Below are 143,857 nucleotides of genomic sequence, written 5' to 3' on the forward strand. Positions count from 1 at the left end.
CAGGATAAACCTATCTCAATTTCTATCTAAATGTGTTCTAGGTTTATCTAGTGTGTCTACTCTACCTCTTAAAAGATTGTAACCTGCTCTAATAAGGTAAATTACAAGTATGTAAATACAAAAACGTAAATAAGGTAGAGAGACAAGCTCGTAACAAGAGATTTTTATCTCGTGGTGTCGATAGCATAAATATCACCCTTAGTCCACGTTGAAGCTCCATAAAAGATATGCTCCCGATCGGCACCCGATCACGATTATTGAGTCACCAAGATAAGGTCTCAACCTAGATGAGCTACCAAGCCACCAAGGTAAGACCTCACCACTAGCCTCTCTTTCAGTCTCTTGCTACCATGATCACTTCAGAGCTTGAGCCACCAAGGCAAGGGTCTACGCATCTCCATACGTGTGTCTTGCCATCGCTCCACACCAAGTCAGAAGGTCAACAAGCTTGAGCCACCAAGACCCAAGATGCCGACGAGTCATCAAGACTCCAAGGCACCAACGTACCACTCGGTACAAGCTACGATCACTCCTTGATCTTTTCTTCAAGCTATAGCACCTAGCTACAACTCACTCTATGCCTATAAGTATTAAACACTTTCTAGTCTTGTGCTTAATTACCTTTAATGATAACTTTAAGCACTTTGGTAGCTTAGATATCTTTTCAAATGTTTATAAGCTTCCTCTAGACTTCAGCAGCATGCCAGCACTTCAAATAACTAAGTGGAGAGGTATTTATAGCCTCAAACCCGCCAACTAGCCGTTTTCCCAACGGCTCAAAAAAACTGTTAATACCAGATGATCCGGTGAGAACAATAGTACTAACATTGGATCATCCGGTGAGTACAAACTCATAAACTAGCTGTTGGAACTTCACTCAATGCCTTTATGAACATTAGACATTTCGATGTGTCTTCAAATCCATCACTGAACCTTCCGGTGAGTTATCTTAAGCCAGATCGCATCACTTCTTCTCTGTGTAAAATGCTCCAGTGCATTAATCTTCAGAGCACCAGACCTTCCGGTGGGTTGTTCTACACTCTTCAACATTTGCAGTCACCACTGCAAGAAATACTTCGGTGCTATAATTCGGTGAGCATAAACCAAGCATTGGACCTTCCGGTGGGTTGATCTTCAGTCTTTGAACTTGTATTCTTCTCTGCAAGAAATACTCCGGTGCTATCGAGTGCAGATCACCGAACTATGCGGTAAGGTCCTCAGCCTTCTCTCATTTGTCAGAAAAACTCCGGTGAGTTCAACACATAGAGCACTGGACTTTCCAATGAGGCTAACAGTCTCTGAACATAAAGCTCCAGTGAGTGCAAACTTCTCTGCACCAGACTATCCAGTGAGGTCAATTCTCATGTGACTTCTCCAATTCAATTAAGGTTTGTCCCGGCTATGGTGGCTTCTTGATGTATTGCATTCATAAGACCTACTAACATATATTCTTGACAAATATGTTAGTCACAATGACTATTTTATCATTAATCACCAAAATCACAATCATAACTTAACAGGGCAATTTTTGTTAAAATCTCCATCTTTTTGTGATTGATGACAACACAACCAAAACAAGTGGCAAATAATAAATGATATTAATTATAAAGAACACAAAGCCTTATCACATTGCTGGATGCATGTTCTTGCCATCTAGTCCCCTTATGTTGTGGCTCCTACTTTCTCTATTGTCACTATCTCCCTTGATCGACTCATACAATAATTTATCCCCTTTGTCAACCTAGGTGGCTCATATTGCTTCTTGTATCTTCTTCTTCTCCCTCTTTGTCAACTTCGGCATTCCTAGACATCTTGCATCTTGCTTCTTGCTTTGGTCATCAAACTTCTTCTCATTTGTCAACAATAAAAAAAAGCTACAAACACATATTCAACTTAAGAAAACGCGTTAGAGTACATAGAAGAGAGTTTCATAAATTATGATATAATAAAATGATACTAACTGAAAAGATATACCAAAAGGATATGAGGCATCGATATCAATTGAAAGAGACAAACACGGATCATAATTCACGAAACTCACATGATATAATCTAAACTCCTCCAATACGTGTGCATACATATAATGAAACTCACTTGTGAATACACTTGTACAAATGTAGCAATATATGCATATCTAGACAATAAGTAGAGGTACGAAGTTTAAGTCATATCATGTATGTAGGTAGCTTAAATATAGAAATGAATTTACAATGATACCAATTGAAACATTTAAGTATTGCATACCTCCAAGGACGTATTGATTTATCTATGAGACTAAAAAAATATATCTAGTAACACATGTTAGTCTCAAAATCACAATCTATAGGATATACTCCCACTAAATGTGTGCATACAAATTTTGAATACTCGCTAGACATATAAACTTTTTATTAATAACAATAGAGAGGGTATACTATAGATTAGTTCATGACACATAAAAGATACTAATTGTGAAACTAATACCATGCAAGGGACCTACAACTAATAAACCATGTAGGTTGCTCATAAGAAAGAGATAAACATAAGCAACCTTCCTCCACTCCAGAGATGGTGAGTTCAGCAACCACTTTCAGGCCTCCTCACAATCTTCATTTGAGGAGATGACCGACAATCCACCATTAAACCATCTAGAAGGCGGTGGTCTCGAAGAGTAACAAACTCTCGAATTCATACACGATCAATATCGAGTGCTCAACACACGCAACTAATGCGATAGCCATGGGCTACTAAAGCACCACACCCTTCACATCTCTCTCCCTATAGAGAGGGAAGGGGAGCACTCAAAGATGTAACACCAAGTTCAAACACCTCACACAAGCAGCACAAAGCTAGCCAAGCAACCAGCCCCACAAAATGAGGCTAAGGGATATTTATACCCCACTCTGAAAAACTAGACATTATGCAGATTATATACTGATAGGAACTTCTGATCCCCGATCGAAACTTCCGATCCCAAGAATCCCAATGGTTGGAAACTAGCTGTTACAGCCTTTTTCCAGCACACATCGGAACTTCTGATGCTTAGATCAGAACTTCCGATTAGCAACAACCCCAACCGAGAACCTAAGGCTTTAGGGATATCAGACAGTCCGGTTTAGATCGGAACTTCCGACCAAAATATCGTAAATTCCGATTATAAACTAATTAGCAAACCGAGAGCCCTGGATTCCTAAAACATCGGAATTTTTGACTGACATTGTAACTTTCGACCTTACACATCAGAACTTCCGATTTCAGCATAACTGACACTCTAAAAATAGCGATAACTTTTGATTCTAAAATCTGATTTCAACGATTTCGAACTCTGTAAAAAGATTATTCATAGGGCTACACATCCCTACTGAATTTATGATCTCTAACACATTTGATCAAAGCTGGGAACACTCCGAAGACCGATTCAGACACCTCCACACATTGTCCAAAGTCGAATCCCCAAGATTAAACTAGGAACTACATGTAACATGCCGAACACCACTAAGGCTTGGCTATAACCACTTTTTTGCCACTAAGGCCGACAACCCAAAAGGTTAGATCTAAAACACATTTTAGATACACTGGACTCCTAAAGCGATCTCTCAACACAAACTCATCCCGCACTAAGAACATGATTTGAGCACTTGACACAACAATTAAGCAATACTTTTAGCAGTTTTTCTTGATAGTACGACTATCGATCATATAACCCAGTCTCCCACTAAACTCCTTAAGAGCAGCAAAACTAGAAAACCTAGCTCTCATATAATACATAGGCTAAGCACTTATCTTACTCTCCTGTAAAATCGTAGCACAAGACTCTCATATGAATGGCACAACGGGCTCAAAATGGTTGATTCTTCTCTCATAGCCCTACCCCTCTCTTTATAAGCCTAGAAATTTTGATCTCTAAGTTTTTTAGCTTTTTCCAAAATACAACTCTCTTGTAGTACATCCTACTTATCATTGAGGGTATTTTGGTCAATTTTCTTCTCGATTTATTGGACAATCGTAGCGCATTCATGACTTAGCTTCGCCTCAACGCAAGCTTCGCGATGGTACCACGTACTCCTTCAGTACTCCCACGGTTTTAAGGCCAAACCGCGAAACCCTATCATGCTTCTCAATACATGACTCTCCACTTGTTTACACCTTAAGCAAGCGCTCTGATGTCGATGCGTATACTCCGTCTTGCAATCCTGACCGCTGACAAGTCTCTCCCTCTCCCGATCCCTCGGGCTGTCTTGTCACTTGCACCACATCCCCTTCGCTTGACTTTGTCAACACGTCGTCTCCATCCGCCTTTCATGTTTTGCTTGACCTGCACGTGTTCCGCTAGGATCATTCTTGATTTCGCTCGGTCTCCTTAATCATTCTATACCAAGCGCTCCGTTTGGCCACGATCATCCCGTCATCGACCGCCAAATTGCATTCATCACCTGCGCACCATTAGATAAATAAATACATATCTCAAACTCTAATTACAGTTAACCCATAATCAATATGCTCAAATGAAATCCCAAATCACATCAAAGCTCGTGTAAAACCGAAGATCATCAAATCAAATAAATACCAATATTCAATCACTCATCATAAGTCAATTTAGACATATTTCAACTTGATTTCTCATAAATACATGATTCAATAAAATAAAACCGACATATTTTAACTTGGTTTCTCATAAATGTATAATTCAATAAAATAAAACCTATCGAATCTCATTTCTTTACCTATCATGTTCTTTACATTTAGTGTACAATAGATTGATCGTCTCCACAACACGGATGGCCCAAAAGCAACCTTCAATCTGGGAATCGCGTGCGACTGGAATAAAACTACATCTAACACGCGTGCTACCAATTCTTGGCGTGTCTGACTTAACGGTTCATGCATTTAGCAGGTACCCAAGATATGTTGTAGAGTTGAGACAGAGATCAACCAAAGAAATGAATGAACTCAACTGGTAAATAATTCCCTTAAAAATATAGTATGATAAAACAGGCCAACTTGTTCGTCTAGATAATCTCAAGATCCGATCAAGCTTATGGTCAGCGCCTCTTATATCTACTCGCAGTATTCCACGATCTACGAACAGATTGAGATGTTCAACCCAGAATGTATAACCCTGCATACGTATGTTGCATAAAGCATGTCCTAGTACAAACTCGAGATCAAATAACACTGATCGTGTAGAGCTATCCATCTTCGAAAACCTGAAGAGGCCTGATACTAAACCGGCCTGGGGAACATTCCATCCAACATCTGGATAAGCAATTTGCAGAAGACCACAATTGTCAGCAAGTTGAACCACCTTTCATTTACCTATGTGCACATAAAGGTCAACTTATTACATGACATATATACAACTGCACTCTTTGGTTGCAGCGGACACGAGTTACAGATTCATATTGCATATTCTCCTCGTTACTATTTACAGATACAGACCAAAATACAGAACAAAAGTCAAACATCATGGATTAACCACGACACTTCGCAGTAAAGAGGGATGACTGGTTGCATGCTGCTCTGCCTCACGAGAGCAACTCTCTCCCCCCACATTCTCGGGAAGCACCTCCTTGTTGTGAGCGCGGCAACGAAACCACAAATACGAGAACCCTGCTAGAGCTGCCTTGCTGGCAAACTGAACCCGATATACTAAACTTATTTCCCACAACCCACTACCCATAGTAACTGCCAACGCATCTGCATTATACCCTTCAAGGTCTGACTCTGAAACCACCACGAATGTGTTGTCATCAAAAGTAAATAGATTGCGAGTGGCAAGGAACAACTGTGGCTTCATGAGAGTGTTGCCCGGGCAACTAGCTGGGCAATTCAACCCCCCAGTTTTCTTCACTCTAAGCTGGTAGAATTCTTGCACAGCCTACAAAATAAGATAAGAGATAAGTCAAAATTATGTTCTGTAAATCACCAGCAGAGCACAAACTAAATGCCCCTTCAACCTCACCCACTAGTAACTATTTGTTTCGACTAATCATATCCGTAATCTATATTTCAAAAGAGTATATTTCAGTTGGTCCAATAATAAGAATTCATAAACCATTGAAAATATCCAGATCACATGTTTTGAGATCATATATTGAACAAATAAAAAAGCAAAAAATGATAGATTGATCATCTAAGGTGCTAAACAGAGGCGTATATAATATTTTGTAATTCCACCAGAAAATTGCCAAGACCACATAATGAACTAGTGATCTCAAATACTTTTACTCATCTCTTTTCTCACGAGAAAAAAAAGGGGTGGTTCAATGCTCTAGTGACGATTGAACATAGATAGTGAAGCAAAACCTTGAAAAGCAGCTCATCTACTAAGAAAAAACACCAAACATCTTAAAGCCATCTTGAGTATGTTGCATCAACAACAACAAAGCCTTTGTCCCAAGCAAGTTGGGGTAGGTTAGAGATGAAACCCACAAGATCCAACTAAAAAGATGATGAGAAAATAACATAAATATAGTAGCATCAAACAAAGAAAAAGTATAGCTGAACGACCAACCAACTCTTGAACATGAATAGAGTAGCATAACATAATGGAGCTCTTTGCCTGCTGAATTACCAAGAAACAACTGAAACATGACCTAAATTAGCACACAATAAATCTTATCAAGCAAAAAAACTCATAACTAAAAATGAGCCCAGCTGATATCTGACATGTTCTCCTTTTCTTATTTTTGAATAGTTAACTGCCTTTTCCTCTATATTTACAATATTCAGAAAAGACAATGACATAATTGTGTCTGCAAGCATGAGAAAATTTTGCAATAACTTACTTGCCACTGTGCACAAGCTAATAATACCCTAGGCCGACGCAAACGGACATGTTCATATGCTTCGGCAGGTGTCATATTTTTATATTGCACCTAAAATACAGTCACAACATTATTCAAATTATGAAACCAAGTAAATGACAATCTTTAGTATGAAGTATGAACAAATACCATTTGACTTTGACATACCAAGTAGCAAAGAACAACTGTAGTGCTACGTCCACGTCCAGCTTTGCAGTGTACATAGGTCAATTTCCCACATGAAGCATTCCCTTCAAGTATTAAAAATTTAGAAGCACCATAATTAAAGCCATGCCCAAATCGGCAATACTGAAAGGTAAGAGAAAAGTAGAGTATTATTATGGAAGTGATGAACTTGTATTAATGTCCTTTCCCATTAGATAGAAACAAAGATCTGTCTACCACTATATCTTCAAGAGGCAAATTATAGGAGAAAAGAAAAAGAGAACTGAATTGGTGCAAAGAGCAAACTAAATGTACCAAGTAGCATCATCTTTATTGTCAGCCAAGCTTTGATAAGAAACAACATCAGCATGTATCTGCCATAAGTAAATTGATGCAGCGCTACAATTGCTGTAAAAAATATTGCAATTCATGAAACATACACTCCCTTTTTTCCTTCTATATTTGGAAGAAGAAAAACAGAAGATGGCCACATGCCCATATTAACTAGTGCCTACTGCTACCTCAGAATATTTGTTTGTCGCCTACATCACCTGCCTTTCGTTAGCATGTACAACATAGCATACAAGCAATTTAACAAACTAGTGTGAATTTTCATATTACTAATGTTGAGGTAATAAATTGTGATCTTCATATTCAGTAACCTTCAGGAGATGTATCTTGAGTGGATTCTTACTGTGGACGAAGTCAGCAGCTTCGCAGAGGTTCACAAACGAAGGCGCATAAAGGTAATCTCTTGTTGGTAGCACCAGGTTGTCGATTCCATGAGCCTAAAATCAGATATATTATTCTAATTACTTGTTGCTTATACAATAGCAAAGGTAATGACTGCATAGAACACTGCAAACATATATCTATATATATAGCGCAACCCAAACCAATTCATAATCCTTATCTTGAAACTTAATAGATGCACGAATACACCTTCCTACCACATCTAAAGCATGCATCAAATGTGCATTAATGCATGTCAAGAGAAGTCACTAGCCAGAATGGTAAGAACGAGCACAGCACAGGAGCTTCACAATACAAATTTAACAACGTTGCTGCACTAGCACTTCCGTTGCCATAATCACCACACTAGGGTCGACATCTCCAGTGCTCCGCTACTAGTGGTGGCACTTCAATCCACCTTAATTATCTCAAGACCATTCTAACTAATAAACCCCAATTTACTATTCCATCAGGCAAAACACATTCACTCATGAACGCTTCAAGCATTGCTCCAAACCAGGATCCAAACAGCACTGGAGTTAATGGGTTGTTATGTGTTTACTGCACGGTTTCCCTAGACACCACCTATCCTTCTAAAGTGCCCCCCACCTTCTCGAGTTATATGAACAAGCATATCTCATTCAATCTGGCCAACTCACAAATTATTAGCTTAGTTCAACTTCACCATATGTTTTGCTGAGATAAATGGACTAGACAGCTGAACCTCACATACACTACTATAAAGTTTGGTTTACAGCTACACCACATGCCATCAGACCGCAGATCACCCAACAACCAAATGCCACCGTCATGCAGACAACAAGAAATTCACAACTAAAGGTTGCATTTGATCAGTTACCTCATATAGCGATTTGGGAACAAGCCTCTCGTATGACTCGTTAAGTGTCACCACACCGCAAACTCCGAGCTCCTTCAGCCTGAGAACATCGCTGGGGAATGGAACAGCGCCCAGCAGAACATGCTGATCCAACAAATAATTGCAAGCAATTAGTACAAAACAACCTCAAATTATAAACAAATTGAAGCACCCGAAAAAAATAGCAAAACTAGCCAAAATTACATGACCATGCGTTCCCAGAACCAAAGTATCAAACTCAAAACAAAAACCAGACCCAGCAGAAAATTTTCGACGCTATCACAACCAAATGACCAATCACCCACAACAAACCAACCGGCACAAAATAAACTCAAAATCCCACTCATAACAAGCCGACCAACCATAACAACCAATCACTCACAACAAAATCGATAAGAAAAGTGTAAGAAAAATTCCCCACCTCGTCGACCTGATCCCACCAGTGGAAGTGCGCCTCGAGCCGGTTCCTCACGACGTTGTAACAAAGCGTCGGGTAGAACAGCAACCGCGCGCCGACGCCCACCGCCGCGCGCTTCGCGTCGACAGCCACCCGCATCACCACCCCACCCTCGCCCTCCTCCACTGCCGCGGCGCCATCCTCGCGACGTAGCTGCGGCAGCTTCTCCTCCCCAACCTCTCCCCCACCTCCTCCACCCGAATCGCCCGGAAGCTCCTCGATTCGCATCGCTCCCAAACAACTCAAAACCCGATCCGATCGGGACCCCAAAAATCGCCCCCCAAAAAAATCCCCAAAGCCGATCGATTGATTAGGGGACAAAGCGAGCGGCCCGAGTTGGGAGGGTGGAATCAGATTTATGGCGTCGGGTGGGATCGAATCGGGTTCGCGATTCAGCGATCGGGGTAATCGAGATCGGAAGCCTCTCTCTCCACTTTCCTCGTGCTCACGCCTCCTCCCCTCCCACCTCGCCCCTCCGAGGAAGTCGAAACTGCCCGAGCCAAGCAGCAACCCGCACGTCAGCTTATTACTCCGCAGAGTGCCACCGACTACTGACAGATGGGTCCGCATGTTGCCTCGTCGGCGAACTGACAGGTGGGGGCGTGGGGGCATAATGGATTCATGGAGATCGAGGGGATTAGAAAGATGATCAGATAGCCTTAGTCACAACTTAATCAGACAAAATGCTCGTAGGAATGTGTAAGGGTTTTTTTGAAATAATATTATTTTATTACAAACTTACAAAAATCTTATTTAAAATAAGAAAGTCGCATATATAATGGCTAGTCGGCGCTCCAATTACCGACTAGTCTCTCATCAGCAATTGAATGACTGATATGTAATTCCTCAGTAATTTGCTGGCGCTCCAATTGCCTCTAGATAGACATACTATCCAGCTTACCTTCCAACCAAATATCTAAAAAACTAAATGATCATCTCTCATCCATGTATATCTCTCCAATCAAACACACCCAACTCTGAGGGCAAACACCAAAATTAGGGAGAAAGAGAAAAGCCGTGTACCAGGAAGTCCTTCCCCTCGGCAGGGTGTGGAACCGCATTGTGTCGTGCGAGCGCATGCCTCTGGTTCTGCTTCTTCTCCCTTGTTCCCATCTCGCCTAGGCCTCTTCACCTCTCTTTATCAACTCCTGAATAATAAAAAAAGTCACCACCAAAACACGAGACCTCGAGCCGAAGAGGAACGGGGTGAATCCAACATATGGTTTAGTGTGAGTTTTCTTACCTGGATATCACGACAGGCACAACGAAGGGTGGAAGGGAGGCATCGGAGTTTTAGGAGAGGCTGTGAGAAGGAGCGGAGGAAGAGGAGATGTCGATGACGTTCGTTTCGATGGATGGCCATAGAGATTTTGGGTCTTGGCGGATGTGGTGGCAGTAGTGCTGTCCAAATAGGCTTGTCAGACCGACTCAACACGGCCCCGACTAGGCATGGAGCGACTCAACACGGGCCCGATTAGGCATGGTCCGGCTACGACATCGAGCCCCGATTAACGGGACGTGCTGTGTCGGTCCACATGCTAAAGGCACGGTCGACGGCATGGCCCGTAGGCCACCATGTTGTGCCGGGCTAGCCCAGGCACTGTTGCAGCATGCCCAGCCCGATGGCCCGGCGGGCACATCGCGACAACGGAGAGGATAGGGCGGTGGCGCCGTGGCGGGATGGGACGACAACAAGGCAGGGCAGCGATGCGGGGGTAGGGTGACCAGGAGACATGGTGAGGAGGCCGGGGGCAGGGCGGCACAGCAGGGCAATAGCATGGGTGGAGCAGCATGACAGCATGGTGGGGTGGGACAGGGTAGGCTGTGCCCATGCTAGCCCGTCTAAGCTGGACTATGCCGTGCCAGCCTATCGTGTCGAGGCGTCGACCCAGGCACGGCCAACCCACCTACCCCTTGGATCGTGCTATGCCTAGACCACGCCTCGAGTCAGCCTAGTAGGCATGACTCATTTGAACAACACTAGGTGGCAGATTCTGGGCCACCCTTGTGTGAATCCTGCCGTTGTAACCCCGCATGAATCCTGCCATATTGAAGCGAAGCGACATAAGGACGCAACAAATGATACGCGAACCAACTCATATTTTATATAGTACATATTACGTCATGCCACTGCCCTCACCAGAGCCTCGAGGTCGTCGCACCACCACCAAAAGGAGCTAGACACTATAGGATCTCATCATTCTTTCAAGTCAAGGAGGCCTCCGGAAGCACCAAACAACCCCACCTTTACAGCGGCTAACGATTCACTATCACCGTGGTGCGGGGAGCCATGATAGCATGTGCGGCAGTGGAGGTGGAATTTGAGGAGGCAACGGAGACACTGACACATTATCGACAAGGCAAAAGCTTCTTCAAAGACGACGATCCTGGCTCCAAGTGACGGTGCAACAACTTTGGTGGCAGCATGCATCTGATTCTCTAGTATGTTGTTTAAGTAAATTTTAAAAATCTATAAATATTTTGATACATGTTAAAAAAAACTACAATTTCTAGTGTTCAATTCAAAAACCTGAAACTATTTTAACATATGTTAAAAAATTACAACTTTTTACTATGACCTCACCTGTTATTCTCTAGCAACAGTGGGCCTACGATTAATCCTTATGTTACGTGTCGTATAGAATGATATATGAGTCCACAGTAAAAAAGTTACAGTTTTTTTAATATATGTCAAGATAGTTTTATGTTTTTGAAATAGACAATATAAATGGTAATTTTCTGTAACATATATCAAAATAATTGTAGGTTTTTGAAACTTAGTCTTTTATTTTATTTTTTTGCTTCACGATTAGCAGCAGCCCCGGCTGCAAGACGGGCACGCCCATGGTGCCCAGCCGTGCAATGCCGTGTGGCACGGGCGGTGCTCATGAAGAGGAAAATCGAGCTTCATTGTCCAAGTAGTGCACTACCATGTTCAAATTAAGAAGATTGGGTCGCTTGCAATCCTAATTCTCCCAAGTTGGTGCAACTTAGTTTGCAAAATTCATAGACTGCGTGCCGTGGTCCATGTACGCAACGCATAAATTTATCAACCACGCCAAACTAAGCTATAATTTGATCTCAGTAAACATATACAATACAACGGCACGCGACCACCAAAAAAAGAAAGAAAGGAAAAAACATGTGATAGACTGATAGTCAAACCTGCTGTAATATAGTATGTCCATCTTGTGAGCTTTATGTGTTGGCGCTTATCCAAACCAGACCTATTACTGCTATAAAGTTCAGTCCATATTATTCATCCGTTACCGCTAGGAGGGAATTTGTTGGTAAAAAAGGTAAGCGGGTGACTTATATTATATTTTTGTAATTTGACTGCACATTTGCAAGGCCTGCTAGGTAGGCAATGAATTACTTAGGCTTGTAAAGTGATGACAAGCGTCCTTTCAAGAAAAAAGATCTATCTAGCGATCGGTCGACAATTTTTGTGTCACAGAATCTATCAAACTTTCAACCAATCGATACTGCCATATCAAAAAAACAAATTTGAAAGACAGCCCAACTAGAAATCTGTCGGATTTATGCAGTAAGCCGATTCTAACCTTAACGGGTCAAAAAAAAGCCTAGAACCCGATAACATCACATCCCAAAACATCAATGATGTAATAGCAATAAAATTAAGGCCACAAATGTTCAGATCAAATCGTGCCCACAAACAGCAAACATGACACTTACACATTGTTTTGTTTGGAACATAAGGATAACTAATCTTAAACCTATCAAAATGCATTTCAGCACCAACAAACTCCTACCACGAATGTCAGAAGCACGATATCTTCATAACATGTGCAAGCACCATGAAAAACATAAATACATAGAAAAATTTGGCATGAAAATATAGAAAAAACAACAACAATAATAGAACAACAACACTAAAAACAATAAGACAAATAGAGATAAATAGATAAACAGACAGATAAGAGAAATTGAGAAGGCACTAAGAGAAAATATAAATAAATATGGAAATATAAGCAGATAGATAAAAATACATAGAGAAACAGATAGAGAAAAATAAATACATAGAGAAAGCGAGAGAAACAGATATAAAAAAGAAATAGAGAGATAAACAGAAAAAGATACATATAGAGAAACAGAAAAAAAGAGGAGGGAGAAACAAAGAGAGATAAAAATAGAAAAAACATATAGAGAGAAAAAATAGATAGGGAGACAAATAGAGATAAAAAAAAGAAATACATTCCTTTTTTAAGAGGAATACATTCTCTTTTTTGAGAGGTTTGGAGTATACATTCTGTTCAAGCTAATGCGGTCGGGGCCCAGGCAATGAACCAAAAACTTTACCAACTAGGTATTTTGGCCCAGTTAAAAAGCTACTGCGGCCTGTCTCAGAAAATGAGCCAGAAATTAGCCAACTGGACTCTACGGCCCACCACTGGCTTTGCCAAGATCTCGTCGGTGAAGCTGCGGAGGCAAGAACTGCAAAGCTAGCAACTGAAATGGGCTTAATGGGCTCGTTATCGGGTCTTTGGCCCTTTTCTCGGACCCGTTAGGCGGGGTGGTCGGTCTGGTAGCCAATTTGTTGGGCCGGTTAACAAATTCTTTGCGTGGCAAGCTGCTATTGGCTCAAAATCTGACTGATTTAGAGCAATAAAATATGTCAACAGATAAATAAAAAATTCAAAAAATAAAGTGATCAAAAGGGGGGTATGCATGCATGTTTCTTGTTTTTCATTGCTGTCGCCGTGCGCTGGCACGATCACCGTCCTTGGCGCAGCGTGGTAATTCATGATGGATGCTAAGGCCATAATTGCCAATATCTTTTCAGGGTTTTAATTGTCAATGTTTGCGGTTGTAATACTGAATTGTTTGGAAAAAAAAAGAGAGAGTTGACCAAATTTTGACTTTTTGATCCGTGGCTCGTATCGACGATCGGAGACCGTGGTTGCGTTCATCTCGTCGAGACGAACCCATTTTGCTATTCATACGTCCATTCCGGGCACTTTGAAACCCGTAGCGAGCCCAATAAATTCAGACCGTTCGTTGTTTTAAAAAAAATAAAATAAAAGAAAGGATAAATACTGGATCGATCCATCCAGACTCTTCACGTCGTGTGTTTCTCTCTCTCTCTCGCGAACTCTCTTTCTCCTGTTGCTTTGCCGCCGCTGCGCTGCTCCTGCCGCGGCGCCGCTGCTTGCTTGCGCCAACACGCCGCCGCCGGCCGCCGCTGCGTCGAGCCGCCGGTCGCCGCCACGTCGCGCCGAGCACCGGACGCCGTCGCTCCCGCACACGACGCTGTCGCCGTCCGCCGGCTAGCGCAGCCTGCATCGCCGGACTGCGCGCCGCCACTGCCGTGCACCGCTGCTGGCCGCTGTGCGCCGCCGTGCGTCGCCGTATAGGCAAGCCAGCAGCAACCGGCCGAAGAAAACCAGTGCAACACGGAAGAAGAAGCCAGGAGAAGAAGAAGGAAGAAAAGAAAGAGAAAAGAAAAAAGAAGAAGAAAAGGAAAAAAAAAAAGAAAAGGGGAAAAAGTTGGAAATTTTCAAAATTTCGTCGAATTCGTCGTCAAACTTTCGAAGGCGAATTTTCGGTAATTTCTGGACGACTGTGGTTTGATTAAATCAAATCAATCAATTCCTGTCGTATTATTTCATGTGATTAATAGTCTGTTTCGTTTCGATAATCATTATTGATTCGAAGATACGACATCCGAGTCGAATTATTCTTTTCGTTCATCGAAGCGAAGTCTAATTAGTGAGATTTTAGTTCGACTCTGGATTGAAAATAGTGTATCATTTCATGTGATACAATTGTCTGTTCAGTTTTTCGGAATGTAGGCGTATACGTGACGTTTTCAGACGTAGAATTGACGCTTCATATTTTATGTGTTTTAAATGTGTTTTAGTTCTGATAGTATGCCTGTACAGGTGATACTATTTCCGGACGTTCTTGATCGAATTTTCTTCATCGTCGGTAAAGGCAAGTGAATGTATTGTATGACTATGCTTTAACCTAATATTGGGTTGCCTACATTCTTTAATTACAGTGCATTCATCTAATCTGAATGACTGATTCTGGACTGAGTACTATGTTGTTTACGTTTCCAGAAGTTTACTCGATGATTGATTTATGAAGTGCAGTAGGCACAATATGCCATTCTGCAGTTGTTCATTAGTGTTGTATGCGATGTTTTTTTTGAAGTCTCAAGCATATTCCGGAAGTTATGTTGGTTATGCTTGAAGCACGTCATACATATATGTCTCATGCATTGGAAGTTTGTCGTCGTCTTCTGGCCGCGACCGTACCGGTACAGTACCGTATGTCACCCGAGAAGGGGTACGGTGCACACCCTTACGTTACCCGAGGAGGGGTAAGGGTGAGAAGAGCATGTCATGTGCATGGTTATGTCTTCTTGTGAAATTCAATGAATTATTCATATCAAATCTTATTTCCTTTAATTAGCGTGTATATAGATATATATGCGGCTCTGAAGGCTTATACCAACCGAATGTTAAAATGTTTAATGTTATCGCTGGATTTGCTTAGTCATAACTGTTTCTCCTGGTGTTGGCGGTCTGTTTCATTACTAGTTTCTATTTAGAATTGTTAGCATATTCAACTGTGGCTAAATAGTTTTTTGTTAAAGTACCTTTCACTTGCTGAGATTTTCGAATCTCACCCGTGTTTTCTTTACAGGTATGTTTAGATGTTGACGTGCATTTTGGGGATGGATCTCGGTAGCTGCACACACTAACTTATCACGATGTCGATAGCTCAACCGGTGTATACAAGTGGTGTGTCTGATGGTCCATCGTTTGTTTTTGTTTATGTTGTGGTACGACGCTGGTAGCGTCATGGCGGACTCTATATATATGCTGGTTATATCTGTTTCTGCCTGCCTGTGATATTTCTTTTGGTCAGTTATACCTCTCTATAGAGGAAATACTGCCAAAATTTCCTTTTTTATATATAAATAGGCTTGGTTGTAAAGTAGGGTGTTACAGCTTGGTATCAGAGCCTAGGCTTTAGATCCTAGGTAATGGAATGACGAACCTGACACACTTGCACAAATAGGATGGGTATGGGATGCATTTCATTGCATACGTCTTGTTTATCTTTGTTCGCTTATGTTCGCTATCTCAGATAAGTACTATTGAAGTTACTTGTTTGATTATCCATATATTCTTTAGTGTTTTATCATTGATCTATATTGTTAAGTTGTTGGAGTCAGTTCTGTTGGAAGGGTGAAATAGTCAGGGCGTTAAAATGGTTACCTTGGTCATTAGAACCTGAGAAGCTTCAGAGGATCAATAGCATATTTTTTTTATATGGCACTGCAGATGGGTTAAGTGGAGGGCCCCCATGATGCCTTTTCTGCATTGCCAGGTGAGGTTGACCAAGAGTTAGGTTTGCGATCCAATTATCCACATATAGAGCGAATATTTTGGGTACGAGATGGACTGGCCCCCATGTCGTTGACCCTAACTATTCGTTCTCGGAATGTTGGAGAAATGGATCGATGTGTGCCTTACCATAGAAGATAAGGTGTTAATGTTTTCAACCTAACCATTAGAATGGTGTAGGATTTCTTTTTACCATGAAGTCGGGGTGATCTTTTTGCCGATTGTGTGAAGATGTGTTGATAGTGAGATCCTAATAAGGTTCTGGGAGTTTTTCTAATCTTTTGCTAGACTTGTACCCTAGTTGTTGATGTGTTGAGGGTTAGTTAACACCTCGTGTTTAAGTTGAAATGTTTACATATCTTATGTGTCAGTTTCTTTAATATCTGAGAATAATCTTTTGTGGTTGGAATATCTATGCATGTTTTTGAAATGATTATTTGAGGTAGTTATTTTGTTAAGTTAGCCTTTGTGGAATAGTCTACTGGCTATGGGAGTTGGAGTTATTGATTGCGTTGAAACAACCGATTTGCATCGAAGTGATGCTAATGGAGTGACACCTTCCTTAAGGATGCATCAGTTATTTCAGACCTGTTTTGTGAGGTTTCACAATTGAAATACCTAAGGTTGACCCTTGTGGGGCTGAGGTAGAGATTTTGGTTGAATCGTGTTATGTTTCTGATATCGCTTAGCTAAACCTGTCATCTTTGACATAGGGATTCGTTTGCTTTGAAGCTTGAAGCTAAGAATATACTTGGGTTATAGGAGAATTGGCGTTATGAAGGGTTTGTTGAATAGTCTATGACCTATAACATCATGATAGGATGCTATATTGGCTTGTCACCATTGGAGCATTATTAATTGAACCTGGTGAGCTTTGCTCGTTGAGTGAATATTGAAATTTAAGGTCGCCTGAACTTTTCCTGACCTAATAACCGAAGGTGTTGTTAGGGCTTGTCGTGGTGTTTTATCGACAGATTTTTAACATGATCCGTTCTAGAACTTTGTTTCTTGTTGGCTCTTGTGGAGTGAATGAAGTTAAAGAAGTAATTGACTAGTTTCTGACTTGAAAGTTTTGAATTTCTGTTGGTGACCCAGTTTTCTCTAAGAATGGAGATTTGACTGAGAGTTGCCTGAGTGGGTTTACATACTGGAAGTTTGCCTCTATTGGGAGTAAGTCTATCTAAACCCTGGTTCAAGGGAAGAGAGTTGTAAAAGTGGAGTTCATTCCGGAATTTAAGTGCTGAGATTAGAGTTATGTTTGGGAGCTAAGGGTTGCTTCCCTGTTTAAAGGAGTGTTGTGAAAGAGGATGAACCGTTGGGGTGTATCTTTGTAGTTTGTTTGCTGTTTAGGAGAGGGTATGCCTTCTAAGGACCCGGAGAGAAGCATTGTATGCTAACGCTCAACCCGTTGATGGTAAATTGGTGTTGCAAATGGTGCTTGCTAAACTAAATTCGCAAAATAATTAAATTGGAGTTGGATTAACAGGGTTGAGTTTGCAGAAGTCATATTTTCAACCCTCTCCATGAGCCTTCCGCAGTGATCATCCTGTCGGTTAGATTAACCGATGTCTTTGCAACTTTTGAGGAGGATGTGTTTTGCATGCAATTTTACTTTGAAGAATTTGTGGCGTGGTTACCAATAGTATGACTGTCCTAGGAATGTGAGCAAGATGTGAAGTTCTTTAGTATGCCAGTTTGGCATGTTTGCGGTTGTAATACTGAATTGTTTGGAAAAAAAAAGAGAGAGTTGACCAAATTTTGACTTTTTGATCCGTGGCTCGTATCGACGATCGGAGACCGTGGTTGCGTTCATCTCGTCGAGACGAACCCATTTTGCTATTCATACGTCCATTCCGGGCACTTTGAAACCCGTAGCGAGCCCAATAAATTCAGACCGTTCGTTGTTTAAAAAAAATAAAATAAAAGAAAGGATAAATACTGGATCGATCCATCCAGACTCTTCACGTCGTGTGTTTCTCTCTCTCTCTCGCGAACTCTCTTTCTCCTGTTGCTTTGCCGCCGCTGCGCTGCTCCTGCCGCGGCGCCGCTGCTTGCTTGCGCCAACACGCCGCCGCCGGCCGCCGCTGCGTCGAGCCGCCGGTCGCCGCCACGTCGCGCCGAGCACCGGACGCCGTCGCTCCCGCACACGACGCTGTCGCCGTCCGCCGGCTAGCGCAGCCTGCATCGCCGGACTGCGCGCCGCCACTGCCGTGCACCGCTGCTGGCCGCTGTGCGCCGCCGTGCGTCGCCGTATAGGCAAGCCAGCAGCAACCGGCCGAAGAAAACCAGTGCAACACGGAAGAAGAAGCCAGGAGAAGAAGAAGGAAGAAAAGAAAGAGAAAAGAAAAAAGAAGAAGAAAAGGAAAAAAAAAAGAAAAGGGGAAAAAGTTGGAAATTTTCAAAATTTCGTCGAATTCGTCGTCAAACTTTCGAAGGCGAATTTTCGGTAATTTCTGGACGACTGTGGTTTGATTAAATCAAATCAATCAATTCCTGTCGTATTATTTCATGTGATTAATAGTCTGTTTCGTTTCGATAATCATTATTGATTCGAAGATACGACATCCGAGTCGAATTATTCTTTTCGTTCATCGAAGCGAAGTCTAATTAGTGAGATTTTAGTTCGACTCTGGATTGAAAATAGTGTATCATTTCATGTGATACAATTGTCTGTTCAGTTTTTCGGAATGTAGGCGTATACGTGACGTTTTCAGACGTAGAATTGACGCTTCATATTTTATGTGTTTTAAATGTGTTTTAGTTCTGATAGTATGCCTGTACAGGTGATACTATTTCCGGACGTTCTTGATCGAATTTTCTTCATCGTCGGTAAAGGCAAGTGAATGTATTGTATGACTATGCTTTAACCTAATATTGGGTTGCCTACATTCTTTAATTACAGTGCATTCATCTAATCTGAATGACTGATTCTGGACTGAGTACTATGTTGTTTACGTTTCCAGAAGTTTACTCGATGATTGATTTATGAAGTGCAGTAGGCACAATATGCCATTCTGCAGTTGTTCATTAGTGTTGTATGCGATGTTTTTTTTGAAGTCTCAAGCATATTCCGGAAGTTATGTTGGTTATGCTTGAAGCACGTCATACATATATGTCTCATGCATTGGAAGTTTGTCGTCGTCTTCTGGCCGCGACCGTACCGGTACAGTACCGTATGTCACCCGAGAAGGGGTACGGTGCACACCCTTACGTTACCCGAGGAGGGGTAAGGGTGAGAAGAGCATGTCATGTGCATGGTTATGTCTTCTTGTGAAATTCAATGAATTATTCATATCAAATCTTATTTCCTTTAATTAGCGTGTATATAGATATATATGCGGCTCTGAAGGCTTATACCAACCGAATATTAAAATGTTTAATGTTATCGCTGGATTTGCTTAGTCATAACTGTTTCTCCTGGTGTTGGCGGTCTGTTTCATTACTAGTTTCTATTTAGAATTGTTAGCATATTCAACTGTGGCTAAATAGTTTTTTGTTAAAGTACCTTTCACTTGCTGAGATTTTCGAATCTCACCCGTGTTTTCTTTACAGGTATGTTTAGATGTTGACGTGCATTTTGGGGATGGATCTCGGTAGCTGCACACACTAACTTATCACGATGTCGATAGCTCAACCGGTGTATACAAGTGGTGTGTCTGATGGTCCATCGTTTGTTTTTGTTTATGTTGTGGTACGACGCTGGTAGCGTCATGGCGGACTCTATATATATGCTGGTTATATCTGTTTCTGCCTGCCTGTGATATTTCTTTTGGTCAGTTATACCTCTCTATAGAGGAAATACTGCCAAAATTTTCTTTTTTATATATAAATAGGCTTGGTCGTAAAGTAGGGTGTTACAGCGGTTCTGCCTATTCACCGGAGGATCAAAACTTGTCGTCTTGACACCCTGTGCTGCTCAAGAAAGAACCAAATCGAGACATCAGGCAGAAGAACCAATATTTTTTTACAAACACCGATACAACAGGTAAACTTATCATAAATAAATACAGAACATAAATTAACCAACTCAAGACGACCATAATCGCAAGCCTCGATTAGCCGCAACTGGGTTAATTTGGACCGATCGTCCAAACCAATTATTCAAATCAACCGGCAAAATAAAAGGTGAAAGGATCAGATTCCACACTAGCTTGAAGCCTGAATCCGAGGCTGAGCTGAGTTCTGCTGTAAAGGGGACTGGGCTCCAAATTGAACAGAATTCCGCAGCAATTCAGTAGCGAAAGAAGAAGAAGATGCTTTAGCAGTCGCTTGAGGAGGCAAAACAAATGCCTAATCAGCAGCCAAGAGATCGATTGCAAAAGTCGATCGATCTCTTGGCCGAAAAATACATTCATGGCTTGCAAGAACATATACACAATCCCATTCATCACCTACATGAATGTTTACAAGTGGTTCTTGGCAACTATCATAGGCAGCATCTTTATCTCTGGAGTCTGGATGACACCAACTACTTACGATCAAAAGTCAAAACGAAAACAAACACAACAGGTGGGCACGACGCCGTCGGCGATCACCGGCCGGCGAGCTACTTGCCGTGCTTGACACCGCGCGGCCCTGCGGATCTCTTTATCGACTCGATTCTCTGCCGCCTGATCTGCTCCTTGAACCTGGCGATGAACTCCTCGGCCTTCTTGTCCACCTCGTTCTCGTCCACCTCCGGCGTCGACTCCCTCGTCGACTCCCTCGTCGAGCGCCCACCGCCGCCGCCGACGTCGTCGTCGTCGTCTTCGTCATCGCTGCTCTCGGTCTCGTCCGAGGAGACTGCCACTCCGCCTAGGATAGGGTCGCTCCCTGATCTCTCGTACTGGAACCTGGGAACGGACTGGTAAGCTCTGTAGCCGTACGGCTCCTCTGATCCGTGCATGCCCAGTGCATCACGGCCAGCACCAGCGTCGTCAGGTAGTTCTTCGCTTTGGCTTTGGAAAGCTGCAGCTTCCCTTGCCCTGAACGTTCTCACAGACTTGTCAACTGAAGCCAACGAAGAGGAGGAGCCGCCGTCAAAAGAGCTTCTTGGCTTCGCCGACGAGGAGTTGCTGCTGCTGTAAGCAGAGATGCTGAAGCTGCTCGTGTTCGGCGAGTAGTGGTCTTCTCCTCGACCTCTCATGCTGTGGTCCTGCAGCTCCTCCTTGAAGCTCTTCGCCAACGCTGTCCGGCGCTCGGCCGCCGGGTGGTAACCGTGGACAAGGAACGGAGGTGGTGGTGGAGGCGGCGCCGGTGGCGGAGATGAGATGGAAGACTTGTACGGGCTCCTCCGCTTGCCGTAGTACTCCTCGCTGGCCTTGGCCAGCGTCTCCCTGGACGAGGACGAGGCGGGGGAGATCCTCTTCGGCGACGGCGACGGCGACGCGGGTCGGCCCGCATCGAGCCTCTCGGACCGCGACCGCCACGGGATCGGCGAAGGGAGCACGGTCTCGTCACCAGCGCTGGCCGCAGAGTCCTGAGAGCCTCGCCGCGGCTCGCCACCTCCCGCGTTGGCGTCCTGCGCCGGCTGAGGCTTCAACGACCGCACGGGCAACGACAGCGGCGCCTGCGCGTCCGCGGCGCGTCCGCTCCGTCCTCCGCCGCCGTTGGTTACAACGACCACAGGCTCGTCGGGCCGGTACAGAGCACTCCAAGACCGCACCTTGGCGCCGCCGCCTTCGTCCTCGCCACCGGGAGGACTGTCCGGCACTGCCTGATCGTCGTCGTCGTCGAACGGCGCGAGCGAGTCCCTGAACATCCGCGAGACGTACCTCGCGTCCGCCACCGGCTTGGCGACCTTATCTGCGGCGACAACCCCGCCGCGGCCATCATCGGCGCTGTTCTTGCGGCTGAACAGGCCGTAGGAGACAGCGATGCCGACGAACAGCAGGTGGAGCAGCTCCCACGCCTTGGCAAGGAACGCCTGTCCGGCGCCGGCGCCGGCGGCGAGCCCCTCGGGCGCCTGCGAGCGGAGGAGCGGCAGCAGCGCGACGCAGAGCGCGAGCACGGCCGCCCTGAACGGGAAGCTCTGCAGCACCGAGGCAGTCTGCTGCGCTGCCATCGATCGGCAGATGCGGCAACAAGAAAAAGGAGAGAAACACACAACGTGACGACACGCTCTTTTAAGCTTTTCTCTTTGCTGCCGCCGATCGCTTTTCTCCTCCTCTCTCCTCTGCTTCAATGTGTGTGGTGGACTCTGCAGTCTGCTCTGCTCTCGCGCCAAATAAAGTTGAGTTCTTTGCCTCGCTCGCTTTCCCCCCACTCATGCTATGCACTTATGCTGACACCTTGTGGACTGGTAGAAGGGAGATCGATCCAGGTGGTATCTTTCTTTTCTTCTGTTCGTGGTCATTCGAGAATCGAGATGGTGAGAGCATGAGAGGCGAGAGAATTGCTTAGCGGGGAAGGGAGGAATTTCGGAGTATATACCGTGCACATTTGTTAGAGCTCTGGTTTCAATAATTTTTATAGGTACTTATATTTAGATGTAAAAATTAGTAAAGTTAGAGCTGTAAGTATACGAGGATGTTTAGATGAGTTAATTTTATTTATATATTTTTTTAAAATAATTATTTTATTTTAGCTCACAAACTATAGTTCTAAGTGAAGTTGGGATATGAAAAGCTCCGTAAATGAACACTTTTATATTTGAAACTAGTTTAAATACTCAAACAGTGAATATATATTTCAGATATGAAATTTATAACTATTTTTTATACTAAACAAATTTAAATGAAAAAACATTCAATTACAAAATTGTAGATATCACAATGTATATAATCTTCATACAAAGATCGTCTCCATCCAAAATCATATAAAAACATCATAAATTTTTCTTTAAATATCGTCTGCGGGACATATGACTTATCGGCACGTAGGGTACCGACAAACTCTAGGACCCACTGTCATGTAGCATATTGGTAAGCGGAGCACCGATAGTTAAATATTTATGCAAATATTGGATTTAGGTTTTATTTTTGAAATTTTTAATAAAATAATATTATTTTTTAAAAATCCGCTTGAGATGGTAAGAGGCGAGAGAATTGCTTAGCGGGGAAGGAAGGAATTTTTGAAGTGGGAAAGGAAGATATATATAGGGTATGTTTGGTAGCGCTCTAGCTTTAATAATTTTTAAGTTAATTATCTTTAGCTCTAATAATTCATAAGCTATAGTTGTAGGTATATTGATGATATTTATGTGAGTCATATTATTTATATTTTAAACTAAAAATAGATATTTAATTTACTTTACTTTAACCTACAAACTATAAATATAAGATGAAGCTGGGATTTGTTAATTATCTTTAGCTCTAATAATTCGTAGAACTATAGTCATAGGTATATTGGTGATATTTATGTGAGTCATATTATTTATATTTTAGACTAAAAATAGATATTTAATTTACCTTACTTTAACCTGCAAACTATAAATATAAGATGAAGCTGGGATCTATACCTCTAGCTCTGCAAAATATATGGCTGCTCACACGAAGCACTTAGGGCGTGTTTGGTTACTCATACGAGGGGCATCTGGCACTGCCCGTACGTATATTCCTACAGAGAAAGTTGTTTGGTTTTCTTTCTGCATCTGTGGATATAATTATACGGCTGGCCCAACGGATATGTCCGAATCGAGCTTCTCTATAAAGTCTGGCTCGTGGATGTATTACATCTGCTATAGCGCTGCACGAACCCACTCATCAGTCTCAGTTGCAGGATCACTGTATCCGTCCATGCAGGCAACCAAACACCTTCACAAGTGTGTTTGGTTGCTCGCATACATTGTTCCAATCTGTTACAACGGATACAAATGCACACCCACAGTTTAGCCCGAAAGATGTAGGAGCTTGTATCTGCTCATACAGATATACTCATTTATCAATATCACAGAATCATCTTTATACGAGCAACTAATCACAATATCAATTCTTACATCCCTTATACGATATCATATTCGATCAACCAAACATAAATTCAACTCAAACTGTTCAGACATAGACCATCAATCAAACCCTCTTTTTTTTAATAAATATAACTTAATTCCGTCTATGTATATATATGTACAGGCCATCGGAACAGATCACATGTGGCGAACCCATCACAACCTAACCTAAGCACTCCAATACACAACGAGAATCATGTTCCGGTGACACCCTCTACTTGCCAAGTCACCATGGATAAAAGTCTGCACATGCTGCATGCATAGTGGTGGTCAGTGGGAACAGTGGATAGACGATCGCAAGAGGACAAGCTCCAGATCAGAGGGATGCGGTCGACGTGATGTGGTTGGAACGGAGAGATTCCTCCCCCCTTTTGGGTCGCGCACGCGATAGCTAGAGAGCTTTTCTCTCAATGTTGCGTGCATGCGAGGCTGCGAGGTAGACGCATGCATCGATCGATGCCGCCGTTTAGAAAAAAGAACTCCTCTTCTCGCCCAACACTTTTCCCACGCACTTCGATCGATCTCGTTGTGGGGAGAATGAGATGCTCTTCTTCTGTTACACTCTGTACCTCTAGTGCATGACATGAGCATCTTCTCCTTTTTTACCCAATGGTTTGAACTCAGATTATTCTCGTCGACCAAGTCCCGAGCACACCATCTTTGATCACCTCATCAGCTAGTTTATTCCTCCGCGAATACCAAAGGAGACTCGCAATATTTGGCATGTCATACACTGCAGCACCTCTCGTTGAACAGGAGCTACTCTTGGTAATAAAAGTTTGTTTGGCAGAGCTTTCAGAACAACTTTCTAGCTAAAATTAGGAGAGCTCTATCAAATAACAGCTTTCAGTTTTTAGTTCACTTAGTAAAATATGTGAGAGTGATTTTCTGAAATGAACTAGAAGCTGAAGAGCTGAAAAAAGCAGATTCCCCTGATTCACTCTCCGTATAGAATCATTTTCTCTATATATTTTATTTTAAAAAATCATTAGATAATCATTTTCAGTCATAAAATCATTTCCTTCAGAGAATCAATTCTCACATAAAATTTAGATCAGAAAGAGCTCTACTAAACACACCCTGACACGATCGGTTTGGGTTTCATCTGCATGCAGAGTCACCCTACTGAAAATGAATGAACTCTGGAAAAACATCTCAGCTGAGTAAACCAGTCGTATAGCTCATGTTTCTAGCAGTGCTATTTAGGCTGGACCTTTTGGTCACATATCGCATCAGAATCAGATGTGCCACGAAGTGGGCACCATCAGAGCAGACAGAAGCTTATCCTAACTGCATAAACAAACAGCAGGATTTGGTTAACTAATCGATCTCTTAAGCATGACCGTCAGAGAATCAGTCCGTGTCAGGAACACGCACGCTCGAAGAACGTAGAGTAGTAGTTATGTCTGCTTGCTCAAAAGCAGTGAGCGATTCGGAGCGACAAGATAGAGAGGGGTTTTGCCTTGTGATCATGCAGGGCCGGTCCTCAAATTTCTGTAGCTCGTAGAGAAACTAAAAATAGGATCCCATTAAATTAAAATATTAAAAACATAAGTTATAAAGATAATATTCGGTGCATTAAAAAATCTGTCTCCGATAAACACATAAAATATATTAAAAAACAATGCTCACCTCAAATATTTTCTAGAGATCACTTTAAATAATTTATTCTAAAATTTGTAAATCATCTTAAAAAAATCATACCAATTATCACGTGAAACTCAAGAATTTGTATCTTCAACCCACAATTGATGGCTTACTCGCAAAAAATATTTAGGATTTTTTCTTTTGAACACTAACCCTGGATGATGCAAAGTTTTTTAATGCAAACTGCAAAGATCCTGGAAGCCTGATGCAATAAAAAGTTGAAGTCTAATGATGAGAGAAAGAAATAAGTAGGCATTTACTTTGGTAATTATCAAGAAGAAACATGCATATACTGATATACCAAATTATCAAGCTAACAGAGGATGTGGCTTGATCACACTTTACATGACCAAATCCAGAGATCGGGTTGCTCCGTGCTCCAAGTCTCCAAACGGGTGCTTGACTGCTTGCTAGCAGCGGAGCAGGCGAGCTGCATGCAGCCTAGCAGGTAACAGCACGCCGGACCAGAGCAATTCTGCGATGGATTCTGGTAGCAACTGAGCAACGAGAATTATCTTCATCTCTTCCACTGCAAGGCGACGCCGCGAACCGGAGGAGAAGCAGAAGCTTAACCACTCGATGCGACCTGAAGGAGATGAGGAGTCGTGTCTGAGGCCCGCGACGATATCGCCAATGCCAAGCCTAAACAAGTGCTAACCTGCTTCTTTTGGGCCGACCGAAGGCCAAAGCAGCAAAGCCCATGCATAGATCACAGATGCATTGAATACAGATGCACTGCTTTGAGAGGCACTAGGTTTTAGGGAGGTTTTGGGGGCTGGGGTGGCCGTCCCGCTTGCCCCCAAGGGCCGGCCCTAGTGATTACGCAGGGCTCTTAGCTGTAAGGTGAACAATTAATTAATAAGGAGTTGCTAGTTTTTAGGCATTTGAAAAAGGTCTTTTCTTTTCAGACGACAAAGCTCAATGATAGATCCAAATCCAACAAAACTATTTTTCTCTTCTACCTCTCACTCATTGTTCATCATCTCCACCACGCACAACTAGCCATGACGACCCTGCCTACCGCCCGTCTCCTCCATCTCTAGCGGCGTCACCGCCGTCGGATCAACTCCCGCTTCCCTTAGCTCAGTAGTAGAGACATCTCTGTAGTATTGGCCTATCCAACGGTCATACACTATTCACGACCCGCGACATCCTCGCCGCCCCACCCCTGCGCTCGCCACCATCGCCGGTCCGACCTCTCTCCTGCTGCCTCCCTCTAAGCTCAGTAGTAGAGACATCTCTGTAGAACCCCGGACCCTAAACCCCTTAGCCCTAACTACGACAGTCGTCGCACATCACACTTGTTCACACATATCGTCTGAAATCTATTGAGATTTTAGAAACCTGAACTCTAGGATCGTCGTCTGACCAACACGATCAGCTGGTGTAGAGACCCACTTAAGTATAAAGAGAGGCTCCTAGGATGCTATTTTCGGTGCCTCTCCATCTCTCACCGAGTGGCTTCTTGTAGAGACCCGCTTAAGTGTCTCGACTACTCTTAAAGTGGCCACCCACTGCGGCATTGCCCAGTGCACCATCGTCCCCTGACAGTGCTCCCTTCCACCACCATGGAGCCAAACCTTTCCCTGATGCGCCACCATGGTGAGGCATGATCATCCTCAACCAGGACATGCGTGCTATTGCGGATCACCTCTGAGAGCACGCTGTCCTCCTCAGGGTCGTCAGCGACCAGTCGTCAGAGATCACAACCAACACCTTCATGGCAGCCAAGGCCCTGTAGGTCCAGCTTGGCATCCCTTAGGGCGACATGCGTGTTACACGTCATTACCTTGATGACTTCCTTGCCTTTCTACATTACCTCGACCAAGGCGGCACGGTACTGGGTGCCCACTCCATGGAGCATGAGGGCACCCTATACCATATCATCCCCTGGAGCAAGGTGAAGGAGGGCATTCACTGTACATGGTGGTACCATTATTGTGTGGTGTTTGAAAACCTGTCGCGCTTTGCCTAGGATGTCAAGGCTATAGCGGCGATTCCTGTTGCATCGATAAGATTGATTGTCGCTCCCGCCTCGTCAACAACCTCTGAGAGTGCTTTGATTTCTTCTGTCTTTGGGTCTGGGTTCGCAACTTGGATGTCATTCCCACAGAGATAACATTCACCTTCTTCCTTGAAGACAAGTGCGGTCGAGCACCTCAAGATAGGATGGGACTGGGCTCTCCTCCGCGTGGTGCACCACCAGTGGGTGTCACCCACGACTTGCTGCTGCATCTTGAGTACATGGGGGATTACTCCCCACCTGCTTCATGAATGGAGCACGAGCAGTGGCCAAGGACGCAAATACTATGACTGGGTTCCTAGAGTCGTTGATGACACAACTCTACGGTCGATGCGCTAAGGGGTGCGCTGCCATTTAGGGACTCGGCTACCTCCTTAACGTGAAGACGACAACAATGACGATCGATAGCCATGCAGTCGCAATCATGGCCAGCACTATCTAGCCTTGCTGATGGGGTGAGGTTGTCGTTCGCGCGATGTATGATGGTCAGGGCGCACGTGGCGAGGATCGCCAACGCACCCGTTCACCACGGCACTGACGCTGCCCTATCGTGAACCATGAGGTCATGCCATGCGGTAGAACTCCGTTGCGCTTCAACTGTTGTCATAACTGCCATGGCGACCGCAGTCGCAGTGGAGACTATGAGGTGGACCACAGTCGTTGGGTGGTCAAAACAGGCCTATAAGTCCAACACAAGTCTGTCAGTGCGTCCCACGCCTAGCAGAGCCAAAAGGACCCAGCCACTGACAAGTTGCAGCTAGAGGGGGTCACGGGAGAGGGCTCCCTGATCGATCCCTCCCCCATGGACATCTCCTCCCCTAACCCTGGCGAGCTACCGGCAACTGCCCTGAAGCTTGGCATCTTGCATGCTGAAGACCAGATGAACCAAAAGCAGTCAACAAAAGATGATGATCCCCTTGCTTTTCTGTTGCAGAGTGAGCTTTTTGTGATGGACCACTATCGTTGGAAGGGGATCCCATAGGACCCAATGCTAGATGAACTCCTGGCACACACTACAGTGCTTGGGGGCCCCCTTGCAAGCCTGAGGACATTTTCAGTCTGGGCCTAAAAGAAAGTGGGCTATTAGAGGGATGCCCAAGGCAAACTTTGGATGGCTCAATGGAAAATGAAAACGACCCAGTGGTTGGTTTTGTTGGTGGGCCGTTCAATTCGGTTGTGCCGCAGGAAGGCGGGTTGCAAGACGTGCCAGGGAAGGGCGACCTCTCTGGCCGCTAAAAGGATTCCTTGGACAAGGAAGGCCTGCTAGACCTCAATGATGAGACCTTCTTGGACCTGCTATTCTCCACACCGGAGCTCTCCCTCTTTACCTCGACACCAGCAATATAGAACATCCTACCACAGAAGCTAGGAACAAAGCATCACTGCAGTGCTCGTCTTGCACCAAAGCTAAGCGGTGCTCCGGTTGCGCACATGGCCGAAGAGCTTGTCGCTTGGCTCCTCGATTTATGTAGCATTGAACGACCGGCACCATATAATCCGGTGGAGGAGTACCACAACATGTACAAGGGGGCGCTGCCTGTGAAAGTCACCAAAGCTTTGAACGCCATCTGCTGCCTTGATGCTACTACAGAGCCAGTGGTTGAAGCACTAGTAAGTTTGGAGGCTAGCGATGCATAGTAGGTTCATTGCTTCTTTGTCACTTAAGTCCTCCAATGATAGGTCTTCATCTCTATAATGCAACATCAATAGCAGTAGTGTTGTTGGTTAGGCCTCCTGTTGTTTTTGTTTGGATCCTGTGTTTGGGGAGGGAACACCTAAACATCTCACTATTCTGTCATCCGATGTTTGAACTATTATGCAAAGAATGATCAATCAATTGGAATTGCCAGTTGAGATGTTTGTGGCTTAAATGAAGGTGCCAGACGTGGCACCATCCATGGAATGCTAGAATCATCATGTTGTACTATTGTTTGTCTTCGAGAAACCAAAGTTGCAAACTTCTCTCGTCAGTGGATGTATCAAATCTCAGGTGTGAGGCTGGCTAATAACATCCAATTACCTGCTGTTGATGTCAAGGGAGGTATTCTGATTCTTTGGGATGAGTCTGTAGTTGATTTAACCAACTCGATGCTTGAAGAATATTGCCTATCTGCCTCAGTCAAGCTTAAGAAAAGCAACCATGTCTTCCTCCTCTCTGTAGTATATGGTCCTTCTGATGACAGTCATAAGCAATCCCCTGCAAGAGATTTCAGGGCTCAATCCTGCAAATGGGTCACCATGGATTATCCTAGGACATTTCAATCTAATATTTGAGGCTCAAGATAAGAGCAACAATAATTTAAACAAGCAATTGGTGGGTCAGTTTCGCGTAATCCTAAACAATTGTGACCTGAGAGAAATAGTCCTACAAAATAGAAAATATATTTGGAGCAATGAAAGGGTAGTGCCAACTTTAGTCATGCTGGATCGCTTCTTCTGCAACCAAGAATGGGATATCGTCTTCTCATCGCACCTTCTGCAAGACCTCTCCTCCTCCATGTCTAATCACTGCCCCCTCCTCTTGGCTAGTGAAAATGGACCAAGATGGCCCTCATCCTTTCGCTTTGAAAACTTTTGGACACAAATTCTAGGATTTCTAGAGGTGGTTCAATCTGCATGGGATTCGCAGAAACAACATACAAATCCCATGAGAAGAGTAGAAGCCTGCCTCCGTGCGACTGCAAAGGCACTGAGGACTTGGAGCAAAATCATCATAAGTAATACACAACTCCATCTTAGCCTTGCAAATGAGGTTATCCTGAAATTAGATATTGCACAAGAGAGTAGGACTCTGACTCGGATGAACAACCTTTAACGAAAAACCTCAAACTTCAAGTGCTAGGACTTTCGGTGGTGGAAAAGGCTAGGACAAGGCAAGCTTCTGGAATTACTTGTCTGAAGGCTGGAGATTCCAACACTCGTTTTCTCAAAAAATGAACGGAAGGAGAGGGAAAAATTTCGTTCAGGCCCTATGCTAGAACGGGTCTAGATGGATTCACTGGAACTTTTTACAAGGCATGGTAGCCATCAAACTTGTCCAAATGGGCCTATTGGGCCAGCCCAGTATGGGCCCAGCTAGGCATGGCCTGACAGGTCCACTTAGTTAAATGGGTTGTATTGTGCAGGCCCACGTGCCGCGCCCTCGCCCCACGACACGACCCGTTAACCACCGTGCCGAGCACGGTGAAGGCACTCTAATAGGGTGGTTATGTATGAACAATACTGCACCAAAAGTATTGTTCACAGCTCTATTTTTCCCCTCTCATCTTCTCTGTACAAAACAATGTTCTTCTGTTACTTCAAAAATCCTAAAAAAAATTGTACGTGTTTTATAATCCATGTAAAACCCAATTTAATTGGATCCATTCAAAAAGCATGTGTATAATTTAAACTAAAATTCTCAAAAGGGCTATTTTTATAACTTTTAATAATTGTTAAGGCATCAAATAAATTTCCAAAAATCTGAAAAAAAAATTCACTAATATTCTTCTTATGTGATGGACTAATTTTTAAAATTATTTTTAGCCCTAGGTTATATGTGAGTTACTTTGTAATACTCTATTTATATGTATTTTTATCATTTCATGTGATATTCTTCTTTTTATTCAATTTAAATTCAAATATATACACCCCTTGACTGCGCCAGAAGTATTGTTCATAACTCTATTTTCCCCTCCCATCTTCTCTCTGACTTGAGATATTGAAGTACTAGTTAGTTCCATTTATTTCTCATTTGCATCAAGATTTAACATTACATTGCATGTTACATCCGGGAAGCTTTGCATCCTAGCCATCATCTAGACCATACAAAGTATAAGCACAAACACCATTATCTTAAGGTGGTTCAAACTCTTTTCCATTTCATTCATCTTCATGGGCACTTTCTTCAGAGCAGCCAGTTACAACCTCATGTTATGTAAAGATTCTACTTTGTACCATACATCTGCATTCTGGTTCATCACTTTCTCAACAGTGTGGCTTCTGTTGTCCTCCAACACATCCTCCCACATGAAAATGTTGCATTTCTACAACTCATGGAAAAAACAATAATAACCTTCAAAATCCAACTGATGTTGCACATAGAAACAAAACTCACGCTAGCATAGCATCTGAGGAACACCCTATCATAGTTGACTGGAGTTCTAGCCCTCCATCTTGCATATTTGCTCTTGCTCTTGCAATCGCAACACAATCTGGACAAGCCCAAATACGTAGAGCCCTTGCATCCGCTGGAAGCACTCGTCTCTACCATTCTCTCTCTCTCTCTGTCGCTTCTCTTCTGTTTTGCAAGCATGTTCCCATCATCGGTTGGCTATTTATAGTCATACAAGGGTAAAATAGTCCAGTTTCTAGTCAAACTCTCTGACTTGATGCCATGAACTGTCCATTGCAAAGTAGGCCCAAGTCGATGGCTTCAATAAAAAAAAGCAAGGGTACTGACGCTTTTGGCCCATAAAAGAAACTAGAAGAATTAGGGAAATGAGTTCAAATGGAAGATAAAAATCGTTTGCTAAAGCAATCTCAATTTGTTGAACGTTTATTATGAGACTATGTTCTACTATTTGGTTTGATCTTGTAGTCCAAAGAATTTCATACCATGACATATATGGGATAGTAGTCATTACTAGAAAAGGAATAGTTATACAAACGAGTGAAGTAAACCCATCTCCAATAGTCCAATAATTCTTATCTTTAGACCACTCTGAGATGTTTACAAATGAGTGAAGTAAACCTATATCCAATAGCAACCTTCCTGTGGAATTAGGTGCTTGAGTCTATAAAAGCAAATGCATGTGTTGAGGTAGCTCTCAAAAGACAGAGGCAGCTGGTACTTATTACTACCGTTTTCCAGCAAATGAACCCTTGAATTGTTATTTTATACATAAAGCTCTATCGTGTGATCACTTCGTATCTGAAGCCTTAGTCCAGATAGATGTGTTGACATTTAATTTATGATTAAAGCTTTATCGTGTGGTTACTTTCGTGTCTAAAGCCTGAGTCAGGACAGATATATTGTCATTTCATGGTTAAAGCTTAGTCGTATGGACACTTCGTGTTTAAAGCCTGATGCACTATAGAGTGTATTCATTTCATGTCTAAAGCTTTGTCGTGTGGTCACTTCGTGTCTAAAGTGTGAGTTACAACAGAGATGCTCTACTGGTAGTAGGGTATTGTCATTATATGCTTAAAGCTAAGTTGTGTGGCCAGCTGCTCTGTGACGCATCTGGTCAGTGGAGAACGTAATAGCCAAATTCACAAAATTGAAATAATTTTAGAAATTAGTTCATCACATAAGAAGAATATTAGTGGATTTTATCAGGTTTTTGGAGCAATAGAAGTTCTCTGTTTTGTACAGATAAGATGGGAGGAAAAAATAGATGTATAAATAGTACTTTTAGCGTAGTCAAGGGGTGTATATATTTGAATTAAAATTGAATAAAAAGAAGAATATCACATGAAATAATAAAAGCATATAAATAGAACATTACAAAGGAACTCACTTTTTTACCATATAACCTAAGGATGAAAATAATTTTAGAAATTAGTCTATCACATAAGAAGAATATTAGTGAATTTTTCTAGTTTTTGAAAAATTATTTGAGACCCTAGCAATTGTTAAAAGTTATAAAATTAGTTATTTTTGAGAATTTTAGTTTAAATTCTACACAGGCTTGTGGTGAATCTAATTAAAATAGGTTACGCATAGATTATGAAATACGTATAAAAAGTTCTAGAATTTTTGAAGCAACATAATACCACTGTTTTCGTATAGAAAAGATGAGAGAAGAAAAATAGAGCTATGAATAGTATTTCTAGTGCAATATTGTTCACATAGGGGAAAGTCTCATCAGAAGATGGTAAGGCGCTGCTATGGTACCATTGATGCTTACCGCCCTCTCAAGTGGTAGTAAGGGACTGAGAGGATGATAATGTCTATTCTTATAAATCTTTTCATCAGGGATCTATTTGTTTAAATGTTAATGTTAGAAAATATAAAACTAAAAAAACTCCGCAACAGCAGGCCTGCAAGGCACGCGTGCCAGGCCCGACGCGCACGCGGCCCTGCCCACATGCTGCTGCTGCGGTGCTACCGGGAGGCCATACCCATGTGGGAGTAAGCTACGTCTCCTGCACTTAAAGCTGGCCTAGTGGACTGGCCAAATGGGCTGGCACGAGAGGCACGGTAGTTTCGGGCCGGCACGATAAGCCGGACGCCTAGGCTGAGGCCTCGGCATGGCACGGCTAAGGTGCCGGCTGCGGTGGTAGTGTCGGCGCAGCGGCGCCGCCGGTGCTGACGGCGTCCTGGGAGCCGAAGAAAGAGCACGTTGGTGGGGAAGCTGGGGGACTCCGGATCGGCCTCCGGTGACCGCACTGCCGACACCTCCTCGCCGACCACCGCGCACCGGCAGAGCGGGCAGGTGGAGTGCGAGCGCAGCCGCATGTCGACGCACTCGACGAGGAACGCGTGGCCGCACCGCGGCAGCACGCGCGCGGCCTCCCCCGCGGCGAGCTCCGTGTACGTGTATCTGCATGCATGCGTCCTTGAGAAGAAGCAAAAACCGTAGCATATGCTGCCGCTACGCCTGAGGACCAATTCGAACATTGTCAGAAACCACCACCTGAAGAACCGAGGCTGTTGTCCGGTGTGCCTCCGCGTCACAAACAACAGCCTGCACAATGCAGAAAGTTCAGAAGAACACATAGCACTGTTAGGCTTTTGCAAGCAGCTGGCAACGCAAGCTCCAGGGCTCCAGGCCATTGCATGGCTCTCTGGCAACGAGGTAACAAATATAAGGGAAAATCCAAAATATTAATAAAGCTTATTATTTAGTTCCAGTTACATGTCTTTCATATATATTTTTCAATTTTTTCTGATTCTTTGAATTTTTTTCCTGATTGGTTTTGATTCCCCACCCCCTTCCCCAAATATTTCGTGTCTAAATGGGCTAACCGTGCCTCAAGGGTTAACTTGTCATGTATTTAGTGGTTAACTTGTTGCTGTTGGAGTTTCAAATATTAATAAACCGTTGCTATGTAAATCAAAATTGGGCGTGTATGATTACACTGACAATTTTTTGTCGGTTTCATTCACTTTGCTTGAAGTGCAATGAGAGAATGGTGTGACCTTACAAGTTCCTCTGCAATTTTCTGAAACTCTAACAACGACAAGTTAACCACTAAAAAGGCTACATACGTACCTCGTTTTATGTTTGAATCACTGAGGAATTGGCATTATGCAAAGCAAGAAATTTATGAAAAATCCCTTCCTTTGGATCCGCCTTCATGTGGTTTCGGAGCTGTTAACACTACACTCCCCACGCCTTCAAACAATCTCAGAACTCTGAAAAATACCCTGAACACAGAAGTTTCAATCCAAAATTTTCTCAAACGTTCGTTCAATCTAGTCTGAATCTGAGTACTCTGAACATAACAATTTAGTCTGAATTTCCTGAAGACAAACTAACAAGGAGGGGAAGAGAGGTTGGTGGTCAACAACTCAACATCCCTGCAAAACTGCAGCTTCCTTCAAGTGTCACCGAATACTAGAGCAGTGACCAGTTTACATCGACGACAAGCAATAACGATTGTTCAGAGTATCGCACCAAAATCAGGCCACATGCTAGCCAGCATGAATCTTCAAACGGGATGACTTATGGCATTAGAACATGAAGCTTCAGAATCGGAGTCGGTCAACACCTAACTTTATCATCTGCAGTGAACAGTAACGTGGAGTTGTGGACTGCACTTGATAATTCCCGCAATAACAGTGTGGCGTCAACCTAGTTTTTTTCTGCTCTGCCTGAACTGTGCTCCAGAAAAGCCTGTAAAGAAGAAAGAGAGATTAAGAAATTAAGAAGGCAGAAATTGTCCCTGTATACTATTATAATTCAGTATACCACCAGCCTGCAGCCTTTCAGCTAGGAACTTTTGTGCAGGGAAATTAAGCAGGGACTTTGTGCAGGAAACACATAACACAATGATTACCAAACACATAACACAGCACAACTGAATTAGTAAACTACTGCTCCTACTATCATTAGCCATTCAGCTTTGAAAACTTCAGCTAGAAAAGGTTCAGCAAAGAGAGCTCAAAAGCAGGGAGGGAGCAAGGTGTCCCGGGGCCAGCATTTTCTAATCAGAATTCAGAGGCCAGACCATATCCATCAGCTTTGCTTGCATGCAGCTTTCAACCCCATCATCTCTCTCTCATCTCACTTGATTCAGATCAATCATGCGTCATCACTCACACGCATCCCTGCCTGCCTCGGCGATGGCACATGATCAGGGCACGGCGGGGCAGGTGATTGGATACGCGTGTGCATGAGTGCTTTGTAACTTTTTTTAGTGACCATGAGCACATGGAATGTTGGGTGATTACTGATTGCTGATTAGATTAGTCCATCAGGGGCTAGTGAGAAGGCGCACGCCCGAATCTAGGGAAAATTGCGTTGCCTCACTGACGCATAATCATGCAAGCACACCTGTACCTACTTCTACTACTAAGCTGAGTAGTTTAATAGCAGTGGTTGTACGAGTGCTGGAACTAGCACTAAACTTTGTTTTCTGCATAATTCATGTGCAATCATACCCTGTTTGGTGCAAAAGAATCCTACTGGAATCAAAGACATTTCCTACCTACAATTTTTTACGTGGAATTCATGCAGTGAGTCCAGAGTGACAATACATACGACAAAGCAGAGTGAGGTCCAGGAGTTTTCCTTTTGAAACTAAGATCTCATCTCGTCAAAAAAGAATAAAGAAACTAAGAACTCAGTGATCCCATCTTGACAATACGGAGAAAATCAGAGAACATGATCGCTGAAATTTGACCAAAAGTTTCTGAAAGCTTTGCCTGCCGGCCCATTTCAGACGGCGCAATCCGACTGCCTGTCTGTTTATTCAAGGGCAGATGTGAATTTTGCCGCGCTGCGTGCGTGTGACCGGAACCAGTGAATTCAGCCTCTTCTGTTCTTGGGGATGACATCAACCTTCCAAGTTCCACCTCCGTTCTTGTTGGGTTCTTTTTTTCTGGAGCTGTTGTCAAGAATGCTTCAACGATAAGAACATGGGAAAGAAAAGAGGCATATTAGCGTCAGACTTCGATACTACACAAACCCAATTTCTGACTAATAATAATGAGCCTCAATCCCTCTGACATTTTTTTTAGAACATAAACATCGTTCTAACCCAATGATTGACTAGATGTTGGAATTCCGACTGGTTGTAGAGTTTTTAATAAAAAAAAAACGAAATGATTGTAGACTTGAGAATGCCCTCTTTAAGCAATGTGCTTGAACTTGAGCAAGCATCAGAAACGAGCAAAACATATCAACAACCCACATCTACAGACAGATAAATCAAGCATATGAGCACGTATGCCAAGTACAAAAATCCATTGCATCACTTATGAGTACAAGAAACAAGACATCATCTATTTTGAGCCGAATAAACAGTGCCAAAAAAATCAAGATTATAGAACTAAACTGCTGGTATAAACAAAAGAGAAGAGAAACCAAACCCTGATTAGTAATTAGCAAGCACATCTCATGCCGTATTAGTGACTAACCAAACCACCAACCCAGCTATGGCTATTACTGCAACCCATCCGTGTCTATTTTCTTTTTTCCGAATCACACGCTCTGAATTCGAGTCGAATTCCGACACTGTGTGAGCGTCCAAGTCATGACCTCCGGGCCGGGCCGTCGACGAACATGGGCCGCATGGGGAGGGGGCCCCAGGGCCTGGTGGGCGCGGAGCGAGCCGCGCGGCCAACCTCGTCGGCGGAGGCGAGGCGCTCGCAGGAGGGGCACATGGTGAGCGTGGTGGGCGGCAGCGCGCGCGCGTAGTGGTGCGGCGCGACGAGCTTGAGGGCGCGCAGCTCCGCCACCTCCCGCTGCAGCCGCCGGTTCTCCTCCGTCAGGGACTCGCAGCAGCGCTTCAGGAACTCGCAGTCCACCTCTGTCTGCTTCAGCTTCGTCCTGAATAATTTGATTAAATTGATTAGCAAACAACCTTTGGCCTGAAAAGGTTGATTAAAGAGAAGAAATTGTCAGGTTAATGATGGTTAAAGAATTCGATTATTTATTCACCTGGCTCTGCGATTCTGGAACCAGACCTCGACCTGACGTGGCTTCAGGTTCAGCTGCTTCGCCAGCGCCGCCTTCTGCTTCTGAGCAAGAGACGATACAAGAAAAAAGATCAGATTTTTTTTGTTGAGATTTTTGCGTTGCATACACTCGATTAATTCGATGTTGGAATTCTGAATGATTAGGAGTTGACAGTTGAGTGATTGTACGTACGGGGTTGAGGGTGCTGTGCTCCTTGAAGCTCTCCTCGAGGACGGCGGCCTGGTCCTTGGATAGCCGGAGCTTCTTGCGCGACCCGCCGCCGGCGCCGCTGTCCTCGTCGTCGCTGCCGCCGCAGGCCGTCGGGGTGTGGTCGCCCTCCTGGTCCCCTCCGCCGCCGCTCCTCGCCGGCGCGCCACGCTTCCCGCTGAGGCTGGACAGCGTGCTGTTGGGCGACGACGCGCCGGGCTCCTCGTCCTCGCTGCAGCTCCCCCTCCGACTCTCCCCGGCCGGCGCCCGGTTCACGTCGATCCCCCGCAGGAACGGCATCTCGTGGCTGTGGCACCCCGCTGCGGCCGCCTGCTGCTTCCTCTCTAAAGATCGATCCATCCCTGCACGCACGCACGATCTCAGTCAGAACACATCTCGATCTCAAAACGACACGCATGCATGCATGTGTCCTCCTATCCTAATATAATAGCAGTGCTCTCTGCTCTGCTCAGATGCTCACCGGAGGAGGGGGAGAAGAAGAGACCGGCGCCGACGCCGTTCCAGCACAGCGGCTGCTGCGGCGGCGGCGGCTCGGGGAGGGAGGAGACGGGCACGACGTTGAAAGCCCGCTGCTGCGGCGGCGGCTCGACGGGAGCCGCGGTGGCGATGCTCAGGCCGAGGCTGAGCCCAAGACCGAGACCGAGATGGTTGTGGTGGCCGTACTGTTCCTCGTCTCTCGCATTAGCCATCATCTCCATCGATAGTTTCTCTGAACTTGCAGGCTTCTTTCTCCGGGTGACACAAGAGGGTGCTTTGAGAGGAGACAATGGATCGATCTTGCTATGGTAATGAGGAGGAAGGGTAGAGAGGTTGCTGCTTTTAAAGAGCAGGAGAGAGAGAGATTAATAGTAGGAGGAGCTCCTTGTAAATAAAGGTGATTCTATTATTAGGGGACGGATGTGAGCTGTTAGATGGCATCTAACGGCTCACAGTCTTCAACCTCATGTCTTACGTCTTGCCTGGCTGTACTCCCGTAGCTATCTTCGGCGGTGTTCTCATCGCTGAATCCATGTCTATCACGTTAATCACTCTATTTTCGTGTTTTTTGTCACCAACTCTGCCTACCTACTGCCTGCGGCATCGACACCGTAATCGCCGCCTCGATCTAAATCCAGCATCTGGAATCATGCATCTCAAAACCCCCTATTCCCTAATTTGTTAACGGTGTATTCACACAGACGTCTGATATTTCAAAAATATAGAAAGTGTGAAATAAAAAAAAATGTAGCGTGAAGGAAATATAAAAACTACTACAATAGTAGGAGGAGCTGCGCTGAGCTGAGTACTCCATATTGCTGCGATTTTCTTCTTCAGAGTTCATAAAAAGAAGAAGAAAAAGAAAAAACATATACGGAGTACCTGCGATCACGATGAGGTGAGAGCAGGCGCGTCACCCTCGCAGCCCAATCATCAGCTGAACTTGCTCGTGGGGGTCCAGGCAGCTCCCTCCCTCCTCTTTTGACTTGTCCCCCAGTTCGGGGTTCAGTGATTGCCCATCGATCCTCCTCCTCCTCCTCCTGCTGTTACTCTTCCGGCCATGCACGCGGCTGTTCTGTCACCGTACGAACCCGGGCATCGCAATCGGGTCGTTAGCGTCTGTCGCCAAAATTCCGGTGCCGCTCGACGATGTTGTGGCTGCTGTTTGCTCCGTCACATGAACGGGATCGAGAGCCAGCGGAAAAAACGGAACCTTGACCAGGATTTCGGTGTCGCCTTAGACCAAACTGAGGCTCGTAAATCTCGTCAGAATTGCTAAAATTCTGGTGAAGCGAAGACCTTGACGATGCGTAGACATCGAGATCGACGGCCCTTGCATCACTGAGTTTGTAGTTTGAACAAACCATGGCGACGAAGAGAAAACCGAGTCCGTCGATCTGCCCGTGCGGCTGGGGTAGAGGAGCGGAGCCTGACGAGTCACGCACGGCTTCCTAGTGATCTGGATTTTTTTTTGACTTTGGCGCAATGCTTCTTTCCACAAAAGTTTGTATTTCTGCATATGCCCAGTTGGAGCTGCAATAGCCTATATGCGATAAAAAACCGCGGAAGGTGTCAATCCGTCGAATCGTCTCGGCTACTTCTGGAATGAATTTGCTGACCACCAACTTACCGGGCAGGCAGGGCATGAGCTGCCGATCAACTGCACCTTTTCTTTTTTACGCTTCCTAATCTTCAAGCGCCAAAAAATAAGATGTATCGATCGGACAATAAATAATATCGACATAGGTCAGGGGAGAAGTTGATTTGAGGGGCTCCTTCGTTGCCAGATTTAAGAGATCCTAGTAAGGGAGATTGATCTAACGGAACAACAAAGACAAGAGCGGAGCGACGAGACAGGCAGTGGAGGATGATCGATGGACTAGTGCTAAGATGAGGAGCACCGTCGAAAAAGGGTGGAAAAGGGTGGGAGGCTAGGGCAAGCACATGAGGCGTCGAAGATGCAACAAAATGTTTTTTATGCATCTCAACAATATCATCGCCCTTTCTTTCCCCATTTTGCAACTGTGGTAGATGGACTATTGTGTTGATGCTATCTTCATCGTCACCATCGCCTCAATCGTGATCGCGAATGAGTTCATGATTGGGTCTCGGCGCGGCCCACATCTGATGATTGCTCGCTCTTACAGCATCTCCTTTCTTCTACCAACACAAAAAGGAGCCATGCGTGCTTGTGCTGATCATTCCATGGCTTCGATCTCCTCCTGCCGAGACGAGCTGCATGCCGGCTTCGAGTGCTTGCTCACGCACAGAACATGCCGTAGACCTGAGCATGCAGTGCAGGTGCTGACCGCCGCAGCGAGCCAGCCGATCACACGCTTGAGCCGAGCGATGGATGAGCTCGAGCCGGCAGCCAGAGGTGCCGCATGCAGACAGCGTCACGTGGAGGCGGAGCTGGGCGGGAAAGCGGGAGGGAGACCCGGGCCGGGGGCAGGGTCACGTGGACCTCGTCGCCCCCGCCGGGAACCACGTCGGACCGGACCGTCGTGACCGTGGCGTGGGCCAACCGTCGACGAGGGAGCCACGCGCGCCTGCCATGCCCCGACAGCACCCACCTTCCCCAATCATTGGCATTCCCGCTCGCTTCCCCTCCTCGTCCACTCCAATCCACTTCAATACTCGTCCCTTTTAATTATTTTATTTATTTTTAAATACTTGTCACCATACTTTTTTTTAATATAGTCTTCAATTTTATCCCTACAAAATATCTCTTATCCACATATTTACGGTAGGTTTTAGAATATTTTAGCTAGTTTTTAAAACCATTTTTATTATTTCACATTTAAAATTTGTACTATCTTTGGTATATCTTAGTATGCATATTTAGTCAAAAGTGACAAGTATTGAAAAACAAAGAGTATAACTCGCAAATAAACTTTTTCGCTTTTTTTTCTTTCTTCGCTTTAACACTGGACGCACTCCACTTTTTTTCTCTCCTTCTCCAAAAGGCTTTTTTGACGGAACGAGCCGTAGCTAGTTTGGCAAAGTCGTCAGGTGAGCGAATGTGAAGAGATTGGCTGAATCATCATTGGAGTTAGGTGAGAACCACATCTCAGCTGGTTATGGTTTATAGTGGAAATTGCTCTCATGGGTTCAACACGACACAAGTGCTCATATTTTTTAGAACCACATCTCAGCTGGTTATGGTTTATAGTGGAAATTGCTCTCATGGGTTCAACACGACACAAGTGCTCATATTTTTTAAAATTAAATCTCGAGAGAAATAGTATATTTATATGTGGATATATTCAATGATAAAAAGTGTACACACTACATATATAAGACATTTAATCTTATGTAGATATGTGCTAGAATACACTCACATGATTATAATTTGAGTACCCTGCCTCCTGACTTTACTTTAAAAAAGTTGAGAACCACAAGGACAGAAGAAATTAAGTAAGCACGTGGCAACATGGCCAGAAGCCACTTGCGCTGGACGTGGAAGCTTATCCACCTCGTGGTTCGCTTTCATGCACGGTATGGTTAATACAATGTGGTGATTGGATTAACTAAGGGGATTTGATGATCTCTTCCTATTGTTATCCGAATCTTGCTGCAACGCTTGCAACGTGCGCGAGATCAGGTGAGGTCTCAGCTTTCGGCCCAAGCATCATTGGGCCATAAGAATGAGATCAAAAGGCCCAATGGCAAAAACCCCAAACACAGGCTCCATCAATCAAACAAAGTACATTCCCACCTTCAATCTCATCCTAACATATGTATAGACATACACGCATATATATATATATAGTGTCAGTGTGATGTGCATAGATACTGTGCGTCCCTGTACCCTCTCAAAAAAAAAATCAACCAAATACACTATCGATCCCTAAACGAACCCTTCATGGACCACACTTGTGGGATAGTTTAACATTTCACAATTATCCGCTCAAGCATATTCTCAGAATTAAGAACAATATTTTCTCAATCACGCAGCATTAATCCAGAACAAAAGTATCTGCATCCCTTAACCAGCAAAAACTGTCACACAGTCGCACAAGCTGGGAATGGGCCAGCTCCATTGCAAAAGCAACGTAAGAGGGTATAGAGGAGAAGCTTCACCATGTTTTGGAGGTATATAATGGAATGTCACATTACTATTGTTCCTGCTAATTAAATCCCATAAAGGATCTGATTGATACTATGCATCCCCCTAGTTAAATCCCGGAAAGGATCTGGTGGATACCCAGCAGATTCAGAGCATTAATTTGGGGCAAACAAGAAGTTTATCGTAGATATAATATAGGAGACGCTGCAAAACTGCTACTTACAGAGAACCCACGTCTCCACGGTATCTATAGTATATGGAGGTTATCAAGACAAACCTGTACGTCATTAGCTTCTAGTGCAGTATCCATGTGCAGTTAGTTCAGTCAGTGAGCCCCATCACCTCCTGCTTCCGCCTTCCAGCTATTAATCGCGCACAGCAGAGCATGATTGGGCACCAAGTTTTTGTTAGGAAGCCGCGATTTTGTTAGTGGTGACACATCATTCTCATACAGCCACATCTCAATTGCAACCCGGTCATACGAGTACCCATCAGATGCAATGCATGGATCCTGCATTAACCTCTGCAGAGCAAACCAGAAGAAGTTTCACCTCACATCCTTCAAGCAAAATAATGCAGCCAAGAAAATATTGGTAACTGAATATCGGACTACCTATGTCTTACTATAGTTTAAATTTTGAATCAAGTACGCCACAGCATTCTTCAAATTTTAAAATAGATCTGACAGAAATACCCTTTCCTGAAGATAATAAACTACACGTCTACACATGGCCTTGATGCAATTAGGTATGACAGAAATGATGCAATGCAACAAGTACCTTGAGTATAGGGCAGATAAAATGGCTTGGTGGTGCAGATGGGACTGGCAACACTGAGTCACAGGCGGTGCTGGCAATATTGTTCAGCCGCTCCAACGCTACAAGAACCTTAGATCTCAGGTCAGGTCGATCCCTGCTTCGCATTTCTAAACAACTTAGGCCAAGCTGAGCTAGCTCATACGCTTCTTGCACAGGCCACTTTCCTGCTTGCTGGTCCAGGATGCCAACAAGGCGATCCTCTTCCACCGCTCGCTCGACAAAGTCTGCTAACCCCACTGGTGGCTTTGCAGTCAGCAGCTGCAAGAACACCATGCCCAAGGCGTATGTGTCAGATTTTGCTGAAACTTGACCAGTCCTCTGGTACTCTGGGTCCATGTAAAACAGTGTACCAGCTAGATCTGTGTCCTTGCGAATTGTGTGTGTTGACGGAAAGTCCCTTAACGGAAGCAGTGTCGCAAGGCCCGCGTCGCCAATTTTGCTAGTGAGATTGCTGTCAAGGAGTATATTTGCGGGCTTGAGGTCACGGTGGATAATTGGCTTTGGTTTCGAGCTATGGAGGTAGACAAGTGCCGATGCTATTTCCCATGCAATGCGGAGACGGTGGTACCATGGGAGTGGGGCTGTGCCTCCTTTGCACTGCAGCCGATCCTCAAGGCTGCCATTCTCCATGTACTCGTACACCAAGCAGGCTCTGTCCAGACAGGCACCAAGGAGCAACAGCAAATGGCGGTGACGGATCTTACCCAAAATCTCAAGCTGCACAAGAGAGTGTATCGCATAAGAATTTCCTAGAAATAACATGAACCAACATGAGATAACAGAGAAGGCACATGAGACTGTATATGCATGGACTTGATTGCAGATTTCAATGTAGCACAGTGACCTAACATGTTAGGTTCTTAGCATAGGAGCATATTTGCAGGCCTTAGCTTGGATTATTTAATGTTAGTGCTGATACTATTATGATCTTGGCACTTAATTGCCGACTTTGAAATGAAGAAGGGAATACCTCCTGTTTGAAATGTTTGGTAATGTGGCTGTCGTCAGAATTGAGTACTTTTATGGCAACAGTCGTCTGGTAGATATTGCCCTTGTATACTGTCCCGTTAGATCCCGATCCAATCTTAAGCGCCTCTGAAAACGATGATGTAGCAGACTCCATCTCTTCCCATGTAAATATCGAGTATGACTTGCCTCCCAATTCAAGAAGTTTCTGCAGCTTTTGCATATTATCAGCCTCCCTTGAAGCTCTCAACTGCAAATTCTGCTTTTTAAAAGCTTCTTCTTTTGCAAGGTCCCTCACATGTCTGGCCTGTGCCTCAACAGTGTACCGATGCTTCCTTTCTTCCCGCGCTGCCTCAATGGCACTGTTGATCCTGGAGTGGACCTCCATCAGCCGAGCTTCCTCTTCAGTACGTCTTTCAGCTAAGTCAATTATCTAACATACGTTGAAGACATGTAAGATGATGTGAAATGGAAAGTAAGCAATTACCTGTTTATATTGAAAAACACTGCCTCTAAACTTACCTGCTGAGAAGCGCTAGTAGATTCATCCTGAACGAGTTTGTATACTCCTTTAATATGTCGTAGTTCAAGCCTGAGCTTTTCAAGCTCGCAATTGACATCATCCTGTGTTGGAAACAAACAAGTTACTGGAAGTTCAGAAATATATTATAGCAAAACATGCCCTAACTTGCCTAGTTAAGAAGTTTAAATAGATCACATAAGTGATGTAATTCAAGTGCTATTGTACATATTTACAACAATATTAATACAATTATTCAGTAGGGCCCTCCCCTAGAGTTCTAAAAAAAGTAACTCAAGTGTTATATTGATCAAATTAAAGAAGATTAAAAAGGTCAATTTGGGAAGCCAAAAAAGGCTAAACACTGCACAACTATTGGCAATATGTGATTGCACAGCGGTTTTAGTACATACAACTAAATGCTGGAGATATTGAGGTCTGACAAGGATTATCATGTACAAAGTTTCAACCTCATCTTTCAGTGAGATGCAGCATCTGTAAAATTATAAAAGGTACACCATGAACAAAATTGCATCACTAACCTTGTCCTCTGAAAGCATCAATTCCTTCAGCGCACTGTTTACAGTTGGAGCTTTGTCCAAGATGGGCAACTTACTAGATCCAGAGATTTGACCACTAGCACAAGGAGTGCTTGCCTAGTTAAGAATTTTGAACAGACCAGATAAGTGAAGAGTCCAAGTGCTATATTTGTCGAATTAGAAGAATTTACAAAGATCAATGTGGAAAGCCAGAAAAAAGGGTAAATGATGTACAGGTTGACAAAACGTGATTGCATGCTACTTTAGTAAAGACAAATACAGGACATACAGAGGTCTGACAAGGATTCTCATGCATGAAGGTTCAACCTCGTAAAATTATAAAAGGTGCTCTGTGAAGAAAATTGCATCACTAACCTTGTCCTCTGAAAGCATCAATTCCTGCAGAGCAATGTTTATAGTTGGAGTTTTGTCCGAGATAGGCAAGTTACTAGATCCAGCATTTTGACCACTAACACAAGGAGTGCTACTTTGATTCTTCTCAACAATAGATGTTAAAGTGCTTCCAGTGAGGTATTCATGTAAAGAGCGTGGCCGATTATGATCTGCAGAGGATGAACTGTCCAAATTCTCCCTGGACAAGTTGGATCTGGAAATTCTGGAAGCTGTAATATCTGCATGTGATGAAAATGATAAATTTCTTGGACTGGTTTGTGGCTCAACCGAATGATCTCCATTCCTTCTCATTGAAATCCAAAGGCCAATTATACACCACTAGATCACGAAAAGGAAACTAGGTGCTCCAAACTTCACGAGTACAAACGTTTCTCATTGAAATCCAAAGGTCCAATTATACACCATTTAGATCACGAAAAGAAACTAGGTTCTTCAAACTTCAAGAGCACAAACATAGAAGACATGCTTTCTATATCAGCTTCAAGAGTAAAAGGAGGATCCACACAACTACTCTGGTTGGTAAAATAGAACAAATAAAATCAAAGTTGGAATCATTCATCATGCTATCCTGGCAATACAATGGAAATTTCCAGTGTTAATTCAAAGTTGGAACCATTGATCATGCTATCCTGGCAATACAATGGAAATTTCCAGTGTTAATTTTACAGAGCATTTTACCTGATACGGATGACTTATCATCTGAATGAAGCTCACTATTAGAACTCTCGTTGACCTGGAATATTTCAGAGCTGTTGTCACCTTCCGATCCAGGAGAATAAACCATGGACAAGCCACCTTTTGAAACACCATACACCATACAAAATCTTGGAACACATTTGCATATTCGAGTGGACGTCCTAGTGCCCTTGGACTTCCTAAGCCAATTCACCGAATCATCATCGCTTTCATGTATGTAGTTCATGATTAATTAGTATGGAGCATGCTTTGAGTACCTCACAAAATTACCCTGAGAAGAGACACCGACAACAAGCTTGTGGATTTGGCATGCTGAGACAACACCTGAAATGGTTTCTGCCACATCATCACCCTTGACAACCAATACTTCAGCTTCAATCTGAATAACAAGGCATCAGATAATGCATACAATTGTTATTCTAGAAAAAAATAGTACTCACTTGTAAAGCAGGGTGTTAAAAAATTCTGTAGTATCATTGCTGGCCAGAGCTCTTCCTGTTTTGATAAATTTAGCTTTTATATTTGAAAGTACTATCCTGAACAAAATTAATTTTGCAAAAGGTGCGCCTAAATATTCTCGTCCATTCTACTTATTCAATTTATTTCATTATCTTTCTTAGGCTCCAGTGTACACTTGAGAATGTGAAATTTCCGAAAGAAGAAGAAAAGCTGTGTTGAATAGCAGCCTCATACCTTCTCATTGCACATGTTCTTGTACATAAGGAGCATATCTTGGGCCTGATGTTCAACTTCCTTTTCGTATGCACTGGCAATGTCATCCCTCACTTGATCAATTGGGACATAGTTGCCCACTACAAAGAATCAATCAAAAGTACAATGGCAACAAGTTTTAGTTTTACTACTACAAGAATGGGTACATTTGAAACGAAGGGTGCATACTCACTCGGGGTAGGAACAAGTGTAACCCTTTGTCGGACATGAATAAGCATGAACCTTGTCCTCTCTGTGGCACCAAAGTTTTTCAGAGCCCATTTCACTGCATACTTGCTGGACTTGGAGCTACTCACAGCCAACCCAATAGTGATAGATGGAACACTAGACGATGATTCAGTAGCCTTGGCTTCTTCTCGGGTGGCCATGGCTTTGCAATTCGCTTTGCCTATATCCCTTGTACAAGAGCCCTGCACCAAGCAACATGGTATAATCAACAGCCTGAACAGCTGAACCCTGAGCCCAGCAATTGTATCACCCATGTAGTTTCCCACTGTATCAAATGACCATAAGAAAGTTCTACATCGTGTAAGCTACGGTTCAGAAACTGCAAGGAAAGATGCTGCCAACATCTACAAAAATTCCTGATCATCACTACAATCTACAATGCCGAACAAATCATTTTAGCCAACCCGAGGGGGGACCCTGAGAACATAACATCCGGAGGATCGAGCAGGAAATGAGACAAGCAAGGCGCACACACGCCGACACGCGCTTGCTTGCACAAGCACACGCACGCGAACACAGGCGCGTCCTCACGTGCACACACGCACGAGCACACGCAAGCGGGCGCAGCTGCACACACACTCGCAAGCGCACCCACGCACGTACGCGCAGCCGCACGCACACTCGCAAGCGCACCCACACACGCACGCACACTCGCAACTTCGCAAGCGCGCGCGCACGCGCGCACACCAAGTGTCGCGGATGAACGGGAACCAAAACGAAATCGAGTTCACCACACGCACGCATTCGCGCGTCGTCCGCTACCACTACTTGGGAGAAAGCCAGAAGGGGAATGCGGGATTCGAGGAGGAAGCCAAACCTCTACCTTCTCCGCCGCTGTCTCGAACTCCCGCGACGGCGACGCCTCCCGAGTCGAGCCGCCGCTCGCCACCTCGCCAAGCAGGAGGCGGCGGAACCGAGAGGGGAATAATAATAAGAAAAGAAAAAGAGCGCTGCGTCCGTACTTCCGCTGACATATGGCCCACCGCGTAGCCGGGGCCCATTTATCAGACCATGCATTGAATGCTGATTCATAGTGGGCCCCAGCTCGGGCAGCTTGTCTTGGCCCAGTACACCCCAAGCCCAGCCCAGAAAGAGAGACGCATGCGGGCAGGGCAGTCCAAGGTGGCAGTGGGCTAGGTTGGATCGGGGTCATGGGTTTCAGACTTCATGGGGGCGAGGTCGAGGAAGATAGGCCGCTGCATGAGGTCGTCGCACGCCATTGCCATCGGGAAAGACGGGTTGCGCGACAGATCTAGGCGAAGCTGTGACAAGTTTCGGGTCTCTCGATGAGTCTCGGGTTCTCGCCGGGACGGAGGTCGTCTTTGACCCGGTATACCGGACCTTCAGAATCGGATCAGGTTTGATGTTTTAGTTTCAGATTAGATGCGTTCTCGTTTCATCTGATCCCAACCAGACCCGTTACCACCTTTAAGGTGGGAGAGCCCGCACCGCCCCTGCTGGGCGTCGCCTCCGGCCGGCCAGCCTCCATCCATGGCTCCGCGCCGCCGCCAAATTCATCTAGCAGGTTCGTGTCCTGCTCCCGCTTCCTTCTCCGTCTAAATTCTCGCGGGTCCCGTCTAATGCACGCAGCAAGCAGCCAACCACTCGCGTCTTGCAGGCGTGCGTGGAGTACTATGGCTCTTTCTACGCAGCCAACGATGGCACGCTGTCGGGGAGGGTGCTCTTTGTGACCCCTCTACGGGAGAAGATGGCGCTACGGATGATTGGTACTAGTTTGATTGGCGTCGCGCCTTTTTTTCTTTTGCACAGCGTATGACAAAAGAAGATAAAAAAAATTAGGTTCACCAATTTAGGATATCTCAATATTTAGTTATGAATTTATCAATATTTAACATATTCACTTAATTATAGGAAAAACAGTAGTACTTTTATGCATGCATATAATTTCAGCACATAGACAACAGTAATACAGAACTAACAAAATTTGTTTCGTATTTTTTGAGTTTTATATATTTTTCTTTGCATTTTAGATTATTTTAGTCGATTTATCAATATAACTAATATTTCTTTCGATATTTCTTCGAATTTCCCAAAAATAAAATTATATTATATGTGTAAATATACGCATATGTATACGTATATATACGTGTATATATACATATATGTATATATATGTGTATCCATATATCTATACATACACATATGTGGGGCCCACTGCTACAGCAGCTACAGTAAATCTTGGCTGGACAATATATGTTATAGATTCCACAGGTGCAATGCGTTCCAATCTGTCCCCCAACTCCCCCCAATTAATTTGTTCTTTGCGCTGCTCGTCCTCTCTCAAAAAGCTGTTTTAACTGTGAATTACGACAGATATACTCTCTTCAGTTGTAAATACTTGTCGCTTTGACTAATATCTAATTAAACTTTTAAAACTTTGATTGTTAATAGCTTTCAAAATATTTAGTTTAGAAATATTAAAAATTACACGTGTAGATTTATCTTGAAAAATACTTTCACAATATTAAATATTATAACTATATTCTGATAAAAATAATAATCAAAGTTACATGTTAAAAAATATGAAAAATCAATAGTGATAAGTATTTACGATAGGAGAGGGTAACATATCATGCTAGCTTAAGATAGTAATATTACATGAGTAATGAGTTGGTGGTGTATCCCTGAGCAATGATGTATCGTTCCTCTCAGCTATGATGTGATCTTGCCGGCTCTGAAGCAGTTGTAGTGCCCTTATTATTGGTATTGGTTTCTAGAAAGGTGGACAAATTGTGTTTTCAGGTGATATCCTTTCTTATCTTTGTTGTGTGCGTGATCCATCATTTCCTGTTGTAACAGTAGTGACAACTTGCACCCGTACAACATTTTTCTACAACTCTGCTTGCAAAATTATGATTGTTTTCCGTCAAAATAAATATATATTAATGGAGTCACAATGCATTTCTTAACAATAAGTTGGTTCTGTCTTGTCAACATCATGGGCACGTGCTTTAATCATGACAGCCTTAATCATGTAATTAAGTTACGCTGCACCTTAAGTTATGGGGTAACTTTAGCCAAGATCATATTATGGCCTTACAGTTTAGAGTACCACTTCAACCAATAAATGACATGCTTAATGTTACTAGTATATGTAAAAATGACTCGCTGTGCATATGGTTTACTCAAGTTTCCAATTGTATCTGGTGGCCTTATTTCTTGTTCAAACCATGATTATTGTGATGCGGTGCTTGGAAAGTTGTTGCAGTGAGGCACCAACTTGTTGCTTCTCATGCTTTCTGAATTTTCGTACATTTTCAGGCTAGCACCTATAAGGAGCGGAGGCAGTTTAAAAGAGCGATTTAATTCTACATACAAACTGTTGGCTATTTAAAAGACTACTAATTGTGACACACAAATACTCCAGTCCTTTAGTATCATCATTTCCGGTAGATTTTGCTTCGCCTTTTGTGAGAGATCAGTGACATTTTAAGATGGATGAATTAGTATATTTAGAACTATTTCGGTTCTAAAGATAATATAAAATAAATTTATATCAATTTCTATTTAAATATACTCTAGATTTATTTAATATGTCTACTCTATTGATCAAAACACTTGCAATCTATCTAAGAAAGTAAATTACAAGTAATTAAATGTATAAACGTAAATAATGTAGAGAGAGCAAACTCGGTACAAGGATTTTTTTCCTGTAGTATCGATGACATGAATGTCACCTCTAGTCCACGTTGGAGCTCCACAAATGATATGCTCCTGGTCAACACCTGGTCACGACTCTTGAGCCACTAAGTCACAAAGATAAGACCTCCACCCGGATGAGCCACCAAGCTACCAAGCTAATGTCTCATCACTAACATCTCTTCCGGTTCCTTGCTGTCGTGGTCAATTCGGAGCTTGAGCCACCAAGGCAATAGTCTTCACGTACCCATACATGCTTCTCGTCGCCGCTCTGCATCAAGTCGAAGGGTCAACAAGCTTGAGCAACTCCGACTCAAATTGTTGATAAATCACCAAGACTCCAAAGCACCGACGTACCAAGAGGTACAGGCTTGGATCACTCCTTAATTTACTCTCTAGAGAACAATCACCTAGCAAGACATTCTCTATACCTATAAGTACTAATCACCTTTTTAATCTTATGTTTAATTGCTTTGGATGATCACTTTAAGTATTTTGGTGGCTTGGATGTGTATATGAACAGCTCTATACTCCAGCTACACGCCACCCCTTCAAATGGCTGAGTGGAGGGGTATTTATAGCCTCAAAATCGCGCATTAGCCGTTAACCCAACAGCTCTGAAAAGCTGTTAACACCGGATGATCTAATGAGAATAATAGTACTAACACCGGATCATCCGGTGAGTACACTCTCACAAACTAGCTGTTGGAACCCCACTCAAACCACTGTGAACACCTGACACTCTGGTGTATACTGCAACATCATCACCGGACATTCCGATGAGTATACTTTAGCCATCTGAGCCAACATCTTCTCTGTGTAAATTGCCCCGGTGTCTTCTTTGGTGCTTATCAATTCATCACTAGACTATCCGGTGAGCAATCCTCAGCCATCTAAGCCAAATACAACCCTCTCTGAAAAATATACTTCGGTGTACATATGACTTCATCACCGGACCATCTGATGGTTTGAGCTTTGTCTGCCTCTTTGTACTGTTTATTATCCGGTGTATTTGTTCGCTGTACTATTGCTTCATCACCGGACTATCTGATACCTTTAAAATCTTCTCCCCAGAACCAAATGCTCTGATGTGTATTGCTCGTCGAATACCGGATCATCCGGTCAGTTGATCTTCAACTTCAACTCTTAAAACTGCCTCTGCTGGAATTGCTTTGATACTTCTGCCAATTTGACACCGGACCATCCAATGAGACAAAACTATATCTGTCTGTATGCACTGTTCATTGTCTGGTGTGTGTGCAACATATTCAACACCGGATCATCCGGTGAGAACAAAACTCCTGAGACTTCTCCAATTCAACCAAACTTTATCGCTACTTCGGTGACTTCTTCATATATTGCATCCATGAGACCTACTAACATATATTTTTGACAAACATATTAGTTTCATTAACTATATTATTATTAATCACCAAAATCACAAATATAACCTAATATGACTATTTTTCTAACACCTTTACATGGCAAAAAAAACTTCTGTTGATACAACCAAGTGCCACAGCTAATTCTTTCGAAAGGACGACACAAGCTCTGCTAATTTTATTATAGAAAAAGAAAGTTGGTCTAGTTTATAAGAAAAATCAGGTCAGAAATCTTACAATTGTGTGGTTAATTTGAAAAAAAAACTAGCTAAAACCCTTAATAACAGACGATCTAACAACTTAAACAACCTGGCTCGCACACCACTCAAAATATAGCTAAAAAACAGAGTCCAAAAAAGTCAACATTGCCAAGCTTGCCGCTCTAATAGCAAACAACTCTGTCTTCCTACAACGAACCTCAACCACTACCTTGATATCATCACGCCTCAGTCCACGACCACCACTGGCACTACAAGAAGTCATGCCTCAGCTAATTGATATGAGCTTACAGCATTATAAGATGTAGGGTGAAGATATGTTGGTCTTGTGAGAGATCCTTTATTCAACTGTATCAGCAAAATAATGCTATGAAGATCTGGAAGTTGGTAAGCAGCTCTCTCTACATGTGTGCAACCTCCATCCTGTACAGCATTTGATGGGGACAATTTGGGGTCACTCAGCTGCGCTATGCACCTGATTTTTGGCATAAAAGTTACCGTCACTTCTTTTCTTTTCAGTCGCCTGCCTTATAGCAAAGGTAAAGGTGCATGCCGATTTCGTGTTTATCTCAGGACAAATTTCTCAACCTTTATTTTCAGTTATCTGGTTTGGTCGGCTCAACTCCAGGAAGGCTATTTTGATAGTTCTGAGCAGATAACATTTTTGGTTTAGATAAGCTACCCTTGCTTCCTGCTTGAAGTAATTTGATGACAAGGTCAGACTGGTTAGGTCGACAGTGATGTCCCAGGTTTAGAAGTGAACACATTTCTTATCTTGGTGAGCTCTCATGGAGTCATGGGTGGATTCCTTTTGAATTTCAGGTTACTTCAGAGTTCAGACTGGTTGATCATTATCTGTTCCTGAAAATATAACATCAACATGCATGTTGCTTGTTTCATATCCGGAATTGACGCTCTTCCATTTTACATTGATCGAGTGCTTCAAGACTATTACGAAGATGGTGGTAGATGAACCGGTTGGCAAGTAGTAGCAGCAGATGTTGCATTCATTAAGAGTGTGTTTGTTTGTCCACAACCAGTCATATAGATCATATATGTATGTTAAGAGAAATCAGATTGAGTAGTGTCATATTTGTTAAAAAAGAAAAAAATTAGTTGTATTTATCTGTACAGGCTGAGGGGTTGACCGAATCTAAGGCTCCGTTTGGTTGCAAGAAACGTTTCAGATTCTTTGGCGATTCTCTAGAATTCCTGCCAAACGCATTAAAACGTGAAACGTTTCACCTTGAATCACCTGAAACGTTTCTCATTTTTAACACTACGAGGAGAATCACCTAAAATGGTGTTTCACCCACTTCGAGAATTACTTAGTTCATTTTTCTTCAAGAATCTGAATCCAGAATCCCTGCCAAACGTTTTCAGAAAATTGAAGGTGATTCACTAGAGAAACGTTTCTAGGGAGAATCTGAAACCGAAACGTTTCTGAGATAATCTGGAGCCCTGCCAAACGAGCCCTAAGATTATATTAGTGTATGTAAGAGTTGAGATTGTTGCTCGAATAGAGATAATTTTATAACACTGATAAGTGGACTCACTGTATAAGCGATCCAGGCTGCAGAGTGAAGCTCGATACAAGTTAGATTGAAGACGTATATTTACACCCATCGAATCAAACTGAATTAGTAGAGACGAATAACCAAACACGTTTATTTCTAATATTATACGCATCCATTAGACAACTAAACCCATTCCAAGCTATCTAGAAATACAGTACGGTTATGACTCGTAATTTGTTTTTAGACCAATGACTTGGTTTAGACCAACGATCCTGGATACCTTTTTGCCCTTTTTCTGGGGAGGTGGAAGCTTCCTGGATCCGTTGTACGTGCTCCCACACAGGGGTCTACACGCCGGATCGCCGCAGGTGATCACACGCTGTTTGATGCTCGCAAGCTGCATTCGCAGCCGCATGCGGTTTGACTAGCCTCCTCATCGTCGGCACGCGCCACGTCAACGATTTGATCGCCGACGCGATATCTACGTGCGAGTCACGCCCATCCGTCCAGATTCCCAATCTCGTGCACTTGTGTGGCCACGCAACGAACTTCTCTCCCCGAAATTAAAATCTCTCAAAAAGGTCAAACCATGTTCCATTCCACAACACAAATCACTCGAATTTTCCGTCGGCAGAGCTACTGAGTGTTCCGGGTATGCACGCACACGGCACACCTTAAAAAACACTAGATGTCAGCAAATACTTAGATGAGTAGTTTATTATTATGTATAAATTTATATAAGTATTAGTCTAATTGTACATAGTCAGTTATATTATTATGTTTGTGTATATTTATAACTTATTTTAAAGCGGCAAAATCAATTATAATGGTGAGCACCACAAGTTTTTTTAAACTAGCAGCATAAATTTTTTTAAGAGGCGAGCACCATAAGTCAGTGGTGTAGTAAGAAGTAGTGGCTATAGAAACATTCTTAGAATGAACGTGGTGTTTTTAGAGACAGGTCGAAAAGAAGGGAAAAATGATGGTAGAGATATAACTGGAATCCAAGAAAATAGCAAGATCTGGGTTTTACCTAACATCGTATGCTCGATGGGATGATTTAAACAAAAAATTTATACACATGTATGTAAAACTCTTACATCTTAGTGATGTCCTACTAGTACTTTTTTAGAAGGAATATACCCTTTAGATCTTGAGCAGATAAGAAAACGAAAACAAAGCTGGTGAGTCTCCTTCGCTCACCACATAGGAAGCAGAAATGTGGATACAAGAGCGAATCTAGGGGTTATGGGAGTGCCGCCCTTTGTCGGCTGAAACTCTATTGAAAATTAGAGATAAAGGATGAAGAGAAAGTATAAGTAGAAAAAGAAAAAGATCTTACTATCAACGGAAACTTCATTGAAAAGATTAGAGATGGACAACAAGAAGAAAGAAGAAAAAAAAGATTAGAGATGGAGAACAAGAAGAAAGAAGAAGAAGATGAGTAGAAGAGGAAGAAGACCCTATCCATCTGCGTCCGGCTCTGTGTGGATGAAAAGATCCGCGGACCTGGTGACGAAAACGAAACGAGAGGAAGGAGAGCGCACGCGAGCCGCAACCGCGTCCACGGATAAAGGGAAGGGAGGCGTGGCCCACAAGCCGCGGGAATACACGCCACGTGGACGGCCCACGATCGCCGACCAATCACCCACTCAACAGTAGAGTTAACACCCCCTCCCCCCTCCTCCGCTCACGCCCGCCTCCACCACCAGTCCACCACCACCACCACCACTCGTCTCCTCTCACTACACGCGCAGCTGCGAACCCTAGCCGGCGGCTGGGCGGGGGCGGAAGCGGGAGGATGACGCGGCGGTGCTCGCACTGCAGCCACAACGGGCACAACTCGCGGACGTGCCCCAACCGCGGGGTCAAGATCTTCGGGGTGCGACTCACCGATGGCTCAGCCATCCGCAAGAGCGCCAGCATGGGGAACCTGTCCCTCCTCTCCGCCGGATCCACCAGCGGCGGCGCGTCCCCGGCCGACGGCCCCGACGGTGGCGGCCTCGCCGACGCCGGCGGGTACGCCTCCGACGACTTCGTCCAGGGATCGTCCTCCGCCAGCCGCGAGCGCAAGAAGGGTGAGCTAGCGCCCGATCTCTCCATCTGACTGCTCTCCCCTCTGATCGATCATCCGACCCGTTCCCAGCTGATGCCGAACTCTGTAGAGTAGATCCTCCAAGCTTTTCTGTTCGTATACTCCCTCTTTTTCATGCTTACTGATTAGGCGTCGTGTAGGTAGGTTTGGAAAATGGATAGATGGTATTAGTTCCTTACAATACTCAAGTACTGATCAACATTTAATGATACCATGGTTATTTGTAGTTTGTACTAATGGACGGATTTGGTACAGTACTTGAATTGATACTTATGGCAGTCCATTGAGATCAATAGTTGGTACAAGGAAGACCTATGGGGGTCCTGTAGTGTTTGATTGGATCATGATGATGTTTGGAGAAGCTCAGCTCAGTTTCTTTTTTTTTTAGAATAAGGAGTATGATTTGTTCCGGATGGTGACATCGGTTAATTTGGGAGAAATTTGGCTTGGATCTATGATAGGTTTTGTAAAACATTAATGGTACCACGGTACTGGATTTGGTACTCGAATTGATACATATGAAACTCCATTTTGTTCAATAATTGGTACCAGGACGATCTATGATGGCCCTGTACTGTTTGATTGGTTCATGAGGATGTTTTTTTGAAGTTCAGCTACGTTTTTTTAGAATAAGGGGTATGGCGTTGGTTGATTTGGGAGGAATTTGGCCTTGATCGGCAACTCTGGAAGGTTGTAAAAGGCCACGTTTTCTGAAAGGATGCATCGAGCCATATAAAGCATTGCTCTAGTGCCTAGCGCATAGTCTTACGTCTGCCATATACTCCATTGGACAAGATATTGCATATGCGCTAGGGCACTGTGATGCAATTCTTATTTACAAAGTGCCAAATTCTGACTGTCCGCATTTGATAAGGAAACAAGCTGTTTAAGATTCTAAGCATAACACAAGTTTGCCTGTCTTTTGAAGTTTATAGCTAGTTCTTCACATAAACTTGGTGGTTGGTGATCGGAGTTTTATTTTTGAAGCCAGGCGACAGTTGTTTTCTGATTATGCCAATCTTTGTTAGGGCCTGTTTGTTCGGATTATGGATTGTGTTCCACAATCCAGATTGTGCAAATAAACAGCCAGATTGTGGAAGTGGATTCTCACAATCTAGGCCTGGATTATGGCACAATCCACAATCCATCTTGGAGGAGTTTCTACAATCTAGAATCCAGAATCTAGATTCTCACAATACAGGGGGAACAAACAGGCCCTTAGCCATGTTCTAGTTTCAGAATGTTTTGGGTAACCCTTCATTTGGTAATGATACACTCCCTATATGTTTTGTTTAGTAACATAATGGTGTGCTAACTCTTTCCATACTTCTGTTAATGTGGTGTTTATCGATTTCTGTTCACTAGCTTCTTGTAGGTTCAGACATTACTGCTTGCGTGCGTGGCTGCATGCTGCACTTTATGTGCCATGTTGCTGATTAAGATTGCTTTGACAGGTGTTCCTTGGACTGAAGAAGAACACCGGAGGTTTTTGCTTGGATTACAAAAGCTTGGAAAAGGTGATTGGCGGGGAATCTCTCGTAATTTTGTGGTTTCCAGAACACCTACTCAAGTAGCAAGTCATGCTCAAAAATATTTCATACGCCAATCAAATATGAGCAGAAGGAAGAGAAGATCTAGTCTTTTTGACATGGTGCCTGATGAGGTAACTTGCTTGATCTTATCATTCATTATTACTCAAATATTTGCTTAAGATGGGCCTGGCTTTGTACCTGTATCTATGTTGTAACGACATGATTACTCATTTTTGCGGTAATAGATATCATATTACTTACAATAGTGCAATTTTCCAAACCTAATTCTGCAGCTTATGTATTGCATGAACAGTTGTGGAGATTGTTCCATCCTTAATCTCATTAGCTAGTTTTTATTTCGTGCTTTGTATATTATTTGGAACTAAACTGTGTTCTGTTTTACAGTCCATGGATCTTCCACCGCTTCCTGGGAGTCAAGAATCTGAGGCCCAAGTATTAAATCAACCACCGCTACCACCACCTATGGAGGAGGAGGTAGAATCTATGGAGTCAGATACTTCTGCTGTTGCAGAGAGTTCCGCAGCTTCTGCTGTCATGCCGGAGAATATGCAGCCGAGCTATCCAGTGATTCTTCCAGCTTATTTCTCACCGTTCTTGCAATTCTCAGTTCCTTTCTGGTTAAATCAGAAAGACGGAGATGACCTGCCACAAGAAACACATGAGATTGTCAAGCCTGTCCCAGTTCATTCGAAGAATCCAATTAATGTTGATGAACTTGTGGGCATGTCGAAGCTGAGCATAGAGGAATCCAATCAAGAGACAGTATCTACTTCTCTTTCATTAAATTTGCTAGGAGGTCAAAATAGACAGTCTGCATTCCATGCAAATCCCCAAACGAGGGCGCAGGCGTGATCCCCCTCAGCACACAAACTGCATTTAGATGGAATCCCCGGCAAAAGAAGCTTTGCCTCTTTGTTAAAGTTTTAAGATTAACCGTGCTCTGTAGCGTGTACCATGTGCTGTAATTTATGCTATGTATGAATGTATCTGTTGTTTGTCTGGCACGCATGATATGACACTCTATGTTAACAGGCATTAATGTTAATGCTGATCTTCATGGTTGTAATGCTGTAAGCTTTTTGTAAGAAAGAAAAGTATTAGTCAGTTCTTTTCAAGTGCTCTCAGTTCTCTACCTGATGTTTTATCGCTGAAGGCGATGCTGATGAACTGCCAGGTGTGCAACTATGTTGTCATATTGCTGGAGTTGGTTATACCAGCAGCATGTTTTACCGTCCTGTTTTATCCATCATTAACACTTGTGTGCTGCATGTTTATTGTTATTCGGTTCTCGCTGAGTCAATTTGGTTTTGGTATTTGTGCCCAGCACAAACTGTTCGATTCTTCTCGTGCAACATGCTATAGAATATTCTTTGGGATTCTCTTGGGGTGGACCTCTTTATCCCGGTGCCCTCACTTGCATTCTGCACCAAGTGTTGCATTTGTGGTTGGTGACAGTAGTGGCAAGTGACCAGTATCTTTCATATCGTTTTGGTCATGCAATCAGAGGACACCATATCACTTTATATCTTTATCAAAAGTATTTTACTTTGTGCGCGTTGCCGGCTGCCAAAAGTTCCGCATATACCAAGAATCAAGACTGTTTCACCAGCAAGATCATTTCCGTCTGCAACAGGCATCTGATCTGGCGCCTGCCAATTATGAATTTATGAGTAGCATATGTTAACCAGCTTTTTTTATGTATGATCTCAGGATCATCAGCATGTTAGCTAGTTTTCTTTTTACAGCTGAACATGATATAAATGGAACGGCTGTTTCAACATTCTTATTATACACAATTTCTTGATTCTTACCATTTGGAATAGCCAGCTACAGGAACTGACAACGACAACAGACTAGTCAATTACTATAGTTACATACAGTTATACACTTACATCTCCTAATCACAATCATATACTACGTTTTCCTTGCATGTTTGATCAAATACACTCCTATACTATGTTTTGTGCAAAGCCTGCAACAAACACACACGTTGTGATCATGTCCCCGTCGTCCTTGAACTTTGCAGCCAGGATTGCGCCAACGGTGAACTGCGACAAGATCATTTGCACACCGCCTACAAGGGAGATCTTCCGAGGCCCAAATCTGTCGACCACCATCATCGCTATGATGTTGGCAAATGTTGCACAGAGGCGTGTGGCCACCGAGGAGAGGAGGGATGCGCTCTCCTTGACACAACTGGTGCATAGAAGTTCATCACATTGATCCCGGTGACCTGATTGAAGAAAGGGGTTAGGAGTGCAATCACAAGCTGTGGCCTGTACTTCCTCTTGAATATGTTTCTGAATGGACACTGATTTGTCCTTGAAATGTTACTAGCAGAAACAAAGTCATCAAGCTCTTTCTGGACTGAGGTTGTTCCGCGCAGCTTCTGGAGCAGGACCCTCGCCTTTTCGGTGTCGCCGTCACGTTGGATTACGAAAATTGGTGTCTCTGGGAGGAAGATTGCACCGATGGTTAGGACTGCAGCAGGGACTGATCCTCTCCATCCCCATCCTGCTGTAATTTTCACGACGAAATAGTTGAGGATGTTTGCAAAGAGAATGCCAAGGCTGATGCAAAACTCAAAGCCATTGTTGATTGCACCACGGTATTGCGGTGGCGCCATTTATGATAGGTACAATGGGATCGACTGCAAATGTAACTTTTCATAGTAAGATATTAGTACAGTTCCCACTATCCTTTGGGAAAGATGAAACTATTAATATGAAGGAAGGCATGCATCCACTGCAGTCTACATTCCTAGGAATATACCTCAACACAAGGGAATACAAAAGTACAAAACCAACTGAAGTTTGAAGCATGAAGGTATCATTCAGAGTTTCAAATATTGCTAGGCTTTCGTGGTCTCCCTTTATCTTGCACAACGTAGATTGTGTCACTGTTTTTCTTGTATTATTCTAGATTTCTTTTACCGGAAACTTTCGCTTTCCTGCCGCATTGTATCTCCACTTGATATGTAAGCAGTGTACCATTTTAGAGAAAATACTTGGTAATGGAGCATTAGTTTGTTCTGGCCACATCTCAACAGAAAAAAAAAACTTCGGTCTGGCCACAAAGATGAACACATGTCTGTTGTTGACAACTTGGGAGTTGGGACAAACCACATCTATAAGAACCCTTTGTCTGTAATCACTGAGTCCAAGTCAATGAAAGACTTACTTATCTACACAAGCCTGCATCTCAAGTTTGGTACTGGTTTCATAGCCACACAAGATTTGTGAACTAATGCATGATGTACATATGCAAAACTAATGTGTATTAGTGTAATCTTTGAGTATTATAAATGCAGCACCTCATCTCCTTCAGGCAGCAACCAATATGCTAGACAAGCCTTTCATGAACTTGTTGTACTACTGATTTTCTTGAACTACATACCATGTCTACAGTTCAGAGTCTTTTTTAATACAAGGCCCATTAGTATTTCTGGTTTTGGACGTGTGGCCAAAGTGTTGTGGTGGGTTTAGTACCGTCTTGTTGGTTTAGATAAACTGGTGCCAGCTTATAAGCCATCATATTCCAAACATAGTACATTCGGGTTAAATCTTTTACATGAAATGAAGATGAAATTTTAAGAGATGTGTTATGCGTATGTGGATCCGTCCCACAAGTGGGCTGAGCTGTAAAAGGATTTTGAATTCAAGGTGTTACAGATAGTATCAGAGCCAACTCTCGCTGTATGAGTGTATGTGTGTCAGCCTGTGGAAAGGATATGGTATGGCTGTGGTACCGAGGAGAGATCATGTGTATTTGTTTACCGTATATGTGCTAAGCTACCAAGGGCGTTAGCCCTAAAGGGAGCAGGGTAGAATGTAATACCCCGACCTATTAGTGTTTCTGGTTTCAACTCATGTGGCCCAAGTGTTTCGATATGGTTGGTTTAATACCACTTTAATAGTTTAAATAGGTTAGGATCATCTTACAAGTCTTCACGCTCCAAATATAACACCTTCAGGTTAACTTTTTTTACAGAAAACGAGAACGAAAGTATAAGAGAGATGCTATATGTATGTAGACCCGCCCCACAGGTGGACTGTGCTGAAGGCGGATTTTGGAGGCAGAGTGCTACACTTTTTTACTAAATTGTGAGGTTGATCAGGAGATTGTTTTTGTTTCCTTCAAGTCAAAAGTATTCTACACATGTCCGACAAGGAAAAAAAACACTGCACTACTGGTTTCTGGTTTGAACTGCAAATATGACACACTGCATACAATTCAAAGGTTACTATGTATTTCGCTTAAAAAGAGATAAGTACGCATGAACACATTGACGGCTAATGAGCAGCATGAACACGTTGTTACCTGGTTAGTGATCCCAGACCAATTCCAAGTAGAATCCGGTTAATGAGCAGCATGAAAACATTGACGTCTGCGCCACCGAGCACTGAGCCTACGATGAAGACTGCCCCCGATCAGCATTGACGCGGCCAAACCTTCTCCTTGTGACGGACGACGCAGCCGGAGTTGCGACGAGGCCGGCAATGTAGAGGGACGACGTGAACACGGTGACGAGCTCGCTGTCGAACAGGCAGTAGTGGCTAACTTGGCTGTCCTGCTTCTGGCGGTACACCCCCGGGAAGAACCTCATCAGGAAGGAGTCCATTGCCGTGATATAAGTATAAATTTTGGGAAAATTTGGACTTGATACACAGAATTAAGGACAATGCCAAACATTCACCAATTCCATGCCTCGGAAGATCAATGAAGTATGTTTTTTTCCTCCATTATTTACATGAAAAAGAGGGTTGATAGACATTTCCAACTAAAATAGTTCCGTTGCTTGATTATGTGGTCCCAATTCTGTTGACGGTGATGAAAGGACGGCTTGTGATGAAAGAAAATGGAGCACTCTAAAGGAACAAGGTCCCATCTTCTCCTCATCCACAGTGAAACAAACTCCTTTCAAGTGTATACATCCTTGTTTTTTTTGAGATCGAAGTGCAAATCTTCTGAAAGCTGTGCCACTACTTCTGCTTACGCCCACGCAACGGTCATCAGTTTCGACCCATGCATCTTTCAGGCCTAAGATCCCGTACCTTTGTGCAACTAATCAACTAGCTAATCCTGCATCTTGATTTAGCAGGAGAAATATTTGGTGCAAATGACCTATCAGGTGCAAAGGTGAGCAATGGCGACGAATTGTGTACAGATATACACTGCACAGTAGAAGTAGTAATAGGGATCAACTCACTAAGACTATCTCCAACTATATTCCCTTCATTTCGTTCCCTTACCCGTTCTCATTCCCTTTATTTTCTCTCATCTCCAACAGCTTCTTTTCGAGGGGAATCGCGAAGGAAAAGGAGAGAGAATCCCGTCCTGAAGGGAATGATCTTAAAAATCCCTTCGTGACGGGAACCGTAAAGGGAAACCGTTGGAGCACTAAAGTAAACAAAAATTCCTTCACGATGGGAATTTAGTCCCCAAAGGTAAGCCGTTGGGAGTGGTCTAACCGGAGATACCGAGGTCGTAGCCGAAGAGGACGCCGCCGCTGCCGGCGATGACGCAAGACAACATCACGAACAACGTAACTCGGCCGCTGCCGGCAACGATGCATGATAGCACCACGAACGACGTAACGCGGCCGCTATACCCTTCCCCGCCGCCGGCCAGGGCACCCTCGGCCATCGACCAGTCCTCCCGCCTCTTGCTCTAGCTTGTATCGCCACTACCCAGCTCATTGCGCAACACTATTGGCACTAGAGCTAGTGCCTAGCAGCCCGACATTCCGGTGGGTGCTGACGTGTGCGCACTCGCTGGCTCCGCTCCGCCCGCCACGGGTCCACACCGGCAGGAAACGATGTCCGTCAGAGCTCAGCAAGTTTGACTGGTCGTTAACGTTGGAGTTGTATTTAAACTGGGTCCCACTTGTCGGTGACCATGGGATTTGCTTCTTTTTGTCTACACACTTCCTAGGCTACAGTTGTCTTATTTTGCGCTGTTCTTCAGGCAACGACAATTTCAGGATTAACGGTTGAGGTTCTATTTCTAGCAGAGATTTTCATCGTTGTCGGTTCAGAGGGAGGCCATAGGAGGTAAGGCAGATTAGTGAGCGTGGGGTAGGGTGGCAGGGATGTAGACGTAGACGGCGGCGGAGGATGATTGGATGGGTGGTACTAGGGAAGAGGTGAGTGGAGATGGTTTAGCGGAGCCGTATTAGTGCGGTAGGGGTGGTACATGTGAATCCCACAGCTAGAACGTTTTCGGAGGCGGGGGAGTGAGCAAACGCAACGAAGCGACTAGAAAAAGAAGATAGACAATAGTCACACATTATAGACAGTTAGATGGCCATCGGAGAGTCGCCTTAAACAAAAGCTATTTTCAGGCAATTGAAACATAGCAAACTCTTTTGTCTAAGCCTAATAATTACTAGCAGGATGTCCGTGCGTTGCCACGGTAAAAATCTAACAAAACAGCAAACAAGAATCTTGGTGGCAAAACTCAATGTTGCCACAGTACACCAAATGCATGTGAAAAACGGTCCATACAGCAGCGGAGTCACAGAAGAATTCAATTCAACTCTAAACACTTCTATTCAATTTCATGAGTTGCTACGACAAATTGGTCTAAAAAAGTGGCTACCACAGTATATCAAAGTGCCAGAATAGTAAAATATCATTTAAATGTGTTTGAGAAAAAAAGGTAGTATTGGACTATACTTTGATTATCCTTGCTTGCCATATGTCATATGCTCTTAAATATGATACATAAAATTACTTGATTTCAACGGCGTACACATATCAAAGCTACCACCAAGAATAATAAGATAGGTAAAAAAGTAAATCCATCGATCACCCAGCGATTAAATCCTTGTTCAGTTACTTCGAATCAATGCTCCTTCTACCTACTCGGGGAAACAAATATTTAACCTTAGCGGAATGCACATGTGTTGCTACGGAATCTTGAATTTGGCATCAAATATTTTCTATGTTGGTGAATCATTAGTGTTTCATCCTTTGAGTTCTTCGTAGTTAAAAACCATAGGTAAAAAAGGAAGACAAAAATACATAAAATTAACAATTTCATCCTCATTGGTTGGTATGCCGATTAGTTGATGTTTGGTACTACTCTTGGCGTAGCTATGCAAAGATGTCATCTTTACAACACAGTGGCTTCATATTTGATCAAATAAAAGATATGGCATTGAGTAAGACTATAAGATTACATGATAAATCAAAATTGACTCGCATGGAATTTTGATGCAAATAGTAATCGAGTAAATAAAAATCCAAATAGTTGAAGTTGGGAGTTCCACAGTGGAAGCATACAAATACAACATAAATCCCAATGAAGCCATCCACTGTAAAATCAAAAGTTATACGTTTATCATCCAAGTGTCCATAGATCTGAGTCATCCGCTATTTCACTTCTGGCTCTAACTCACTCTTATTTGAGTGTGCTTGTGAAGCTACAACTTCATGAACATCACATCATAGCTTTTCTTCTCACTCAATCACAAAAAAAAAAAATTGCAAAAGAAAATTTGACTTAAATTCAGAGTTATGGAAGGGGAATGAAATGGAATAGTGGGATCTGGGAGATAGAGAACCATGCTTTGCTGCATCAGAGCAACCCACTGTCTGTTCGAACACAGGAGAGAGGACGCTAGGTCTTGCCAGAGAGGAAGTTCGATTCGATTTTTCTGCTCTAGTGTACACAACGATGCATGGGCCCCACATAAGCATCTACGAGGAAATTATTTTCTCTACCCCAAGTCACTTTCCCCTCACATGCCCTCTAGCTTCCTCGTCCTCAGGAACTCCTCCCTGGTACCATCACCGCTGGCCAATCCACCACCTAAAATGGGTTGCCACCCAATCTGCCACCTAAAATGGGTTGATGGACCCCAGCTGGTGCCCAGATATGGTGGAGTAGCTCCCTATCGTGGAGGAAGGGAGCTCGATAATGGTGGCACAACTCCCTCTGCTAACGAGCCATCTGCCCTGCTGCTCGCGCTCTGCCTCTGCCACGTCCGAGTTGACGAGCGATTAGGGAAGAAGAGTGGCGAGGGAGGGCAGTTGGAGTGGAGAGGAGCATTACATTTCCAGGGTGAGCCACGCTTGAGAGGATGGCGAGCAGATGAAGGGAGGTAGTCTCTGTGGTAACCGGGGTTTCGTCTTTGGGAACGCTAGCGACGCTCATCCTGATTGAGGTCATTCGTTCTGGTCGCCTTAAGTGCACGGGCTGGGAGTCCTTTCTTCGTTGAGTAGGACGGCGAGAGGATAGAGAAATGGGGTGGGAACTGGAAAGCGGTGCTATGTGAGATGTGGATGGTCCCACATGTCAGCATGAAGGGGAGGGACGGATGACCATCACGACCACCAACTCGTGTTTTTTAAGTAGTGAAGAAATAACGCTTTAAAGAATGTTAATCAGTTCACAAAATGGATGGTGTCACTTGTATTGTTCGTAACAAAATTCAAGGTCAAATTACTGAATGCAAATTTCAGCGAGATAGTTACCTTTCCCTTAGCTGTTTTGTATCCTTCCAAAGACTCAGGAGTTGAGAGCAGATGAAGTGCATTGGCAAGTGTCTGAACAAAATAAGGGAATATATCAAAATGGAGCAGCATAAAAGGCTGAACGGTGGCTGATGGTTTGTTACCTGACAGATGAATGAATAGTCATCAATAAATAAGCAACACAATGGGTTGATAGGAAGCTTCACACAAACTGAAAAAAAGAAGCTTCATTGCAAGGAAGATAACAGTTTATCCTGGGCATTTATAGTAACGCAAAAAGAAGTTGACAGATAACAACATGCATACTGTTTATAAATGATGTGATGTAGAAAAACTACTTTGTCTGAATAAGCTTAACAACAAACACAATGCCTATAGTCAGTTCATGATTCGTCAGTAGACCCTAACCCAGTAGCTTAAAAAATAAGGTTGTTTGGGAGACTCTGAAAATGATCATATGACCATGATCGTAAGCATCGCTTTTGAATTTAATATGATAAATTTGGTTCCCAATAGAGAAAAATCAAGATATATGATTACTAATGGGATCAGGTGAACACCTAGCAACATGTACTGATCCAGATCTTGCTACTGCTAGGCTCAATGAGATCAAAAGGCTCAACAGAAAAAATGATTAGTCGATTGCTATATTCAATTAGCAGCCACAACAGCCAAATTATCAGCACCCGTAACTCAATGAGTTTTACTTCCACACAAGAAAAAAAGATGCCCAAGAGAAGCACCAGCAAGTGCTTACCTTGGCCGAGCAGATGTTCCATCTTAGTATCAAACATGGCAAGATTAAGGGGTTTTGCGGCAACAATAGAAGCCTTCTCATTTTTCTTCATTATTGACTCATCAAGCACATCAAATTGTGAGATGAACTCAACAAATGCACTCAAGGTTGGGTAGCCAACCTAAAATGAAAGAATCACTCAGAACGAAGGCAATGAAATAAGCACCGAAATTGCATCAAACTGACTTGGTTAAATAGTAGTACCTTAGATATACTTCGATTCCTTAGGTCCTGTAATAGGTGGACAAAAGGTGAGCACAAAAGCAGTGCTTGCAAGGTTGCATTTAGAAAGTAAATATTTCCTGTATTCTTCAAACCGTGAGGAAGCAAGGGCGTGTTCTGATAGGCTTTCTTATTGAAGCTGGTGGCTGCTGAAATCTTATCTCCTAGCTGATCAATGGTTTGGATTGAATTTGATTTCATACAAATTAAAGGAAAGCAAGATCTTTGGTTCCGGTGGTCAAATTCATCCTGGATGCGGTGGAGAAGGGGAGGCTGTAGTAGCTGAAGGGCATCTCTGTATCGATAGAGGTGAGGGAGTTCACCTTCATGATGAGAGACTCGTCGGGGTTGTACTTGTACGGGTAGCTCCCCGGGAGGTAGAAGTCGTGGGCGCCCGGCGTGAAGAGGAGCGCTGCTACTGCGATGACGATGCGACGAAGAGGAGTATGCCGAGGCGGGCCAGGTTGGATCTGGATCGGGGGCTTCAACTTCTAGGTGGATGGGAGGTAGAAGCCACGGGCGCCCGGTGCGGAGAAGAGCGTGACCGCTGTGACGACGAAGAGGAGTGCGTAGAGGTGGGCCATGGTTGGATCTGGATCGGGGGCTTCAACTTCTAGGTGGATCTAGGCGGTGGTGGGGCTCGGGGTGGTGGCAGAGGAGTGGGGGTGTCGATGACGGCGGAGCAGATTTGTGGGCGTTGGAATCGGCAAGCTCAGATGGGGAGCAACAGAGTGTATTTAGCGATTGGGTAGAAAAATCGTAGGTGAGATTAATAGCATGAAGGAGGGCCAAACGCGGCGTTCTCACGTGAAACCGTGGCGTGCCCGTGCGTGGACGGGCGTGGACCTGAGTGGACGGGTGGGGCCGCCGACCATGCATTGCTATTGGATAGAAATTGTGCAACGACCGTTAAATTAATTTGAGTATATAATTATTGGGTGAGAAATAATTATGAAAAAATTCGCTCTTTATAGATCATGGGTCACGCTGGTACCGGCTGAGTTGGGCTGAAATGATATTAGATTATTAGCCCAATAAAGTGGGCCCATTGAGGCTCATATGAGCATGTGGATTATATTAGTCATTAGATGGGCCATGGTCCACGTAGTCCTTGAAAGAAAGGAAAAAAAATAATTGGGCCAGGGAGTTGATTACCGTCAGATCCGATCCTCCCAGCCGCCGTTGCCGTCGCCGGCGACATGGACTTGCCGGCGAGCCGCGGGCGGTGGCGCAGGCGGAGCGCTCGGTCGCACCTGCCCCTCGTCGTGGCTGTCCTCGTGCTCCTCCTCCCGGCCTTCCTCCTCTTCTCCTCCGCCTACTCCTCCATGCTCCGCGCCCTCCTCCCCTTCCCCGCCTCCGGCGGCAGCGGGCGGGCGGTCCGGTACGGTGCCTCTACGGGGCTCGAGGGCGAGAGGTTCCTGTGGTACGCGCCACACAGCGGGTTCAGCAACCAGGTGGGGGAGCTCCGGAACGCCGCGGTGGCCGCCGCGCTGCTGAACCGCACCCTCGTCGTGCCCCCCGTGCTCGACCACCACGCCGTCGTCCTCGGGAGCTGTCCCAAGTTCAGGGTCTCCGATCCCGCCGCTCTACGCGCCGCCGTATGGGACCACGCCATGCAGCTCCTCCGGGAGCGGAGGTAAATACTGTATACACCTTTCGTTGGCCGAGTAGGTTTCATGCAGCAGATTGCTTGGATTTTGACGTGGCCTACACCTTTTGCTTGCCGTTTGCGTCTTATGAAATGAAGTAAATGATGATAGCTGTTTGAAAGATTACGGCAACCGCACAAATTAGAGTTCCATAAGATGTTTGTTTGGCAGTGTTACGAATGCGTGGCCGTGGCCGTGACCGTGACCGTTTTCAAGATTGCAGATCACAGACTCAGATCATTTACTCAATTTGCTTAACTGTTGGAAATATGGTGAAATTATATCCTAATTCCGAAATGAAGAAAAAGAGAGAACTATTTAGTTGGTGCATTCCTATAGTATTCACTTCGTTTGCTAACACTGTACCAGTAAAAAAAATTTGTTTGCACACTGTGCATCATAGGTTTTCGTATTCATTGTGGAAATTAGACATGATAATGAAAAAAAAAATTGATTGCTAATGTTCAATTGTTTAACTTTCAGGTATGTTTCAATGGGTGACATCGTTGATCTATCCCCAATAAAGGATGTGGTTAGGACAATTGACTTCAGAGTGTTTGTCACGCTGTGGTGTGGTGTAGACATGCAGAAGACATGCTTTTCTGGGTTGTGCTGCGCTGTTTCTCGTGGCAGCTCATCATCAGATGACTACAATAGATGCCGATCGTTGCTGTCTGGTTTAGGGGGCAGTGAAAAAAGCTGTGTGTATCATGTACAGGATGACTGTAGAACAACAGTCTGGACATACCAAGAGAACAACGATGGAGCATTGGATGCGTTTCAGGCAGATGAACAGTTGAAAAAGAAGAAGAAGATCTCATATGTTAGGAGGCGCAGAGATATATACAAGGCTTTAGGGCCTGGTTCAAAATCTGACGATGCTACCTTGTTGGCATTCGGGACACTCTTCTCAGGACCATACAAGGGATCAGAATCTTACTTTGACATCCATGAATCACTAAGGGATCATAGAATACATAGTGTATTCGAGAAGAGCTCCTTCCTTCCTTTTGCCCCCGAGATCATGGCTGCAGGGAAAGAGTTTGCTAAGAACAAGATCAAGGAGCCCTTTCTTTGTGCGCAACTAAGATTGTTAGATGGCCAATTCAAGAATCACTGGAAAGCTACATTCTCCGCGGTTAAGGAGAAGCTGAAAGCTCTTGAGTTGGAAATGAAGAGAAACAAGGCTAGTGGTCCTATTAATATGTTCATCATGACCGATCTTCCACCAGCAAACTGGACCAAAACCTATCTTGCAGATATTGCAGAAGATGGGAGATATAAACTGTACACCCTGAAGCAAAGTGACGAATTAGTGCTGCAGACCGCGGAAAGGCTAATGGCTGCTGAACATGGCATAAGGTCTGGATTCCTTCCAAGAATCATAGAAGGCACAAAGAAGGATTGTGATCCTGTTCAACTACCTGATATTTTGTTGTATGTTGAAGAATCTATCTGTAGCTGTGCATCACTAGGGTTTGTTGGGACTGTTGGATCAACCATAGCAGCAAGCATAGAAACAATGAGGAAGAACAATGTCTGCAAATTGTAGGAAAACCACATCCTTCAAGCAAGCTAGCTGAAAACTAACCAGCACTACTTTACATGTCGATTGTGGTTTGGGAGCCATTATACTAGAGAGATCTGAATCATCACTCATTTTCACCCACCATTTCAAGCATGAGTCTGAGAGACACTGGTTCCATGGCCAGGTTCATTTAACACCTATAGTGCTGAGCATCTCATGGGAAATTACGGTATATTATGCAGAAAAATGGCTCCTTTTCTATTTGCTATTGTGTAGAAAGATAGGGTTCATGTTTGTGTGCTGTGCCCAAATCATTTTTTTACCCTTTTCTTTTTCTCATTAATTTTGTATACACATTTCCCCCTGTTCGTAGTGTATCCTGTATCCTCACACATATGCCATGAGAACAGTGATAGCTTCAGAAAAATGCTGGGATCGTGGATTTCTTTTTGTCCTTTCTCTTTCATGAAAACATCTTGTTCTATTTTGGAAATCTTTGTATAAGGTGAAATTTTGGTTAAATGGGTGCAATTCATAAGGTCATTTTGATCCCCACACGGCATTTTGAACAGATGTTTCGATGGGGCATACTCCTTTGAAGATACAATACCCACATCTTTTCCAGGTCTTTGCTAATCCTAATGAAATGGTAGACGAGGGCAATTTTGAGGCGGTCATTTGGGCAGGTTGAATTGAGAGAGTGAGAGGACTTAATGGATCGACTGTATCAAGTTAATCCGACTGATGAGGAGGGTACAATTGTGTGGAGTTTCGAGAAGACAGGGATCTTCTCGTTTAGATCTTTTTGTGCGGGTGTTGGCCTGTATGTGTGAAGCTGGTAACCCCAGCTCTCTACATTTTGTTTGAACTCTGTAGAATTTTGGCATTCCGTGCAAGCCAGGAATTTATTCATCCCTTTAATCGAAAAAAAAAACCCCCATCTCTTTTCTGATTAAAAATCCATGTCCTCCCGGACGCTGCGTCGACAGGAGCAAGCAAGCCCACACCTTGTCTGTTTCTGGATTCTGGAATAACGACCACGCCTAGGTTTTTTTTTTTTTTTTTTTTTTTTTTTTTACAGTATGACCTATTTCTACGGGTTTTATTGGAGTCAGGGTTGTGCGAGACCGAAGACTCGAACACCTGCCCAGCTCGATTCCTCCCTGGGACTTTGGCACCGGCTGTGAGCTCGTTCGCGGCTGGATCTCTTTTCACCTGTACAGTCCAAATTGACGTGGAGAATCAATAAGAGAATCCATATATTGCGAAGTAGTGTGCCGTGTATGTTGCCCTTAACCACGGTCTAGATCTTATTTTCTCATCATCTTTTTAGTTATATTTTGTGAATTTTATCTCTATTTTACCTCAACTTGCTTGAGATAAATACTTTATTGTTGTTGTTGTTGCTACTGTTGTTGTTGTTGTTCTGTTTTTTATTGTGCTTTGTTGCGATTCCAACTAAACGGATAATATACTCGATGCTAAGTTTCAATAGTGATATTTAAAAATATATTTTTTATAATATTGTACTCCATCCGATCATTTTTACATGACCGTTGGGACACTTTTGAAATAGTTCTAGAAAACTTGTGTATGGCATGTTTGAATCATTTTCTTCCACTTTTGCCCTCGACGAGCATTGTCTGCCTCCCACTCACAGTTCACCTTTGCCACATGACTAACATTGTCTGCCTCTCGCTACTCACTATCTCGCTCATAGTAGAGGAGGTGGTGGACTAGTGGTGACACGTGGAGTCTAGTGACGATGGAGCCATGGCCGCAGACAAGGATGACGGCGATAGAAGTCGTGGAGTTCTATGTGGGGTGCTGGTGGCGAAAGTAGATGTCGAAGAGCGCTCACTACAACAGAACAGGTCATCCGAACTGGGTCATTAGTGCCAGATAGGCTAAAACTGGCACATATGAAATATCAGTGCCGGTTCATAACTTCTCGCACTCGATTAATGATCGAGCTGGATTGAATTAGCACTAATACTATCAGTGGACTCGAAATTTTAATACAATCTAATTTTAGCTCGTGCCTCAGGTCTGGCTCATCTATTTTCTCTCACTATTATCTCTTCAGGCTGGCACCTCACAGGCTCTCTCTCTCTCTCTCTCTCTCTCTCTCTCTCTCTCTCTCTCTCTCTCTCCTTCCCTCTCTCTTCAAGCTAGCACCTCACCGGCTCGATCTCTCTCTCTCCCTTATCTCTTCACGCTTGCACTCACCAGCCTCCTCCTCCCGGCCTCTCTCACCAGCCTCTCTCTCCCTTCGTCAGCCTCCCTCACATGCCTCTCTCTCTCTCTCTCTCTCCCCTCACCGACCTCCTCCCAGCCTCCCCCACCAGCAACTCTGCCCCTTGCGAGATCCACGGCAGGATCCAACGGATTCAGCCATGGATCTCGCTAGGGTCGGAGATCCACACTAGTCGTGGCCAAGGCCGTCATCGTGCATGGCGTGTTTGGCGGCGAGCATAAGCGGGTCAGCATCGGCCACCTTCACCGTTGCGCAAGCCCCTCCTCCTTCTTCGCAGCGCTACACGAGCCCCTCCCTCCCTTCCTCTTTGCCATCACGGCCGTGCCCAACCCGCCTTGCATTGTGGTCCTCGTGGGGGGTGGCGGGGAGGTTGGCTTATGGCTGTGGTTATCGAGGAGCGCGACAAGGGTGGTCAGTGAGGAGTGTGCAATTAGCGTGTTCTGTGGCAGTGGCCTTCGTGCCCTGCGTTTTCTTATGCAGGACAGAGCAAGGCTGGGACGACAAGCTGAGCGGGTGGGAGGGGGGAGAGGGGTGAGATGACGACGGTGGCAGACGAGCCAGCTTGAGGGAGAGATAGCGACGACGGCAGATGAGACGGCTCGAATCAAGCCGCATCATTTACGTTTTTTTGCTCATAGGAACTACTTTCAATACCGATTGTACAACCTACAGTGATTGAGGTGTGACTTTCAATGTCAACCAATCATTGCCGGATGCAAAACTGGCATTGTAGGGCCTTTTGGAGCTGGTACTGAAGAGCCTTTCTGTTGTAGTGGCTAGAGGCATATGGAGCTCAGAGTCGATAGATCATGGCTATAGATCAGGGACGTGGCATCATGTGGCGATGCGCAGAGATGGTCAAATGGGCCAATCGGGTCGGCCCGGCATAGGCCCGACTAGACACGGCCCAATAGGCTCGGATAGTGTAACGTGTCGCACCCTCGGCCCACGACACGACCCGTCATGCATCGTGCCCTGTTGAGCCGGCCTAGGCATGATTGCAGCCCGACGGCACAGGCCGGCCCAGTGGGCACGACAGGCACGGTGCCACGGGCGGCTGAAAAAAAAATAAAAAATAGCCACAAAATTTAAAAAATATATAAAATTGAGATAAAATATAGAAAATAGATAAAAATAGCTGTAAAATTAGAAATATATATAGAAAATACAAAATAGCTGGGTCCAGACGTCCCGGGCCGAGTCATGCCTGTCCGTGTTGGACCATGCCCATGCCGGCTCGACTTAGCCGGGTCGTGCTGTGCCGGCCCGCCGTGCTGCGCGCTCGGCCCATGGTCTCGTGTCGTGCCGGCCCAACCTAACTCGGCTCGGATCGTGCCATGCTTGAGCAGTGCCTACCGTGCCGGGCCTCAGGCCGGCCTAATAGACATGGCACTTTTGGCCATCTCTAGCGGTGCGTGTATGAGTGGGGTTCTCAGCAGACTGTATAAGAGTATCGTGAATTGAGGGGGAGAAGGGTAAAAGAGTAAACAACATATTTTCTTAATACATGATAAAGTCATGTCCGAAACATATATTTATTGACGACGGAAGGGAGTATATATTATGACTTTCATCTATCATAAAAATCATGCAAACACGTCGTGAATTGATGGGAAGGAGGGCAAAAGAGTAAACAACACATTTCCTTAATACACGACGAAGTCATGTCCAAAACGTCTATTTATTGATGACCGGAGTCAGGACCAGTCCGGAGGGGGTCGACCGGTGCGACCGCCCTAGGCCTCCAAAATCTAAAAGCCCCATATATATATATATATATATATATATTAGCCTAAAAGCAAACTAAAAAAAATTAGATCTGGACGATTTATATTTAATAATAGAGTTCTATTTTTAATCTCGCACTGGACCACCGAAATGTCAGGGCCGGACCACTCGATCAGTTTCAGGAGACAGACACTAATAATGCCGGCCGATCACTCGATCGTTCGAATAGCAAATCAGTTTCAGGAGACAGACACTAATAATGCCGGCCGATCAACCATACGGCGGCGCACAGATACATAGATATCGAGAGGCCTCGGCAATGGACACGACGAGCTTAGCACAGAGGCATGTAGAGCTGCACCCACATGTCGCGGCCGTTGACCCTGAAGAACGCCGCGGTCTCCCGGAACATCGCCTGGTCCCTCAGCTCCGCGCTCCTGAACACGATGATGCCGTGCTTCGGCGTCTGCCCCGCGCGCGGCAGCTCCGTCGAGACGCGCTCGATGCATCTCCCAAACCCCAGACGCCTGCAGAAACAGAGCGATTCAGAGATGAAATCACAGAGAGCGCATGCACGCGAGAGTATATATACATGTAGCTTGGTTTCTTAGGACGCGTACTGTTCGAAGTAATTCGAGATGTCTTGTGCGCTTAGAGGGTGGCCGTCGGCGAAGGCGACGAACGCCGTCCGGGAGTCCTCGGGCGGCGTACTCGTCAGGGTGACGAACGGCGCCATCAGAGCCGGCGCTGGCGTGGTGGGCAACAACGAGTCGACCTCAGCTTCGTACCGGCGCAGCATCGCGTGCAGGCCGTCGTTGAAGACGAGCGGCGCGACGCTGTACCGGATCGCGACGAGGCCGCGCGCGATGAGGTCCCTGTGGAACTTGAAGAATCTGAAGTCGACCAGCCGCCCCCCGCCGCACAGGCCCACGATGGTCGGGATGCCCTCGAGGCGCTCCGGCAGCCAGTAGTGGCCGTGGAGGAGGCAGCTGTGGACGGCGTACGCCTCCGTGATGACCCGCGAGAGCGTGACGTCGCCGCTCCCCATCGCCGCCACGTCGCGGAGGACCTCGACGCCCATGATCGTCTCCAGCCAGAGGAGGAGGCAGATCACGTTCTTGGCAACGTCCTTCCTGGTCGGCCGAGCGAGGACGCGCTCGTACGCCATGCGGGCCGTGTCGCTGGCGTGGAGGACTTCCCACACCCGAATAACCGAGTTAGAACTCATGGTGGAGAGAGACAGAAAGAATCTGATGCCTTTGGGACGGAGGCCGGAGATCTAGAGAGAGAGAGAGAGAGCCGCCGAGGAGAGAGAGAGAGAGAGCGCGGCCGGGGGGGGGGGGGGGGGGGAGAGCGGCCGAGGAGATGGTGTGAATCAGCACCGGCAGCAGCAAGCTCACATGATTAGTAGGAATGCATGCAAAGCAGTACATTTGGTGGGTGCTACTACTACCTTCCAAATTTGCAGTTACTGGATTATTAGTAAAAATTGCTTCATTTAGAGCATATCTTTGTAGATCACAAATTCTGATTCACATGACCGGTGTGAAACCAACTCTTGAGGCGCATTGTGTAAAAGCACCTATTATTATTATTATTATTATTTTGCAGAAGGGGAGGGATTTTATTCATATATCATGCAAATACAACCTCATTTTACATTCACCCCCATGCAACAACTGAAAATTGCAAAAAAAGAAGACAACCAGGGCCTTTCTGTGATCTTCTTCCTCTACCTTGTCTTCCGCCGCATCCGATGCTGACAAACTGAAGTCAACAAAGTAGGACACCGAAGACCTTCTCTTCCCTTCACCAGAGTCAACGCCAAGGCCTAAACGTTGTAAAGCTGCAACAACCAACGACTTGGAAGCTCCACCAGGCCACATCTAGGACGCTGAACAAACATTGGCAGCCTCAACACCGAACTCCATAAGGATCTTCAAGCTGCCATCAGCAACCTCAGGCTTGCTGAAGTTTGAGACCCAGTAGCTTCGTCCACTATTGCCAAACGAAAATCTGTCGACCCCTAAGCACGAACCAAACACCAAGGGTATCCGGGAAATCCCCCCAGGCCCCCCCCCAACGCACCAACAACAGTGGATCCACAGCTAAGACAACAAAATACATAAGAAGCCAGAAAGAAGAAGGAGGAATACACCCGTCAGGGAAATAAGGACAACAAAAGGCATACCTCCTACACCCTCTAGGGAAGCCATATAACTCAACTTACTTGTCGGAGAGTGAACTCCTGTCGCAGGGATCCCGAGAGACCCCTTTTTAGAGATTCGGCCGGGGGGATGATCCTGGAAAAACTTGTTTGGGAAATAAGCGGGAACGGAAATAAATGCGATGGCTGGCGGGAGACGATCACCCTAATGCAAGAAAAAGTGGGTACGCCGGGTTTTAGACAGGTTCGGGCCGCACGGAGGCGTAACACCCTACTCCTGTATGAACACTATATTTATCCTTGAAGGGAATTCTTCAAGGAGGTATCTGGTTCTAAGGGGAGAGCTGTTTACAAAGAGCTTGAGGCTCTTATGTTCTAGCTTAACTTGAGCTGGTTTGAGTGTCTGTCGATCTATCTTTGGCCTGGTTCGTCGGAGATTGTTGGTCGTCTGGTGGTCGGGGGCCTTTTTTTCCTTGCTTTTAGTGTTCTCCATCCTTTCCTTTTATAGGCGCGCCGACCCCAACATATCCTGAATGGGAAAGAGGGGACGCGAATGCCAAGGTGCCACGGAGAAAGGCGTAATCATTTCATTTTGGCGAAGTGACAGGGGCGGTGGAGAAATGCGGCGCGCATTCGACCACCAGCCGCTGCGGAAGCCTCGGGGCGCCCTAAAAGGGGCCCACCGGTCAGCCTCAGAGGTGCCCAGTGCGCCCACCCTGTCTTGTTCTTCTGCCAGGGCAGGGTGGCAGGCGGAGTGCTTCGATTCTGGCAACGTTATCCCGAGGCACCTGGATGAAACGGGACGGGACCCGTGCATTTAATGGACCCACGGCCCCCTGCTAGTGCATGGCAGGGTCTGACACTGGGGCGTGGGCAGCTGAGAATGTCAGGATGTCAGGATGTCAGACCGCGCGTGCCTATTAAATGCGGCATTGGGCCTTTGACTGGATGACACCCTGACGACGGGACCCTTCGGGTCGTTGAATGATCTTGCGCGAACCTTCGGGGCACCGAGTCCTCGGGGGCTGCCACGTGCAGCCCCGAACACTCTCTCCCGAGTACTGCGGTGGGACCTTCGGGGCACCGAGTCCTCGGGGGCTGCCACGTGCAGCCCCGAGTACTTTCTCCCGAGCACTTCGGTGGGACCTTCGGGGCACCGAGTCCTCGGGGGCTGCCACGTGCAGCCCCGAGCACTCTCTCCCGAGCACTTCGGTGGGACCTTCGGGGCACCGAGTCCTCGGGGGATGCCACGTGCAGCCCCGAGCACTCTCTCCCGAGCACTTTGGTGGGGCCTTCGGGGCACCGGGTCCTCGGGGGCTGCCACGTGCAGCCCCGAGCACTCTCTCCCGAGCACTTTGGTGGGGCCTTCGGGGCACCGGATACTCGGGGGCTGCCACGTGCAGCCCCGAGCACTCTCTCCCGAGCACTTTGGTGGGGCCTTTGGGGCACCGGGTCCTCGGGGGCTGCCACGTGCAGCCCCGAGCACTCTCTCCCGAGCACTTTGGTGGGGCCTTCGGGGCACCGGGTCCTCGGGGGCTGCCACGTGCAGCCCCGAGCACTCTCTCCCGAGCACTTTGGTCTTAGTATTTGGACCCTGCAGATCATCGGGGAACTAGGGTGCTCGGGAACCAGAGGCGGCGGCCCCGAGCACCTTCTCCCGGGATTTAGCTTTTTCTTACCTCGCAGGGTGGTGACATGTGGTGGATAGCCGGCCTGGCCTCGGGACTTAGGGACCCCTGGTTCTGAATACACCGACAGTAGCCCCCGGGCCCGTTGGTAGCCGATGGGACGGAGACTGCGAATGGGCCCTTCGTCGCGACCGAGGCCAAGGCTAGCGCGGACGCCATGTGGCAAGCTTTCGAGAGGTGGCCCTTGCGGACCTAGACCTCAAGTACATTCCAACGGGAAAATGAGTGGACGCGTGTCCACACAACTTCCGAAGGGTATGATAACCATACGGGCGGCACGCGCGGTCGCCGCGCAGATCAAGGAAAATACGCCTGGCAACCGCTGACATCGCGCGATCGGCGGGAGATTCGTCTGACAGTTGCGTCGATCGAGGCGACGCTTCGCCGAGCGAACCGTCTGGGGCGGCAGTTTTCGAATTTTTGAGATATAAAAGGGGGAACGGATCGGTCCGTTTCCCCTTTTTACGCTCTCTTGCACTTGCGCTCCTGCCTTCTTGGTGCTCCGAGGCCCTCAGGAAAATCCCAGGCGACCGGAGCATTCTCCCTTCTCCCTCTTCTCCACCAAAAAACACCTTCCACCCTGTTGAGATGACGAGGGTTGGAGGAGGACGTCGGGATAGGACTTCGGACAGCATCTTGCCGGAGTCTCGTCTGAGGAACGAGGAGGCGGCGGATAAGATTAGGAAGCTGTTGGTACCGGAGGGTCAGGAAGGTGCCATGGTGGTGAGGCCGGCGACTCTGACGCCGACGACGACCGTCCCTGGGCGGACCGTTCTCTTCACCTCTTTCGTGGCGGCGGGGCTAGTGCCGCCGTTCTCCGCCTTCTTTCTGCAAGTTTTGGAGACGTACGGCATACAAATGGCGCACCTAAGCCCCAATTCCGTCGTGGCGTTGGCGGTCTTCGCGCATCTCTGCGAAATGTTCGTGGGGGTGATGCCGTCGGCGACGCTGCTTCGCCATTTCTTTGTTCTCCGGCCGGTGGGGAAGAAGAGGGGGCACTCCACGGCGGACGTCGCGGGGTGCTGCAACCTTCGGCTCCGGGAAGGCCTGGGGGATCATTACATTCCCCAGGTGCTGCGCAGCAAGTGGGAGGAGTGGCGGCGGGACTGGTTCTTCGTCGACATCGACCCCCACGAGCGCCTCGAATTGCCAGAGAGGGCGGCGGAACCTCGGCGATCGACGTGGGAGGCGCCGCCGCCAGAAGACGCGAGGCTGAAGCCGGTGCTGGAGCGCATCTTGGAGCTGCGCGAGTCCGGGCTGACCTCAGTCATGGTGGTTGTGGACTTTCTGCGTCGTCGGTTGGCACCCTTGCGAGAGCAGGCCCGACCAAGCTGGTTCTACACCGGGCCGGAGGACATCACCAGGACCCAGATTGGCTCGAGCTGGGATCTGGGGCAGGCGGAGCTGCGAGGGATGACCCGAGTGATCACCGGGACGGAGGACATGAGCCGGGCGGAGCTCCCGTGGCCGGAGATGGCGCTCTGCGCCAATCTCAACCGGGTGGCCATCATGGCGGGGCTGCCGGAGTTCGATGCCCAGGGGCCCATGGACCGGCCACGAAGCCGGAGTCCCGAGGCCTCCGACCTCCCCGGCCTGGAGGAACTTCTTGGCGAGGAGGTCGCTGGTAGTTCGGCGCGGGCTGGCGACGGGGCCGCCGCAAGCAGCAGCCGCCGTGCCGGAGAGGAGGGCGCCACTGAAGTTGTTGAAGAGTTGGCGCCGGGAGACCGGGGAAAGCGACCCCGGGCCTTGATCCTAGTGCCGGATTCTCCGCCGTCGCCGACGGCAGCGGCGGCATTTCCGGTGCTGGAGCCGCGCCTGGTGCGGATGGGGCCTGCATCGACGCCTGCGACCTGCACGGCGGAGACCGAGACCCGTCCGGCGGCACCCGAGGTTCGCACGACGGCGCCCGTGGCCTGCGTAGTGGCTCAGCCGAGCCCCCAGCGGAAGAGGCGGCGGGAGGAGTCCGGACCGGCGGCACCGGACCCGGACATCAGGCTCCCAGCGGCCAAATGGCGGTATCGGTGAGTCTTCTTTCTTGCTTTTCCATGGGCATTTTCGGCCCGAACTAAGTTTTGACAACTTTCACTTGTCTCCCGCAGGCCAGCTGCAGGCGCTGCTGTGACGGAGAGAGAGCAAGCGCCGGAGCCAGAGCCGAGCCTGCCTGCTGCGACGGCGGAGGCCGGCATAGGATCGGCGGAGGTGCCAATCGACGTGGCGGCCCCTGGGAGAGAGGCGGAGGTGGCAGCCGAAAGAAGGGTGCCGGCGGAACCTACCCCGGGCGCGGAGAGCCCGGGGCGGATAACGGTGGAGGCGGATGTTCTGCCGGGGCCGGTGGACAGGGCGGCCGATGCGGGAACGCGGCCGCCGTCCGAGACCTTGGCTCCGGCGGAGCCTACCCCGGGCAGGCAGAGCCCGGGGCGGATGGCGGTGCAAGGCCCTGCGGAGAGCTCGGCCCCCCTGGAGGCACTCTGCGGAGAAGCCTGGGCCCCACCGGTGCCCGGTCAGCCCGCCGATCTTTTCCTGGCCGCCATTGAAGGCGTTCAAGTAGCGGTTGGGCGGCTGGGCGCAGTGGTGAACGCCAAGGAGGGGGAGCTCGAGGCCGAGCGCGCCCGCCTGGCACTGGAGAAGGCGCAGCTGGCGGGCGCCCAGGAGGAGGCCCGTGCGGCAGCCGCGCGGGAGCAGAAGCTCCTAGAAGACATCCGCGCGGAAGCCGCGCGGGAACGAGAAACTCTGAAGACCGCGCGGGCAGAAGCCGCGCGGGAACGAGAAGACGCCGCCCGCTTGGCCGAGGCGTCGAGGCAGCAAGCTGCCGAGGCCCTTGCCAGGATGGGGCAGGCGCAGGAGAGGGAGGTGGCAGTCGCAGCCCGGGAGCATGCTGCGGAGGAGCGGCAAGCCGAGCTGACCCGCCGGGAGGGCGCGGCCGAGAAGACGCGCGCCGACCTCCAGCGCTGGGAAGACGACCTCCGGAAGATCAGAGAAGAAATCAAGCGCTGGGAAGAGGAAGTCTCCATCCGGGAAGTAGACAACGAGCTATCGGCGTCTGAACTCGGTGCCCGGGAGGATTCGGTGGTCCAGCAGGAGGATGTGTTGGCCCGGCGGGAGAATGAGCTGAGTCGCCGAGAGGGCGAAGCTGCTGCTGCGGTGGCCGCCGCGGCTACCAGGGCGGAAGAGAATGCGAAGCACGAGGCGGAACTGGCCGCCCGTGAGCGCGCCTTGTCCGAGATGGTGGCCAAGGCGAAGCAGGCTGCCGTCCCCGCCGCAGCTGGCGGTTCTTCGTGCTTCTTTCGCCGTCATTGTCTGGAGTTCATTTTTTTTTGTGTTCGGTCCTCCTTCCCAAGGGAGCCCACCCCTCTTTTATACCCCGTTGGGGCGGGTAGCGTGCACAGAAATGATGGCGTGAGTTCCAAGGCACCATAAATGGAAAGCAACCATCATGAGCTGCAGCTTGAGATGACGGGGAGGGTTAAAAACGCGCCCCCGTCCGGTCTTGAAGTCATCATTCCGCTTTTCAGCGGGTGCAGCGGGGAGGGCCCGCCGGACAGCCATCGAGCAGCCCCGCGTGCCAGCCTGGTCAGAGTGAGCCTGACACAACAGGGCGGCAGGCGGCACGCATCGAGCCCTGCGACGTTATCTCGAGGCGCGCCGGATGACGTGTGATGGGACCCGCGCATTAAATGTCCCCACGCCTCCCTGCCAGGCCGTGGCAGGGACTGACAGCAGGCGTGAGGGGAGTGGTTGGAAGTGACAGGCCACGCGTCCTCTTAAATGCAACATCGGACCTCTCACCAATTGACACCTCACCGTTGAGCCCTTGTGGGGACCACCGGTGAAGGACTTCTCAAGCCCTCGGGGAACTGTGAGTGCTCAGGGACTACTGTTCACAGCCCCGATCACTCTCTCCCGGATATGCCCTTTCTTGGTCCTTGGGGAACTCGGGTGCTCGGGGACCACTGTTCATAGCCCCGAGCGCCCTCTCCCGTTACTTGACTGCTCGGGTCCTCGGGGAACTCGGGTGCTCGGGGACCACTGTTCATGGCCCTGAGCACCCTCTCCTGAAACTGACTTCTCTTATCATCGGGGAACTCGGGTGCTCGGGGACCACTATTTATGGCCCCGAGCACCCTCTCTCGGAACTTGGCCTTCTTGAGTCATCGGGGAACTCGGGTACTCGGGGACCACTGTTCACGGCCCCGAGTACCCTTCCCCGGAACTTGGCATTCTCGGACCTCGGGGAGACAATCCCCGAGGGAGGGCGCCACGTGGCACTCTGCTGTCCTGGCCTCGGGACTCGGGGACCCTGGTTCCCATGTCAAAGATCCACACTGGTCGTGGCCAAGGCTGTCATCGCCGAGGCCGTCATCGTGCATGGCGTGTTTGGCGGCGAGCATAAGTGGGTCAGCATCGGACACCTTCACTGTTGCGCGAGCCCCTCCTCCTTTACAGCGCTACATGAGCCACTCCCTCCATTCCTCTCTGCCTTGCATTGTGGTCCTCGTGGGGGGTGGCGGGGAGGTTGGCTTATGGCTGTGGTTGTCGAGGAGCGCGACAGGGGTGGTCGGTGAGGAGTGCGTAGTTAGCGTGTTATGTGGCGGCGGCCTTCGTGCCTTGCGTTTTCTTATGCAAGATAGAGCAAGGCTGCGGCGGCGAGCTGAGCAGGCGAGAGGGGGGGGGGAGGGGTGAGATGGCGACGGCGGCAGACAAGCCGGCTCGAGGGCGAGATAGCCACGACGACAGATGAGCTGGCTCGAATCAAGCCGCCTCATTTACTTTTTTTTTTCTCATAGGAACTACTTTCAATACCGATTGTACAACCTACAGTGATTGAGGTGTGACTTTCAGTGTCAACCAATCATTGCCGGATGCAAAATCGGCATTGTAGGGCCTTTTGGAGCCGGTACTGAAGAGCCTTTTTGTTGTAATGGCTAGAGGCATATGGAGCTCGAAGTCGACAGATCATGGCTACAGATCAGGGACGTGGCATCGTGTGGCGGTACGCAGAGATGGCCAAATGGGCCAGTCGGGCCGGCCCGGTTAGGCACGACGATAACCGATCCCTCGATCGTTCGAATAGCAAATCAGTTTCAGGAGACAGACACTAATAATGCCGGCCGATCAACCATACGGCGGCGCTCAGATACATAGATATCGAGAGGCCTCAGCAATGGACACGACGAGCTTAGCACAGAGGCATGTAGAGCTGCACCCACATGTCGTGGCCGTTGACCCTGAAGAACGCCGCGGTCTCCCGGAACATCGCCTGGTCCCTCAGCTCCGCGCTCCTGAACACGATGATGCCGTGCTTCGGCGTCTGCCCCGCGCGCGGCAGCTCCATCGAGACGCGCTCGATGCATCTCCCAAACCCCAGACGCCTGCAGAAACAGAGCGATTCAGAGATGAAATCACAGAGAGCGCATGCACGCGAGAATATATATACGTGTAGCTAGGTGCCTTAGGACGCGTACTGTTCGAAGTAATTCGAGATGTCTTGTGCGCTTAGAGGGTGGCCGTCGGCGAAGGCGACGAACGCCGTCCGGGAGTCCTCGGGCGGCGTACTCGTCAGGGTGACGAACGGCGCCATCAGAGCCGGCGCTGGCGTGGTGGGCAACAACGAGTCGACCTCAGCTTCGTACCGGCGCAGCATCGCGTGCAGGCCGTCGTTGAAGACGAGCGGCGCGACGCTGTACCGGATCGCGACGAGGCCGCGCGCGATGAGGTCCCTGTGGAACTTGAAGAATCTGAAGTCGACCAGCCGCCCCCCGCCGCACAGGCCCACGATGGTCGGGATGCCCTCGAGGCGCTCCGGCAGCCAGTAGTGGCCGTGGAGGAGGCAGCTGTGGACGGCGTACGCCTCCGTGATGACCCGCGAGAGCGTGACGTCGCCGCTCCCCATCGCCGCCACGTCGCGGAGGACCTCGACGCCCATGATCGTCTCCAGCCAGAGGAGGAGGCAGATCACGTTCTTGGCAACGTCCTTCCTGGTCGGCCGAGCGAGGACGCGCTCGTACGCCATGCGGGCCGTGTCGCTGGCGTGGAGGACTTCCCACACCCGAATAACCGAGTTAGAACTCATGGTGGAGAGAGACAGAAAGAATCTGATGCCTTTGGGACGGAGGCCGGAGATCTAGAGAGAGAGAGAGAGAGCCGCCGAGGAGAGAGAGAGAGAGAGAGCGCGGCCGGGGGGGGGGGGGGGGGGGAGAGCGGCCGAGGAGATGGTGTGAATCAGCACCGGCAGCAGCAAGCTCACATGATTAGTAGGAATGCATGCAAAGCAGTACATTTGGTGGGTGCTACTACTACCTTCCAAATTTGCAGTTACTGGATTATTAGTAAAAATTGCTTCATTTAGAGCATATCTTTGTAGATCACAAATTCTGATTCACATGACCGGTGTGAAACCAACTCTTGAGGCGCATTGTGTAAAAGCACCTATTATTATTATTATTATTATTTTGCAGAAGGGGAGGGATTTTATTCATATATCATGCAAATACAACCCCATTTTACATTCACCCCCATGCAACAACTGAAAATTGCAAAAAAAGAAGACAACCAGGGCCTTTCTGTGATCTTCTTCCTCTACCTTGTCTTCCGCCGCATCCGATGCTGACAAACTGAAGTCAACAAAGTAGGACACCGAAGACCTTCTCTTCCCTTCACCAGAGTCAACGCCAAGGCCTAAACGTTGTAAAGCTGCAACAACCAACGACTTGGAAGCTCCACCAGGCCACATCTAGGACGCTGAACAAACATTGGCAGCCTCAACACCGAACTCCATAAGGATCTTCAAGCTGCCATCAGCAACCTCAGGCTTGCTGAAGTTTGAGACCCAGTAGCTTCGTCCACTATTGCCAAACGAAAATCTGTCGACCCCTAAGCACGAACCAAACACCAAGGGTATCCGGGAAATCCCCCCAGGCCCCCCCCCCAAACGCACCAACAACAGTGGATCCACAGCTAAGACAGCAAAATACATAAGAAGCCAGAAAGAAGAAGGAGGAATACACCCGTCAGGGAAATAAGGACAACAAAAGGCATACCTCCTACACCCTCTAGGGAAGCCATATAACTCAACTTACTGGTGCTAGAGAGAACCAATCGCCACCAAAGCGATGGTGATGGCTGCAAAACTGGTGAGAAGAGCTTTAGCTAAAAACAAGAAACATAAAAGACCAACTTACAGCTACGAAGGATGGGTCCCTCACCCTATTGACGCCGCCGGCAAGCCGGAGACGACAAGGGAGGGACCGGATTAGCCGATGAATCGTAAGGACTCTTGTTTCCCACTGTCTCTACTGTAGTGTGGGGAAAGTTCTGGATGCGGCGGGATGTTGGTTTGTTTGCAAGAGCCGAATGGGCTAGTTGTGTACTCTCTTCTTCTGTCAATGAAATGGTTTATATCTGCTACGCTTCTTTCCAAAAAGGAAGGTCACTACTGGTCTAAATGATTCTTAAGAAAATATAAAGATGTTAATGTACTGTACCTAGTAACTTTTTTATAATGGCTAGTTAGACGTAACCTTACGTCGACACCTCTAAAAATTATAGGTAACAAAAATACTATAAAGCCTCGCACGAGGCACAATTATTTCTCTTTTATAGTCAGTAGGGGACAGACACCCAGTGTGCAAGAGACTCTCTCTCCTTCCCTCACCTCCACTTTCTATTCCTCCTTTTCTTCTTTTTCTCCTCCTCCACCTCTAATCTTCAATGGAGTTCTAGCTGATAGGGGACTGGAGATCCACAGATCCGCCCTTGCTTATAGTAACTCTAGTAACTCGTAACTCTAGTAACTCGTTAGCCTATCGATCATCACACATGACTCATCATGGTTGTTACGTTTGGATAATCCTTAAAAGGGCATCTCTTCACCAACAAACATGAAAATCCTATTAACTAAAAGTTCCTTTTTGAGGAGCCAGAGCCAGAGCTATATGTACCAAACTCAAATATGTCCAAAAAGGAAATATGAAGCTACATGAAAAGTTGATATATAGTACCTAACTCGAGTATTTCCAAAACAAAAGGGTCTGGAACACAAATACAAAGCTATACAAAAAGGTTGAGCTCTATCCAATATCACCAGAGCGAGGAGGTTAATTAGTGTTGAACTTTTCATGTGAGGCAAGGTGACTAGGTACATTGACGTGTGCCCACAGAGCCATGCACTCTCTCTCGTGTGTCCGCAACGCCATGCATGCTCTATCGTGTGTACGCTCTTGTCTCATAGCCACCACCACCAAGGTGACTAGGTACATTGACGTGTGCCCACAGAGCCATGCACTCTCTCTCGTGTGTCCGCAACGCCATGCATGCTCTATCGTGTGTACGCTCTTGTCTCATAGCCACCACCAAGCAACAACCTGCTTGGATTATGCTTGCTTTGCTCTCAGTGGGCGAAGTGTGCCTTGCGTTTTTCAGCAAGGCTGCATGCGGCTCTTCTCGTCTAGAGATCTATCCATCGAGGTGGTCGCGTGCACGTCGCCGTTACCGTTGCTGTTTGCGGGGCAGGGAGCTCGATCGATCGCCATGGCCGGCCTGACCTCCATGGAGAAGCTGCTCATATTCCACAAGCTCGAGCGCGACCTCTTCCACCGGCTGGTGCACGAGCTCACCCAGGACCCGGCAACCATGCGGTGTGTGATAGGCTGATAGCGTTCTGGCTCTGGCTTGAGACCGCGGGCCACCACGACTTCATCCGCCGCGTCGCCGCGCTGCCGGGACCCGTCGTTCTGCGGTTCGTTGAAGAGGCGATCGCGTGCCTTCGCTGCCTCGCCGGCCCGGACCAGAGCGCGGCGGCCGCTTGCGACGACCACAACAGGCGCCTGCCCTGCACGAACGCGCTCCTGGCAGAGCCCATCGACGACGTGCGCTACTTCGAGGGGGCGCCGCGAGGTCTTGGACGGCGTCACCTCCATGTACAAGAACGTCTGCCTCGTCGTCTGCGATGTCAACAGCACCACCACTTGCGTGGTTCCCGGCAACACGGGCGGTGCGTGCGCTACCCCGCCGGTGGTCAGCTCCCCTGGCCGCGCCGCGCTGCCGGTGATGGCATCCTGGTCGCTGAACCCGATGGCGTCGCCTTGGATCCCGGTGCAGAGCCCCCTGCTGGACGACTACCGGTCGCTGTTCATCACTTTCTCGAGAGGCTACCCCATCAGCAAAGAGGACATCATTGAGTTCTTCAACTGGTAGTGCATGTGATCTTCTTGCAAGTACTTATATATCCTAGTTGGAAACCCCGCGCGTTGCTGCGGACAAAAGTAGCGCTAAGATAAGCGTGAAAGAACAATACTATCACTTCTCAACAAAATACACATTGTTGCAGGCAAATGTAGCATTAAGCCGAGCGTGAAAGAACAATACCACCACTTCTCGATAAAATGCACATTGCTGTGGACAAAAGTAGCACTAAGCTAAGCGTGAAAGAACAATACCACCACTTGTCGACAAAATACACGTTGCAGACAAAAATAGCGCTAAGCTTCGAGTGAAAGAACAATACCATCACTTCTCGACAAAATGCACGCTACGGACAAAAATAGCGTAGAGCATGAAAAAACAATACTATCACTTCTCGGCAAAAGATAAACAATGTGCACACAAATGCTATCTATGGGATGTTCGAGGGAATGGTTTTTGCATCAATCATCAATAGGTTCTTTTTAACGTCGTGCTAGTTTCGAATATAGAGATCGCCAATGTTTCATTCAACGGCAAAAATAAAACTTAGATTGCTAGGAACGGTTAGATGCTACTGTTCTTTTTAACTAGCAGTCGGTGGAGCTTGTTATACAATGGATCCGACTATTTTTCAAATGTTTGAAAATTATCAAAGGGATATAAAATACTAGTGCACGATGATTTATTATACATTTCTCCCCAAAAAAAGAGAGAGATAACTTGTGCATGCATTGCAGGATGTACGGGCCGTGCGTGGAGGCGGTGACGGTGGAGAGGGTGGCGCCAGGGCAGCTGCCGGTGTACGGGACGGTGGTGCTGCGCAGCGCGGCGATGATCCCGGTGGTGCTCGGCGGCAAGCAGACGGCCAAATTCCTGATCAAAGGCAGGCACCTCTGGGCCAGGATCTACGTCCCAAGCTCCAGCCTCACCTTCTACGCTTGAGATCTACCATGCCACAGACTACAAGCTGGAATTCGTCAGAGCCGGAGCTCATTAATGTGTCATGTCCAAGCCAACGAGCTAGCCAGCTTTGGAGAGAGATTTGCTAGTATCGCGGAATAATCTTGGGTGTTACATGTTTGTGTGTCTGTACTCTGTACATAAGTCTTTCCATTCTAGAGTTTACCAATCAATGTACCAGTCACGTTCAAGAACCATACTGCTTGCATGGCTAAGTGTACTGGCTCAGTGCAGAGACCGAATCCTTCCTTCGTATCGGAATAAAGCTTCATTCGTCTTATAAAAAATACTTCTACCGCATGGCAGTGCGTAGGGTGTTTCCAATTACAGAGTCCTGCTATCTTCCCTGAAAATGCACGTATGCTTCTGTAGTGTCTCTTGGCACGGCCAAATCAACAAGCCTGAGCACATTGAACATCCTCTAGTTCCCAATGTGGAATTATGCCAAGTCATACTACAAAGATATCTACCAGCAGAACAGTGTAGTTATAATCGGCAAATGATGTATCAGACCACATCAACTATGGAAAGATTTGAGCCGTGATGCAAACAGAAATGATTTGCTACAAATAGTCGTGTCAACCAACACCAGCCTATTGCTTCCTCTAGCTTCACGCTGAACTCTGATGGATCATTTGCTTAGAGTTTGGACGCTGTAACATAACTCTGCTCAGCATGTTTGACAGGGAACCAGGGTGTGCGTGCATCAACCAGCCTTTTGATGTCATCCGAGGAGTGAGAAGCGCTAAGAGTAATTCGCAGCCTGCCAAGAGATCCATGATCAGTTAGTCTTCTTTTGAAACAGCCTCTGCTTCATTCACAGTATTGATAAGAGAAGATTATATATACAAAAATTCTAGCAGTGGATTCCATCTATAAGGAACAAAATGGCACATACTACAATAAATTGCATTAAGAATGGTAATGTATTTACCCTGAGTCCTAGTCCAATTACTCGGTCTATGACCACTAGGAACACTCAAAGTAAACTTTAGGTTGGTTTAGTAAGCTCATGACAGGAGAAAAGGATGCAAAAATGGAAATGACACCAAAAAAAAGAAGAAAATTTGGAACCTGCATGAATTGGGCGGAACTGTGGGTGGTCGGATTGGTGTAACATGAAATCCAGATCTTAGAAGATGCCTGCAGTTTCAAAATGTATTAGGAACAGGAGGCAATGAGACCATCAATAAAGGAAACTAAGAAAACTGGGAGGAAGAGGGAACCTGCCAGACTTGAGCGCTGCCTTTTCACTTCCAACCACAATGGAAATTATGGGACTAGTTATGTTGTGTTTGGTCAAAGAAGCAAAATACTGGACATGCCTCCAGATCACTAATCTCCGCCATCTCTCCTTCCGTGAGACATAGAGGCTGCTGAAATCAATAGTTTCTATTTAAAAAACATCCCTGATATATGCAACCAACGTTATCATTTCTCAATAATCTAATGCAGCACACTCCTACTGTATTTTTCTATTTAAGTTCTCATTCTCAAAGAGTACAGACTAATGTGAAAGTAATAAAACAGGATGTTACATCTTTTCCTCGTACGAATATTGGATGCCCAGCTCAATATATTGAAAGACACAGTGACAGAAGAACTGAAAATTACCATGCAACAGAAGCAACTACTGGCACCGGCAAAGCAGTTGAAAATATGAATGACCGACCTCGCGATTGAATTAGCTTCTTCCATCTAGTGCTGTTCAACAGATTGCAAACTATCAGTTATAAATCTAGCAACGAAGTGCTGACTACTGGCATTCCTGTGTTCGGCGGAACGAGCTTTCTCGTGTTCATAGAATTTAGAAGCATTATAGTATGCAGCACAAATTTGTGATAACTAATTCAGATGATGTGACCTAGAATCTGTTTGCCGGGGTATACAGAGTTTGTACTAACATTAGTACCTCGGCAAAAAAATGTTTCCCAATAGCTGATATCAGTGAGTTCTCACAATGGGAACATGTTGGATGTTGAACACTGTAAGCACTAGATTAAGAGAAAGTAAAATCAGACATCAAAATATATGTATTCATGAGTTTGCAGTTACATGTCATTGCCTGATTCTCACATTCCTCTTGGCTTTGCAGTAAATTTATCTGGCTTTACAATTTAATATGCATCGTGGACAGCTCTTTCCTTATAAAAGAAATCTAGTTATTTCGTATGAGCATATTACCTGCATGCTATAACACCATCCTGGCAGCCAGCAGCCTTGCTTAGGGTGCCAACACCTATGTCAATGTCATTTTCACATTCAAACAGCTCAGCTGCACCCCCACCATTCTCACCACAAACAAGTGTCCCATACGCCTTGAAAAGTGAAAATGCGAACATAATTTAATTATTACCAAGATCTGCAAAAATGTACTTGACAGGAGATAAAATACTAACATCATCGATGGCCAACAAAAATTCATACTTTCTGCGTAATTTGACAAGTTCAGGTAATGGAGCAAAATCACCATCCATGCTGAACAGGCTGCACTTTATAAATGAAAGGAGGTTCTCAGTTTGGTACCCTGACAATATGCGTATACAAGCAAGCACTAGTCATGCAAAAATATACGCTTCTTCAACGATGACTTGCCTATCTGTGACGACAACTTTCTTTTCCATTGAGCAACTGGACCTGCACAGATAATCAAAATACAGTTATAGCTAATGCAAGTATTGATAATATGTCACATATTATGACTGCGAAGTGAGAAAAGAAACATACAGTAGGAAATCAAGATGAGACATGTCACAATGCTTGTAGACAAACACTACTGCTTCTTGCTTTTGCTCCACAAGACGAATTCCATCGATGATTGAAGCATGGTTCAGCGCATCTGAGAAGATCGCGATTCTCTCATCTCTGCAGGTTTTCTCCCAACAGCCAAAAGAGAGCTGATGCTCCCCAGAGCAGTCATCACAGCCATGTTGGCAGAAAAATCCAGTCATCTGCACCTTAGATGTGCAAGCCTAAATAATCACAACTACAGAGATATTCGACTTATCTTATCATTAGATCAACATATGATTAGTATGAAAAGTAATAAAACCAACTTCAACAACGGACGGTGCATAAACGATGTAAATAGTCTATAGCATCTGGGTTCCTCTCCTCAACTACATCGAGGAACTTCTCCGGTACAGAAGATACCCCAAACACCGCCCACATCTCACCTCATTCTCACATCACATACAACCCATATCATTATCCTTATGTTTGCAAACAACAAACCCTAAACTCACAAACAATGGTTGCACTATCGCTCGACTTCTACTGGTGACCTATGCATTGCTAAGTATTTCGAATAACTCTTAAGTAGAGGTAATGAAATTCAATATAGGTAATCAAAGCTATAAGGATATGGATAATCAATAACTCAAAGTAGAGGTAATGCAACTCAATATAGGTTCTACCCATATAAACCCGATATCGACTCGCTAACCATTCAATGGTATAAGTAACAACTTATCAATTTAGACTTCATTCAATTCAAATAAAGGTGCAATATGCTTAGATGCTTGCCTTACTGCTTCGGCGGTTGCTTGATACTCCCGGCGCAACACTCACAAAATTTGTAGGTAATATGCCCTAGAGGCGATCACATATGCAGATTGGATCTGCGAGTGGGATTTAATGTGATTAAAGGTCCATTAGAATTTAGAGTCATAATGAGCTTTAATGTGATTAAATGTCCATTAGCATACTCTATATAAGAGGAGGAGGAGGAGCTGTGAGTGCACGTGTGGGTCCCACCACAAAACCCTGGCCGCCACCTCTTCCCGAACTCCCTGCGAATCCCTAGACGGACACGCAGTGCTAGCACATTGGCGTACGGCGTTCCATCCCTGTACGTGTGAATACCATGTGAAGATCGCAGCGTTGTACATAATCTGTGGTCGATAAGGTGATCAACTACTTTCTCTTCGTGATCGAGGCCTCCCCGTCGTGGTCGCTGCTTCCTCTACGTGGTCGAGGATCACACAGTGACCACTCGGAGCTGGTCGTAAGCTGCTTGGAGCTGGTCGAGGATTATTCGGATTTGGTTGAGGAGCATGATAGACTTGCTTATAGCTGGTCGAAAAGCTGCCTCGACTGTATTGATGCGCACGACGTTGGATCAGTCTATTCCAACTCTTCTTCCGCTGCACTGCGCGTTGAGTGGTAACGATTCATGATCCCTACTCGTATGGTTTTTTGGTTGAACGCGGTAGATAAATTTTGATTTGTGCTAGCGTAGCCTATCCGTTTCCTAACAGAATTCTGGGGTCCGGTGTCGCCTTCAACAACTTGGATCGACAGCGCAATGCTCTCTAAAAGAATAAAAAAATGCATTGCATAAATAAATGAACGATGAAAAAAATGTGCTAATGATGAATGCTTGGATAATAATAGAGCGCCATGTTTCAAAAACATTTGCAAAATACCGCCAAAAGATTATGGTTTCCAAGTTTGAAACCCCAGACAAGGTAACCTAAATACATACAACCTTGAATGGCTGACGGTCAGACCGACGTGGAGGTGGCATTCTGATCGTCAGCTTGTAGAAGGTTTTGGCGACTGGCAGTCAGATCAGATCGACCAGCGGTCAGACTGCGAGGTTCTACGGTCAGACTGGCCAAACAACGGTTTGACTCTTGACTATGGGTTCGACTGGGGTTTTGATTTTCTTAATCGGCGGTCAAACCGGCCTAGTCGGTGGGAGACCGTGAGACCTTACCGACAGTAACTTGGAGGGGCGCCATCGAAGGCTCCGACAAGGCCTTCAACTACGAAGGGTACCAAAACGCTCTAGGGACTAGGGGATGTTTCTAGGGTAGTTTGGACAATATTAACTGAACCAAACTTGGGAAAACTCCTTGGATGGGTTCTAGGCTAGTGTTAAACTTGGGTCTAAACGTCAGGGGGATCGACTCGAGCTTGAGAATGATGGAGAATCGGTAGGAGATGCCTCACCTTAGCGTAGGGAAGCTTTATATTGGTGGGGTTCATCCGATTTGGAGATCGGGCTCCAGGGTAGTGTGGGGGTTTGAGGTGGATAAACTCGCGTGGAAACTTCACTGGTGAAGAGGAGAAAGGGGGTGAGCTCGAGGATGTCCTTGAGGTGCTTAGGGAAGCCTCCCTCTCTAGTCATTGAGGCCAATCTTTCGTTCTCTCCCTCAGTTTGTGAAGAGAGTGAGAGTGTGAGAGTGAGAGAGAGCTCGAGAGAGTTGATCGATTTTCTTAAGTGGAGCCTCTGTGTTGTGGCGGTCAGACTGTAGGAAACCTACGTGATTGCCCCCTAGCGGTCAGACCACGGGAAATCCCGGTCAAACCACGAGAGCGGTCTTGTGCTGAAAACTTAATTCTATTCTTCATTTTTATTCTTCTTCATCTCCAAGGGATTTAGGGTTTTTCTCAAGGGCTCTAAACTACCTCAAAATACTTTTAAAACATATTTAAACTCAAGTTATCAAACGAATACACATAAATATAATACCATGATAATTATGAATGCTTAATTACGTGATTAACATTTTGGGACGTGACATACATGCACATACATGGTTATAGAGGTGTGTTGTATGAAAATGGACTCCAGAGTAAGTGTTGGACCACTAAAAGATACCTAAGAAGTGACATACGAAAGCGTAAATATAGATTTTATTAGCGTGACAATTTTACCGCCCAAACTGCTCTTAGGCGTGCCTTCACTAACTCCATGTCGACTTACTTACGTGTATTATCGGAGCCCGCGTGGCAAGGGATGTCACGTCAGCGAACAAACTCTGTCACGTGCCACTGAGTATGCTAGGTGAGGCCTAGCCGGCTAGCTGTCAGATAGACATGGGAAATAGGAGTGTAGCTCTGCGATACAGTTGGACAAAAATAGTGTAGTTATTTGATAAGATCAAATGAAAGTGCAGTTTTCTGATAGTTTCTGCAAAATATGTGTAGTTTTATGATACAAAAGGACAGAAAAAGTGTAGTTCTATGAAATAGTTTTCTAAAAGCTTAGTTTTATGATAGTTTTGAGGATTGTAGTGTAGTTTTACGAAATTTACTTTTACATTTATTTAGGCCTTTATGGGCTTAACTAGGCCTAAACATTTGGGCTTTCACTGTACATCCTATACGACATAACGATCAATGATCAAAGTTGGTCTACGAGCGCATCCCACCGTGCCATTTGGTCCAGCAGGCGGTGGGGGGTGAGCTGGCGCAGGAGGTGGGTGAGCAACCATGGACACTTTTTGGGCACAACGGAGTTATGATCGTTGGCCCACTTACCAGCGAATGACATGGCACGAGTGGGGGCCAGGCCCATGATTAGTGGCCCTGAGAACCAAATCAGATGACCCAACGACCAAAAAAATTAAGTGAAGAATATTTATATTTGTTTAGGCCTTGATGGGCTTAACTGGACCTGCGCATTTGAGCCTGCAGTAAACGATACTACCCATTTTTATTGACAAGTAGTACGACCAGTTCTGGATTTACAGGCAGTGGTTCTTCGTCGGTGCGGGAGCGGCCGGACTCCCGACCTCGCACTCGAAGCCTGGGTTATTGGATTTCTTTTGATCAGCCTCAAATGTCTATGGATAAAAAGGAGAATATGACGTGTCTATCTTTTACGGAGCCGAAGTTCTGTTGATCTCTTTAGTAGTAGATGTATTTGGCTGGTGTGCGTACGTAGGGTATGATATGAGTTTAGATATTATAGTTTATGTTAGTGTTGAGGTTAAAAAAATTCTGTATTTACAAAAGACACATGTCTGTTAATCATCCTCATAAATAAATTTATACTCCTATAAAATAGACTAGTTATGATAAATCTGAACGGTGTCCACAATTAAAATTTATCTCACATCTCCTTCCATCTCAATTGTTTAGAAATCACTAATCAATTTAGAAATATGTAATTAATAGACGTTATTAGTATTAAAAAGTAGTAATGCACTATTTTTTCTTTCCAGCTATATATAATAACTAGAATGAACCTGTATCTTCTATAATAATTAGATATAGAATGCAATAGTTACACATAAGCTTTTGATATATACCATTTATAAGTCTTAATCACAAAACTCAAATTCCTATTTAAACCATACTAATTACGGAACATAATTAAATTACTTGACCTCTCCCACAGACAACATTATCTATCGTCAATGAGTCTTAATTATACGGCTCAAAATTGTACTTGAACTCCACTAATTTCTCCCACAGGCAACAACCTGTTATCTCCCACACCTTGCATGATTACATCCAACTTTGGGCCCGCTTCACCATGCTATGCGTCAGATGTTAGTTTGACTTCCTGTCATTTTCTTTTCTTTCTGTGTCACTTTCTTTTCATGTGCAAAGTTGAGGAACTTTAAAGATGCATCATCAATTTTTTATTTTTAATTATTTGTTCTCCGTTACAATTTTTACACCGTCATAATATTATTAATTCAATGTGTAACACGTCACACATGTGTGGTTGCTATAAAAAGAAAAAGGAAAAGAAAAGTAGTGTTCTCACGCGATAGTAAGTACAGTAATACAGTACCATCTCAGCTGGAGTAGTATGCGCTGGAAACTATTCTAGCCCGGTGGCGTTTCTGCAGCTGGTCTCGCGTGTTTGGACAAGGCACTCGATCAACGAACTGCTCAGAATCAATCACCCAGCTTGCTCCGAATTTGCATCAGTACGATGAGATTACAGAGCGGTACGGTAAGGTACAGCCATGGCACTAACACAGACGGATCCATGCACTCACTGCCATGCCTCACGCCAGTGAATGCGTTCCTTGCGAAAACTGCAAATCAACGGAGCCTTTTTCCATGCATGCATGTCGCATTGCTTTTCTGTTCTGTTCCGTTCTGGTCTCTACATCCTTGGGCGCACTGCTTGATCGATCGACTGATCGTGGGAGCGGCCGGTCGGCATTGGTGAACACGGACGCAGGCAGCGTTGATGCGTGACAGCGAGCAGGAGAACGGACCGACCGGGAACGTGCAGATCGAGAGATCGTCGAGCCGATCAATCGCCGGCCGGTTTCCAGCCAGCCAGGACGTTGCGCGAGCCGATTGCACCGAAGGGACCCTGCGGATCGCCGTGCTAGCGCGCCGTGGCCCAAGGCAGCATGCCACGATGGATCGAAGGTGCGGGCGCCAAGTCGGAGCAGCAGAGTGGCTGGCCGGCCGGCCGGCTGGGCACGGCTTGTTCCGGATGGGAGACCTCGTTTCCCCTGCTGGGGTGCGCGCGCCGGCGTGGCAGACACGGAACATGCCGGGCGGGGGCGCACATGGGAAGGGAGCACGGCCGCCGGGGCCAGAATTGAACGCCCAGCCCAGGGGCACGGTCAACCGGCACATGCAGCGCGCGCGATGGCACCGTCCATCCATCACCCCCCCCCCCCCCTGACGCTGCTCTTTCCACACCGGCGCACGCCAGTCCCGGGCATGGTCGCCGCGTTTTCCGCGCTGCACCATCGGCGGCGGACGCAGGATGGACTGCTATGGGGGAGAGAGCTCATCTCCTTCCCTAGTCTCACTATTCTTCTCACTCCTATCTCTCTTTCCTCTCCGCGTCACTGAAGATCCACCCCTGTGCACCATAGCCTGTTGTTGCACGGGGAGCCGCGAGCCACCGCCAGGTCCTACTGATTAGGGATGGACGGTGCAGCAATGAATATCCACATATTCACATTAATACAACTTAATTAATTAATCATATATTTTAATCTAATTAAAATAATTAGTTAGTAGATTAAATTAAATTAAAATAGACCACGAATCGCTCAACATGCATCCCAGCTACCGATCGATGATCATGCGTCCCGACAGATATCGCACCGGGACTGTGCCGCGCGCGGGCTGGTTTCTTCTGGCTCCCTTGCACGCGTTACGCCTGGCCCGGTGAAACGACATCGCATGGTCGGAACCATTGAACTGGCACATGCATTGTACACAGGCCACAGGGTGAGTGAAATTATTGGAAAATAAGACATTTTAAGTTTAATTTAATTTATAAATAATTTATAAGCGTAAATTGATAAACTAATATGTTCAAATTATTAGAGCATAATCTAGGCATACGTATGATAGAATTATATATGCCAAGATCTACTATATTTGAAATTAGAAATTATAGAAAATAAAGAATAAGTAACATAGTTTTTACATATTGATCATATGCTGTGAAAATTGTTGAGGATGTAGGTTGTACCGTGTTAACAGTATGGTCGATCCTGCTGACAACGTGCTAGATTTATTAACGATGATAGTGGGTGGCGCCCAAGCGACAAAAAAACGAGTCGTGGTGAAGAACTTGAGTAGTCGCATGGAGCGTTTTGCAAAAACCTTATTCGTCCTCTCCCGGTGCTAGATCTCAAGAGCGAGGGTTTTGGAGACCTATTCTCCCAGTTGCCGGTGCATGCTGATGTCGGAATGGAGTAGACTACAGTGGCAGCGCAACAGCGAGAGGAAGAGGAAAAAAACCCTAATTCTTATATAGACTCACGTAATAAGAACATTTCCGAAATGAGGGATACTCTCATTAGTAGTCTACATTCTCCTTCCAATGAGGTGGAGGTCCTTAGATATATATAGGGAGAAAAATCTCCCACTTGCACCTCTATTAGCAATATGATACTAATAGAATGTGTGCCTCATTGTCACGTCCAAAATTCTGTAATCGCGTGATTAAGTTTAATCATGTGTCATTAGTGTCATAATTAAATTTGAGGGGAATTATTTTGGCACATTAGAGCAATTCGTTTTGGGTCAATTGGATGAGAGAAAGAATTTCGGGAGAGAAAAGAATGTGATTCGTAGATAAAATAGACCTCTTTCTCTTACACGTGGGATCCACCGGTCGGTCCTACACCTTGCCTCTCTCTCCCTCTCACTTGGCTACACCCACCAACAGCCCACCGTGCCCTCACTCCTACCCGAGCCAACCGAGCAGCACAGCTGCTACTGCCTCTCTCCCCCTCCCTCTCAAACTCTCTCACTCCTTCTTGGATTTCTCTCTCTAGAGGCGAAGCCGAGGTATACATGTGGTACTCACGCGATCCTTAGCTCATAAGCTTCCTATCACTCTAATTCGTTTGCTCTTTCCCGAAGGATTTGGGCCAGATTTGATGTCTATTGGTATTTATGGTTGAAACGTGAAGAACACCGGAGTTCTTCAATTTCCTTCCGTTTCCTCCTTCAACCGACGGTCCTCAAGCTCGGCAAAGCGTCTTGGGTGAGTCTCCAAGGCTCCCATAGCATGAATGCATGAATTGCTCGGTCGAAATCCAAGAATTTGGAGCTAGGGTTGTGAAGTTCATGAGTTCTTGATGTTTTGGTAGCAATAGCCGAGTTTTGGTCGATTTCGGCTTATACGTGTGATCCTATGCGGTAAGGAGGTCAAGATGATGCTCTAGGTCCAAATCCCCACCCTAAAAGCCACTGGAGTCGCCGAAATGGTCGCCAGTGAGCTCACCAAGTTCCCCCGTCCGCATACAGCGGTCTGACCGCGTTTCTTAGCGGTCTGATCGCCGTTCTAGGAGTCCGACCGCCCCTCGGGCCGGTCTGACCGCCAGAACCCAAACCTCTTTGTTCGCTGGCGGTCTAACCGCGATTTCTGGTGTTCTGACCGTGACTCCCGGCAGTCTGACTGCCCCTGTTGGCGGTCTGACCACGGTCACTCAAACATAACCGTTTTCAGTATAGTTTACTGTTGGCTGAAACTTGTAAAATTCATAAATAAATTCTCTGTAGCTCAAAAAATTATGAAACCAATTTTGTTGTTTTCATAATAACATACTCTACCAATTAAAAATGTAACCAGACATTAAATAATTAATTAAATTTCTGAGATTAATTAATTAGGTTAAGGCTTCATTAATTCGCCGTTAATTCTTCACAAGTTCAAAATTAGCGAAACCAATTTTGCTAGTCTCCTTATGACTTGTTCTAACTAGTAAATATGTTTTAATGCATTATGTGGCATATTTGATGGCATTTCTTCATTTGCATATTGCGACATGCATTGTTGCATTTCACTAATGCTCATCATTGCATGCGCTCTTCTTTAGTGAAGAAGGAGCCAGAGCAGGAGACGACAATGGTTGAAGATGACTCTAATCTTCCGAATTTCTACGAGTGTTGGTTGGGTAATTATAGGTAGCAACCTGAGCAGCAAGGCAAGCAACTAAGCATATTGCACCTTTGTCCAATTAGATAAAGTTTAAAATTGATGAACTTTGCTTATGTATGTTTGCGTGTGTCGAGTCGAGGTCGGGTATAAATGGGTAGAAGCTATGTTGAATGCATTACTTCTATCTTGAATTATTGTTCATCCTTTCCTTGTCGCCTTGAGTTTGTTATTGGTGTCGAGATTACAAGTTAATCAAAATGCTTAGCAATGCATAGGTCATTTGGCAGAAGTCAAACGATATGGTTCTAGATTACAAGTTGTTCGCGAGCATAGGGTTCTCTTAGGGTTCGCAAATACTTATATGATGTTGAGATGGTTAGATGAGTGGTGAGTATGAGACGATACGTGGGCGGTGCTAGGAGGTGTTTGTCCTCTCTGGATATGGAGTTCCCCTGGGTAGGTCGGAAGAGAAAACTGGACACCGGAGATCGCTTGCGTCGGTTAAGCACCGATCGTTGGTGTAGTCGGCTTTAGAACTTACCGTACTCACCACAGGTCGATCTAATGGTAAGGCGAGCCGAATACCTTTGTAGTTGTGGTCATTTAGGCACTGAATATCGACGGTGTGAGCGGGTGGGCTTGTAGTAGTACTAGTTTGCTACGGGAGTAGTTCTAGTACCGCCGTGTCGAGCGATGTATGTTTCAAATGATCGGGGCTTATTGGGAAAGGTTGACACGAGTACCCCTTGTGTGCACTTTAGCGGGTGGCACAAGCCGTATGTTCCTCGTGTCGTGTGGGACTTGATAGCCGTTCGGGGGATGAATTGAAGATAACTCCCCGAGATCTACTGCCCACTTTGCTGTTCTTTCTATCGCATCCCTATTGTAGAGAATTTCTCTAATCGGGAGCGAGGAGATTACCCTAATTTTGTGAGCCTGTAAGTAGTGTCTGAGCTTGTGAGAGGCCATCAGAGTGGCATATAGCAGCTTCTAAGCCTGTGGGTATCGAGCCTTCATGTCGTGTAGGACCTCACTGACATAGTATACTGGTCACTGTAGACCTTCTCGCTCGATGACCAGTACCGCGCTCGTGACCTATGGGGTAGCTGCAACATAGAGCAAGAATTCCTCATTTGGTCAAGGTGCGGTCAATACAGGAGGGGAGGAGAGGTAAACTTTTAGATCTTGGAGGGCTGCTTCTGCTTCTGGGATCCACCAAAAGTGGTCGCTCTTCTTCAGAAGCTTGAAGAGAGACATCCCCTTCTCTCCCAGCCTTGAGATGAACCTGTTCAAAGCTGTCACACATCTTGTTAGTTTTTGTACTTCCTTTAGCATGGTCAGGGATTCATCTGCTCGATGGCTCTAATCTTGTTAGAGTTTGCCTCTATCCCTCGACTGGAAACGATTAACCAGAGCAACTTCCCTGATGGGACTCCAAACGTGCACTTCTCAGGGTTCAGTTTCCTGTGGTACTTCCGAAGGTTGTCGAACATTTCCTGGAGGTCCGTGACCAGGTCATCCTTGGTTCTACTCTTGACAACCACATCATCAACATAAGCCTCGATGTTTCTGCCGAGTTGTGATCGAAGAATCAGCTGAATACAACATTGGTAAGTGGTACCAACGCTTTTCAAACCAAAAGGCATTTGTACATACAAAAGACCCCGAAAGGTATCACAAAAGCACTCTTCTCCTCATATTTCTTATACATGCTAATCTGGTGGTACCCCGAATGAGCATCTAAAAAGCTAAGAAGATCACTGCCAGCGGTTGAGTCAACAAGCTGGTCAATCCAGGGTAGAGGGAAGAGATCTTTCGGGCACACCTTACCGAGGTCAATGAAGTCAACGCACATCCTCCACTTACCATTGTGTTTTTGGACCATGACTGGATTAGCCAACCACTATATGTACTGTATTTAATGGATGAAGCCTGCTTCCACGAGCTTGTCGATCTCCTTACAAAGTGCTTCCTTTCGATTGGCTGCAAACCGACGAGCTCTTTATTTGACCGTTCGTGCGTCAGGTCGCATGGACAACTTGTGCTCGATCACGTCCCTGGGGACTTTGGGCATATTAGACAGACTCCATGAAAAGACGTTTGTGTTCATCTGGAGGAAAGTGATGAGCACAAGTTCCTATTTAAGGTCCGGACCGACCCCTATCTGGACTAGCCTAATCGGATCAGAGTCGTCAAGTCATACTGCCTAAAGCTGCTCGTCCTGGCTAACGGCGACATGAACATTTTCCGAGCAATGACTAGACATAGCATTCTCCGGCTGTGACCTGGGAGTTAGCTCGACCATGTTGAGGTTTCTCTTGTTGTAGTGCAGGTCTGTCTTTGCATTGCCAAAGATGGTGATGGCCTCGATCGGACTAGGGATCTTAATTGTCTAATATGCGTAGTGGGCGGCAACCATGAATTGTGCCATCATTGGTCACCTCAGGATCACATTATAAGCGATCCCGAAGTTCGTCAAATCAAACATGATCTTTTCGGTCCTGAAGTTACTTGGCGAGCCGAACGTGACGGGCAGTTTGACCCGCCCAAAGGGCTTGGTCGAAGAGTCCGGGGTAATCCCAAAGAAGGGGGAAGACAGTTTCAACGCGCTCCTTGGGATCTGTAGGGCGGCCATAGCGTCGGTGAAGAGGAGGTTGATGGAGCTCCCACCATCGATCAACACACAATCGAGTCTGATATTTTGAATATTGGGTTCGACCACAATAGGGTAGCGACTAGGTCGCTTGACACTCGTTGGGTACTCGGCTTGACTGAAGGTAAGGGGTACCTCCGATCACTTTAGACGCGGGCTTGGGCCAGGTGTGGCTGCCCACACTTCCTGGACCACCGATTTGTGTTCCCTATTCAAGGAATATGTCGCGGCACCCCCGAAGTTGTGGTGGACCTTGTGATCGGCCTGTTGGTACCCCAGTGCTGACTGGTCAGGGTCAGCCCAATTCTCACCATTATCGTCGTGCCTAAATTTACGCTATCTAAGCTCATTGTCGATGATGCCCTGCACAACCTTACATTCGGTTAGGTAGTGGGCATCTATGAAGTGGATCGGGAAATAGCCACAACCCTTCTACCCCTCCCTTTTCTCGAAGTGCTGACACGATTGGTTGGTCAGCTCGACCGCCATGACGTCCGATGGTCCCTTCTTGCGTTTGTTCTTCTTTTTCTCCTTCTGGTCGACCCCTTTGAAGGAGGTGGGCTAGTCGGAGGTTGGCCACGACCCAGCATCAATCTAACATTCTCGGGCCTCGACGGCCTGGACGCACTTATCTACGAGCTCGAAGAGCTCGATAGTGCTTCGAATTTCCTTAGTGGCAAGCTTCTTGACTATCTTTTGGTCTCTGACCCCTCTCTTGATTGCTATGACCACAGATTCACCTGTGATCCTTAGAACGGTGTTTCGATGCTCAGTGAAGCACCAGATGAAGTCACACAATGACTCACCTTGTCGTTGCTTGACTTGGTATAGGTCATCCTCGACCTTGGGTCGGGCATAGGTTCCCTGGAAGTTGGTGATAAACTGGTCACACAGGTCCTCCCAGGAGCGAACCGACAAGCGCAGGAAGTTCATAAGTTAGGATCGGGATGAACTAATGAAGGCGGCTGGGAAGTAGTTGGCCATGACTTTTTCGTGGCCTCCCGTGGTCTACACCTTGGTGGTGTAGATCTGCATGAACTCCTCGGGGTGGGTCGAGCTATCATAGTTTTCAGTTAGGACCGGACGAAACTTGTACGGCTAGCACACCTCCCACAACTGAGCTAATATGGCATTGCACCTTGTTCTGTAATGGGGAGTCACCCACTAATGGACTACATCGCGGGAGAGACACGACAATCACGCGGTCATGGGGATGGGATGGAGGAATCAGACGCCTCCCTACATGGGGGGAGGCGAGTGGCAGGACTGCTTGCCCTTTTCCTGCTCTTGCCGGATGGGGTCCTCCTACTCTCACATGGCCACTTGGCTCTGGATCATGCCGCGAAGCTCGCGTTGGCGCAGGGAGTCCTGCAGGTCAGAGAGTTGGCTGTCCCGATGCGGCAGGGGTCTCCGAGCACTCCCCATTACTAAGGGAGGGCGAGATCTTTCTTGCCGTGAGGGCTGCCATGATTCTTGGTGGTTGCGTCCTTCACCAGTCCTAGCGACAGACGTGGTGTTTGCCGCCGTAGTTTGGCGTTGGACGGTCTCAACCAGGAGGGCGAGGTCATGCAACCATGACCTAACTGGTGAATCCTCTGGTACTGCTACTGGTGGGTGGCTAAGAAGCATTTGTACGGTCTACATATTCTATATAGGCGTCATGGCCTCATAGTCGAGCTGCCGAGTGTGAAGTGATGATATATCGCAAGGGGGGAGCCCTCGGCATTCGTGTGGTGTGATAGCCTCGGTTACGGCACCACCAAAGACTGGGTCCTCTGTGGCAGCTCCTTTGGATGACGTTGTGGTAATTGGGGCTGTGCCAGAGTGTCCCCTTGTCCAGCACCGATCCGGTTTCCCTCTGGGCGCGTGGCCTAGAGATCATCATCGGCACCTAGAAAATGGGAGCTTCTGTTGCCCCTTGTTGCATAAACTGTCATGCAAACTTCTTGTTGAGCCTCGGAGCATTCGAACTCCAATTCGGTGTCCCATTCTGGGAGCACACCGGACTCATCTTGGTTGTATTCTATGATGAACACCTCATAGTGACCGGGGTCCTCGGAACGGGACTTAGCGGTTATCATGGATCTAGCTATGGGTAGCCCAATCTAATCTTCAACACCAACCGAAATGCAGAAACATGCTTCCTACCTGGAGCGCCAACTAAGTGCATATAGCTTAAGTGGTTGGCAGTCAGACTGGTGTTGAAGTGGCGGTCAGACCGCCGGTGTGCAGAAGGTTTTCACCTATGGCAGTCACAACGAAGGTATGTCGGCTGTCAGACCGGCCCTATTGGCTGTCAGACCATGAGATCCTACCGGTAGAACCTTTGTGAGGTTGCCGGTGAAGGCTCCAGTGAAATCTTCGACCACGAAAGGTACTAAAATGCTCTATGAAACTAGTGGAGTGCTTCTAGGGTGGTTTGAATAACTTACTGAGCCAAACTTGGAAAACTCCACAGATGGGATCTAAGCTAAGGTTGAACTTGGGTCTTAAACGAAATGAGGACCGATTCGAGCTTGACAATGACGGAAAAATGGTAGAGGATGTCTCACCTTGGTGTAGGAAAGCTTTCTATTGGAGGGGATCACTCCGGGGAAGCTCCGATTTAGAGATCAGGCTCCGGGGTGGTTTGGGACTTGAGGTGGATGAACTCGCGTGAAAACTTTACCGACGATGAGGGTGAAGAGGATGAGCTCAAGGAAGCCTTTGAGGACCTCAAGGAAGTCCTCTCTGTCGATCTCCGGTCATCATGGACGTCAAGGTGGTCTCTCTCTCTCTCTCTCTCTCTCTCTCTCTCTCTTGGTGTGGGTGAAGGAGTGAGTGGGAGTGAGAGTGGGAGAGAGGTCGACTTCCTTAAGTAGAGCCTCTGCGTTGAGGCGGTCAGACCGCAAAAAGCTCACGTGGCAAGCATATGTGGCTGCCCCCTAGCAGTCAGACGTGAGGAATTCCGGTCAGACCGCGAGGGTGATCTTGTGCTGAAAACTTGATTATATTCCTCTTTTCTATTTTTCTTCATCTCTAAGTCATCTAGGGTTTTACTAAAGAGCTCTCAACTATCTTCAAGTACTTTTAAAACATGTTTAAACTTAAGTTATCACTTGCTCTCTCGGTTGCCAGTGCACATTGGTGGAAGTAGACTACAGTGACGGTGCAACAACAAGAGAAAGAGAAAAAAAACCTAATTCTTATATAGACTTACGTAATAAGAGTGTTCCCATATTAAGAGTTACTCTTATTAGTAGTCTATTTCTCTCTAATGAGATGGAGATCCTTATATATACAGGGAGAAAAATATTCCACCTCTATTTCTATTAGTAATATGATACTAATAAAATGTATGTTTTATAATAGGCCGTCTCTCCACGGTATAGATTTTTGAGACTATCGAGTATTATTAAAATTATATGAGCCATATAATTCTACAGAAATGACATTACATGGTCGGAATAAGGAACTGCTGAACAATCATGTGCATGTTCCTCGTCTGAAACGCACAGGAATGGAAGTCGATAGCCGACGTGGGCGCAGGCAGATCACAAACAGAATTACCAGATACGACGTACCAGGACAAACATGCATACGAGCTCCTGCTTGTGGTAACAGCGTGCCAACTGAGACCGGGGTCCAGCTGCGTCTAGAACGAAACAGGAATACAGGCAGGATCGATCTCCTGCTTGTGGTAACACCGTGCCAACTGAGACCGGGGTCCAGCTGCGCGCATAAAATACAGCGTTTTTGGAATCCAATGAGACCCGATTACCAATTATTGAGGGTTCACTTGCCGCATAAATCCAAAGAAAAAGAAGCAACACATCCCATTTTCCCTTCCAGAGACAACAATGGCGTTCCAAAAGGCAAGATGGGTCCCGACCAGCCATCTCTCTCCTCTCTCTCTCTCTCTCTCCCTCTCATCCCAGTGGCCAGTCGGCAAAGCAAATCTATGTGCCCCAATCCCGACGAGTACTTAGCCATCTGCTTTGCAAAGCTTGCTCTGCTTTGCCACTCGCAGAGGGTTGCCATATTTTCACATCTTAGCCTGCAACAAGTCGTGGTCGCATAGACGACCTTTGCAGCAAGGCAGCTCAGGAGTGTACAGAGCGGACAGCAACATGCATGCATGCGACCCCTTAGCTAGGATGAGTTGTAAATTGGCAACCCCGCCGTGGCGGTGCATGCAACACACGAGGGGGCTGTGGCCACTGGCGAGCTACACTAGCATTGCCGAGTGCACTGACATCAAAGAATAAAAACAAAATCTCAATTATTAACAATTTAATTTAACTTCTTTTACATCACATAATTCTAAACATATATAGGCTTGGCGGTGGCATGCATGCTTTAGGGGAGGCCCCGGCCGGGTTGTGTCACCAGCAAGACACCAGGAGGCGCTGAAAGGAACAGAGCATTGAGAGCCCCTCATTGTGTCCGAGTCCATGGGGCCCGTTTGTGCCATGAGACCCAAGTGGCAGTGATGTATTACTTGCTAGTACGAGAGAGGAGGGCATTTTGATTTCTTCTCGAGAAAGAAAAACAAAAGAATTGTGAAAGGCATTTAGCTCCGATACTGTACTGCTGCTTCTTCGCCTTCTTTTCTTTGCATGGGACCATCCAATCACCTTGCATGTACCGCAGATATGAAACGAGTGTTCTCCTGATATTTGCCGCCCGGTGCTTGCACCACAAAGTGCGCAACAGGTGTGACACATTTTCACATAGCAATGATTCCTATGACTATGTCTATGTGGCTTATAATAATAATAATAATAATAATTGCTATTTTACAAAGTGCAATTTTAGAGTTGTTCAGGCTTTGATAGTTTAGGAACATCCTCAAGCCTCATATTACATTGTAATACAATGTAGTATGAAGATATAGATTAATTCTACATGACACTCCATCACAATAGATGAAAAGCATCTCAAGGAAGTTTACGAAATATGAGTGTTGTACGCAAAGTTTACTGATGCATTAAGAGGTGAATAAGAAATGTCATTACATGGATGATGTCGATCACAGATTTAAATTAAGGTGACTCGCTCAATCTCTTGCTACCAAATTGACAACACATAGCCACATAGGTAGGGCAAACAAGCTAAAGATGTCATGAGTACATCATCAAGAAAGTTTTGAGGTAAAGAGTGAGCACAAGCATCAATTGCATTGTAGTTAGAAGATATGGATTGATTCGACGAGACACTCCATCTCAATGATGGCTATGTAGACATGATTTCTATTTTTTGCTATTTTACAAATTGCAAAATTGGACGGATTATTCTGATGTTAGCTTTTTAGGAGCATCCTCAAGCCTAGTGTTAAATTGGACTAATCCTACAAGAGCCCCACCATAATGATCAATAGCAACTCAAGGAAGTTCCACGAAACATAAAATGATGTATGCAAAGTTTACCGATACATTAAAAGGTGATAAGAATCAACCTTGCATATATGACATTACAAATTTAAAGGTAACTGCCAAATTAAAAATGACAGAACACAATTATACAAGCAAGTAAAACAAGTAATGATGAGTACATCAGCAGTAACCTGGCGCCAACTGCTCAAATTGTACGATGAAGTTTTACACAACAAGTAAAACACTTTTATCACACGGTTTATATTGCACAAGCAATCTCCGTTCTTCAATAGACAGTTGTGTGAGTTCATACGTGTCGAGCTGTGAGCGTGTATATGATACAAACTACCACACCTCAAGCAAAAGGAAAACAGTGGGGCAACACGAGGGGGTGTCTAGCATATATAGCACCCCACGTTGTTGATCTCCCCCAAGTAACTTTTTCTTGCATCGCCACTCGTCATAAAAGGCCATCCCTCCACATACAAACAGAGGCACCGCGCCACTCCAAGGAGCAGCAAGCAAGCCGGCAGCAACCCATACTCCTCCTCATCACTTCATCCTCCTGCACTGCACAGTACACAGTTAGCCATGGCTCAAGAGCTCCATGATACCTCCTCCTCCTCCTCTGGCACCACCTCGTCGTGTACCACCAGCTCCACCTCCTGCTGCTCGTCCACCGTCACGGATTCGTCTTCCTCGCCGGCGACGGCCAATGCCGCGCCCGCGCCACGGAAGCCGCAGGCGTCGGAGGCCGAGTGCGAGGCGGGTGGGGAGGGAGAGGAGGACGAGGAGGGGTGCGCGGGGAAGGCGGTGGCGAAGAAGAGGAAGCGGAGCAGCGATGGGAAGCACCCGACGTACCGCGGCGTGCGGATGCGGGCGTGGGGCAAGTGGGTGTCGGAGATCCGGGAGCCGCGCAAGAAGTCGCGCATCTGGCTCGGCACGTTCCCCACCGCTGAGATGGCCGCGCGCGCCCACGACGTCGCCGCGCTCGCCATCAAGGGCCGCGCCGCTCACCTCAACTTCCCGGACCTCGCCGGTGTGCTCCCGCGCGCCGCGTCCACGGCGCCCAAGGACGTCCAGGCCGCAGCAGCATTGGCCGCCGCGTTCACGTCGCCGTCGTCCTCATCCTCGGAGCCGGAGGCCGCCGCGACAGCGCCGTGCCATGCCCAAGAAGAGCCTGCCAAGAACAACGCCGCGCCGGAGGAGGCCGTCGCCGAGGCACCAGAACCACCGGCCGCTTCTCAGCCAGCGACTCCGTCGAGCGGCGTGGAGGAGGAGCGGCAGCTGTTCGACCTGCCGGACCTGCTCCTCGACATCCGGGACGGGTTCGGGTGCTTCCCGACCATGTGGACCCCGCTCCCCGACGTCGATGAGGTCAGTGCGGAGCTCCGCCTCGAGGAGGCGCTGCTTTGGGAGTAGCAGTCAGAGATGCTTGCATTGCAAGGACTATACAATATAGTACTAGCCCGTTTCTTTTTTTTCCTCTTCTCTCCTTTTCTTTCCTTTAATTTACTTTTACAAAAGCAACTATTTTTCTCTTTTTATTGGACCAATAAGTATATATATATATATATATATATATATATATATATATATATATATATATATATATATATGCAAGGACATAAGTTATGATGAGTACTAGTAATGTGTGAATTTCAGCAGTAGCTGACCTTGCTAGATATTTATTGCTCTGTACTTCGACTACCCCATGTGTATTGTACCCAATTCCCCAGAGGAAGGACAAAAGAACGTGGCTGCTTGGTTCTCGTCTAAAAAGAGCTAAGCTAATTTTTTTTACATTTATAAAAACAGGGTTTTTGTTTAGTTCTGTGTCGAAAAATTTGACCCGTCAAATTTTTTCTATAGTAAATCTAGATAAGATTTTGGTATCTAAAATAGTCACTCCGATTTTTGGCATGTTAAAATTTTAATTTAGCCATAAACCAAACACTACTTGATATGATCATTGTTTTAACATAACCAAATTTTAGATTAGAGTTTCCAAGAACGAAAACCAAACAACCTCGTAGTGACCTGAGATGAAATGGAATCCATGACGAATGGCAATCTCAGAGCTGACCTTTGAAGCAGCTCAAACCTCACCGAAGTGTAGCAATTGTTTATTAGCAACTGCAGTTAAGCCATAACCATTTTCTATCAGCAACTGCAGCTAACTTATGGTTAAGCAGCAGCAACAGGGCTGTGTCTGAATCCTGAATCGTGTGGCCAGTCTTGGCCTCCCCCATGATGATCAAGTGGTGACAAAAAGGCAGCATTCCTCATGTGGCTTTCCTGCTGCAGCATCCATCTCTCCAGTTTCCATCTGCAGTTCTGCAGCTTTGGAAGACTCCTTTCCCGGAGATGCTGCTGCTACAGTAATGGAGCTTATTCTAAGCACGGCAGCAATTTGCAGCACGGAAACATGATGCTGATGCTGATGCTGATGCCCCCGCGCTCAGCTTACCATCGTGGTGGGTTAGTTTCAAAAAAAAAAAAAAATCTAAATGGAAAATATAAACTATCTCAGCTATGTCTCTAGCTTACCATCGTGGTGATCGGAAACACATAATTTATCTTAATTATTTATCTATTTTATATAACATCTATCCATCGGTTAATTTTTCTATCGTTTCCTATGATTTTTTTTCCATTATCTAACTAATACCAATCCCAACCAAAAAAAAAAAGAATAGCTACTATAAGCCATGTCTGCCGGATCGCTTGTGCTCTGCCCTTCGCTGGAACAGGGCGCTGCCCCACCCAGCAAGGCAAGCGAGTGTGTGGGGCCCAGCTACTGACTGCCGAGGTGCACGTGACCCATTGCCACGCTGGAGGCGCGGCTCGCTCGGCGCGTCGCACGTCAGCGACCAGCCGATCGCTGAGCTGGTGATCGATCAGCTGCACCGCGGCTACAGTAGTGCCAGCTCAGCTTTTGGCTTGCGTGCGTGCGTGCGTGCGAGTGGTGGACGTGGACGCATACGGCCGGCGTGGAGGGACGTACGTAGTCGCGTAGTCTACGTACGCCAATGCGGCGGCGTAGAGGAATACGCGCGGCTGCGTACATGCCCGGGCAGTTGGGCGCGCGTATGTACGTACGCGACGAGGACACGTCACGCGGCCGCGGATCGTTTCCGAGATGTGGATCGCGGCTGCGGCCGCCGACATGGACACCCTCGTGTGCCATGGATTAGGAGGAGGAGCTGATACAGTACACAAGAACCTTCTTGAGATGTCGGCAAATACGTAGGCTTGGGTTACATGCTGTCGACAAAGTGAGTATCTGGGAAGGAGAAAATTTCACTAGCCCTTACAACATATAGGATGTTTATTTGCATTGAGATATATGTTAAAGAGGTAGGTGAAAAAACTATAAAGTAATTGAAAAAATCAACAGATAAATAAATATAAAATAGGATGAATGAAAGTATAAGATAACCCGTGTATTCATATCTTCATGTAAAATTACTTTTCCTATCTGGTAGGCCGGTTTTATTGTCAGCAAATCAGGGAGGAAAATGCCACATTAATTTTGTCGTGAAAATGTGAAATTCTTCGGGATTTTCCTTGATATCAAGCTCCTTATAGATTTGCTATTCGAGATCACCAAGCAAAAATGCCATTTTCACATCCATCTTTTCCAAGTGCAGATCCCAATTAACTGGCCACTAATGCACTAACTGTTCATACTTCATACTGAAGTATGCCTCACAACTGGAGAAAATATGCCAATAATTTCCCTCCTCTCTGTCCTTTCGAAGAAAAAAAAATTCCCTCCTCTCTAGAGAAGAACAGGGTTCACCAAAGCTTTTACTGAAACCTAGATAAAATGTCTTACAGTTAAAGTTGGGTTTACCATGCCATTTTTATCTTTATAATTACTTCGTGAAAAGTCTATGTTTAAGTAAGGATATAAAGAAAGATTAAGACCAGGACAACTGCTTAGTCTCTTTGTGCTTGCCTCTTCTCTGAAGAAAGGACAACAAATGTCAAACAAATTGTTATAGTTATGACATAATCGGTTCGTTTGTCGACAGCATGCGATCACCTAACAACAATTATAAAGTTAACAGACATACCTTTGATTTGTCAGGGACTAATTATGTCAGGACTAATAAACTGCAGAGTACAAAGTAACAACAACCATAGTATATTTATCTGCAATCCATGGTGGTACTGCACGTTGATTTTGTCTTTTTGTTAGGCGATGCTGACCTGCTTTTAATTTCCCTTTCCACGAAATAGCCTGGAGGTGAGATCGACCTGACTTTCACATCGAGATCACCAGGAAATCGCATGCTTAGCAAGGATTAAAATTTTACTGAAATTTCATCAATTTTTTGTGAATTTCGGATAGAAATGAAATATCTAATTTTAAAATTTTCTTTCACTGATATGTGAGACCTATAAAATAAATGACGAAAAAAGACCAAAATTTGGTGAATTTTAGTCTTTTCGCCAATGAAAAAAATTATAAAACAAAATTGAAATCCCTTATGGTTAGCACCTCGTGAATGCAATTAAACCAAAGCAAATCTTTGAGTTTGTGTTGGTTGCAAAGTTGTCATTACAGCAACTTCATACATATATAGCATAGCTAATTACTATGTTGGTAGGGTTTAGGGTAGTTTAGAAACGTATGAATCTCAATCTAATGATGCCCAGATGTTCCTACATGCATAATGTGACAATTAGTAGTCAAGATGTAGGGCTTTGGAAAAAGAGAGCGAAGCAACCGTGCCCAACACAAAGTGTGCTAACAATGACTGTACAACAAACAAAGGGTGCTTTTTTTTTTGCTGCTTGACTCGATCGGTTACTTTCATGGAAAAAAGAACCCCAAAAAAGAAAAGAAAAAGAGGCTATAGAGAAGAACAAGCTAGGGCGATGGGGCACTGCGCTGCGCCTAGAAGCAAGGAATAAAGCAGGGCAAAAACCACAAGACCCCAACTCGTACACTCGTGTCTCCTGACTGACCTTTGCTGCTGGTTTGCATGCTCATCGAGTCAAGTGCTGAAGAAAACCATCTCTGCAAGGCACAGGAGATCGATCATGGCTCAGCTAGCTGATGCCGCCTTGACAATTGTTTACTGTTGGAAAGGGAGCTCAGCGTATGGACGCAGCAGTCAGCAGATACTGGCTAGCTTTCACTTGCCCATGATGAGATGCTTAGCAGTGTGACAGTGCATGCTCTCACATGTGACCCTTTTAGAAAGATCAGTCCCTCCTGTTGCCTATGGCTTGGACCCTAAGGATTAGTGCTCCTACGAAAATTAAGAGGTGGTGAAGTGATTAAGTCCACGGAAAAATTGGAGTAATTCTTGTGAATTAAACAATTAATTGGGAATTCAATTTTGATACTTGGCATGCTACTCTGACTTCCCTAGTCTTGCTATCACATATATTGTCCAAATAATATATAACTAGTAAGTGGTCCGTGCAAATTGCACGACTAGAATTGTTATAACTATTTTTAAGTAATTTTTTTCCTTTATATCATTGCCAAGGTCAACTCGGCTGGCTCTTCCTTACGGCTAACGCCATGAACCTTGGCAGCTTCCTCCTTGTTCTAGCTCGTTTGCCTCTCCACTGCTGTGGGCACCAACTCGCAGGCCTTCGCCTACACTGGCATCGTTGTCACCTTCGTCAAGAACTCCCCTCGAGACTGAAGAGGAAGCTTTGAGTAGAATAGTCAGGTTGAAGCTCCGAGTTGAATAGTCGATGAGGCAGTGCATGAGCGATCATGCAGTTGCGCTACTCAGAAACCTTATTACCGCCCCTCCACTACTATAGAACGAGTTATCCGTGTCTCCTTTTTAATGTTGGTTCAAAAATAACCGATAATGATAAGTTATCACTGCCGCTTCACAAACTCTAATGACCGATCAATCAGTGAGCCGTTAAGAACCGACAATAATAAACATTATCATTGCCGAATCATAAGCTCAACCGACAGATTAATGATTGAGCCATTATAAATTGACAATGATATCCCTATCATTGCTGGTTTAGAACCGACAGTGATAAGACGTCCTTCTATAAATATCTCTCATTCCCCTCCAAAATAGTCACCATCGCCACTTCAACCGTCACTACCCCTCATATATGTCTTCTCCCACCGCCAACCTCTCTCCCCATCTCCCCATCTCACTCCCCTTAGGCCCGTCTTCTCCCGTTGCCGACCTACCACCGTCCTCGTCGCCCACCGAGGCCGTGTCGTACCGATCCTCTCCCCATCTCCCCATCTCACTCTCCTCGAGCCTGTTGCCGACCTCACCGCTATCCTCGTTCAAGATTGTGAAAATAAGATGATCTAAATAAGTGACATAAAACATATTCGTTTTAAGATGATTGTGTTTTCATTGTTCATTTAGATTTACTATAGCCACTTTTCAAGTTTGACAGCTTCAGGTAGCAAGAGAGCTTGAATTGCTTATCGTTCTTATAGATTCTTATTCTGAACTTGTGTATATGTGATTTGTGATTCCAAGAAGATCATCGTCTCACCGCTCTCCCAAGCCGGCCATATAATGTGAAACTACTCTACCAAGTACTCTTCCGATAGATCCCCATCCGAAGAGCTCTTGGTAGAGCAGCTTTGTACCATATGACACATTGATCACTAACATTTCGAGGCATGAAATCGACAGTGATAGTTAGGTTATGGAGCTGGCTTAATCACTGTTAGTTCAAAAATCAGTAGTAAAAGTAGTTTTTGAACCGACAATGAAAGGTTATGTAGTAGTGATTGTACATGCTTTACGACGACAACGACTCGGAGATATCGCCCACTCTCAACCTCGGTGCACGCCAAGGAGAGGACCAACGAGATTCAACAGCTCAACACAACAACTCTTAGAAGAGAAAAGAGGAATATGGTTGATTTGTTTGCAGCTTTGTTGCATCGCAAAAAGCTCTCATGCCTGGACGTCTCCAAGACTATATAGGTACCCCTCCAGTCTCCAAAAACTTGACGTTTTGTACATGATCTCACATACCGGGGAGAGATTAATTAGGTGCTTTTTGGGGTGTATTACCTATTCTATCCATATTAAATATCTTGGAGTTATATATCTAGTCAGCAAATGGTTATAGCCCAAGTGGTTTGAGCCTCACCCGCAATGCTAGGAGCTCCATGTTCCAGTCCTGGTACTTGTATTTTATTTTTTGCACTTGTGCTTTTTTTTGTCATGCAGCATGCAACTGGCGCGCTTTTTTGCCATGCAGAGTTTGTTTTCTTTTGCATGCAGCGCACGCCAGAGTTTCTTTTGCATGCAGCACGCTGGTTCGTTTTTCTCAGCTGTGATCGTTTTCCCACTCGTGCCAGATTTTGCCGCCAAGCTACTTCTGCTCCTGTTTTGCGCTAAACAATCCGCTGCTGTCGTGTGTATTCATATGTCAGTACGCCGTGTACCGAGCATGCCATACATGGGTGTAAGCTAGCCAGTCTAAGATGGATTTGAACATAGAGCCAGAAGATGATTATTTTGCTGGGATTGATTTGAACTTGGATCCGGCGGCCGAAGATGCCATTGGCAACTCTCTTCTTTTCTTTATTAATTTGAGATTAGTATTTTTTGCTATGCAACCATTCTTCTTCTTCTTTTTTTACGTGCAACCATTCTTTTCAATATAAGAACACGTGTTCTTGGCACTATTCGTAGATGATAACGACGATGCTTTAGAAGATGGGATCGATATGAACTTTGAAGCACCAGTAGAAGATGCCATTATTGGTAATGCTTTTTTTTCCCCATGCAACGAGTATTCTTTTCTAACCTAAGTACACAATGGTTTTGGTATTCTAGATGGTAATGACAATACTTTTCAAGGTGGGATCGATTTGAACTTGTAGAACCATCCATAGAAGCTGCTAATGGTACTTCCAACTCTTTTTTTTTCCATATTCTATGTTGGTCTCTTGCCATTGCTGGCAGCTATTGTTCCTCATCTGGAACAAAACTCTATTTTTTAGGGGAAAAAGATATGCCAAATGTATTACGAAAACAATTATTTCAAGCTTTATTAACAAGAAGCACCAATGAAAAACTAAAGCGTCATGTGTCCAAGTGAGTTGCTGAACTATTCATAGCCTGCCTTCGAACTGTTCAACGTATTTGGAAGCAAGGTAAAAGTTATCTTGACCAGGGCATTATGGTTGTTGTTTCTAATGGAAGGCGCAAGGTAAAAACTTCCTTCGTTTGGTCGTCGACGATGTCTCTGAGCTCCTCGCCTTTCTCCACCGAGACCTCCTTGTATTCTGGTCATCGTGCTCCTCATCGTCCTCGGAGTCAGGTACGATGAGGAGGACATTCTTGTCCTCGCCGGTGTCACTAAGCTTTTTCATGGAGCTATCCATTGTGTTGCTGAGCTTCCGTAGTGTGAGAGACCAAAAAAATAGGGAGAGACGATGCGGTACACGAAGCAAAGAATGGTGTGCTGCAAGTTACTGGAGGGAGTAGAACTTGAATAGCCATCACCGCGCATGCATATGCACGTGTGCACTCCTTAACTGCATGTATGCATTGAAAAGAAAAGAGGTGCTGATGCAGTAATGAGAGGGGCAATAGAGTGCAAAATATATTCAAAAGTCTAAAACCTCAGTTTTTTTTGCATTTATTGAAGGGAAGCCTAAAATGTAAGTTTTTGAAGACCGAAGAGAGTAGTAGCAAATCACTAGTAATGGCTATAATTATTCAAATACTACATCCGTTCTCTTTTACTTGTCGTTTAGGATATCGACGTGGTCTCTAACAAACACGGTTAACCATTACTTTTGATAACTAACTCTTGGTAAAAATTGATAAAAAAAAATAGATGATGTTAAAATATTTTTCATGATAAATTCACTACTATCATTTTTTATGCTAAATCCTAATATTTTTATGTATATTAGTGGTCAAAGTTTCTAAAGTTTGACTGCTAGGACGACATCTATTTTAGAGCAGATGTACAAATTGCTAAAATAAACAAATTGCTAAAATGAAAATCACTAGTAATTGCTAAAATAAACAACCATTAGCCTCATTAATTGTCACTTATGACGGGCACAAATAGAGAGAAATTACCTTGGAATTTTCAAAATTAGACCTCCTGATAAGCCAAAGTCTAACAGCTACCTTGTCCTCCATTGATGGTAATACCACATGTTTCCATATATTGTGGTTAGGGATGTAAGTAAGTATTTAATGGTTAGTTTTGGGTTATTATTTAGTTAATTTTTTCATAATTTAATTAGGTGGGAGTGAATCACTAGTTTATTTTTTTTAGTTTTGGATCGATCCAATACCAAAAAATATAAAGCATACATTTCTAATTGTGGTATAGTATTTGTATAAGATTCTAATTAATATGCTATTTTTTCTATTTCTTTTAATAGATCAAGACAGTTGTAATCCGTATCACGGAATAAGTGGTGTAGATCTTTTACTATTTTCTCTGATTAATATGGTAATTTCTCCCTCTTGAACAAATGTGGGGTTTCTTTTGTTGGCCATTTAATAAGATAATAGATATTTGTCGAGAAATAATCTCTGATAATACTTTCGGGGTATACCGGATGATAGGTATGTGATTGACGTGTTCGGTGTGTGTATGAACTCAAGAACACTAAAGTTATCCTGGTTCAGACCTCCCGTAGGATAACAACCCTACGTCTTGTATATTCTTTTATGGATAATATAAAACTATTTACAGATGTGTTCCTCTCTTCTTACAAGTTCGCTCCTCCCATCTTTATATAGCATGAGTGTTATACATACAAACAGATCATGCCAATAACATGACCAGTCTAACCCTGATAAAACCAATTACTCCTAGCTAGGGTAGGTATGCAGACCCTACACTGGTCGACCAGCCTACCATGTCCTGTCGTCCCACGCTGCATGCCTGCTTGCGATGCCGTCCCATCTATCGTGCGACGGCACGCCTGTCTGTAACGTTATCCTGTAGCATTTAATGTGAATCTACGATGGCCAAGACTTCATTCGCTAGAGGGGCAGTATGGGGAAGGAAAACACCTGAGTAGATAGTATTTAATACGACTTCATAAGTTAAGATAAAATACTGGTTGCAGGGCTTACCTCCACGACAGAAGGCTGGTCACGAGAGCCTTACCTAGTCGCACGATAGGACCACTGTTTTTAAAAAAATATCTACCATCAATTAGCACTTCCTTATGTAAACTCCCCATACCGGAAGACTCTCTTATTCTATATACCGACAATACTACTACTCATATGTTCACAAGAATATTCCTCTCTTGTACAAATATTTTTAACTTTTGACTGAGTGATCAGAGACGACTACCCATGCAACTGTATTAAAGAACACATAATTGTTATCATTGTGCCAGATTTGAAGTCTCCAAGCAGAAATCGAGCATCTGGTTGCTCAGTCAATCATCTAGGTCTGGCTAGCTAAACCAAGATTGCACTTGAAAGTAGAGCATAACTAAATTTAAAAAGATGAACATTATAGAGTTAATGAAAAAGTCTACATAACCCCATAAACTATCGAATAGTGTATACTTAAAACTCCAAATTACAAAACCATGTATTGTGGACCTTAGACTTTACAAAACCGTTTACTTAACCCCTAACTAGGTTTCTGAGGCAGTTTTCATCTCGTCGATGTCCATGTTGGCACTGGTACTGTTAATGGAGGTGTGACTAAACTTGGCATGCATGGATTGCCGTGGCGGCTACGGGCCATCGCCAAATTAGAGCGTGCGGAAGCTCGAAGGATCGTCAGCGATGCTCACCACGATCTCAGTTTGGGCGAAGGGGCTGGATGTGTGGATCCAGAAGTGGGCGCCGATAAGGAACCGGTTGGGGAGGCCCTTGTGTGACAGGACTCAGCAGAGCTAGCAGGACGTTGATGGCGCACAGATCAACAGGGCGACGTGACTTCAAGATTGGGTGGCCATAGGTTTGGCTCAGAACCAGGAGTGATGACTGCATTGGGTGGCCAGTAGATTAGTAGAGACAGCAGGCCATGGCTGGGATGGCAGGCGCAACAGGTTTGGGTGGCCATCATCAAAATGTCGGCGGGCGCCAGCAGCAAGGCTGCAACAGCACAGGGCTCCTGTCCTCTTCTCCATGGTGCGCGGTGGCAACAGGGCGGCCAGCAAGAGCAGCGCGGGTTGCATGCATAGCACGACTAGTAGGAGCAGCGTGGGTAGCATGCACAGCACGGCCAGCAGGCTAGAGCTTTAGCATGGTACTTGTTGGCGCAAGAATATGTCTTGCGCGAACAAGTGTGACGAGAGTACACTCATAGGAGTGCGCTCAAGCTTGGAGAAGAAGTGAAAAGGGACGAACACCAGATATGTGATGGTCAAGAAGGATTGATCCCTTGATCTAATGGCCAAGGGTCTGTATTTATAGTGCAATACAAGATATAAATATATAGATATATCTTTACGGAGATAGTGATACAAATTATCGCTATCTCATAAGGACCTATGACCGGTCAAATCACTCGACATGGGTCTAGGTAGGATGTATTTTACCCCTAACCTAAAGATATTATCTACCATTGCAATACAGTAGTGCAAGTAGCTCTAGGGACATGGTGCCCAGCTGGTCGCCTATTATGGCACTACACTGTCAAGATATCAGGATGGCCTCCACTTGCGTTGGGGATGTCAGGATGGCCTCCACTTGCATTGCCTTAAATGTAGGTCACTTCCTTATAGGTGGAGGACGACTGGTGGGCTCTCTCTGGTTGATCTTTCTCCTAGGTCAGATGGCTCTCCCCCAGGACTTCGGAGAACCTGCCCAGACTCCAAAAGGCAAGGGCTCCATAGACTGGGGCATTGGAGGGTAAGGGCTTCGGAGGCTGGGGCTTAGGAAGGCTAGGGCTCTGGAGGGTCCCAGAGCCTAGTAATCTACACGGCCTTCAGGGGCCCGTTTTGTCCAAAAGTGCGGTACGCCGGGGATAGTAGCCCCTCACGAGGATGGTCAGCTAAGCGACCGGCCCCACGGTTTTTCAGGAGTGAGGCCCCTGGGGGTCCTTGGCTCCGTAGTCAATGGCTTGAGGCTCTTTTGTCTTTCCGCCAATCGTTTGGAGGGTCCCACCCAATCTGGTTTGGAATTTGATCATCAACAACACCTGTAAATGGTATTACATGTGACTTGTAGTTAGTGGGCGGTGGCACCTTGTTAGGTGCTGAGGGGACACGTGGTGCCTTGTCGTAGGAGGGTTGTGGGGAGCGGTTCTACTCCCCATGATTGCAGTCTTGCGGGTGAAAGGACAAGGCGTGCGCAGGTTTCCCTAGGAGTAAACACCCCCTTATCTTTATAAGGAGAGGGTCTCAGCTGAGCGGCGGTTTTGCTCAGCATATTGTTCCCATCTTTGTCTGCCTTTGCATCCGCACACCTATTCTATCGCAGCGCCTTACAGCCTCTCCCACCTTCCAAAGTTCATCGCTGTACCTTGGGGTCCCCATGGCCAATTTGAGTGCTCGAGGCGGGGCCATCATGTCATCGCGGGGCAGGGATGACGAGGCGCACGGGGCAGCTGGGACTCAGGTGGTGCCGATTGCTCCGCCATTGCCTGGGCCGCCGCTGGCCGTGGAGCTCCGCCGTGCCAGCAAGAAGTACCCCCAGCAGAGCAGCATGCTGGGGGAATATGTCACCGATGACGCCACGATTGACCGGATGGCCCAGGAGGGGAAGATCCCCTCCCGATTCATCGTCTGGGCTCTGGGGGGAGAGGAGATTTCAGACCCCTGGGGTCACAAGATAGTGGTGTTCGAGGCCTTCCTCGATGCAGGCCTTGGCTTTCTGGCCATGCCGCTTCTTGAAGGGGTGCTCCGCTACTTCTTCGTGGAGCTCTGGCAGCTCCATGCCAACGCCATCGCTCGCCTGGCCATCTTTAAGTGGGCCATGCGTGCGAAGGGGTGCGAAGGAAGGGCAGACCTATTTGCCGCCATCCACTATGTGAGCTACCAACCGAAGGTGGGGATGGAGGACAGGGTGACAAAGGCCCTTAGCTTCGGTAGCGTCAACTTCTAGGTACAGCCAAAGTATTAGGACCTGTTTCTGGCAAAAGTCATCAATGGTTGGTGGTACACTGGGTGCTCGGAGTGGTGGCTTTACCATAATATCGGCTTCGGATCCCCCATTCGTTCTACAAACCGTGACATCGAGTACGTTCTGACTCTAGAGACGGACATCTCGGACGCCCAGCTTGCTGCGCGGTTGATGCTTCTCCAACGGGTGACTCGATGGATGAGCATGCGTGATCTCACGGAGGAGTTCACTATGCTGCGTGCCTGACCCCTTCTAGCGGATTGGACCTGCATCTTTGAACAAGGTGGGGAAGAGGAGCCGAATATGTACTCTAGGCCCACCGTCCTTTCCGGTGAGTCCTCATTGTTTTAGTTTTTAAACCTGTAGATGTGAAATGCCTCTCCTTTCTTTTCTCTTCTAGAGGATTGCCTTCCGCTAGAGCGAGCGGCTGAGGTCATGGAAGTGTTTTTGGGTCTGCATACAGTCGCGGAGTGGGACTGACATGTGGGTTTGGTTGGGAGCTAGGAGTGGTACAACCGTATCTGCCGCTATCTTGGGGTGGATGCCCTAGCGTGGCCAAACCCGTCAGAGCCCAAGGTTGCCAGAAAGCGATGGCGTGTGCCTTCCGGTCCCTCGACCTATGTGGTCCCTGTGAACCCACTCTGGGTTAGGCCCAAACCTGCCTTCGAGGGCTCATAGACCAGCTCGGTGGCTGAGCCAATTGGAGCGTCGCCGGACAACACGAAGCATCAAAGGTGGGACGGGGGCGCATGTGACCTGGCCGAAGATGAGGCCCAACCCGGGGAGGCGACCGGGGAAAGGTTCTGGCTCTTTCAAACCTCGTCGACCACGGTTAGAGCTAAAGAGGGGGTGAGGCCTCCCTGGATCTTGATTGGGGGTTTGTCGACTCAAGGGATGAGGATGTTATGGGCCCATGTGAGACGTTATTACTTCGTTGGTTTATATCTCGTTGTAGCGATGCGCTGGGATCCTAACTTATGCTCTTGGGGGTGTTTTCAGGGGCTATTGAGGTAGGTCCGTCCTCGGCCCCCGTTCTAGAGGTTCCGGAGCCCTAGCGGGAATTGATGATCCCTCCAGGGTGCTCCCGATGGCCACTCTAGAGGGCGTGGTTCTGCCGCCACGTGAGGCTGAGCCGATTCGCGCTTTGGCTTTGACGATCGGTTCTGGTGGAGCTGAACCCTCTGCGGGGGCTGAATCCACATCGCTTGAGGGGGGCCTTGGTAGAGAGGCCTTGACTCTAGATGACTTCGTGCTACGTCCAAAGGCATTGAGAGCCTTTATCTTGACTTTGTCTCTCCTTAAGAGCTAAGGGATAGAGCAGTTGGTGGCCCAAGGTCACCTAGAGGACTTGGAGGTGCGCCTGGAAGTGGTAGCCCTGCAAGTGAGAGGTCGACCGAGGCTTCCCAGGCCCAGTATCTATTTTTTTGGGTGGCTCATTTTATCTTTGTTATGCGGTGCCCTGCAACAATGGATTTTGACAAGGGCAACCGGGCGCGCGTGGCACCACACCCTTGCTGTGACCCATGACGAGGCTCGGCACAAGGTGGTGGGGCTCTGACAAGCCTTGGAGGAGGCCAAGAAACAGGCCGAGACTGTGGAGGGTCGTCTACAGGAGGAGGTGATACTTCGCCAGTGTGAAGAGACCCTTCGGCGGGGAGAGGTGGCACGGTGGGAGCGTGCAGAGGCTGAAGAGCAAAAGGCTGTCAAAGCCCTCTGAGAAGCAGAGGCATCCCTCAAGGCAGCTGTCATGGCTCGTGCGACCACATAGGGTAATGATGAGGCCCTCCGAGCAACAATGGCCAAAATCTGGCGGGAGCTGAGGGAGACCAAGGTGGTAGAGGAGCGATTACGTGAAGAGCATTGTGGGATAGCCAAGCATGCGCCGGAGGCTGCCCAAGCTATCCGTGGTTCCCTGAGGGGACTTGGAGCTAAAGGCCCGCCCGTCCCTTCCATCTTGGAGGCGTCGGCTCTGATGCTTCGCTTGCTTCGGTTGGATGCGAGGGCGACGACCATTGCGACCGAGGCCTACGTGGGGTCTAATGTACGCATGGCCTTGACTCTCCAGCTGGTATTACTACATCGTGCGGGCTCCACCAGTTCGAGACATTAGAGCAGGCGGTGCCAGACTCCATGGTCGAGGGTTTCCAGCCAGGAGAGGCCCCGGTGGAAGCTCCGGCAGCCCTGGATAACTTCCGCCAGGGAGTATGGGCGAAGCATGGCTGGACCATGACACGGTGTTATAAGGTAGATCATGTGAAGCCGAGTGGCAGAGTGGCTCCACTCCCTGACTTTCATGTGGAGGGCCAGACTTCTTGTCCAGAGCTCTTAGATGTGTCGCCGACAGCTGGACGTCCCTCAAACCTGGCTGTCGTTCCGTGGGAACAATCATTGCACGTGGACGACGCTTCCTGGGATCTGCCTTCGGAGGTGTAGCTTTGTGTAGGCTCCTCTTTTTGTTTTTCTTCTTCTTCCTGTGGAAGACTGGGGTCCTAGCTTTTTGAACACCTCCTTCTATTTTGTGAACTTTTAACTTTCTGTGTCTTCTGGGGGAATGACTGTCACCCGCTTGTATTTATCTGTTGTTTGTGCTATTGCTGGGGGCTTTGCGCTATGCTGCTAATTTTGAGTAGGATTCGTGCATACAGGTGTGGCGGCCCGAGGCCAGGTGGGGCCACACCTGCGTCTGGGATGCCGCCTCCGGGGAGGGGTCTAGTGCGTCCTCAGCAACAGGGGCCACCCTACCTTTTTAGATGCGGCGGTGGGATTGCTTCGTTATGCCACACGAATCCCTCGGGTTCTTGGATCCGGAGGTGGTCACCGACATCCTGGTCAATGGAGAGTCGAAGGACCCCAGCGCTTCTGCATCTGCCTCTGCCTCTACCTCAGATGTATGCTTTATTGAAAAGGACATCTGGTGGATAGCTTGGGAGGCTACCGGCCCGTCCGTCTCTCATTGTTTTGTTCTTCCCCGGGGCCCTCATGGAAGGGTGTCGTCAAAGATCCCCGAGTTTGTTATGGCCTAAGTCAAGGAAAATGATGTGCATGTAGCGGAGGGTTCAGTGGAGGCGGCACCAGAGGAAGAGCTAGATTTTTTGGCCTTCGATGCGTACCCCTTCCCGGCAAAACTTTTATCTTCCTGAGTCTGGGGGGACTCTATTTTTGTTATGAGGTCTTCGCACCAGGTGTCCCCACGTCACCGCATGGTGTGCCGCTATAAGAGTCGATCCTCGACATCCCGGGGGCTTCTAGGAGGCTTGGCGGTCTAGCGCCCTCCACCTCTCGTAGTACTCCGGGCCGACGCGGGGGGCTAGAGCGCTTGCTAGTCCTAGATTCTATGTATGGTAGTTAGCCGAGTGTAATGTTTGTGTATGTCGCGCATGAATAAATCTTGAATCTGTATAAATTTATACTTGTGTTGGATTTATTCTTATTTTCTTTTGATTTTGGTTGTACTGACGCTATGTTTATCTCCCCCATTCGGGCCCCCTCGCATCATGTGGGTTCTTAGCGGTCGGAGTGTGCGATTTTTAGGGAGGTTTAGTTGCGTTGGGTTCGAACAGAGCTAAACGCTTCGTTGGCTATAAGATACTGAAGGGTGCATACCGTCGCCATCACGGAGGCTGGCTGGGCCTTCAAGATGACGGGGGGGGGGGGTCTAATGCTGCATGCTGCAGCCGTCACGGAGGCTATGCCTTCAAGATGACAGAGGGTCCAATACTGCTCCGACACAGAGGTTATGCCTTTGAAGACGCCATAGGGTGCATGCCATAGCCATCACGGAGGCTAGCTAGGCCTTCAAGATGACGGAGGGTCCAATGCAGCATGCCCCAACCATCACAAAGGCTATACCTTCATGATGACGGAGGGTCCAATGCAGCATGCCCCAACCATCACAAAGGCTATACCGCTCCGGTATGTAGGCAATGCCTTAAAGATGCTAAAGGGTGCCTGTCCACGTCAGGCTATCTAGGCCTTCAAGATGCTGGTGGGTCCATGACGCTCCGGCATGTAGGCAATGCCTTAAAGATGCCAGAGGGTGCCTGTCCACGTCAGGCTATCTAGGCCTTCAAGATGCTGGTGGGTCCATGACGCTCCGGCATGTAGGCAATGCCTTAAAGATGTTAGAGGGTGCATGCCACAGCCATCACAGAGGCTAGCTGGGCCCTCAAGATGACAGAGGGTCCAATACTGCATGCCCTAACCATCACGGTGGCTATGCCTTCAAGATGACGGAGGGTATAATGCGCTCTGGCACGTAGGCAATGCCTTAAAGATGTCAAAGGTTGCCTATCCACACCAGCACGGAGGCTGCTATCTAGGCCTTCAAGATGCCGGTGGGTCCAGAAGGCAAGGGCTCCAAAGACTGGGGCTCCAGAGGCTATCTAGGTCAGATGGCTCTCCCCCGTGACTTCGGAAAGCCTACCTAGACTCCAGAAGGCAAGGGCTCCAAAGACTGGGGCTCCAGAGGGTAAGGGCTTCGGAGGCTGGGCTCCGGAAGGCCAGGGATTCGAAGGCTGGGGCTCCGGAAGGCTAGGGCTCTGGAGGGTCCCGGAGCCTGGTGATCCAAACAACCTTCAGGGACCCATTTTGTCCGCAAAAGTGGTCTGTCTGGGCCAGGAGCGGCAGGGGTCCTAAATGACGACCCCAATAGTACTCCTAGCGACACATAGAAGCCAAGGCGAAGATATGCCGCGGGCTAGATGGAGTTGTAGTCTCTTCTACAGTGCCGGTGGCTACACGCGGTGACAGGGACATAGGCGGCACGACGCCGGCATAACTCAAGGCGGAAGGGTTCAAATTGAAGCTACGTAAGGCAAGCTAGATTATAGTAGAGAGAGAGAGAGAGAGAGAGAGAGAGAGAGAGAGAGAGAGAGAGAGAGAGAGAGTAATTGGAGAGAGGGGGTACTGAGGGTGAGGCATTGGGCTCGGTGGGAGGAAGAAGATGAGCAGGGCAAAAGAATGGATGGCCGACAATGCTCGTTCTTGGCTGAGTAATCTGGGGCACTTCATGATCCGGGGTTTGACAGGGAGATAGAGAAGGAGGATGTGATGAACCATCCAAATAGTATTTCAATTAATCATCAGAATGATCATTTGCTTAATCACGACCATGATGATTAACCGGAATACCATCTTGGTAGTCTCGGCACGTGTTGTGTGCTCAAGATCGGAACACATGTCTTTCTAACATATAGCATCACAACAAAGCTTAAGAAAAAGTGAGTAATTAAATTATATTACAAGTTCTTAAGCATTCAACCATTTACAGCAATTTACAATAAAAGGTAGAACCTGAAAGAGCAACGTGAGTATGAATGTACTCGTAAGACTTAATCCATAATGTGAATATATAATAGCCCGACTCCAAGGAGAATGCATTGAGGTATTAGCAAGAAATCAGCCATATGGTTAAGTAAATTTCATAAGCGAAATGCAACTTGACATACACATTGAGCTTCTATATTTAACCACAGGTATCATTCTATTCCATAATTATTACAAGAACATATATAACTGGAACCATAATAAGCATATCTGTAAATAGAATCAGCTCAACCATAACACAACATGCCATACCACAACATCCCACATTTGTGACTCTACGACCGATACAAATGGATAGAAGCATGCTCATGACTGAGAGTGTGGTAATTCAAATTATTTTTACACCCTGTAGGGGGTATAACTTTACCCACATAACCCGGGTCCATCCGCTTGGCCCTTGAGATAACATTTCTCATACCCGAAACTACCCACTTGCACATACCACTATGACATCGGAGTTACCACGAGCATGTCCTGGACACCTCTGGCTCCCCGCAACCTTACTTCTCCTTTATTTTTCTTACGCGTCATAGTGCCGCAAGGCAAGCGTCAGTGCAGCGTATGATACTCAGGTCATTCGTCCATTATCCGAATATGTGGTTGTACGGAAAGTGCTAAAGCCAACGGCATCGACGGCCGATGCTTAAATGATACAAACGGTCTATGGCATTCGGGATCCTCTCCCGACCTACCCCTAGCACCGTCAACATCTCGGCTCATCCTCACATCTCATACAACCCACGTCATTGTTATTATGTTTGTAAACAATAAGTAAGCTCTAAGCTCGCAAACAATAGCTGAACCTTGCTCGACTTCTACCGATGAGCTAAGCATTGCTAAGCCAATCGAACAAACTTGTAAGTTAGACATCAACAATGTTATCAAGGCTACAAGGATATAGATAATCAACAACTCAATGTAGAGGTAATGCAATTCATCAACATGGGTTCTACCCATCTAAACCCGATAATGGACTCACTACTTATGCAAACGTACATAAAGCGTAATTTACCAAGTTATAGAATATGAGATCCAAGGTAGTAGGTTGAGTATGCTTAGATGCTTGCCTTTCTGGTCTGGCGGTTGCCTGATACTCCCGACGTAACACTCACAGAACTCCGATAGATTGATGTCACATTCACTCGCTTGGACCCAGCGTAACGCTCTCTAAATGAATCAAAAATGCATTGCAAAAATAAACAAACAATGAAAAAGTGTGCATATGATGCATACTTGAAAATTAAATGAGTGCCGCATTTATGAAACATTTACAAAAGACCACCAAATGATTAGGGTTCCGATGTTTGAAACCCCGGATAAGGCAACCTAAGTGCATATAGCTTTAAGTGGCTGGTGGTTAGACCGGTGTTGAAGTGGCGGTTAGACCGCCGGCGTGCAGAAGGTTTTGACCTCTGGCGGTTAGACCGACGGTATGTCAGCGGTCAGATCATCGTCTGGCGGTCAGATCGACCCTATTGGCGGTCAGACCGTGAGATCCTACTGGGGCCACTTTGCGGGGCCCCGGTGAAAGCTCCGGCGAGGCCTTCGACCATGAAGGGTACTAAAATGCTCTGTGGAACTAGTGGAGTGATTCTAAAGTGATTTGGACAATATTCACCGAGCTAAACTCAAAATACCCTATGGATAAGCCCTAGGCTATGTTGAACTTGGGTCCATACGACATGGGGATCGACTCGAGCTTGGGAATGATGAAAAAAAAAGGTAGGAGATGCCTCACCTTAGGGTAGGGAAGCTTTATATTAGAGGGGATCGCTCTAGGGAAACTCCGATTTAGAGATCGGGCTCCGGCGTGGTTTGGGGCTTGAGGTGGATGAACTCGCGTGGAAACTTCACCGACGATGAGGGTGAAGGGGATGAGCTCGAGGAAGCCTTCAGGGAGCTCGAGGAAGTCCCCTCTGTCGATCTTCGGTCGTCATGGGCGTTGAGGTGGTCTCTCTCTTGGTGTGGGTGAAGGAGTGAGTGAGAGTGAGAGTGTGAGAGAGAGTGAGTGAGAGAGAGTTGCTCTACTTGCTTAAGTAGAGCGTCTGCGTTGTGGCGATCAGACCGTGGGAAGTGTCGATCAGACCGCGAGAAGGGTATGTTGCTGAAATTTTCTAATTTTTCCTTGTTTCTATTCTTCTTCATCTCCAAGGTATTTAGGGTTTTACTAAAGGGCTCTAAACTATCTCCAAGTACTTTTGAAACATGTTTAAACTCAAGTTATCAAATGAATACGCATAAATATAATGCCATGATGATTATGGATGCTTAATTATGTGATTAGCATTTTGGGACGTAATAGATGAGAGGAGGAAGGATCGGCTCGGATCAATGAATGAGAACACGATTCACGACGAGCAGCGATGCCACAACCCTCGGTCACCGTAGAGGGGAGGGAAGGTGGAGGCCCCTCAGGACGATTGGCCTTGGCTAGAGCATCTCCAAGATAAGGTGGGGCTATGCTGAGGGATGGATTAGAGCGATGACCTAGCTACTGGGCTGGTGATGATGCACGGCCGTTGGGATAGAGGCGTTGCAGCACTGGCGATCCTCGATGCATGAGAGCTCGAACTAGGGCTATGTGAGATGAGCTAGGGGCTATGCGATGGTGAGGGAGAGGGGAATTGGAACAAGGTCTCACCGGCGAGGAGGAATCCGCCCGGGGAAAGGTAAAAACAGAACCATGGCAATGCGGGGAGCACGTTGGTGTGCTTGGTTTGAGTAATGGGGCACCGGGGAGGTGGGGAGGTGGTTGCTAGTGTGAGAGAAGAAATGAAGGGGCGACGGTGGTTTTTATGTTTCGAGCTTGGTGTGAGGAGAATGGGAGGTCCTTGAGGGGGAATTTATAGGCGGGGAGGAGAGCACAGAGAGATGGTGCACACAGTAGGTAGGTGGAGCACATGTGGTGGTCGTGGTGGTGCTCGGCTGGCTCGAAGCGACGAGACAGCAACCTTGCAGCTGTGGCGTGAGAAAACCAATGCCAACGTGGATGCCAGCGAAGCGAAAATCACATCAGAAACCAAGTTAGGGGTTTAAGTAAACAATTTTGCAAGTTTAAGGTCCACGATACCTGGTTTTGTAGTTCGGGATTTTAAGTATACACTAATCGATAATTCAAGGGGTTATATAGACTTTTTCTTAGAGTTAAATATGAGGCCGCGTTGCCAATAGTGAAGAGACAAGAGTTTCAAAAGATCAATTCAATTCAAGAATATATAAGAGCGACACTGAAAAGGGAATTCAGAAGGAGGTTGGCCCGAAGGCCTAATTCTGATATGTTTATTATCTGAAAAACAAATACACAGCTGAGTACTGTTCCCCAGTCGGGGAACTATGCCCTTCTAGGCCTTCCTGCCTTCAAATTTTTTTGGCAAAAACAATATGAAAATGCATATCAACGTTAAAATTGCAGGACCGTGCCTGCACGGTAGTTGGCTTCGTAAACATGTCCGATTCAATAGCTCTGACACAAATCATGAATGGCGCGAACACTGTATGTTTAAATGTGCAAAGTGCTAAAACAGGTAGTATTGAACAAGTAACAAACAAGCTCATATAGTGTGTCTACTATTCAGGCCGCTCGAATATCCTTCCTCTGATACCTATTTCTATACATCAGATATAGAAGGATATGTCTGTAGGGATGAAAACGGACAGGAACGATCGGAAAAACTCTTTAACCGTTTTCACTTTCATATTTTCTCTGCCGGACAGAAAAGAAAACGGGATAGACGGGAACGGGAAAAAACAAAAACGGTCGGACATAATCGGAGGGTCGAAAACGAACCAATCCGATCGGGGAAAATGCCGGTATCGGTCGGGATTCGAAAACACAAAATGGAAACACCGACCTACAGAACCATCAAGACATGTCAACATGTATAAGTTTAACATTATCTTCAGATAACACTGAATTAATAAGTTTAATGAACCAATCCAATCAGCAAGTCGCATTAAAATAAAAAAATGTCATATGATTTTTCGATTCACATGACATATCATTTTTTATCAATATTTGACACAAACAATACAAGATACGAAAATACAACAATATAAGTCTTAGGACCGAGCAGTAGCTCGGTTGGTTCCTTCCCAGTGGCAGACTGACAGGGAGGCCAGTCGTGGGTTCGATCCCTAGGATCGACCCACGAGCCTCATCGGGGGGTTTTCCTTAGTAGTTAGGGGTATGCACACACATGCCCGTTTAGTGAGAATATATCTGTAACGTGTATGCTTAGGACATGCACGTGTGCGCGTGCGTTAGGCGTGAGTATGATGTAAGTGAGTTATGTACGTCATGTTTTGTACCCCTCTAAAAAAGAACCACATAAATCTTAACTCGATACTCGAGCATATAATAAACATAAGTGATAAGTCTCAACCAAAGACATAAGTGAGCGTAGGAGTGAAAATGGACGGAAACGGTCAGAACCCCCCTACCGTTTTCACTTTCATATTTTCTCAGCCGGACGAAAACGAAAACATGATAGACGGGAACAGGAAAAAACGAAAACGGACTGAAAAAAACGGGATACAACACCGGGACGGAACGAGATTTTCCCGTTCTGTTTTCATCCCTATATGTCTGACTTAGCCTGTATATGTAACATGTACTCTCATATTAATCTATCGTGTGAATTATTTCCGCCTTCAATTTCTTTCCGCACATTACTAACTAGCTCCTGTTATTAGTACTGCAAGAAAAACCAAGCTTCTTTCGTTTTTTCTTATTTTCATATTTCTTCCATGAATAATAGGAACTGAGCCTGGTTGAGGATGTGAATATATGACTAGATCATCTAAGTTTGAGTTCTCTTCTATATAAATTTGGATGCATTTTTCTTCTTAATATAAATTCACATAGTTCCTCCTAGGGTTGGTCTAGTTTTTTTTTCTTCTCATGAATAATGAAGAGAGATTGATGGATATGTTGGTTTATCATCACACAGGTAAATCGACCAGAAAAGATTATGAACGTGTGTGTATATATATTGCTATGCTTCAATATTTTCCCTTGAGAAAATAAAATAAAATATTCCTTTTCTATTTGATGAATAAGAATCCTGATTACCTGCTATGTTCTGTTCTCAGATTACTAACCAATATCAGTTCAAATATTAATTCAATCCTCAGGTAAAAAAAGTATGAAATGCCAAAGCTAATAATTTTGACCAAAGATATTGTCTACAACTTGTACTTTGGATACAAGTATAACAATTAAAGCCCATGTCTACGACACTTTAGTACTTTTTTGCAAAAATAAAATTAAGAGAATCATAGTGATCAAAGCGGCGGCATTTTACTTGCGTTTACAAAATGAACGGCAGGTCCCTAATTTTTCCTGTAGTCAGTGCCAGCCAAATCAGTCTACCTACTCCTACTGTATTCTCGACGAAAATCTTATCTGAACTATGTTACCACCTACATTGAAAAGTTTGTTTCCCTTGCCAAAGGGGAACTGATGACCTTGCCAAATAGTGCCACACCACCTACCGGCTCTACTGTACGATACATGCATGCAGATGCAGATGCAGGAGACGACATCACGACAACAACCGTGCAAATGCAAACGCATTGCAACTGTGCACAGAGAACACCAGCTGCTGGTCCAGCCAAAGAAACTGATGAGAATTAGAACAAGATACGTATAGCACCACCAGATGCAAATATACTGAATTAATGAAGCCAGGTGCTGAACAAATCAGATCAGAGCACATCCATGCACAGCACGATCGGTACGTACTGAACAAATCAGAGCACAAGCATGCATGCATGATCGCTGCATATCTCCTCTCCGATCTATATTGTGTTTACTGAATCACATGAAATTCTAGGGAAACTCCTCATATAATTCAGATATGTATTTCATACATATGAATAGAGACAATTTCGAATTCAGCCAACCAGGCACCTAAATCAGGTATATCCAAAATCCATATCCAACTAATTAATCAGTGAAATGGTTGGATGGTGTGTAAGTTCAACCTTACGAAAAATCTATCAGCCATGTGTATTGTTCTGGTGCGGCCACAGACTGAAGGAAGAAAGGAAGTGAAGCAGTCTAGGCAGCTAGCTGGACGGTGGTAGATCTGATTGGTAAGCAATTGCTCTCAGCCCATCGATCGATCCATCAGCAATTCACAGAGGTCATGAGTTATGGTTGATAGAAGATGACAGGTGCTGCTGCAAACTAGGTATGGACCATCTTACATGTAGCTATATAGGCTTACATGTCAGACTAAAATTGTCTCATCCTTCAAACAAACAAAAATTTAAAATGTAAACTGATGTCTCGTCCACACACTATGTGTCCCTGCTCTAACTTCATAAATTCTTGAAACTATAAATATCCCGCTTCAAAAGAATTTTAAACAGATCTCCGCCGAACAGGCCTTTACCTAACCTTTTCGCTTCGGATCTTTGCATGGAACTGGAGCAGAACTCATAACGTATCAAGCCATTGCATGGCACCTAGAAATATTTTACTTCACCATCACCGTGTTGTATGTGCCCTTTATCATGAGACAAAAGAACGTGGATGCAAGCATGCCTTCAATCAATCAAAGCTTTATTAACCTTGTTTCCCTACATCAGTTATCTTTTCCCCTTTCGATAAAAGATAGGTAGATACAATCTCCGGTCGGCACAGAAGGGTCCCGTCGCCGCTCGTCCGTACACCGGACGTGAAGAAAACCCTCTTTTGTTTGAGAGAGCAGAGCAGTACTCTACACTCTACACTAGCAGCAGGAACAAGTGCGATATGGTCGTCCAATGACGCAGGTACAATATTGTGGTTAGGTATGATCTGATGTCTGAACTGACACAAGTGCGATATGGTCGTCCAGTGACGCCGGAGACAAGCATCAGACATGGCATGGTTGTATGGCCCGTATCCTAGCTCCTGGGCACTGTTGGTCATGGAAGGTCTGTACCTCTTGGGAACTGCAGCTCTAGTACGTTGTGACAACTTTAGCGACATGCACGGCTCAATGTCAGTTAAGAGATTCTCTCCAGCAAAGCTCGTACCTGTCTAACTTGTGTATGCATTTCTATGGTTACAGAGTTTCCCTGGTGGCTTGGCCAAAATAAACGCATTATGTGCTCCATCGATGCAAAGTACTCCCTATGTTTATAAATACATCATGTTTTGAATAAGGCTTGACAAATTTTAAAACTTTGATTATCAATAATTTTTGAAATATTTAACCTTATAACATGAAAATTATATGGGTAGATTGTCTTTAAAAAATACTTTCATAATATTGCAAATTTATTAGATTTTATAAATATATTTTAATTAAAAATAGTGATCAAAATTACACGTTAAAATCGTACGATATCCAAAACTTCAAGTTTTTTTTTACTAAAGGAAGTAGTCGGTTAAATTTCCAAGTTACCATTATCACTGTTCAATCGTTGACCAGTTGATCTTCCACTTACAACGATGTACACGTTAGTCATAGAAACCAAAAGAAATCTCTCTTAATGAAACACGTGAGATTCTGTCGAAACCAAGAGAATCTCACAACAGGTTGGAGAGTACAGGCTCTGTTTTATCACACTGTCTGTGCAATGAGCCTGGCTGCTAGCAATGGTCCAACACTCTGGCATCATGAATACACAGGAGAGGAGAGCGAGACAGACTCATTTGCTTTTGCATTATTGGCCTGGCATTGCAAAAAAACAGGCCCACTTGTCATTTGGCAGTGTTAAAGATGCAAGGCATCTTCAGAGAGTTCAGAACCTTCTTTCCTGACGCCCCTTGATCCTGACCACTATGTGCAGTGTAAACAATTAAGTTGAAATAGTTGCTGAAGATGACAATTTAAGTAATAAGTTAAATAATCAAGGAAAGAATCCGAATTAGTTGTTCTTGGCATCAATTTGATTTCTTCCTTTTTGTTCTTTCATGTGGCTTTGGAGGAAACAGTAATAATCATGGATGGATGGTTTGGGAGGACAAGTGTGGGAGGAAAGGAATGCAGCACCTAACCTATGGACTTGTTAATTTCATGATCAAGGTATCAACATCGTACCGCACTAAGCGCTGAAGTAGCCGTGCATTTTCCATTGATTCATTGGCTATTGTTGAAGTACCTCCTTTCCTTTTATTTTTCTAAGCCGTTCAAATCTATCTTCAGAAAAAAAGAAAAGAGAGATATCAAGCAACTGAAAAACATTCTTCACCGAACTCTGAAATGAATATTTATTCAGCCGTGCACCTCAGCCAGGAAACGAGTATTCTTTTGGAACGAGCAGCACATTCTAAATGAGACGCAAATAGAACAGAAAGGTCAAGTTGTGTGTACTGTCAGATCCAGAATCAATTTTTAAAGAATTTAATTTCTTCTTGCTTCTTCCTCTACTCTTTTTTCTCCCATCCTTCTTCTCATCTTCTTTCTCTTTTATGTCTAAAAATTATAGACTTAGGGCTCTCAAGTGTTTTTAGTGGTAGTGAGTTCAAGCCCCCTAGTCCCCCGTTGATTATGTGCACTTTAGAGTACAGAGGTTGGAAACGTTTTTCCATTATTAAAAAAATAGGGTTTCTTAGGATAGGTAGCATAGGTAATGACAGTAGGTTTGTAACTATGAAATTGCCAATAAGAGACCACGAGGTTTCACCACATCACTGGGTTGTCAACAATATAGACAAATCTGAAAGAGTTGTATCAATGGCCGAAAGTATTTCTGTAATTTCTTCTTTTCATGAGTTCCTGTACAGCATATCATATGTACAATGTCCTTTAAGGTCAAATTTTTTTTTTTCTATTGGGCGATTACCGGCAAAGCAACAGCGGCATCACAAGGAACGAGATGCAAAGCTCAAGACAACACATTTCTTGCTACAGAAAACACCACGTACAACGTAACAGCTGCGAGAATCTTCAGGGGCGTGTTGAGGGCATCCTGTTCTGCTGGTGAGTATATTTTTATGGACAAGCTGGTTTGCTTGTATGTATCTTTCTCTTTATATTCATAGGTATAATTATATGGTTAGAACATGTCTCGGTGGATATATCCAAATCGAGTTTCTCTATAAAATCTAATACACTCATTAGTCGTGGTGCACGGTTATTATGTCCATCTATACAGTCAACCAAATACTTTCATATAATCATTACATCTATAGGTGTAGAGTCATTATCAACAGACGAAAATACCTTAATAAGATCTTAAATAAATAAGCAGAACCCCCTCTCTATATATATATCTTTGGAACAGATTTATATTTGAATGTGGTTGTTGATAAGCTCAAAAGGATATGTTGGCATTTGTGACAACAAAATAAATGATGGGTACGTAGTACCGCTGTACCGATAAGACGCCTAGCTATAGTTTACCACTAAAACAAGAGCAGAGATCGGCAGAATATCCTTCTAAAAAGATATTAGAGCTAACTAATTATACTAATTATATGCCATGTGGTCCTATCATTTTTTATATTTTCTTTTAAATGCGCACGAGAGCTAGTGCCATTCCATTAAGAAAAAAAATACGAAGTAAAAAAACAAAAACACACCCACACACACCGTCAAACTTCATGCCATCCATCTGCTCATATAGACAACCAAACACTTTTTTTTTAAATTACTACATCTTACTTAACATGCTTTTACTTATTCAAAATATACATTACAACTTTAAAAAACTGATACGAACAAACAAACAATGTCCCGCCAGCACAAGCAATGCCCAGGCACCAACAAGCACCATTCTGGCAGCATCATTTGGGCCTCCAACTCTGCTCAGTTCATTGCTATCAAACTTGATGGGTAGCATCAAGTTCATTGTAGATGCTTCATCGCTACCAGTGTGGGTAGCATCTGCACCACCATCGTGAGTTCAGACAATCTGAAAAACGAATCAGCATCGTTGCAAGCCAGCCCACTTCAGTATCTAAGAAGACAGGCCTCGTCATCCAATCACCTTCTTTTTTCACTTCAGCCGATGAGTTTTTCCCCAAACTTGGATGCTTAGGTGCAAATACCCCAGTACGTACATGATGCTGATTGTGTTTTCCTCCTGGCAAGCTCTTCGGCTGAAAACTTCCAACAAGCTTGCAGAATACTTTTTTTCATCTGAGATTTGATCAAATCCAAAGTCTGGAGAGTTTGCATGGCATCACCTCGAAAACGTTGAATCTCTGACTCTGCCCGAAGCAACAGCAGCTTGAGAAAGAGGAAAATAACAGTAAGTCAGCATTCAGCAGTATATATCATAACAACAGCAAAATTCATAGTCAACATAAAACATATGCTAATTCTAACAACAAAGCAAGAATTAGTACAATAAAGTAATAAACTAGAAGAACATCCTGCAGACTTCCTCACTAAAAAACTAAGAATTGTGACCCTCAATATCCAAAGATGTCAAACTAATCTTTTGTTCAGTGCATGTGAAATATTCAGCACCAAATCTAAAGAAACTGCATTATGTAGGACTGTGATTGACACCAATGGTAATGCTAACCCAAAACATATTGATACTTCTAGCAGTGTGTGCACATGATATAGGACCGAGATAGCCAACTAGAGTGGAGCGAATAGACGTATTACAAATTTCTTACGACGTAGATGGTCTACTTCTTGTTTACCCGACGTTCCTCAAAAACGTACAAACGGAAGCATAAACTTTAGAGAGACAAAACGAGAAAGAAAGTTCTAAGGCAACATGACTTTACAGATGGAATATGAACTATAAACTCTATTTAAGACCATTCTATATGTCTTTGTATACAAAAGTTTGAAACTTGAATGAATAATAAAGAAAAAGACAATCAGAAAGAAGCAACTTGGTTGTTGTCATTGTTGTCGTCCGTCATAAAGCAGAGGCTGGTGAAGTTCTTGACCTTTTTCTTGTTCTTCACTTGCAGTTCCTCCTCATCCGAGCTCTCATCCTTGCTTTAAGAGGTGCCGATGTCGCTAAGAGCTTCCACGAATACCCTAGAAGATGTCTTGGCCGTCTTCTTGGGCATCTTGTCGTGGTTATTCTTGAAGAAGGACTTATTATTCTTCTTCTTGTGCTTGTCGAAGTCGTAGTCGCGGTCATCCCTTTTCTTGAGCATGGGACAATCCGCCTTGAAGTGAATGGTATCACCATACTCAAAACAAGCACGGGAGCCTTCTCTCCTCCGATTTCTTCTATTGTTGTAGAAGCAGGTAAACTTCTTAACAATGAAAGCAAGATCATCATCATCCAGTGCATCCACCTGCTACTTTGTGATAAAAACCAAGGAAAACAAAGCAAAAGAACTAGGTAAAGTGTTACCACAAGAATAGCTAGCTCCAGCCTGATTGCCACCATTAGGTCTAGAAACTAACGCTATATTCGGATATAGAGGGTTTTTGAGGCCTATTCGAGCTACCTTGGCTATCTTCGGTTGACTTGAGCTTGTTGAAGAGTTTATCACAAGTTAACGTGGTATAATATGGTGACTCTTCAATGTTTGAGATCTTCACTTCCCATATGCTACGATCGAGAGCACAGAGAAGCTTGATCGCCCTCTCATGATCAGAGTAGGATAAAATACTAGTGGATCTAAGGTTGCTCACAATTCCATCAAAACGACCAAACATAGCATCCATATATTCACCGAACCCTTGCACAAATGTTTGATATTCTTGGTTGTATGTGTTTTGACGTCTCACCTTAATATGATTAGTATCTTCATGAAAGACACTCAGAGTAGTACAGATCTCCCGGACATTACGGAGATATTGGACCCTGTCAAACTCATTCCGACTTAGGCTTATAAACAAAATATTTCTGGCCTTGTTGTTAGCCTCATATTGTTCGATTTGAACCTGAATCGTGCGAGCAGTAGGGACTGCATAGTTGGAATCAACTATTTTCTATATTGCACTTCATTGGCTTAGAAAATAAGCCTCTATACGCACATTTCAGTAAAAAAATCTCGACCATCAAATAAAGGAATCTTCTCATTTTTCTCCATATTGCCTACAAATCACCAAGCCAGTTAGGATCAACAAGTGATCAAACTAGCTCTGATACCAATTGTAGGACCAAGATAGACAACTAGAGGGGGGTGAATAGGCATCTTACAAATTTCTTACGAAATAAATGACATACTCCTTGTTCACCCAATGCTCCTAAAAATACATCAACGGAAGCATAAACTTTAGAGAGAAAAGCGAGAAAGAAAGTTCCAAAGCAACATGACTCAATGGATGGAATATAAATCATACGTTCTATTCAAGACCATTTCATATATCTTTGTGCACAAAAGCTTGAAATTTGAATGAATAACAAAGCAAAAAAGATAGTCACCAAAAGAAGCAACTCTTCAAGTTGATAGTCTAAAGGCAAGAGATTCAAGACTCTCAAATACATGAGTATATGAATATTTATGTCTCTAGCAACAAGAAGAACAACATCCTAAGGTTGAAAAATCATAGCTCAAAGGCAAAAACGAAAATCAACAAGAAATCACAACTGAAAAAGGAAAACTTACAAACTTGCAAGGGAACCAATAGAGAGAGACTAGGATGAAGGAAATTCAAGCATATGCAAAAATATAAACTTTATTAGTTAAAGAGGTTAGCCCTATTTTTAACGAATTATAACAAATTTTCTCTCAAAAACTCTCACCTATTACATATGCTAAGCACTTATCTTTCTTTGCTCTAAAACTCTAGTACTAGGCTCTCAAATAGGTGACACATTGGACTCAAGTGGCTGGTTCGAACTTTCTCATAGCACTACCCCTGTATTTATAGGTCTAGAAAACTTGATCCCTAAGTTTCCTAGCTTATTACCAAAATACTTCTATCTTGTAGTACACTCCTAGCTACCACTGATGGTATTTTATTTCATTTCTTGCTCAGCCCATCGAGCGGTCACGGCGCTTTCATGACTTAGCTTCGCCTCAACGCAAGCTTCACGATGATGTCACATACTCCTTCAATTCTCTCACAGTTTTGAGACCCACCCATGAAACCCTCTGCACGCTTCTTAAAGCGTTACTCATCACTTCCTCACACCTTAAACAAGCGCTCTGATGTCGAAACGTGTACTCCGTCTTGTGATCCTGACCGCCAGCAAGTCTTTCCCTGTCTCAATCCCTCGAGCCATCTTGTTACTTGCTACGACATCCATTTCACTTGACTTTGTCAACACGCTGTCTTCATCATCGATTTTATATTTTGCTTGACCTCCACATGTACAGCTAGTATCACCCTTGACTCCAACTTCTCCTTGATCGTCCGGCACCAAGCACTCGCTTAACCCTAATCACCCGCTGTCGACTGCCAAGTTGCATCCGTCACCTGCACACCATGAGACAAGCAAACATATTTCTCTAACTCCATCTCCAGTTAGTCCATAATCAAAATACTCAAACCAAACTCAAGCAATACAAAACTCGACAATATTATCAATCACTCATCACATATAAATCAAGGTATATTTTAACTTGGTTTCTCAATCTCTCCATTGATGAGTGCATGGACAATACCTCAAAGCACAAAGATTTTGATTTGAAGAAGATAGACTCATCAAAGTGGCCAAAAACTCAAGAAAAGGCAAAAAGATGTTACTTGGCATAAGAAATATTTCATAAGGCTTAAAAGAGGCAAATAACAATTCAAAAACCTCAAAAGAGCAATAACAACTCAAAAACACAAAATTAAATGCTCCCTCTTGATGAATGCACATTTTTCATTTATGTAAGATTTTTCTTTGATTTGGTGCAAATTTTTTATTTCTCTCCTTTTTTATTCATTTTCCCCCCTTTGGCAATGCAAACATTAAGGACAAAACATTATACAATGTATGAACATGCAATCTTAATGAGCTTTCACAAGTATACCATAAAATATTTACAAAAGCTAGAAACGTCAAAGGGCTATGAAAAATAGAAGATGGAGCTCACAAATATACAAAGGCTCAAAAAGAAACGGTGACATAAGAACATGAAGTTGTACAAGCTAAACCTAAAAAATTAGTTGACACATTTAATTTTATATAGTCAAATTATGTTCAAAATGACCATCACATAAGCATCCACTCGTACCGAGGTAATACAAGCATTAAGAACTAGCCGACTTCAATATCAAACTAGGCAAATAAGTATTCATGACAGTAGGCTTTGCAAACGCTCACATGTGAAACCAAGACTTAGTTAGATCAAGTGATTTAAAACAAAATTAAGCAATTAGGCACATTTCTTTTATTTTTATCCTCAAGTTGCCTCTTATCAAGCAGAGTGTCGCGCGACTGGGTATGGTAAACACCTTAAGGCTTCAAAGCAATCATATTGGATCACATTTTAACACAAGATACTTGATTTTACAAGATTATTCACATTTTCATAAAAAACAAATTTTCATATGATAAAGTCAGGTAGTGTCTTTGCGACACAAGGAACACATATTCCCCTAAGATCCTATCATAAGCTAAACATTTGACAAAGACAGAAAACAGAGTTCAATGCTCAAACTAAGCTTAAGCAATCAAAAACTCGATAAACCAAATCGACAACCTTATCAATCACTCATCACATATAAACTAATATACATTTTAACTTGGTTTCTCACCTAAAGCAACTTGCAAACCCCTTCCTCATCAACATTGAAAAGAATTAGGTTAGAGCTCCTATGTTCATGCAAGAGTGATCCATCAGCATCGATCTCTGACAAACCATCCTCCCAGTCCTGCAATATATCATACAGAAAGATGCCTCGACATTATGGTACCATTGTAGTTTTGTGGACCTTTACATTGATTTTCCAATGATGTAGTGCGATGAAACTTCAGAGCATCAGGTATCTTTCACACTAAATTGCTAACGACATTCCATGTATTCCTTTACCTAATTGTAGCTGCTCACGGATTGATGGGACATACTTGAGCAAATCATCCAATGAATATGATTTGGAAGCATACTGTCTAGAATGATATGCAGCGTCGACATTGTAGATGATCTCCAATAATTCTTTGGAAGAACCCAAAACTTCTAGTATCTGAATAGCCCAAGAAATCATGTGGTCAGAAAAATATCAAATGACCATCATTCAACAAATTGCAAGTAGTGGAATGTATAGTTTTCCTTTTCATTTCTAGTGTGTTTTAAGCCACATTTTTTTTAAAGTCACAAAGCGAACGATTATATTAAAAGAAGAGCAAGACACTAAAGGTGGTCAAAATTACAAGCCTAAGCAATAAAAAAAAAGATCTACAATAATACGGACGAGCGGAGGCCCGCCAGGGCAACAAGGCTAAAGCCAAACACACTAACTACTACAACAACATTTTTATCGTGGCCGGTTGGCAAAACCAACAACACACACCACATGGACACACACCATCAACACCCTACAAACGACAGAGCCTATTGCATGTTATTGTTGCCAAACTCGCCGCTGCAACCTGCGTGCAAACAATTACAAGGATTCCCACCGAACAAGGCCGCTACGACTTCACCACGGCAGACATCAGCCTTTACCTTGAAAATGCTACAACCCACGTGCAAGGTTCCCACCGAACAAGGCTGCTACGTGCCATCTTTGACAAGCTCAGCCGCACACTCGCGACGTAGCAACTCCGATCTCACCATAGCACGCCCGCTCACCGTGAAACCATCATGGAGTGCAGCTTCAAAGAGACAAAAGCCTCGTTGAAATGTCCACTTTGGACCACCGCCAAGCGGTCAATAGTTCCTAAACCACCAAAGGGGAAGCTCGCCTTCGGCTGCAACAGATGCCCCCACACAACTCCCCGCTATGAGGACCGCATACCAAAGTTGTCAGATTAGCACTACCGCTAGATAAAAGGTCCAACTTCACTGGAACGTGTCATCATTGCCGCCAATCTAAGCAACATCGGTAGGCATCCAACACAGGACAGTAAACTCCAAGGAAACACCTCCAAGTAGGAAACAACATCGAAGACGCCGTCATTGCCTGATCTGGCAAGCCAGATCTGAGTTTTCACTCAGAGAACCCACTGAGGGTTAGGGGAAACAGGAGCACCTCAACAATGCCTCCAAGGAGGGAAATTGCGCCCAAGGGCGTCACCGTTGCCAGCACCAGCAGAACGCGGAGCAAGCTTTTGCTTGGAGCTCCTGCACACCGAACCACACGTGTTGTACCAAACCACACCAATAGGTTAAGCAGCAACGAGCTGCACCCGCATAGCCGCGTTGCCACTCACAAGCACCCACCGTCCACAGCCACCCATATCTGGAGGAAGGGAGGGCCGCAACGACGCAGCCCCTAGAGGCCTAGCCCAGGTTAGGCACGACAAGTGCTCGCTAGACCTAGCAAGCCCGGCACCACGCCGGCGCTAGGCTCGCAGGGTGAGCCAGTGATGTGGCGACAACCTACACGCGTGCAAGAGCGGCCCTCTCCACCGACCCTCGATGGCCCACCACGCCAGACGAGCAAAACCAGCCACCACGGTGCGAATCCGACTGACTCTCACACAGATCGACCCCAACACATCGTCCTGTGCACCACTGTCGCCAACAACAACACTACAACCACCAGATCTAGAAGATGAGTGGGGAGAAGAGAGGGAGAGAGGGGGAGGAGAAGCATATGGACACCGCTTGGTGCCTCCCATGGGATTGGCGGGGTGGGCTGGTGGAAGGCTCTGTCGCCCCCGTGTCTCCCTTGAGCGAGACGACGCGAAGGTCTTGGACCGAGTTTGACTTTGAAAAAAAAAGAATGAGACTAAAAAACCACATATGTGGTTAGCATATTTCCGTAAATTCAAGAGTAAAATATACATATTATTGTAAAATATGCACAATATCAAATGAAGGTAAAAAAACATGCATATAGCTCTAATGCACACACGGCGATGCTTGGTGGAACCAATAGGATTCCAAACTATAATGTTTAATTCTCAAATAAGCAAAAGAAGAATCCTTGTAATTGTTTGTTGGGTTGATTTGAGCTCTAAATCAGGTTGGCTTGTTTTCGAAAAGTTTATGAAAAGCTTATCACTGATATTAGAAAAAGCATGATATGGAATAGAAGATAAGTGTTACACATATCCGCATTCAGCGCAAGCTGAACCTTATGGCACAAACATCTTATGGATATTGACAAACTTTCCAAGAGAACTGAGGTACTAAATACTAGTCAAGAAAAAAAATCATGAATCAAACAACAGGAACAAGAATTCGGCCAAGGAAAGTGCAAGGTACAATTATATATTAACCTCAGTTAACTTGGAGGTCAACATGCTCCAAAAGGCATGCCAGAGCTACTAACATCCAGGTGGTTACAGTACAAGGCACATCTGAATACATTTTTCACAGCACAGTCTGCGTAACCAAAAAGATGTAACAGAACCAAGCAAACTATAGCTACTGGTAGCTAGCCAACAATGGAAACCATAAGTACATCTTTCTAGAGGCATTGGTTCGAAATAGATGGCTTGAATTGACAGCAACATGAAACAATTGTCAAGTTACTTGGATAGCCGCAAGCCTGCAGTCTTTTAGCAGAGGCATTAGATGAGTGACAGTAGATGTCCGA

At 45.6% G+C, this 143,857-nt stretch overlaps 7 protein-coding genes, 2 long non-coding RNA genes and 3 pseudogenes across 12 annotated transcripts; 6 read left to right on the top strand and 6 right to left on the bottom strand.

Annotated features, from left to right (window-relative positions):
• Positions 1–5,264: 5,264 nt before the first annotated feature.
• Positions 5,265–9,531, bottom strand: LOC133903431 (phosphatidylglycerophosphate phosphatase PTPMT2-like). Of its 2 annotated transcripts, XM_062344813.1 has the most exons (6): positions 8,981–9,531; positions 8,542–8,664; positions 7,645–7,738; positions 6,954–7,036; positions 6,768–6,857; positions 5,265–5,857 (listed from the first exon to the last, which is right to left on the bottom strand). In XM_062344813.1, exons 1-6 carry the CDS (start codon positions 9,242–9,244, stop codon positions 5,444–5,446), a joined length of 1,068 nt encoding a protein of 355 aa, XP_062200797.1. In that variant the 5' UTR covers positions 9,245–9,531; the 3' UTR covers positions 5,265–5,443. The 2 variants fall into 2 exon arrangements, with proteins under 2 accessions (XP_062200797.1, XP_062200798.1); XM_062344814.1 differs by lacking the exon at positions 6,768–6,857.
• A 354-nt stretch (positions 9,532–9,885) lies between these two features.
• Positions 9,886–109,790, top strand: LOC133902942 (ethylene-responsive transcription factor ERF038-like). The gene is made up of 2 exons (XM_062344271.1): positions 9,886–9,889; positions 108,495–109,790. Exon 2 carries the CDS (start codon positions 108,580–108,582, stop codon positions 109,408–109,410), a length of 831 nt encoding a protein of 276 aa, XP_062200255.1. The 5' UTR covers positions 9,886–9,889; positions 108,495–108,579; the 3' UTR covers positions 109,411–109,790.
• On the top strand, positions 13,872–15,163 carry LOC133902986 (uncharacterized). Its single transcript, XR_009907174.1, has 2 exons — positions 13,872–14,582; positions 14,920–15,163. It is a non-coding gene; the product is annotated as an uncharacterized LOC133902986 (long non-coding RNA).
• On the top strand, positions 18,133–19,422 carry LOC133903576 (uncharacterized). The gene is made up of 2 exons (XR_009907307.1): positions 18,133–18,841; positions 19,179–19,422. It is a non-coding gene; the product is annotated as an uncharacterized LOC133903576 (long non-coding RNA).
• Positions 20,683–22,729, bottom strand: LOC133902864 (uncharacterized). The gene has a single exon (XM_062344184.1). It carries the CDS (start codon positions 22,436–22,438, stop codon positions 20,942–20,944), a length of 1,497 nt encoding a protein of 498 aa, XP_062200168.1. The 5' UTR covers positions 22,439–22,729; the 3' UTR covers positions 20,683–20,941.
• Positions 37,366–39,163, bottom strand: LOC133904017 (homeobox-leucine zipper protein HOX1-like). Its single transcript, XM_062345505.1, has 4 exons — positions 38,787–39,163; positions 38,291–38,667; positions 38,081–38,160; positions 37,366–37,969 (listed from the first exon to the last, which is right to left on the bottom strand). The coding sequence occupies exons 1-4, from the start codon at positions 39,022–39,024 to the stop codon at positions 37,672–37,674; spliced, it is 993 nt and encodes a 330-aa protein (XP_062201489.1). The 5' UTR covers positions 39,025–39,163; the 3' UTR covers positions 37,366–37,671.
• Positions 42,614–48,782, bottom strand: LOC133902954 (U-box domain-containing protein 52-like). 3 transcript variants are annotated; one of them, XM_062344282.1, is made up of 11 exons: positions 48,609–48,782; positions 47,730–47,967; positions 47,519–47,637; positions 47,083–47,204; positions 46,808–47,004; positions 46,091–46,347; positions 45,719–45,832; positions 45,179–45,280; positions 44,661–45,089; positions 43,652–44,407; positions 42,614–43,395 (listed from the first exon to the last, which is right to left on the bottom strand). In XM_062344282.1, the coding sequence occupies exons 2-11, from the start codon at positions 47,923–47,925 to the stop codon at positions 43,198–43,200; spliced, it is 2,490 nt and encodes an 829-aa protein (XP_062200266.1). In that variant the 5' UTR covers positions 47,926–47,967; positions 48,609–48,782; the 3' UTR covers positions 42,614–43,197. The 3 variants fall into 3 exon arrangements, with proteins under 3 accessions (XP_062200266.1, XP_062200267.1, XP_062200268.1); XM_062344283.1 differs by having other exon boundaries at positions 48,603–48,782; XM_062344284.1 differs by lacking the exon at positions 48,609–48,782 and having other exon boundaries at positions 47,083–47,149; positions 47,730–47,751.
• Positions 56,242–59,325, top strand: LOC133903397 (transcription factor MYBS3). The gene is made up of 3 exons (XM_062344757.1): positions 56,242–56,640; positions 58,112–58,320; positions 58,595–59,325. Exons 1-3 carry the CDS (start codon positions 56,364–56,366, stop codon positions 59,060–59,062), a joined length of 954 nt encoding a protein of 317 aa, XP_062200741.1. The 5' UTR covers positions 56,242–56,363; the 3' UTR covers positions 59,063–59,325.
• On the bottom strand, positions 60,016–68,981 carry LOC133903396 (hexose carrier protein HEX6-like; annotated as a pseudogene).
• On the top strand, positions 68,908–71,336 carry LOC133903395 (O-fucosyltransferase 30-like). Its single transcript, XM_062344756.1, has 2 exons — positions 68,908–69,344; positions 69,841–71,336. The coding sequence occupies exons 1-2, from the start codon at positions 68,908–68,910 to the stop codon at positions 70,907–70,909; spliced, it is 1,506 nt and encodes a 501-aa protein (XP_062200740.1). The 3' UTR covers positions 70,910–71,336.
• On the top strand, positions 87,252–88,847 carry LOC133903997 (uncharacterized; annotated as a pseudogene).
• LOC133903998 (8-amino-7-oxononanoate synthase-like) lies at positions 89,505–102,616 on the bottom strand (annotated as a pseudogene).
• Positions 109,791–143,857: the final 34,067 nt, after the last annotated feature.

This window comes from Phragmites australis, chromosome 21, assembly GCF_958298935.1.
Source record: "Phragmites australis chromosome 21, lpPhrAust1.1, whole genome shotgun sequence".
NCBI classification, from domain to species: domain Eukaryota; kingdom Viridiplantae; phylum Streptophyta; class Magnoliopsida; order Poales; family Poaceae; genus Phragmites; species Phragmites australis.

Excerpts from the sequence above, each read along its gene's own strand:
- LOC133903431 (XM_062344813.1), bottom strand. The coding sequence starts at position 9,244 with ATGCGAATCGAGGAGCTTCCGGGCGATTCGGGTGGAGGAGGTGGGGGA. Across the intron at positions 7,739-8,541 it reads TTCCCAAATCGCTATATGAG|GCTCATGGAATCGACAACCT; the intron begins GTAACTGATCAA and ends ATCTGATTTTAG. Across the intron at positions 7,037-7,644 it reads AGCTGCTGACTTCGTCCACA|GGAATGCTTCATGTGGGAAA; the intron begins GTAAGAATCCAC and ends TAATACTTGAAG.
- LOC133902864 (XM_062344184.1), bottom strand. The coding sequence starts at position 22,438 with ATGGCAGCGCAGCAGACTGCCTCGGTGCTGCAGAGCTTCCCGTTCAGG.
- LOC133904017 (XM_062345505.1), bottom strand. The coding sequence starts at position 39,024 with ATGGAGATGATGGCTAATGCGAGAGACGAGGAACAGTACGGCCACCAC. Across the intron at positions 38,668-38,786 it reads CTTCTTCTCCCCCTCCTCCG|GGATGGATCGATCTTTAGAG; the intron begins GTGAGCATCTGA and ends GCGTGCGTGCAG. Across the intron at positions 38,161-38,290 it reads AGCACAGCACCCTCAACCCC|AAGCAGAAGGCGGCGCTGGC; the intron begins GTACGTACAATC and ends TCTCTTGCTCAG.
- LOC133902954 (XM_062344282.1), bottom strand. The coding sequence starts at position 47,925 with ATGGCCACCCGAGAAGAAGCCAAGGCTACTGAATCATCGTCTAGTGTT. Across the intron at positions 47,638-47,729 it reads TACACTTGTTCCTACCCCGA|TGGGCAACTATGTCCCAATT; the intron begins GTGAGTATGCAC and ends GATTCTTTGTAG. Across the intron at positions 45,833-46,090 it reads TGATGCTTTCAGAGGACAAG|GCAAGCACTCCTTGTGCTAG; the intron begins GTTAGTGATGCA and ends ATTCTTAACTAG.
- LOC133903397 (XM_062344757.1), top strand. The coding sequence starts at position 56,364 with ATGACGCGGCGGTGCTCGCACTGCAGCCACAACGGGCACAACTCGCGG. Across the intron at positions 56,641-58,111 it reads CAGCCGCGAGCGCAAGAAGG|GTGTTCCTTGGACTGAAGAA; the intron begins GTGAGCTAGCGC and ends TTGCTTTGACAG. Across the intron at positions 58,321-58,594 it reads TTGACATGGTGCCTGATGAG|TCCATGGATCTTCCACCGCT; the intron begins GTAACTTGCTTG and ends TCTGTTTTACAG.
- LOC133903395 (XM_062344756.1), top strand. The coding sequence starts at position 68,908 with ATGGACTTGCCGGCGAGCCGCGGGCGGTGGCGCAGGCGGAGCGCTCGG. Across the intron at positions 69,345-69,840 it reads CAGCTCCTCCGGGAGCGGAG|GTATGTTTCAATGGGTGACA; the intron begins GTAAATACTGTA and ends TTTAACTTTCAG.
- LOC133902942 (XM_062344271.1), top strand. The coding sequence starts at position 108,580 with ATGGCTCAAGAGCTCCATGATACCTCCTCCTCCTCCTCTGGCACCACC.